Here is a 144,179-nt window from a genome sequence, read left to right as displayed (position 1 = left end):
TTAACTCTGTTGGTGTGAAGGGTTTGTCTAAATTAAACCTTCATCAGGGTAACCACATGCAGTCAGTTGGTAGTTGTAACAGGCTAAAACACCACCTGCTCTACCAATATTGATTGAGTCTCGGATTGTATTCACACATAATGCGAATGCTGAGATCTTTGTATGTGAAAAGGTTTTGTCAACATCATACCTTCACCAGAGTGACCACAGGCAATCATCTGGTACTTTCAACAGTCTAAAATACCACCTGCTATACCAATATTGATTGAGTCTCGGATTGTATTCACACAGAATGCGAAGGCTGAGATCTTTGTATGTGAAAAGGTTTTGTCAACATCATACCTTCACCAGAGTGACCACAGGCAATCATCTGGTACTTTCAACAGTCTAAAATACCACCTGCTATACCAATATTGATTGAGTCTCGGATTGTATTCACACATAATGCGAAGGCTGAGATCTTTGTATGTGAAAAGGTTTTGTCAACATCATACCTTCACCAGAGTGACCACAGGCAATCATTTGGTACTTTCAACAGTCTAAAATACCACCTGCTATACCAATATTGATTGAGTCTCGGATTGTATTCACACACATGCGAAGGCTGAGATCTTTGTATGTGAAAAGGTTTTGTCAACATCATACCTTCACCAGAGTGACCACAGGCAATCATCTGGTACTTTCAACAGTCTAAAATACCACCTGCTATACCAATATTGATTGAATCTCGGATTGTATTCACACACACTGCGAAGGCTGATATCTTTGTATGTGAGAAGGTTTTGTCAACATCATACCTTCACCAGAGTGACCACAGGCAATCATCTGGTACTTTCAACAGTCTAAAATACCACCTGCTATACCAATATTGATTGAATCTCGGATTGTATTCACACACACTGCGAAGGCTGATATCTTTGTATGTGAGAAGGTTTTGTCAACATCATACCTTCACCAGAGTGACCACAGGCAATCAGCAGGCAGTTATAACAAGCTAAAACACCACCTGCTCTACCAATATTGATTGAGTCTCGGATTGTCTTCACACAGAATGCGAAGGCTAAGAAGTTTGTTACAATATTATCTGTAATATTGTCTATAATACAACATTAAAATCAATTAGTTACAGCTGTTATGAAATTTTCTAGGAAGCTATTCACTTATAACAGTACAATATTATATACTGCTATAGCTTTAAACGGTCACCATCTTAAAATTGTCACAGTGATCGAATAATAATAAGACTTAAATGTTGTTTGAAAATACTTAATAATTTTATGAACCTTATAAATTTTAATTTATTTTGTGAAATACTGGAGATACAAATACAAATTAATACCTTGAGGTACTTAATGAAAAAGCCATTACTACATCAATATTGTATAATCTGATGCTGCATAGTTGCAATTTGTGGGCTACTGGATAATTACCGCGGTTGTGGGAGTACAGCTGAGACAATGGACCGGAAATGACGTCATTGGTATTAATGGCGATCATGTTAGCCAAGTCTGGCTGCCAATAACTGCTCATGGTCCATAAACTGATTTCTCACTGAACAGTGCTACCTACTTGACTAACCACGTACATTATCACCTCCTTCCCATGCATATTGTTTAATTTAATTGGTTGAGCGTTAGTAAAGCCAATATTTGATTTGAAAAAGTCATTTCTCTTTATCTATATGACTGTCTGCACGATATCTCGAGAATAAACTGACCTACTTACTGCATGTTCTTAACATTTTTTATAAAATATTTAATTTCCATTAATATTGTTAACTAATGTAACGTTATAAAATCCAACAATTATATTAATAACTCTGACAAAATTTAAAAATAAATATAATATCTTCTTAAACATTAATTTAATCTCAGCAATTTAACAACTTTTACTACATAATAATCGAGATATGAATAAGCAAGTGCAATACAATATTGTTGTAAATACCATAATACTAAAATACGTGTAATCTGATACATTACTTATTGATAAAGCAGGAAAAGTTATGGTAAACACAACGAATAATGAGAAATGATGATTATGAATTAATGAGCAATCACTTTATTATTAATTTAGATTTAATGGCTGATATTAAATTTTTATCACATGAAAATAAATCGTATTGTATTTAGCTTCTTCATACGTACAGGTTTAGTACTCCGGCTTACACGTAAATCTGATAATAATCAGCAAGTTTGTTTATATTTTATTTCAAATAGGTAAAATTTATTTTTAGTTTGTCAAGTTTAATACGTTTCTGTATAAACTCGTATTTTGACGACTATTACGATTAACGCATTTTGAAACGAATGCACCTTTTTCTAAACATATTACATATGGAATAGCGAGATCAATAAAACTTTACAGAGAGTATCTATTATGTAATTTCCTGATCAATGAATTTCTATAAATGGTGTGTAGAATCTCAATTATAGTTGAGTGATTATTAATAAGCAAACAGTGGGAAATGTGATCCAGCAGTTTAGAACTTTATTAGAATTCAAATAGTCTTAAGTTACAATTCATTCTGTTTAGTATGGCCATATTTGTAACTATGCAAAGTTCAGTATTTTTTTAAACGTTGCACTAATACAAAATTCAAAAGTTAATTTATTAAAAAAAGCTGATTTGTGGAAGTTGACTTTTTTACACTTCATTGTAACCAATCATCGACGATATTTAAATCTAGTCTCACATTTACATAAAACAACTTGCCAATAAAAAAGTATTCCTTGTGTTTATTTAACATATGTATTATATTTAAATGTCTTACGATATATATTCGCGTATAGCCTTAGGAAGTTATACTTTTTATTTACAAACTAGCCATATTTCAATATTTAAGAACTTGTCATTTTGTTTTATTATATTTAGTTATTTAACTAATCTCCAAAATTTGTTTTCTTCATCAAAATTACATTTTCAATTAGGTTTCTACATTCAGGGAATTTATTTCAAGGAGATATGAATTCAACATAACAAATATTTTCCAAAACCAAATCGAGAATACAACATTAAAACTTAATATATCAAATTGTTTAAACCCCATAACAGGTTAGTGTAGCAATAGGGACACAGTAATAATCGTTCTGTATAAATACCCTTATGCGGTTTCCTAACTTAAAAATCTGGGCAATTACAATGTAGCAATTCAGGGTAGCGATTTGGACACAAGTACATAATGTTTACAGTATTTATACCTTTATATAGGAGAATTGCACAGTATAATAAAAGATTGGAATTTCCCTTTATATCTGAGCCATTAAGATTTTTACTAAAAATACTTTTCTTTCTATTTTTCTACTCATCTGTCTCTCCGTGCACTGAGGATATGGTCCAAGTCCAAGTCAGTAACACCAAGCTGGTGATTGTAATCTAGACAGGGGTCTCATTTTGGGGATGGTTTGAGATAGACGTCAATTGGAATTGAGGTAAATGAGTCACTTAATTACGCTCGAATTACTCCATTGGATCGCATTGATCTTTACAAAGGAGTCCAAATCACCTTTAGATAACAAAGGATTGGGATTTAGCATTTAAAATTCAATAACTGTAGTCTTCTAGTGTAGACACGACTGACATCCACATGTTTCGTATTCTACATGGAATTTGGAGGACTCTCTTGGACGCATTACTTGTCACAATGATAAATAATAAATTAAGTTTTGCAAGAAAACATTTTACAGAATCAAGGATACATTAATCTATGACACTCTTCCATTCACGTTAAAATCGGCTTCTGAAGTAAATATCAGGGACACATCATGTTCAGTATAATTAAATTGCACACAATGAAACCCAATTATTCCGTGAACTGAACATTTACAACAGTAAACATAACATTATATATAATTACTTTTGAAACCATTAACATAATTACATGTATTTACTTCTCACATCTGTTTCTGTGAAACTATTTACTAATTAGCACCAGAGTACGATTTGATATAGTTTAAATTATTGTATAATCTAGTTTACTTTCTGTTTGAAGTGGTAAACTTTTTAAAATTAATTTTTAGCACTCTAAAACACAGCCCGGAAACGTCTTAGAACACTTAGTACAAATAGATAAAGTATACGTTTTTATAAATAGATGAGATTTTAGGATCTGATACAAGAATTCTTTATATAAACATAGCTATGGTGGGAAGCGTTCATCAATACAAGTTTTGGGTTTATCATCATTTCACCTCCCAATTTTAGAGGAGCGTCTAAAGTTAGATATGTCACTGACTTGACTCCTGGAAATTGAAAACTTCGTCCGTCTGAAGAGGTCCAAAACGTCGGTGGAGAAGACTTTCAGAACTAAACTGCACTAAGCGGAAGATGAAGTGGAGTTAAATTTAACATTTGCACAATAATGTAATTGCAACTTGTAGATGGGTAAACAGTGCATCATATATGTTGTCAAGTGTTGTCAATGGAACACAAATACTTTTAGAGTAAGATCTCATTCGTATATTTTCCTTCCATTTACTTTTTTTATATATAAATATTATATTTCAATTTTATTAAATAGAACAATTCTTTATAAGTTGTAATTAAAGCCGTAGTCAGGTTAAAAATGTTATTAGTAGGCTAGATGTTTTGGGCCAGAATATAATATTTTATAGTTTATTCTTTGATTTTAAGATGATTAAATGCTATAACCACTAGATAACTATTTTAAGATTAGTAACTTAAAAAAAAAAAAATAATTTTAAAGTGAAATATATGCTCTGAGGATGTTTATACAATAAAATAGTTTATAGCAGACAACTAATAACCGATTATTCGCGCGCTTATAATCAGCTGTGATAAATACGAGAGGAGTGTACTGCCGGCCGGACGGATAGTATGACGTAGAGACTTGTGGTTTTGATTATAAGGGGGGGGAGTTGTCCCCGCCGGTAGATAGCCTGGCCTTGATCAAACACTCGCCTTTCCCATGGCAGTGGTAGATGATAACAATGAGGGCACTGTCCACAGTGACTTGAATAGCTTTCAAGTACACGATTGTTAGGAACGTTCATTAGGTGAACAAAAGTTATCATGTTAACAATAAATTGAATTTGATAACATGATTAGGCCTATTATTGTTATGGTAACAACCATTAGATTATTATTATCATATCTTCATGTTACTGTCGTCTTCACGGAACGTTAAAAATATACTGAAACGTGAGGGTCAATAGCTATTCGTATTTTATTCTAATTTAATCCTCTCAAAGTTATTTTGAATGAGTTCTGAAAAACTTATGTAAGAAAATTCAATTGGAAGACAAGAGTTTTGCAGAGGTCGTAACGTGAAAATACAAGTAAAAATCTAACAAAATAAACGAAAACTAAATTATTAGGTAATAATAAGATCTATACGCTTCCCGTGTCAAGCATTTATACTGAAGACTTTCCCATTAACAGAAAATAATAAATAGTATCAATTACTTTTAAAATAAATAATAGTGTCATATGAATAACAATCGAGACATATAAATTAATTTAATCCATTATAAATATTAAAGGTTAATAGTAGACAATAAGTAGTTAATTAATAATTTAAACGGTTTTAGGAACTTCAAGTACCATACAATTGATTACACAAAACAACGCAGAGATAGACTACAATATTAAAATTAGTTATTAAAAATATAATATTTTAATAGTTTGTGATCGTTAAAAACGTATCCTGATTAAAGATGTATCGTCATTAATAATAATTTATAGATTTTATTTAAGGTTTATGTCACAATCTATTTTGCTCATTAGCTACTATATACAAGATTTATAAAAGTCTGCTTGGTTTGTACAAAGCTTAGTTGTTGATTGTATAATGTTCTAAAACTAAAAAGTTACAAATATGTTTTATAGCAATACAAATCTCATTAAAAATATTTGGAGTACTCAAATCGAAAAAAATAAAACTGGAAAGTTAAATATACGTAATTTACTGTATACAATACATAACATGTTTAACTTTTTAAGTTAATTTATCTTACTTACTGTTATTCAAAGTATAATTACGTATTTAATCTTTTTTGAAAACTCAATTTTACTGTAAAAAACTATTGATATTTTATTTCAAAATTTGCTCACAGATGCTAACTTTCAAGCAAATTCCACCACTGCTTGAATGTGGAGTTAATAAAATATTAGCAGACATGTGCTAACAAAATTCTTTCAAATCATTGACACCGTCATTAGTTAGTTCTTTATATAAATGTAAAAACATTCAATGGTTTAGGTGTAAGTCAAACTGGAATAAATAAAGAGCATCAGCAGGTGAAAATATAAAAATCCATAAGAAATAAATATTATACACTATACACCAGTAAGATCGGAGCTCAAAGAATTCATGATTGAGTATTAACTATCATGAGATCTTGCAGTTTAACACCGAATGTAAGTGACTAGAGTCTAGCTAACCTTTGTCTCATTTAACCAGTGCGGCCACAGACAATCCAGGGTTAGTGGAACTCCCAGTCCGCCATCTGCTACCCACTATGATTGCGAACCTCTGGTCTGTCTATCTGTCTATTAGTTACTGTAATTGTGTCAAATGGAGTAGAAGTACTAACTGATCATTTGAAAATTTAATATCATAGAAAGAGTGTTCTTCTCTTTACACAGTTATAAAGGAATGTTACTGTCATCGTATCATTTTTAAATATTAGTTTAGTAAAGTTTTTTTTCATTTGGGTCTTTTAAAAATTTGTTTATTTATAGAAATGATAATTTAATACAAATGCTTATCTGTTATTGCATTTACAAAGAGAAAACTTATTTTTTACTCAATATCATTGGTGTATACGTAAAATATTTACATTTTGACTTAGTAATGTTTGAGGTATTAATAAAGTATGACATTTAATATAAGAAACGATAACTGATATGTAATAAACATAATGATTAAAATATATTTTTCAATATTTTACAACAACGGGTTATTTTTCGCAAATTTACAAAGGGGATATTGCTTTAAAGTACAAAATATTCAATCCCAGTAAATTGTTTATTTATTGGTGTACACGGTAATGCACCATATAAAAACAATACATAGTTTAGCTGTTGTCACAATATCAAACAAACATGAATATTATTAGAAGATAAATCATGGAATATAGCTGATAATGGTGTATATTACACCAGTATGCAAATGTTAAAATATCAATAACTACTCTAATATGAGCACAAACAATCAAAACTACTTACAAAAACAAGAATACATGTAAAAATAGCCCACCTCAGCTTTCTTGCCTTATGTGTCTTTTGAGGACCACTGTCGATGTGGTTATAATGTCGTGTATTTCTATGGTCCTGGTCTAAACTAATCAAGTAAACACACACACACACACACACACACACACACACACACACACACACACACACACACACACACACACACACACACACACACACACACACACACACACACACACATATATATATATATATATATAATTTCAATAAACATTGAATCACAAAAAGTACTTGCTCCGCCGAGAGCTCTCACTTGCCGGGTGAATGTGCTACCATTACACCACAGAGGAGCACTTACTTTTTCCGATTCAATTATTTTGTATTTGGCCGTATCTGTCACATATGTGTTCAATAAGCAAACTAACATATGATCGGACCAAATACCAAATATACCAAATACCTGTCAAACGACTTTTATTTACATTAAATTGTATAAATGGCAATAGCCTTATTTAATTTCAATAAACATTGAATCACAAAAAGTACTTGCTCCGCCATATTCAACACGTCTGAACAGTTGTACGTTGCGCTGTGATTTAGTCATTTCAAAGAACAAACAGGGAATAACTGAACTACTGTTTTTATAAGTTATTTATTAATGAAATCATTATTTCAATGCATAATTAAAAGCATCTATGTTTATTACTAAAAGTAGGCTCACAATTTGACAAGATCCTAATGAACTCAAGAGAGAAGGACAACTTCTGATGAGGTTATTCATCAGTTCTCCACTGGCTCGCTTGGTGCTGCCACCAGTAAACCAATTACGTCATCATCGCTGTCCTGTCCGAGTTCTGTCACAGATACGAGTATATTACGTCATCATCGCTGTCTTGTCCGAGTTCTGTCGCAGATACGAGTATGATTGACGTGTCGCGGCACCTGATAAATCAAGGCAGATTGAATGGTGTCTAATCTGATACTGATTCTCCACTGTCCCGCTTGGTGCCGCCACCAGTAATCCAATTACGTCATCATCGCTGTCCTGTCCGAGTTCTGTCACAGATACGAGTATGAGTGACGTGTCGCGGCACCTGATAAATCAAGGCAGATTGAAAGGTGTCTAATCTGATACTGATTCTCCACTGGCCCGCTTGGTGCCGCCACCAGTAATCCAATTACGTCATCATCGCGGTCCTGTCCGAGTTCTGTCACAGATACGAGTATGATTGATTGACGTGTCGCGGCACCTGATAAATCAAGGCAGATTGAAAGGTGTCTAATCTGATACTGATTCTCCACTGGCCCGCTTGGTGCCGCCACCAGTAATCCAATTACGTCATCATCGCGGTCCTGTCCGAGTTCTGTCACAGATACGAGTATGATTGACGTGTCGCGGCACCTGATAAATCAAGGCAGATTGAAAGGTGTCTAATCTGATACTGATTCTCCACTGGCCCGCTTGGTGCCGCCACCAGTAATCCAATTACGTCATCATCGCTGTCCTGTCCGAGTTCTGTCACAGATACGAGTATATTACGTCATCATCGCTGTCTTGTCCGAGTTCTGTCGCAGATACGAGTATGATTGACGTGTCGCGGCACCTGATATATCAAGGCAGATTGAATGGTGTCTAATCTGATATTGATTCTCCACTGGCCCGCTTGGTGCCGCCACCAGTAATCCAATTACGTCATCATCGCGGTCCTGTCCGAGTTCTGTCGCAGATACGAGTATATTACGTCATTATCGCTGTCTTGTCCGAGTTCTGTCACAGATACGAGTATGATTGACGTGTCGCGGCACCTGATATATCAAGGCAGATTGAATGGTGTCTAATCTGATATTGATTCTCCACTGGCCCGCTTGGTGCCGCCACCAGTAATCCAATTACGTCATCATCGCGGTCCTGTCCGAGTTCTGTCACAGATACGAGTATGATTGACGTGTTGCGGCACCTGATAAATCAAGGCAGATTGAAAGGTGTCTAATCTGATACTGATTCTCCACTGTCCCGCTTGGTGCCGTCACCAGTAATCCAATTACGTCATCATCGCTGTCCTGTCCGAGTTCTGTCACAGATACGAGTATGATTGACGTGTCGCGGCACCTGATATATCAAGGCAGATTGAAAGGTGTCTAATCTGATACTGATTCACTACGCTGATGATTTTCACCGATCATACCCCACAGTACACAAAACCATTCTAAAAATATTTATACAAATATAGTTATGTACTGTTTATATGTATAAACATACATTAAATGCCATGAACTTGTAAACACCATATATGCTTTAATTTTCCCTTAATTCAAACCTATGTACTAAGTACATAAAGTGTACTTACACGTGGTTATAATAAGTCCGTTAATCATTCTTAACGAATAGAATGGTTCAAGATGGTGAAAGGGATGGTTTTGAATAGGAATGTTTATGTCTCAATTATTACCCGAGGAAGTAAAATGGAAAGAGTTTTAAAAATTTCGCGTCATTGACAATCGCAGATAGCGGCTGCGAAAAATTTTAAAGTATACAATAACATTACGGCCTACTGAAATAAGTATGAACAAGATGCTCTCATAAGTGCTTCAAACTAAACTTTGCAAGAAGATAATACTTACATAGACTTCCCTTAAAGTGTTCTGACTGACGATCCATCGACTACATTGAAACCGATATCGAAATAACCACACATGAAGAACTATGAAGGTGCTTTGCTTTATTAAATAATGCTAATTGCTATTGAGTAATATTTTTCATTGATTACTGCTCCTGTTGTTTGCTCGTACATAATGAAACAGGTTTTGTTCATGACATTATATTTCTGTAGTTGCAGTTGATGGGAGTTCACAAAGAAGTTGCTCTATCACCCATATTACTATTTCTACTACATTTCTATGTGTTTTTTTAGAACATGTTGTATATTTTAATAATTTTATCAGTAGTTATGTTTGTAACTGTGTAATTTTCGATATTTTAGTACAAAAATTAAAAGTGAGACACAATTATCACGTTTTTTATTTATGAAATCTTCGACCTCTTACAAGGAGAACTTTTAATTCAAATTAAGCACCACAAAACAGAACAGCTGATAAAACTATTTATACTATTTTGTTACGGGATAAACGCCAGATTTACCTGGAGTACCAGGAGCTTTAATACGTCATTCCACCGGTTAAAAAATTCTATTGAAATAATTCTGTGTAACACGTGACCCCATCTAATACAGCTTGATAACCCGCTACTAAACAGTACATATAATAACATTATACTCAGAAAGAAAACTACTTAAAAAGTAACAGACGACGTATGTTCCGTTGAACGTCCCAAGTTCAAGCTATGAACTGATCGATGGATGCTGAAGAGTAGTTGAGCCTCCTTCAGTGCTGTCAACCTGAGCTTGAATATCGATGTTCCTATCTCTCTCTTTATCTGTGCATTTTATCTCATCATCTCAACTCAGATTAGGTAGTGCTCAAAGCTCGGGTCCGTGTTATTCAATAACTCAGCGGAAGAAATTGAAATGTATCACCTACTTCTTATTACAATCTTTAAAAGTTCACGAATAATTTATTATTACTGGATAGCAGATAACAGTCCATTCTAAAACTATTGTAACCTAACAGCTATTTGTTTAACGCAGTTAATGACGATGAACGATTTGAAAGACAACACTACTTTCTCTGAAACGCCCCCCACAAAACCACTCCATAGGTAAGGTGAGAGAGTAAATTAAGCCATAATACGTCGTAATCAGAACCTGAGTGGGACAATACTTGACTCAACACATAAATGCCTGAGTATAATCTGACGCAAGCATGACCAATGTGATCATTCCATGTCAAGCTTCGATTTAGGTGTATTGCAAGGAATTTAGTGCTGTAGACTTCTTCCATAACTGAATCTACCAACATGACGCAGGACCACATTCTGAGTCTACATGCCGCAGAGTAAAGTTCATGACATTGGATTTAGATGTGTTTGTTTTAAAATTTAGCCTGTTGAAATGTTTAATACAGTTGTTTATTTCAACAAAAGTCCGTTATTCCAAAAGAGATTTGGATTTTCCACTGTAACAAAGTCATGTTATCAGCGTTCTGATCGAATTTTCCTGCAGTAGTAATGACCCTATGTCATTGACATATACGACAATCAGAATTGAACTAAGGATTTATCCCTGGGGGACCCCGTAGCTCAACTGAATTAAATTTAAAAGCTCTTTCGAAATTCGAACAACTTGAATTCTGTCGTCTAGAAATTATATAAGCCGCGGGAAAGGCAAGCCTTGGATACCATGTGATTCCAGTTAATCGAGCTGTGATTTACTGTCAACACAGTCGGATGCCTTTGATAAGTCGAAAAACGCACATACGGTTTCCTAAATCCTCGGCAACCAAGTTAACCAGACTCACAATAGCGTCTATAGTTGATTTACCTTTCCTTAACACAAACGGTTCATCTGAAATTTCGATGTTATTCATATACTTTTTATCATTTAACAAACAAAGGAACTATTGTAATTTATTTGTAAATATGATTCCAGTTATACTGTAGTTTGTAATATTGCCTGTTAAAAAGTTAGCCTATTAAAGCAAATCATTGGTGATAACGCAAATATCATAAACATAACTGAAATATATTTAATTAGCTACACCAAGGTAAAATATTATAGCAATACCCTGAGTAGAAAATGCGTTTTCATAACAAGAAGGAATGGCTGCAACTCGGAAAGCTTATAAAACGGCATATTGCATTCTATAACTCATAAGCGCATTTAAATACTAATATTTTATCATTTTAATGGTTATTGCAACGAATTTAAAGTTTGTATTTCTGAAATATTTTCTAAAATCAAAATTACCCAAATTTGTATTCAGTTAAAGATTTTTATTGACTATATTTAAAAAACAACTTATCATATATGATGCAAGAATTTTCTTCTAGGTATATTAATTCGTGTTGATTTTTTATCTTTTTTTTCTTAATAATAGCCTACTTTTCAATTTACATTTTTAGTACTTTAAATAATTTAAATTAACATATATGGTCATAAATATGGTGTCTTGAGATATAACGCAAATTAAATTTAAATCCCCTTTTTACATATGTCTTTATTAACATTTGTTCCAGAATTATTTTGCTCGAGTTCATTTTCTGAGTAAATGTGACAGTGTGGCAATGAATATGCACCATTAAATGAAACGCTAATTCCATATTCGCTACGAATAACAAGTTCTTTGATTCCTAAAATGTAGTTAAATACAAGTACTAGATATTAAAAATGAACTAAAGGACCCTTACTAAATATTAAGTACTGTTTAAAATGTTTTGAATGAAAAAGTTATTTCAAAAGTCCTTGAAAAGCCATAAGTTCCAATGCACAACAGTGCAGGGACAAGAAACGGTCAATCCAAGTGTAAGTTGAACTCCAGCTCGAGTGTTCTACAAAGACAAATGTTGCAGGACACCTGTAAGCCTCTAGCTGCGTGTGTTTGTGTGAGGAAACTGGGGGAAGACAGTCCTGAGATCCTGACTAATCGCTCCTCTGTTCTTTCTACTTCAGTCTGTATAACTTTCTTCACAGCGTTAAATTTAAATCTTTCATTTATGGTGGCGAAAACCCCTTTGTGTCACACAAATACGGATACAACAAGTCCAAAGTGCTGAAGTCCTTTTGTTTCATAATGATGAAATATATCTTGAGATGTCTAGCCACATGATAAATTCAGTCTATTTTATTAAGTTTGGTTTCATAGCAATGTTTAAATAATAAACGTCTACACACTAAATCACCAAAATATGGTGTATATACTGGGTTAGTTATCATACATGTTTTATACGTCACGTTTTCTTACAAGTTTGTTTATTATGAGATTTTCTCGTTGGTATAATTCTTATCAATAAGTCCAATGCAGAAATATTTGCTAGCGCTAATCTAAATTTCACTAATTGACATGCATTACAATCTATATAAAAATGAATCTTAATTGAACATTTTTAAGTATTCCAGTTCGTTTTCTTGATATCGTCTGAACAGACGGATGGATATAATATTTTTCTGGCCCCTAGAGTGAAGGCATCGTTGACGCTCTGCCAGTCAACTAGTGATTATTTTCTACATGTTATAAAACTACGTAATAGAAAAGTAAGCTACGTTCTTACTCATAAACTGATATATTGGCGTTATTACTTTACAGAAAGTATATAAAAATATTTAAAGTTAGTCGTCGTATATTTGTGTAGCCTATATATATTTAGAAACAGATAAATCGATACCAATCATTATAATGAAATAGTCTTAGGAGAAAATGTCATTGATTTTCGTTTACAATTCTTCAATGAAGTTGGTAAAACTGAAATAAAACCAACGGTATCCAAGCAATAATGGATTTTGTAGACCTACGAGTATATTTGTCACCAACGGCAACAGTGTTGTAATTTTGAGAACAGAGCTTTGCTCATCTAGGAGATATGATTTAATTAGCCGTGGTAAATTCTTGGAAGATATGTCAAAGGAGCTTCTGAGATCTGCTGTTTGAAGTGCTGCTCGGCACACTCTCAGCCAAGAGGCACTTTAAATACAGCTACTGTTGTAAATGACGTGTCTTTTCTACCCTACATTTTCGTGTTTTTTTTTGACAAGTTTACGATAAAACCGTATAAAGTTTTAGGAAATATGAGTAGGAATGATTTAACGGCAGCATTCATTTACTAACAAAATTACCAAATTATTATTTTCTTGATTTGAAAATTATATATTTGCAAATTCCGTCACATGCTATAGAATGCCTAGCCACTAGAAGAATTGTAAATAACACTGAGTTCCAGTAAGAAAATGTATTGGTTCAATATATATATATATATATATATATATATATATATATATATATATATATATATATATATATATATAATGCATTTTTATAAATGTTTTCAAGACTACAGTTAACAAAAACTGCGTAGGTAGGAATTAAGTATATGAAATAACTAAAAACGTTTCTACCACGTTTTTGCATTAATTTACTTAGTGCCCAGGTTAAATCTATATGTAAATAATACATTATTAAGTAACCCTCAGTAAATTATACAAATCTTATGAATCGATTGCTTTATCACCAACTCGAACAGTGGTTTTCTTAACGATGACAAGTGTTTTTGGATTTCAGGCTGGACAGCGAATGCGTATTAACCACTGGATGATTAGAGGTTGAGGCGCAACAAGGTTCAGACACCACCATTTTTAAACTTGTAATTTACAAGGAAAGAGAGCACCAGGTCACGTGTCGCGTAACATGCTTCATTAAATTTGCAGCCATAATCGTTATCTAGACTGGCTCCTGATTGTAGATGGTTTATCTCGTTATCCAAAAAAATGTTCTCTGTTTACTACAGGGGATCTGCTGAACTCCTTCCCGTGAATCCCTGCTGTTTACAAGTCATTGGCCGTATCCTTGACGTAATCATGGCGAAATGAATGACATCTCATGGAGGAACACGTAATGTCATCGAAATTTACATGTAAAAGTTAAGTTTTTAGCAAAATTCCAAGTCTGTAGCCTAATCCATTCTCGAGATATCCACAAGAGAGATAGGCTTTGATAACACTCGACATGATCCCCTCGATGAATATACACTGTAATCGGAAATCAAATTACCTAAATAGAAATTAAGCAAGCCTAAGCTTTATTCATTCCCGAGTATACTCCCTCTAGAGAAAGCTCCCAATTATAATAAGGAACTGTCAATCATTGTTACTAAAAATAATATACACGAAATTTACCTATTTAACTCATTTTAACCATCCCTCATATTATAAAATACACATGCACAGTAATATACAACATCCACAATTACAATACGAAACTTAAAAAATTAGTTAAATATATCTGATAGGTTAGAGAAACAAATTATTTACTCTAAATGTCATTTAGTTTTAAATTGGTAATCGATAGCTAGTTAATTTAAGCTTTTAATATTCCCATAAATAAGTACTCATACACAAGGTTACACCGTTATAAATATTGAAGTACTTTGCCAAATTGTTTTATATTTAATGAGCCAGAGAAATATTTAAAGGAATGTATCTATTCCCTTTCGTCTACCTAACTTCATTTGCTACTGGAAATTAAGTTGGTAGCGCTGTACAACTTTGCTAGACTCGCTAATGGGGGAACAGAAAAGAATGACAATTACGTTCGTGAAAACAAAAAAGGGAATTAACTGTTGTTTTGTAAAGGCCAACTTCCAACAAAAAACGAACGATTTTGCATTGTACCTATTGACGTTACGTACTTTACCTCCCTAACCGAAAACACCATCTCACCTTATTTCTGAATTACAATATTCTGCTACATACACGGCATATGTTTAAAGTCATTACATAGCACCTTTGTTTATCGAGAAACCGATAAGGGCTTGAACTCGTGTCTATGTTCGTCTGTTTGTCCATCAGTCAGTGTGTACGTTATTTTTTGCGGCCTGTTCTTTGCGATCTCTTGGAAAGGGTTCCAGATACTTGAATATTTTGGCGAAGATTTCTATTGGTCCAAAGAAGAGACGTATTGATTTTTAGACAACATTCAAAGAGATGTCCATTCATATCTATGTCTGTCTGTCTATCGTATCTCCGATAACTATCGCTAGAAAAGTCCTAGACAGTTAAAACTTTTGGCGTAGATTCCTATTGATCCAAAGAATAGCCTTGAATTTTGGAGAACATTCAAAGAGATGTCCATTCGTATGTTTCTCGTCTCTCAGACAACTCTAGTTAGAAAGATCCTAGAGACTTTAAACTTTTGCCTAGAATATTTGGTCCAAAGAAGAGCCTTATTGATTTTTTGGACAGCATTCAAACAGAAGTCCAATTCTATGTCAATCGTCTCTCCAATAACTCTAGAAAGAGAAGTCATAGAGACTTAGAACTTTCAATGTAGATTCCTATTGCTCCAAATATGAGCCTTATTAATTTTTTGACATCCTTCAAAGAGTCGTATGTCTGTCATTCTGTCTGTTGTATCTCCAATACCTCTAGATAGAAAAGTCCTTGATACTTGAAACCTGGTACATAGGTTCTACTAGGTCCAAGGAAGAACCCTATTGATTCAGGTCAAGATGAAAATGTAAAATGTCTATTTGTCTGTCCGTCTGTGCGCAACCACTCTCGTTACAATCTACCGAGTCCTTCGATGCTTCGTTGTATCGTTTGTTTTAATTCACCTAGTCTCTGATGCAATCAGTGTAGTCTGTCGACTTTTATCTATAAGAAATGAGGAAACCGATGCGAATCAAATCTATTCTCCCAACATACGGTCCGTTAAACATCTCAAGGAGGCTTCTGGTTACTTTTCACTCATCCTTGTAATGTTTTACCAGCTAGGTTATTGTATGATTATTTAAATCTAAAACTTTCATAAGTAGTTGCATTAAATCAATTTAATTACATAGCCTTTTTTGCATAAACTATAGTCATGCCATTTGTAACTAAGATACAACTGACATTTGATTAAAGGTTTGCAATTTAAATAGCTTGACCCTTTTTGCCACTATTACCATCACTTTGAAATCAATTAACAAACAATTTAATTGTTTCTATATATTGTAAGGTTTTACACCCACTTTTCAGGAAACATAATGAAATGTATACAAAATAAAACAAAACAAAAAGTATAACTATAAAATGTTAGAGAAAAATTTAAAATATTCGGCAATAATACTATTAGTGGTACAGAAAGTGATTTATAAAAATATCCATTCATCTAAAATAAAATCCAATTGGTTATTTAGATTTTATTATTTAGTCGAGCAAGAATTTCTTTACATTATTACATTTTTCGTTAAGAAAGGGAAGTTTGTATTAATTCCTTTTAGATCATAACATTCTTCAATGTTTTGTGCTCAGTAGCATATTTGAACAACACAAAATAAATGGAAACAATTTATTGTTGGTTTAGAAAATTTACGGGTACTTTGACGTTTAACAGTTCCCTAGCAAACGTATGATAAAACACTTACGCATTTTAAAGTAGGACTGTACATGTGATACATTCGTAGATCGTAGTGAGATTGACAATGTAACTTCCATAACTTAATAAATACAAAGTTCGATATTTTCGTAGCTTAACGGTTTTATATTAATTTCTCTCACAATTTTGTGTAGAGATCCATTAATCTGGCGCCTCCAGCATTTTGTTCCAATATATTAATCTGTTAATGATGAAAGAATTGTAATTAATTAATTTGTGATCAAGCTCTCTAACGATGACACATCCCGACCGCGCTTCAGACGCTGATGTGGTTTAACATAATTTTTTCACATAACTGTGACGGCACGATACCTTTATAATAAATTAGGAATTTCCCAGAAGAGCTATAAATATATTCAATTTATCAATTTACGTATAAATTTTATGCTTTCGAACTACATTGAGCTTGAATTCAAAATGTATCATCGTTTTTAAATTGAAATTGAAAAAACCAGCAGCTTTACAGGATTCAGCATGATGGAAGTTTTAAGGATTGTTGTAAACTCAAAACTACAAAAAATTAATTCTCACGAAATCATATACGGCATTAAATTTAAGAAATTGTGAATTGATACACGAACTTTTCGAACGATTCAAAATACGATAATTTTGTCATGATTGCATTTTATATATATCTGAGATATAAAAAACAACAAACCTACAACTTATATGAATGGTTTTATTCTTATGTACGGTATATTATTTATTTCGGTAATACGTTTCTTTTTCGTGTATTTTATAAAGTTGTCACATACAACAAAATATTAAACTTACAGCATATACAACTCGGATTATTTAGAATAATATTGATGTCAAATATAAACATGTTTTTCCTCTCAGAATTTCTTTCATAATTACTGTAGTTACAAAAGAAAAAAATCAACCATCATTGCATTGTATGTAATTTTAATTTAACTTTAGGCTTAAGATATCTACTTAGGCCTTACACAAGTAACACTTTTTACATATTTCGTTGTATGTAATCTATAATTTATTTTATAAAATAATACGACTTTTTCGATTAAATATTACTTTATAATTAATTTGATTTATTTATTGCCATAAACGATTCCCATTTATAGATGTCAATTTACAACCATACGCTCCTTTTATAAATTCAAATTCGAGTAATCCTAAAAATTCCAAACATAAATGAATAATGTTTTTCAATTGCATCTATTCAAATCTAATGTTATATGTAAAATATAAATATATGTGGATCTTGTAAAACAGCATTTTAGTAGTTTTAACCTGTAAATACAATTCAAGAGGTTTCTATTCTGCAGCGCATATAGAACGTATATTAAACATGACCATGCACACGAATCTTAGAAATATTTTAACGATAGAAAGATTATACCGATAATGTGTTTGGAAATCGTGAACATCTAGATTTTTCTTTAAAATTATTTGTGAATCAAATTCATAAAGTGTACAGAAAAACACAAATTGTGTGATATAATAAATTATTATATTAAATTGGATATTTAAGATTAATTTTTAATGGAAAATATCACACACATCTTGTGAAGAAAGGTTTGTAACGTCTTCTGTCACAATATGATTATTAAATAATGTTTAATCTCAATAATAAAATTTTAAGTTGTCATTTTAGTAACAAAGTTTTAGGAATATGAAAATTGTTATTGAAAATGCGTGTTTTCAGGAGTTTTAGTACAATTCAAGGATAAATGATTTCTTTACATCAAAATATATTATGCATAGTTTATGGTTTAATATATTTAAAAGGTATCTCTTTTATGAAAAGGAAGACATTTAATGTTATTAAAATGTATTGCAAAGTACTGTAATATAAATAATAAGGCGGTAACCTCATGCTGCAACCCAACAAGAAATGTAGCGATGCCACTCAAACGTCACGCTATCTCGGAGACAAAATCTCAACTGGCTCAGGGCAATGCTATCTGCGGAACACGTCATTTGTCCGACTATAAAGGCAAAGACCATCCACCGGAAAATTTTATGTGATCTTTCTTACTGTATTTTTCCCAAGAGAAGTTTTCTATATTCCAGACGGATGTTTTTTTATTTCCGCTGCCTGACCTGACGTTTATATTTGCAGCCGGTATATTCCACACTCACATGTAAGCATATAGGTGAATATTTCAACCGATATGAGTTCAATCGATAGATTGATATATTATATACGTTAGAGACAATTATATTTTCATTACCAGCACACATATTTCATATATATGTATCTATTATAGAAGAATATAAATAAATACAATTCCGGCATTGAGCATGAATGGTTCGTGTAGAGTTTTTTCCAAGAGAACGGTCAGCAATTTTCATATAAAGATTCGCTTCCTCTAATACAAATACTCTTATATTTTATGATGGGTTTTTAGACATTTTTTATATTTAGAATATCTTACTAAACTAAAAAGGGCAGACAATTTATTAACAGTAACCTGCCTCTGAGTAACAAGACAGCTTCTATATCCCCAGTGTACTCACTCGATATTCGCGTACTGCGATTTTCAGAATCCTTGGTTTTGTCCAGAAAGGCGAGAAGTCTTTATCCCAAGCAAGTAACTAATGGTGATCTGGCAAAATATATTAAATATAGTATATGATATATATATATATATATATATATATATATATTTTAAAATGTGTATGCAGTTAGTATTTATTATTAACAGCTTAGTATGAATTTTAAATAACGTTAGTGTGTACACTTACTTAAATGTTCCGACAACAGGAACCGGAACAGATTGTTGGCCGGAAATTGAAAACTGCTGACCTGAATGTTAGAATACGTCTTAGCTTGGATACTGTAGATGGCATTATCTGGCCTCACTTGGATTATACAATTATTTCGTTCCTTATTACTTTTCCAGCTAGTCATTTATTTTTAGTTACATTATTTGACTATACAACATTAGAAGCTACTTTAACTATTAACGATCAAAGTTGTAAATCTAAAATCGTTGATAATTTAGGTTGTTAGACTTCTTTAAATTTTAATCAAATAATTCACAATTTATATTAACTGAAGTTTAACCTTACACAATATACTATGTAAAATAATGTTAAAACATTTTTCTTTTTAACATTAAAACTGCAAGAGGCTAATGCATTGCTATGTAACAAAAGTTATACTTACCACGGTAATTTTAAAATAGCATTAACACAAAATTCAAAATCATAGGCGAATATTACACTGCAGTGTCCAGTGCTAAGTCAGTACTGTACTGCACATACTACAGACAAACTTACTACCTAACATTTATTACAAATGTAAAACTGTTATAAAACCCATATTTGTTGTATTTTGACTGAAGTATGCCTCTCAGACCTGTGTATGTATACATATTTTCTTACTCAGGGAAACAAGGAACAATCAAACGTGGAAATGAAATACTAAGATAACGGCCTCAAAATGGACACTTTTTGAGATATTTTTTGATTGTGATAAGAAGGCAAACTCAACATTGACGTCGAAAGTATAGTTCACTCATATCAGAAGTGCTCATCAATGTTTAAAGCCTACGAAATTGAGTGCAAAGCCGCGGTTAAATAAACCCGCTTGTGTAAATAAAGCCCTTGTATAAATGATTCCTCCACTACGTATAAGTATTTATGTTTCCACAAATAACAACATTTAACTAATAAAATGCAACTAATACATTTTGGATGAATCATAAAATGATGTTCAATAACCATCGTATTAAATAAAGAATTTCTTCTTGCAGTCATTCCGAAACATGAAATCCTTCGTGTTATTACCATGTACGATATACAAGTCCTACTGCAGGAAAGTGGTGAGATGTTATAAAACTTGGTGAGATATTTTGAAAATATCTTCACCTTCTTAAAAGGTGAGTATAAATTTCCATAGTAAAATAGAGTCCAAATGACAATTGTTATGTCAGTTTCTGTCATAACTTTACTTATGTTTAAATTCTGTACTGATGAGCTGTACTATTGAAAGCTGCTACTTCAGTTCATCTAAAACGAAAAGATGCCATAAGAAATATGAATATAGTGAATGAATTCCGGATTCCGAAAGACATAAAATTTGAAACTCCACAAATAACCAATTGACTGTTTAAACTCTTGTTGAACAGATGATGAGCTGTAGAGTAGACGCCAAGTGCTTCTTGCCGACTCAAAGTTAGAGGAGCACTTACACAGTGTCGATCAGCAAGTCAGTTAATAACTTTGCTTTTAAACAACTTCCACAAGTTGATAGTTGTAAAAGGGTAGTGTATTGTACATGGAGTATAATAAACATATTATATTATAAAAATATTATTATATAATTGTTTGTACCATGGTTCTCACACCATAAGAAGATTTACTAGTTAGAAACTGTATATGAACATAATAGATTGATTCATTTGCCCTGGTTATTTTTTAACTTACTAAAATAATTGCATAGTCCAACAATTATCTCACGAAATTAAAAAGACGATTGTTTTACTAGCCTTGCATTATAACCTATGCTTCATATTTTGCAGTTTTATCAACTGCTTAGATGATGTGAATGTCTCAATAAAACGGGAAGTGAATTAGCACATCCTATTCACAGAATTTCCTGAAATTATTTTCATATTCATTGATATGACAAAATGATTAAGAATGATAATTTCATTGGAATTTTTGTACATCAGATGAAAATTATTTTGAGAACTTATTTTCGTATAAAATTGTTTGTTCATTTCTGGATGTTTGGTAGGGACATGCTTTAAATGCATATTTAACCATTGAATATTGTACGAATGTAAAGTTCTCCCACACATGAATGCCACACATCTGTAACTGACTAAAATAACACTTAACTGCTTTGAGACAAATATTGTTGAGTGGCACAACTGCAGTGGGCTGTTAAATCAGAACAGCAACGGAATACTAAATACGTTCTGTGTACTTCTGCCTCTATCCTTTCTCAACCAATTACTCCGAAACAGAATGTTGTTACTTAATTTTAACGATTATACATAATACATATACATAAAAACTATTTATACATACTGAGTCAGTGCCTTACTAGTTAAATATACTATCAATATTAAATATATGTTAAATCAAATACTTCATATTATAAATCAATACTAGTGTTTAAAGAATAAGAATAAAATTAATTTATCATTATTAAATTATACCATAATTTAAGTGTAGTGAGTGAAGTTATACATTTCTGTTTGGATAATAAATGAATTAGATTAATGATGTTTTAGAGTTTAAAGTTTTAGTACACTTTTAAATAAGCTAAACAGTTTAATCAAAATCGATTTTATGCCAGAAAATCTGTTATCTATAGACAAGTAATGATCTAACATACCTTTATATGTCATTCTACATTGTTAACGACTACCAATAATCGGTTTTACAGCAGCGTTATCAATGAAACTAACAAACGGCAAATTGCAATAAAGATAAAGAACTTTCAACTGGTCGCCAGATTTAGAATTCCAACTATTTTACAGAATACATATATGCAATGAGTTTATAATATTGACATACCTCTCAGGCATAAGCGATCATAGCGTGTAAATGTTATTTTGTTACGTAATAGGCTCTATCTCAAGGGATGTTCGTTCGGAGATGCCCCGCACTGATGTACCTATGGAGGTATGAGAGTTCTAATCTTAAAAAGATGTGTGTATTTTTTCACAAAATCATATACAGAGTTGTCTCTTTTCGTTTCTATTACTGTTTCAGCAGTTTTATATGATTTTTTTATAAAATATTATTATTTGGAGGACATTTTGCTTAGTTAGTTGGAATAATATTAGTCACAACTGTTTTCTTTCTATGAAATTACTTTTTAACTATTTTCAAAATTTTATTATACATAGCACATTAAATTTTACAATATTAATTGTTAAAAATCAATCAAACATTTCAATATAAAATAATCAAGAATAAGGATGTGTATTAACTAATCAATAAAAATTTATCGTTTATAACTACGATATTGTGCCAAAAATTAAAAGAGTTTAAATTCATGCTATTTTCATGTCAGTGATAAGTTATTCTTTATGTTAGGATCCAACAATCAGTTTTCATATATTATTTTGTAAATATTATTCTTAAATTTTGTTTATTTTGCAGTTGATTTATTTCATATATTTTGTAATAAGATAATTATTTTTATAGTTTACTTTCTAGCAATGGAGGTTTACATGAAAAGTATTATATTTAACGGGTGGATAAAATAAACAGTGTAAGATAATATCTTTTTGTAGGGTGTAATATGATAAAACGTAAGTAGACAAATTTCTTCTTTATTCGTTATTAAAACTTGTGCTTCATTTATTTAAAATGTCATAAAACTTTCACATTTTATTTTGAAACATTGGTTGCAAAATTATAAGCAATTGAAATAAGACAGAAATAAAATTTAAATAATTACAAATTAAACATTTATGTAAAAGTTTTATACATAAAAAAGAAAGATATTCGAAACAGCATTATTAATTGTAATTAAATATAAAAAGAATCAATTAAAATTAATTGATACAATATTTTCTCCCTTATAAGTTTTATTTTTAATTTTTATAAGAAAGACATTCAACTTTGTATGGATTGAAAGCACGCACTGGAGAAAGTAAAATACCAAGAAAAATGCCGTGGTGACACACGAGCACGAAGATGAAGATGGATATTTTCATTATACCGCGGTGATGGAGTGGCTTCTGAGATAATCGCTTTTATCATCTTTCTTTCACTTAAGTTAGATGTATGGTAAATCCCCTTTTTTCGTATATTTTAAAGTTATCTATTAATATACTGATGATATCATGAGTGATATGAAGTCAACGCAAAGTGAATAAATGTACTTACAATTTCCATCATAATGCAGTAGTATAATGAATTGGTCACTTAAGTTGGAAGAAGATAAATAGTTTCATAGCAGTAATAATTGGAAGATGAGCCTTCTACTATTTGAATTAAAGTTTATTTTCTGAGGTGGGGGGGGGGTGAAGAAAACCACTTTTTACCTACAGATATTTTCAATCGTCATGTATTACATATAACAGAAACATAACTTTTATCAACCTTTTAAGATAAAAAAAATAACAGTAAGGTCGCAAAAAAGATAAATAAATTACATCAAAACGCACCGATACACATGGGCCAATGAACAAGATATTTAGCTAAAAGTGAATTCCTTTTTTGCGCTGCCAGCAACACTAAAGGAAACAAGGAGTTGAAAAATGAGAAGTAGAAAATTGCAGAATTGCACTATGGGATGAATATGGTATGCACAATAATTCAATAGTTTTTATTTAATCTAATTATATCACTTGGGAAAATTGGACTATCTTCCAGATACACCCTGTTCAGCATTTGCGGTTATGGTGATCATCTTATCTAACGTACTGAGGTTTATGTAAGTGCCTGTTAAGGTCCATTCGTCTGTAATTTCTCCAAGAATACAAAACATTTTCGATTTAGAAACTATTTTGTACAGTTCATTCCTCTATCAATTGACGAAGACAATACTATGTTATTGGTATTCTTGAAGTAAGTCTGGTAATGGTGGTCATCCATACGAGAAAGCTGTACTATTAACAAGTCAATAAGACGTGCACGAAGATCACAACGATGGTTAAGAACACAATCATTGAATATCCATTTTTTTAAACTTTCGGAAAAATGAAAAAGAACATTTCAAAGTTGGGGGAAGCCTGTCTATCATGCTTTAATTATACCACAAAACTGTTAGTTTGTTTCCCTAGATAATTCTTTGTAAAAAAACAATAATTATTATCAGTTTATAGTTCATGTTATTATTTAATTTTAATAAAAATACCGACAGTGCCGGACATACAGTATCTGTGCATATGCAAATTAAGTAAATGTGGGCATATCACAAGTGTGCTTTTAACAAAATTGTTATTTTGGAGACACTCTTAAGATAAAATAAATTAATAATGAGTTCAGTCAAGATTAATATATTGGATTAAAGTTCTTTTTAGAAGACTGCAAATACAGAGTAGTACATATTATCAATGTTTTACTACAACAAACCAAAGTATAATTGAGGAATTGAAAGTATTGACTACACAAATTGCTATAAAAACTTAGGTTTACTGAGTACTAATACACTAATAGTACTTTAATAGACATGAAAATCAGTCTTAAGAGCAGTCATGTTTGTTAACATCATAAGTCTTTGTTTTTCTACTTTTTATTCTGTTTTAATCTGAAGGGTAGTGTTTTTTGCATGTTTTTCAAGACGCTTGGATTTCTTTGTAACCAAAGGAACAGTATCCTCATCATTGTTATCTTTAAGAATATCTGGGACTCCATGTTTAGAGATGTCAGAACGTTTTGAATTGGATTTTTTCGTTCTTTTACCAAGACGCCTAAACCTTTTTGAGTTAAAGGGAACAAAATTCTCATCATCCTCATCTTCGACAACATACGGGACTACATCCTTGGATTTTTCTGAAGCTGGGATGTCATTGATTAGAGTGGAATGACAATTTGGAATCACCCCTGTATTTAGGAGAGAAATGAAATCATTTTTCTTGGCCTTAGATATGGGGATCATTGACTTGTACTTGGGAGATAATTCAACTGTGTCCCAGGATAGTAAATGGTTGTCATTATCGTGATTACTAATAAAGCTCACATTCAGCTCTTGAAACTCAAGCTCATTTTGAAACTCGTACTTGTACTGTATAGTGCAAGGCTCAGACTTTTGTAATCTTAACCATTTAATCTTTATCCACTTTACTTGGGATTTATTCAGGCTTGAAGTTCTGTTTTCATGACTTCATGTCCAAGCTTGCTCAAGTCTAGGATTTCAGAGGACTGAAAAGTTTTTACTGTATAGGGACTTGGCTTCCTCCTTGCCATGTTAATTAGGATACTCCATTCTCTGCTAGTATATATTTTATTGTGTTTTCTTGCACGCTCAATTGTTGCATGCATGGAATCGGCTAGCAGATAACTGTGCCCAGGTTCCATGAACTTCATATCTATGGTATCGATGTGGGTTTTATTCACTGCATACAACATTGCAGCTGCAATATATTGATTCCTGTTCTGTCCCCCACAAGTATCCGAATATGTAATAAGATGAGTAACAGTCTCAGGTAAGCCATTAATGTATGATAATAGGCCTATTTCACAAGACCCCTTTATTCCATTAAATTCGTCCCATAAATAACAGAAACCATCCCCATTTGAATCATAAATTGTAAAGTTGTAAACAGAAAATGTCCGCTTATAATAAATTTGGCAATCACCTGCATAAGGCACAGAAAAAACTGCTTGTAAATCAAAAGTTGCAGTAATTTGATTATTAACTTTATCTCCCATGTCTTTTTTCTTCATATCCATTGCTTCCTTTTTTTCTCCTACAGTGAACTTGGTAAGCTTCTTCAAATGGGCTCTTATCTTCAACACGGTTATAATGGTTGCATTTGGTGCACTGGTCTTTTTTGGGGACGTAAGTTTCGAGAGGGGGGTCGTAAGATCTAAATATTGTACGATAACTATACTCTGAAACAGGTTCTAAGTTTGTCTCAGTACAATACTTGACATACAGTCTATAAAGTTCTTCTAAGTTTAGTTCTAGAGACAGATACAGTTTTTTAGTGTGTTTCCTGCAGCAATGTGATTCCATCCTTGGGAAACTGTCTATGTGTTCTTTTACAAGATTTACTACTTCTAGTTTTGTTTTGTTTGGTGCACACCTTCCTTTCCTACCATCAGAACCGACATATACTCCACTTGATGATGATTTTTTTAATGCCAAATCAATTATTTGAAAACTTATTTGGAAAACAGAGAAGAATAATTTCAAGCAAACCCTATGTTTATTTTTTTTCTCATCTGGTAAATAATACTCTCTAGACTTGTGTTTTTTCCTACCAGAGTTTTCATTTCTTTTCCTGTGCCTCTGAACAGGCGTTTCCTTCACCAAATTTGAAAGAAATACTTTTTGCCTATCACTGTCAGCAATCTCCCAGTACTCCTCAAATAATGCTTTCTGCCAATTTACTGAAATTCTTGTTGAACATTTGAACCTACAGGTACAATGCTACTATGCTATATTTATTTTTTTGCAAATTTTATTAGATGCAAATTTATAACAAGATTTTACGGTGTGTAGTAACACCATAATTTTAATTAATAGAATATGTTAGGTATCATTAGGCAATAGATTTCCTTAGTATCTTTAAATTGGTTAGGTAAGATTTATAATATATTTCAGAAAACACTCTCTGAGGAAATCTTTCTACAGACACTGTCAATAATCCTACTTCACGGAGAGACTTGGTGACAGGACGCTTCCCACAGATACGAGTATACCTCCACCTCTACCACTAAGCTGCACAAGCCACGAGTACGTGTGTTTTAATGACGTCATCAGGTTTAGTTTCTCTTGTAGCAGTGTCATAACTACGACTAAATCTGATGGTTCTCTTCAGATTAGAAATTCAGAGGGCCCAGGGTCATGTTAATAAAATAATTGTATCGTTGTTTGATAATTAGGAGAATTTCGTTTATTGTTATCAAAATTCAAATCGTCATACATTTTTCTCCAGCACATAGTCTGAAAATATTCATAACCTTATCCTTTCAAAATACTTTTCGTCAATAATGCACTTAAAATTTTCTAAAACTACTAAATTACTTGGATAAAATTCTATATATTATGAAACTAAGAAATAAGTTTAATGTTCAGCAGTAGCGTAGCCAGAAATTTCGTTCGGGGGGGGGTCCGAAACTGGAAGATCCGGGGGACGTTTTGTGTGTTATTTGCCAATGAGTTCACTGGTAAAAGGTAAATACCAAAATATGGAGCTTTAGCTTTAGTAACTACGCCTTATAGAAAGTGGAAAGATATAATAGGCAAATTCAACTCTCACAGCAACTCTAGTACCACAAATTTTCTTGTATAGCTACAGAAACTTTACGAAGTTCGATTCTGGCCGAGTATTAAGGCTCCAAAGTGACGTTGGATTCACTGGATAAGAAAGAAAAAGAACAAAACAGAGCTTCACTCAAGCATATAATTGACACAACTATATTCTGTGGAAAAAATGAAATACCCCTTCGGGGACATTGGGCCACTGACGGCCGAAACCCTTTAGAAAAGGAGGGCAATTTTTCGAGCGTTGCTCGGGTACAGATCAAACTAACGGTCGGAAATTGTACCGGAAAAACTCTACTGATCAGAAGTTCGGCTACTTTGGATTTCACTGATTGAGGTATTTATGAATGAGTTATAATGACGATTTTTTGTATCATTACACTGTAGACGAATATATCATTATCGGAAAAAAATCACTCTCGGTCGGAAATAAAATACACCTGAAAAACTCTAATTATTATAACTTCAACTACTTCGGACTTCGGTTATAGAGGTAAACGTGGTTTTTTGATTGAGTTAGGACGACGATATTTTTTGTTATCATTAAACTGTACTCGACTACCTATATAATTATCAACAAAAAAAATCACTTCCGGTCGGTAAATACCGAAGAAAAGCTCTCTACAGATTCAAGTTTTGACGATTTTGGATTTCACTGGTTGAGTGGTTGAGGTAAAAGTGGGTATTTATAATTTTGTTAGGACATTGATTTTAGGGTATTAATTCAACGCCGACGAATAAATATATAAATTATTGAGAAAAAAAAACAAAAAACGGAATATACTAAGGAAAATGTAGGCAAAGACAAATAACCTCAGTCAGTGAAATCCAAAGTAGTTGGAACTTCTTATCAGTAGAGCTTTTAAAGTGTATTTTCCGACCGAAAGTGATCTTTTATACTTTTTTTTCGATAATTATAGGGTCTATACACGTCTACAGTTTAATGACACTAAAATAAACGTCGTGACTTAATTCTAAGCAGCCATTTTGCCATTTCCCCAAGACGAATTTGAACGAAGTGGTCACTAATTTAAACTGTCCAAGTCCAAGTCGAGTCGCTAGGATGGCCTCTGGGCGCTCCTCCTGGTCTGTGGGCAGTATCTGAGCAGTTGAGCTCAATGACTTGCCTGTCAACTGTACAATTTGTTCCTGCAGCAGTCTAGCAGTTGGTCGGTGTGCCATCAGGGCCACAGCTTCATTGAAGAGCCGGGTGAGGGCGGTCAGCTGCGCAGCTATTTCAAGACGGCTTGTAGGCTGCGCTGGGCGGGGGCGGCTGGTTCTGCTGCTGCATCAGCTGCTGGCGCCTCCGTTTGTTGCGGCAGAGTGGCTGGTGTATGTGGCCAATCTTGTTTCTGCCTGGGAGTCGCCCTGTGCCTCTGTGTGACCGGAAGGTCAGCCACAGATGCCGGCGGGCGAGGAAGTCGGTTGGCTGGGTTCTGGGGTTTCCTCCGGCGCTTCTTCTTCTGCGGCATGTCGGCCTCAGCTTCACTCTCCGACACGGAGTCCGCTGGTGACTCATCTCGCGCTGGTCGCTTGAGCGGCTGGGCCGTTGATCGCCTTGCCGCTGGTTTGGGTAGGCCGGGACTTGCGGCCTAATTGGACAGCTGCCGCTCTGGCCTCCTTGTAGGCTGGACACCCACGATAAGTTGGCGTTGTGATCGCCGCCACAATTGCAGCAGTGACCCTTCTCCGTCGAGACTTTGGGGCAGTCCATCTTCCCCAGCGGACACATTTTCTCGCCTCCCGCAGTTGCCGGAGCCGTGGCCAAAACCTTGGCACCGGTAGCAACTCCTCCAACTTCTTGGCGTGGGTAGGCCAGTCCGGAACACTGTCCAGGAACGGCAAGGGTATCCCTGGGCGTAGAAACCGAAGCCGTAGATGTCACAGTAGCAGTGGTGACGTTGTGGCCTTTAAAAAGGCCCTTTGCTGGAGCAGCGACCTGGAGGCGCCGAGCTGGCAGGTGGAGAGCTAGGCCTCTTAGCTGGCTTCCCGGCGCTTCCAAAGGCACGCTGTGCCATCTTCTTGAAGATGTCACTCATGTTGTTCCAGTAGTAGTTGTTTACACAACGAGCGATGGAGGTCGAATGTTCGCCGTGTTACAATTTAGGTTGCTTTGCGACGTCACGTGACCACGCTCTATAGCAATACCGTGATTAAACTACACTATCCGAAAGGCCGAGCCCAAAAGTATCGTTTGATACTTTATGATTTAAATGAAAGGACAATTATATTTTTAACAACGGGACAATTTAATCAATTAAATCAATCAATTTAATGTTTGTAGACAAGAGTAAATGATAACTCTCCTTTTTTTCTCCTGCTCCATGCTTTATTTTTTAATACGTCTTAAAATTTCGGGGGGGGGGTGTCCGGACCCCCTGGACCCCCCCCTTTGCTACGCCACTGATGTTCAGTATCAAGTACATGCAATTTATGATGAATAGTGCTTTATAGTGAAGTTTGTGTATAAACTTCCCATTTTTACTAAGTGTAATCACTCTGTATTAAGGGTATAAATCACTTAGTACCAGTCAGTTCTAAATATTCTGTATTTACAATGGATTTTTAGGGACTGCAGATAAGGTTGGCAGAGTTCCACATACAGTTGATACAAGAACCAAATAAACGTTCCAGTCCGCCAAGATATGGGAGAATTATAGTAATAAATAGCAACGCTGGGGATAACCTTTCGTGTTTGGTTGTTGATGTTCACATAGAGCTGATACAAGAACCAAATAAACGTTCCAGTCCGCCAAGATATGGGAAAATTATAGTAATAAATAGCAACGCTGGCAGCGAGCCTGTACGATGACGTCACTATTGGGGATAACCTTTCGTGTTTGGTTGTTGATGTTCACATAGAGCTGATACAAGAACCAAATAAACGTTCCAGTCCGCCAAGATATGGGAAAATTATAGTAATAAATAGCAACGCTGGCAGCGAGCCTGTACGATGACGTCACTATTGGGGATAACCTTTCGTGTTTGGTTGTTGATGTTCACATAGAGCTGATACAAGAACCAAATAAACGTTCCAGTCCGCCAAGATATGGGAAAATTATAGTAATAAATAGCAACGCTGGCAGCGAGCCTGTACGATGACGTCACTATTGGGGATAACCTTTCGTGTTTGGTTGTTGATGTTCACATAGAGCTGATACAAGAACCAAATAAACGTTCCAGTCCGCCAAGATATGGGAAAATTATAGTAATAAATAGCAACGCTGGCAGCGAGCCTGTACGATGACGTCACTATTGGGGATAACCTTTCGTGTTTGGTTGTTGATGTTCACATAGAGCTGATACAAGAACCAAATAAACGTTCCAGTCCGCCAAGATATGGGAAAATTATAGTAATAAATAGCAACGCTGGCAGCGAGCCTGTACGATGACGTCACTATTGGGGATAACCTTTCGTGTTTGGTTGTTGATGTTCACATAGAGCTGATACAAGAACCAAATAAACGTTCCAGTCCGCCAAGATATGGGAAAATTATAGTAATAAATAGCAACGCTGGCAGCGAGCCTGTACGATGACGTCACTATTGGGGATAACCTTTCGTGTTTGGTTGTTGATGTTCACATAGAGCTGATACAAGAACCAAATAAACGTTCCAGTCCGCCAAGATATGGGAAAATTATAGTAATAAATAGCAACGCTGGCAGCGAGCCTGTACGATGACGTCACTATTGGGGATAACCTTTCGTGTTTGGTTGTTGATGTTCACATAGAGCTGATACAAGAACCAAATAAACGTTCCAGTCCGCCAAGATATGGGAAAATTATAGTAATAAATAGCAACGCTGGCAGCGAGCCTGTACGATGACGTCACTATTGGGGATAACCTTTCGTGTTTGGTTGTTGATGTTCACATAGAGCTGATACAAGAACCAAATAAACGTTCCAGTCCGCCAAGATATGGGAAAATTATAGTAATAAATAGCAACGCTGGCAGCGAGCCTGTACGATGACGTCACTATTGGGGATAACCTTTCGTGTTTGGTTGTTGATGTTCACATAGAGCTGATACAAGAACCAAATAAACGTTCCAGTCCGCCAAGATATGGGAAAATTATAGTAATAAATAGCAACGCTGGCAGCGAGCCTGTACGATGACGTCACTATTGGGGATAACCTTTCGTGTTTGGTTGTTGATGTTCACATAGAGCTGATACAAGAACCAAATAAACGTTCCAGTCCGCCAAGATATGGGAAAATTATAGTAATAAATAGCAACGCTGGCAGCGAGCCTGTACGATGACGTCACTATTGGGGATAACCTTTCGTGTTTGGTTGTTGATGTTCACATAGAGCTGATACAAGAACCAAATAAACGTTCCAGTCCGCCAAGATATGGGAAAATTATAGTAATAAATAGCAACGCTGGCAGCGAGCCTGTACGATGACGTCACTATTGGGGATAACCTTTCGTGTTTGGTTGTTGATGTTCACATAGAGCTGATACAAGAACCAAATAAACGTTCCAGTCCGCCAAGATATGGGAAAATTATAGTAATAAATAGCAACGCTGGCAGCGAGCCTGTACGATGACGTCACTATTGGGGATAACCTTTCGTGTTTGGTTGTTGATGTTCACATAGAGCTGATACAAGAACCAAATAAACGTTCCAGTCCGCCAAGATATGGTAAAATTATAGTAATAAATAGCAACGCTGGCAGCGAGCCTGTACGATGACGTCACTATTGGGGATAACCTTTCGTGTTTGGTTGTTGATGTTCACATAGAGCTGATACAAGAACCAAATAAACGTTCCAGTCCGCCAAGATATGGGAAAATTATAGTAATAAATAGCAACGCTGGCAGCGAGCCTGTACGATGACGTCACTATTGGGGATAACCTTTCGTGTTTGGTTGTTGATGTTCACATAGAGCTGATACAAGAACCAAATAAACGTTCCAGTCCGCCAAGATATGGGAAAAATTATAGTAATAAATAGCAACGCTGGCAGCGAGCCTGTACGATGACGTCACTATTGGGGATAACCCTTGGTGTTTGTTTGGTGACCATTATTAAACGATGAATTGACCTTGTACGTTGCCTGGGAATAGAACTGAGTCATCACTTTATATTCCTCCTCAGAAGTCAGGCTGAAGTACTACTAATTAACTTCAGTTGTGTAAACTATCTATTGATTTTATACTCATGTACAAGGATTTGTGAGAATTATAAAGTAACTTTAAATTTTATACTTACGTTTGTGAGATAATAATGAACAGTTTGCAGGATGTGTTGTCGAAGTGCGATGGGGTCTAAGTCATGACCATGGTTAACTGTTATTTTAGTATTGTACCCAGTGCTAGAAGCTCCAGTGATAAATTATTATTTTTAAGTGTTGACAAACAAAGATGCTAAATTATAGGAAATGTTCGTTTATTTGACACCGCAGGGAATGATGAAATGTCACTGGCCAATTTTGTTTGAACAAGCTAGGTCGTGGGTGATGAAAGAAGTGTGGGAGATTTAAGTCGTTGTCGACGACCCGTAAATTATTAGTTAAAATAGTAAATTAATGTGTGCTATAAAGTATTTAAAATATCACATGAATGACAGAAGCCATTTCACTGTTAAAATTCAACGGTAAAATAATTAATAATAGCTTTAAATTGGAAATGGATGGCGTACCCCTTATTACATGACATGAAGTTTCTGGGATAATTATTGTAATCCATTCCAATCTTATAGTATTGGTTTCACTTTTAATAATTAAATTTCAATGACTATTTTGTTTGTCGCAACACAACCAGATTTTATCGTTTAATAACATGAATTGTATTCCTATAGGATACATAATCAAAGATAGAAGGCTGAGAGGGATGGATTTGTCATCGATGTTTTAGGGGAAATGTGGGGACTGTCAGAACTTTGATGGTATTTTCTGTTGCTGATAACGGACTTTTTAAGAAGGCAGGGCCCTGGCCGGATTCTTTTCCATTTATCGGTGCTGATTATTATTTTCTATCTCCAAAAGAATCTTCCACATCTCAGATGAATGTCTTAAGTAGCAATAAATTAGGCCATTATGAGTTATACCCACTGCTACACTGATAGTTTAACCATAGAGCTAATGTTTATATTGTTTTATATATATATATATATATATATATATATATATATATATATATATATATTATAGTTTGCTAACAAATCTAAAGCTGATTACTAAATAAGAGTTTTTATTTAATTTTCAAACACATTGAAAAGCTTCTAAGATTTGTATTTAGTTTTATATTCACAGAAAACTTTTAGTTATCAATAGCTCACTCAATTCTAGGCTTTACCTGTATTTACATTGAGGAGCCTAATGGATCTCCGAAATGGATGTCCATTACGCAGGATTCTCCGACAGTGGATTAATAACTGCGGAAATGGACCAAAACCGACGTTAGCGAGTATTTATAGCGGTCTTACGTTCTGGTTTTTATAAAGTGAAAATCCGGTTCTGGTTGTAGGATTCTGAACATTTCCCATCGTTATATTTTACTAAAAGTATAGTACTCGTTTTGTAGAATTTAAATCTACCTTCTTCTTTAGACGTGAAAAGTCTCAATGGATAGAAAGACTAAATTCATCTGAAGCAAAGAGAACAGGAAGTTAATTGTCGAGACGTGGAGAAATCACGAACTACCGCTTCCTGCGTTATGCCAAACAAAAGATAAGGTCAGAGAATGTTGCCCTTTTTTATTTATTAGGGTTCTTTGCACGAAAATAAAAGGGTATATTTTCTGTATTCAAGTGTCAGATTTCAGACGTCGCACTAAGCGGAAGGTGAAATTGAGCTGAACTTAACATTCGTATCGAACCAACCCTTCTCACCATAGATACTTAGTTTACAACTATTTATAACTTATAACGATGGCAAATATCCGAAATCCTACGTAGTTTCAAATCTTCCATCGTCAATAACAAGCTTCAAGCGAATAATTTAGTTTGAAATAAGAATATTGAATTGCTTATGAAGCTAAAAGGTTATAGGGTAAATGTCACTCGCACGCATTGAAGTGTCGTAATGCAAAAAATAATATTTTTTAAAATTCAAAAATAACTATACTAATATTTTAATATTATATAGATTATTATATGCGTTGGAATGAAAAACGCAATATGTACATCATTATATGCGTTGGGACGATAAAAAATTAATGAACAAACCAACAAATCATTATTTGATATTATTCGTTAATATCTCGGTATTAAGTAAATAATTTAAAGATCATAGATGATAGTAATAAAAGATTCAGTTATTCAACCATCGGGCTGGGTGTTCAGAGAAATGCATTTCAATATTGCTTCTTGAATACAAGTAGCTTATTGAGCGTAACATAAAAATACCTCACAAATATTGATAACTAGAATTTTTTGGTTCCTTTAAAGAGTATAGTAAAGAGTATTGGGTAAAGGGTATAGTTTCAAAACATATCAATAAAAAACGTAAAATACTTATTTTTGTCTTGCAAGGCCTACGCGGCAACCCATGTAGCGTAACCCATGCTTCGCCGAGATTGAATGAAAAAGTTTAAAGCTGTAGCTCAATGTATTCTTGATATATACAACGACAGACAGATAGTACTATCTGTTACTATCATTACAGTACTGTAATGATTAAAAACATTGTTACATCCCCAAGTAGATTTCTGTCTGTATATATGTCTGACTGTCTGTGCACATAATATCTAGAAAACGGGCTGACATATAGATTTAAAATTGTAAATTCAATTGAGGTTTCATTTTAATATAAGGAACACTGAGTTTGAAGACGATGCATGCCCCTCCATTGGATCTGGCTGAGCGTTGGCGAAGATTTTTATATTGATATTATGGGAACCCATGATTGCAATACATAAATAAATTTGTAAGCAAACTTAATACACGTATAAAAGATTAAAACATGTGACAAACTCTCCCAAAACAAACAATATCATTTGTTGTAACGTTTTGTGTAGTTTTAAAAACATGTTTAAACAATTAAACGAAAATTAATTTAATGCATACAAAATGTGAACATAATGTAGAAAAAGACTTTACATGTACACTTTATATATCGCATTGAACTGTATTGCTACAAGAATGAATTCTATGATGATTCATTTTTTAGTCAAGTTTTTTTATGATTATTTTTCACTTTGTCCGCAGGCCTACCGCGAATAAAATGAGCTGTAGATTTAATATTTTAAATCCAACCTCAGCTTGACGTGTGTTACGACACATAGTGTGGCGTACTCCTGCCTTGTATCAAGTAAAAGTGTTCTATATCATATAAAAGTTGTATGGTTGTACTTATTCTTATACTGTATATTAAACCGCACTTGCAGTTATAAAAATTACAGAGTAATAGAAATGTTAGTTTTTCAATACATCGGACCTTCATAAATGAGACACATGAGATATCATGCAGTATATTGTGTATTATCTTTTCAACCAAAATGATACCAACTTTTATTAACAGATTGTTCGTTCTTCAAAATCAAACTCAGTCACACAGAAAATAAAAAAAAAATCACTAGGGTGATAATATAAATAATAATAGTTTAACATTGAACTAAAAACAATAAAATGGTTGGAAGAAAATATTTGTGCAAAAAATACGCAACTTAAAGTAAAATACTTTTGACATCTATTGCTTAAAATAGAAATCATTACTTAGACTTCTAACTCAAACTAATTACAAAGATCTCATATAACCTTTTAGGTACTTTGGGATGATACCGACCACACCCAGACATGAATCGTTATTTGACATTTTGCTTCTACTGATTACTAGATTAGCCTAGAACAATATTTCGTCAATATAAAACAGGAATTGTCTTGTCGCAAACCCCTCCCCATCCTCAGACAGAGGTCAAAGTCGAGCGGTCTAGTAGATAACGTGATTGCAGAGTCTCGCCGCCCGTTCAGCTGGTGCATCACTTTGTTGTACTTCCGTGTTTTACCCCTACATTTCTCCAAACACAAAAATTCAACACAAACAAACATTACCAAACAAAAACTAAACTCTTTATTGAAAAAACACACAAAACTTGTTTTTATTCTTGATCGCACTCCGCCACCCAAAATCCGAGTGCCTCCGGCCATCAGCGCGGGCTTCGGCAGCCCGATGCTGCCCCGCGCTGATGTCAACGAAAGAAAAACATCCCTCGAGATAGTACCTATCAGTAAAATATCAAATTATAGAGGGGTTGATCAGAAATATAAATTGAATTGTAATGGAAAGGCAATTATGTACCGTGCAAAAAACTTAAATAATCATGTGATGCCGCGCGGCCTGCCGTAATCGGGATACTCGAGAAAGATAAGATAACAGCGACAACAATACCGATCGCAATACCTGGAAATGCTTGTTGATTGATGGAATGTTAGTTCTTTTATTCAACTACATCGTTTTATAACGTTCTAAGTTCATTGAAAAAAGTTTAAGCGTTGGGGGCATATAACGCAATCTGACCCCATTAACAATTATTGATAATCGTTGTAAGTTTGTAATTTTGTAACTAAAAAGTTGTTTTTTCGTTCTATCATGTTTGTTTCTATAAATTTATATTTTTGTGTTCTTCATACTGGTGTGGTCGGTATAATCCCAAAGTAACAGCTTTTATGTTCTTATTTTGTATATTTAATCTTACAACTAATAATAAGAATTTTTAAAATAAATTTTTTGAACGCTCCTTTTTATAAAGAACAACGAGGCCCCACACTTAAATTCAATTCAAAATTTAATTCTTTTTATTACACTAAGTCCATTTATTTGTAATAATTAAAAAGTCTATTCATTCACCCAAGGCTTTTCAAATTTAAAATATGTTAATACACCTCTATTACTTTCTTGTCCACACATTTAATCCTTGCGAATTAATTTACATATACCCAACGGAGGCCCAGAATGGTTTAAGAGACGAGACATACTCACTATAACATATATTTAGCAACTGAACGGATATCAACATGACATTATTAAGGGTGGATGCAGGAAGAAGGAGGGTGGTAGGTAGGACACAAAGAGAGACAGAAGAAAGGTACAAGAGACAGACAAGAGTGTTTCAACAATTTTCAGACACCCGTATCAGTTGTTCCGTATTAAATATGTCCGGATGTTTGCACTAAATTCACGAGATCTATTCAATTACTTCTAAAGAAAAAGTATCTCATTTTTATTTGAAATAAAACTTAATTGCAATGTTTCCTTTTGACCTCCTACTTTCAGTTTGAAGGAGGGCAATTTCTCCGTAAGTATCGTTACCCATTATAACACTGGTACACCCATCTAAAATTGTTTTTATAAACCATTAGCAATAACATTTAACAATTAAGTCAGTTGTAAAATATAAAAAAGGGATTCATCCTAATATTTATCTATAAATATTCCAAACGATTAGCAGTATGTGTATTAAATTTAATTTAATTTTGAATCAAATTATAATTATATAGCAGTCTAATGTGTTAGAGACCGCTTAGTGTTCTTATAGTAACAGAGAGCATGAACATTTCGTATTCAACAAAGCTCAGCGTTAACAAACCATCGCAGTCTCTGAAACCCCTGTATTCAAAATTAGCCAAACTCTGCTCTGACAGTGCGTCCTATAAATGATAAAGCAGACTCGCTTTGATGAACTTTACGTATTCATGTACTCTGTTTATGTTTGGTCTTCTAATGACATGCAATATTTGACATATCGCAGTCTGCTATTTCAGCGTTTAAAGCTAACGTAATTTTATTTTGTGTTCTTAATAATTAAAAAATAACTTTACATAAAGTTTTATTCCTTATAACCTTGTATGTGCTATTCATATGATATTAAATATTATATTTTATATCGGTGTGATATAGATAAGACAATATATGTATAATAAAACAAAATTTACAGGGCAAAATAATTTAATTTCTGATACTATACTATATTGTACAAGATTTATAAAAAAATAACGAAGTAGTGGCATGTTGAATACCGATTAGTAATCAGAACTAATTTATTTTTCCCTTTAGATTTTTACTAACAACGTTTACCGGCATCACTTCTGTATAAAAACCATAAACTTTACTTGCGAATTTCAGTTTCAATTGACATAAAATCGTAAGATAAATGCCATTTATAATTTACTGGTGAAATCACGTAGGTTGTCATGGGCTATTATAAATCCTGTTATTTTTTGTGTAGAAAGGAAGGGTTGTGGAAAATATTTAGGTCTACAAACGATATCTTTTTCAAAATTACACATGACATATTATGTATTCACTTTGAATATTTTGAAATTTTCTCGTTGCCAATACGGTTTCCAATGAGTAAAAATGCAAAACAGTTCGCTTAGGCTCAGCCAAATCCCATGGACATAGACCTTTACAGAACTATATGTAAAGTTTCAAATTCCAGCTACTTTATGGTTAGGACTTCACTAATGCTCAGCCTACTATATTACTTTTTACAGTGTATAAAATTTAAAAACTTTAACTGACACAAATAACGAATAAGATACAAATACCTTTTGGTAACGGCGTGGAAATTTAGAAAATGATTGATTCACGTCATTATTAGGTTTTCATTATTAAAAACAGTTTCTATTTACGTAAACAACAGAGTTAATTACTGCATAATGTCAATGAAAAATTAGTGTGAGCATACATCGTTTTTTAATAGCTATCCATCGCCTTGCTGAATCAAAATCTCCAGAAGACTTCTTTAACCAAAATTTGTTATACACTAAAGAACATAATTAAGAGCGGGAAATATCCTTATTTTCTCACATATTATTATAGTTGTATCAACAATGTGAAATTCAAATATAAATTGTACTGAGATGATGCATGTGACAATTAGACTTGTGTTGTAATGTTCCCTCAAGTGGTCATAAATTTGAAGTGTTCACGTGTACTCCAGTGATTTATATCACAACCCTAACATAGCTCACCTGTCCGCAGAGGCCAATTTATACCCTAACACATATCTAAGGATGTAATATGCTTTTAAGTATTAGGAGTTTTACCAAAAAAGTTTATTTAATTAACATATTACTATTGGCTTTACATACCATTTACTCGTATTTTAAGTACAAACTGTTATACAACGCACAATTGATAATTATATATTTTGTCATCGCTAATACTTGTACTGTATTATTAGATAATAGTAAATGCAGTTTTATGAAAGAAATGCATTCACGTGATATACAGCGATAAAAATATGTGGGATTATTTTGGTTTCATAGAATAATGTTTTTTCACAATTGTTTCGACCAGGAAAGTTATTCCCATTTCGCTAAAAGCACAAAAGGTTTCAGAATGAACTCTTAAAATAAACATTCAGCAGTAACCGAAACAAAAATATAGAGTTTGCTGTTGATACGCACTCTCTCAGTCATCCGTGCGACGACAAGCAATTCGTTATCAAAGTCATTTGTGAGCACACGCTCCAGAGATCATATTTGTCAGTGAATTGAATATCTTGTCTTGCCTATATCAGAGAATTTCTCAGAGTAGTTCTAAACTTTATTTTACTATTTTTAAATGTCTTGATTAAATACACGGTTTTAATTATTATTAGTGTTGTTTTTATTTATTTGTTTTAGAGAACACAATAATTATTTCAACAATGAGTTCCATTAAATTCATATAAAAGACTGCTGTATGAGTCGCAACATCAGTCGGAGGAGAGATTCATTTCATATTTTGTTTCTTTGTTAATATGGATAGAAAGTAAATATACGTTACATTGATTATTACACAAACTATTTTCTCTTAGATAAAACTCTCAGTGAAATTTGTGTGTATATCATATGCAAATAGAAAAATCTACATAATTATAATCACCAACATGTTTTATGAAGATGAAGAGTGGTCCTAAGATGCTAGTCTGATTAACACCATAGTCAACCTCTCTGGTCCTCACTGTGATGACCTAGAATTTAAATAATGGTTTGTCGATTAGATGGTTATCCTATAACACGTCTTTTGGATTGCACAATAGCTTGGGGATGGCGTGAAGGCTCAAGAAATTGTAACTTGAAATAGCCGACTATTCCACATAATTGCCTTAAACCTCTATAAAATCCAGATTTTAGACTGGTTTTTGTACTGTTTTAAATGATTTTGCCATTATATTATTAATAATGTCTTACTAGACTAACCGTCCTGGATCAAAATGAAATATAGTATAGATATTTATTTTTACAAAACCCAAAATTAGTTTTTAAAAGCAAAATTATCTTCATGAAAATGTAATAACGAAAATGGTTTTGGTGTTTTTTCTAAGAAAGCTTGCATAGACATTTAGGCTCAAACTAACACACGCATTTTATATATGACGTTTACAGTTCCAATCACATATGTAGGGCCTATAGATGCCCTAATTGAATATTTTATTTATTTTGTATATTTATGCTGATAACGGATATGGCCTATTAATGGATAGTTTTTTCACAAGCCAATAGTCATAAAGCCAAATTGTTAGACCATGTCGTTTAAATCGCTTTCTTTTTCAAAGTTAACTAAGCTTAATCTCAAAATCGTATCGATTTGATAAGCACTTCGTTAATAAGGTTTTGTTTTGCACTATTTAGCCAAAAAATGTAAAATATGTTGTCTATTGTTCCATTATTTTAATTTGCAGGGTGTTAAAGAAAAGATTACAGGTTCACTGACGATCAAAAGGAAATGAAAAGCGATTTGTAATTGAAGTAAAGCCCTGTCCGCTTTGTATTTCCTTTACCTTTGCTTGTTTGCTTCAAATACTTCTTCATCATCAGCGCTAAAATACAATTGCTTTAATGGTGTAAATATTTCATACTAAAAATATATTTATTCCAATATATGCATCATAGTCTCAACAATCTAAAGCTGTTTTGGTCAATTGCTAAACGAATGAAAACGATAAAACATGTTATTAACATTTACTAAATTAAGAAGCCAAACAGTAGTATTAATTAGTTCTAACAGTATTTTAACTTCAGATAAAATTATAATTGTAGTATGTTAGTGCAATAAAAAGTATTATGTGTCATATTAGTACCGCCAAAATTAGTTTCAAAATTTGAATGCATTCTTATGTTAGTACTTTAACTTTTGAAATACGTACAAGTGAAATACATTTTGTTATATAGATAAATTATCGAAACAAATGATAAAGATATGACTGTTTTATGTTACTTTAAAATGTTAGTAGATTTTATTCAGGGTAGCCATATTATCAGCTGAAGGCTTACCTTACCATACAATTTTTATAACATTGGGAAGAGCTTTGGTTCATCCCAGAATTATATTATCCCAGAATTCTTTATAATATGAGAAAAGTTTACATTAAAAGCTTATTATATAATATAATGTTTTCACAAACATCAATCTTCATAAAAGCTATAAATATTTCTTAGTGACGTAAAATACCCTGAAATATTTCAACATGCTTCTTCACGTTGTTGTAACACCGTATATCTTGAGGACGTAGTTGAAATCATTTTACTATAACAGGAGATAATAACAAAATCTAAAACAACATTTATATTAGTTTGCGTATGAAGTTATCAACAATTATTTATGATAATTATTGAAAAAAAGTAAATTCGTTATTTTTTTAAATAAATGTGTAATATTACACAAAAAAAAAAGAACTGTTAAAGACGAAAAGAACATTGTTCAGTAAACTATTAAGCTAAAAGTGTTTAACATCAAGTTTTTACTGTAGTAACAATATTAAACACTTACATACAACACTTGCACTCAATAAAGCTATATAATTAAAATAAAAAAAAAACTATAACAGTTTATAAAATATTAATATGCAAAATTAATTGTATTTGCTTAATTTATGAACAAAGACTCCAATAAATGACAAATTTGTATTTTTGTGAGGCCTTTCTTGCTCAATGAACAAATCGTTAGACCCACACAACTGAAATAAAAGTAAATTAGTATAATACAAACACAATTTAGACTTAAATAAAAACACATGTCTTAAAAAATACAAAGAGATAAAATTTTAAAGGCCAGGAAGTATGTTTACTGTGTATGAATACATAGGCAATGATATGTATGCTTTACATTTAGTTAATAGTTATAAGTTTTTCCAATTGCTCCAAGAGTCTTCCATTTATTGGAGTATTTTTTCATAAATTAAGCATTTAGTTTCCAATAAGAAGAAGCTGGTAAAATGTATTAATGGTATTGTTATTAACCTCCCAATCCGGTAACCACAAAGGCTACAGCTCGTGGGAAACAACGACAACAGTTGTTCAGCAGGAGCGGTAACATTTGTGATGTGACACAATCCCCGTTAATATCTCTGACGTCATTATTGTGCGTTGCTAGCACAATCACGGTGAGGTCTCTCTGATGCAGTGTTACCTAGATTACGTCTGTGCTGTTCTGTTATCGTGCGATCAGTCCACAGCCTCACAAATCTTGACCTGACTCACACAAACCACAAACCTGACTCATCCTTCTACTACAGGTCTTATCGATTGATATGATGCAAGTGACTGTTTTAGATATTAGTGTACAGGCCATATCGGTGATAGGTTGTATACATATTATGATTCACCTATATTATCCTGCTGGTAGCTGTATAGGGCACCTTGGTGTGGTATATTAACCACCCTTAGTCATGGTGATAGCAATATTCTACAGGAAAACGTCGTAGGTTAAATTCTACAATTTATTTTTGATCAAATGCATATTATAGAGCAATCGAATAAGCTTTCAGCGCACTTACATGTTAAGAATATAACACCCGAAAGAGAATGCTCTTTTAACTCGAAATTTTTAAATAGCAATTAACGCTTGTGATACACAGTTTAAAAAGGGGTCTGTATGCAAATTTATATCTTAAATATTTTAGAAATATCAAAAATTACTTCAAACAATATGGATGTATAGCCTACACTTTAAATATATTCTTATAGCAATAACGATATGTTTACCTTTATAGATACTTCAGTTTACTATTGACATATAAAGGGACAGAAATCAAGTGGGATGAATGTTTTAGTCTCTAGTTTTCAGAATATTGCGAATATAAATAGCTTCTAGTTCAATATTTAACTTTATTCCGTAACGTCTCCTTTTACTTCATTATATCATCCTTGGATAAAGAACGATTTTATGAAATGATTTTATGAATAACTTCACACTTTATGAATGAAGAGGTATTTTGTTTAAAAAGTTATTATTCATAACTAAAATGAATAACATCAATGCGAGACTATATCTGTCATATATTAAAAGTCTGTAAAATGTATTATAGTTGTTAATTTTACATAATTAATCCCAGTTAAATTAAAAATGAATCCCAAAAAGTACTTACTTCGCCAGGACTCGAACCCGGATCACTCACTTTCCAGGTGAGCGTATTACCACTACAACACAGAGTTCTTACTTTTTACGATTCAATTATTTTGTGTTTGTCCGTTCTGTCGCATATGTGTTTAAATAACCAAACTAACATATGATCAGAAAACCAAATATCTGTCAATAGACTTTTATTTGAATTAATTAAATTTAGTATTTGTTAGTGAGTGTAAAGGACACAGTAGCCTTGGAGTTACGAGTAAGTGTGGAGAGACAGGCAGTTTTAACGAGCTGATCCAATTATGTACTCAGTTTCCAATCCAGTTCGTTCGATCTCGCCACAGTCGATCCAATTAAGCCTGTATTTCCTGGTAATAGTTTTAAAAATTGATGTAATGTTGTCTTAACTCAGTGAATTGAAAGTTCATTCCTATCATGTATATAATTAGTTACGAAATTGAAAAAGAATTTTTGTCCAGATTTATTAGAACTATTTTGGAGGCGTAAGGAGGGTTTAGGTTAGCTGGGAGTGTCACTCGAATTAAGATTTTAAAGCGTTTTCTGAAAGAACTAACGTTGTCAGACAACGCTTAAATAATTTTTTTAAGTCTACCTGTTCCTGAAACTCTTGACAAATTAAAATGTTTTTAAGTTAGCAGTATTTGAAAATACCAAAAAAATAAAAACTATGGAAATATGTTTAGAAGCTGTTCAAATCTTAACATATATCCTGAATTTCATTAAAAATTCCACATGCTTATCATTATGCTTCATAGTTATAAATATTTGAAAATAATAGTAATAATAATAAGAATTATTATTATTATATATAATAACAATTATAATTAATATATTTTAATAATAATGTTTTTTAATAAACAATTTTCAGTTAGACATTGTGGAGTTTGTTATATATATTTAATGGATAAAAAAGCGTATGTCTTTAAATGTAACAAAGATGATATGTCTTTATGTATTTGTATAATCGTACAAAAACAGGTTTTTATCCCAATACGTAGGCTAATTTTCATAAAATCTATAATTTCCTATAACTATAAAATTAGAAATATAAAACTGTTATTATCTACAAGGTTCTTTTTTTATTGTGGATTCGTTCTGTATTCCAAACTATGCCAATCAAAGAATGTCCTTTAAACTAAATGTAATGTAATCATTAGAAAATGACTATATTGAATATTTACACAAGTTTTGATTTTTAACAAACGCACGTTCTCTTGGTAAAAATTAAAAAATAATTGAAAGGTTATGTCTCTTGTCGTATTGGCAGCTTATGCCATATTTGACCAATGATGCATTGGTATGAATTAGATAAGATGACGCATACTGTTCGTGTTGTGGGACACAATTTGTAAATATATTTTCTTACACAAAATCAGTAGGTAATCTCCTGTATATTAATAAATTATCAATTGCTTAGGTTGAATGTTAATATTTATAGATTAATTTACATTAGGTACGTTGATCCGTTTATAATTTTAGAGTTCCTTGAATACTCCACGTATGAGCATGAAACGCTAAACTAATTTATTTAAACATATAATGTCGTTGTAAACATTGCGTTCTACAAATTAGATTATTCAGTGAAGCCACCAAGCAGAAAAGCCGGGAATTAAATAAGTTGACAGTATGCCTTAGGCCGATCTTTATTCTGTACTTTTTGTTGTTAATAAATTAAATGTTTAAAAAATTGATATTTTGTTCTAAGCAAAATTCTAATTGATGCTTTCGTTTGGATTACCTAAAATGTATTGAGAGTTAGTTACCTCCGTGCTTTGTTAATTCAAATAAAAACACAAGAGGGACAATTGGATTGGTTTCTCTCATTACTGCATTACGGCCGAAAACAATCAGAGACTACAATCCCTGACTTGTTACGAAAATGTTGTCATTTTTATCCTCGAATTTTATTTGCTACAGTGTTACAGCTTTCACACAGATTTGTCCTTTGAATAACCATGTCCGTAAATTGAACCAACAAACGATATCCACAAATGTAGTATCTACAAAAGTGTATTCTATCCAGAATAGCTTCACAGGTTGCAGAGCTGACAGTAATGCTAAGATTCGTTTAGTCCAGATTTCACTTGGTCCAGGTCCTTATTTTTCCTTTAGACATTTTTAAGAGCTGTGTTTTCTTTTATGTACTGTGTTTTCTTTCTCGCAGTACTAGACAGGATCAAGTGTTGGAGATGCCTCGCGTTCGCCGTGAATTTGAAAGAAAGCGATTTGCGTACTTTGCTCCCAAATTATATAATGAACTGTCCTCCAGCGTAACAGGCCAGGGTGTATCTGAAACGACATACAAAGAAAATATATACAAGTATTTAATGTACAATACAAGGTGATATAGCCATATATAACTGTATGTCTAATATTATGTTTTATTTATTAATAACTATAAAATAAGCTTTTAATTTTTTAAGAACTATAATAAGACATGAGTCGTTTTGTAAACCAGCAATTATTGTTGAAAACCGCTCCAAAATAAAGTCCTTATTTATTTATTTATTTATGTTAGATCCTCTAAGCGAAAGAAACATAAATACGATATCTTTTTTCCAGATTCACCTAGTCTATATTTTTATTGCTAATAGCTTTCTTGATATTGCGTTTTCTTGATGTCCCCATACACTTTTTTTTTTTTTTTTTTTTTTTTTTTTTTTTTTTTTTTTTTTTTTTTTTTTTTTTAGGGTATTTTACTTAGGAGCTGGAATATAAATTATCGATTCACCTCTAAGTTTACATTCATTGCCAATATAAAATACGACACATCCTATGTATGTCACTGCGTCCTATGCATTAAGGGTTGAAACATTGCAAATGTTTTTAATGAGGAATCGTCCAGTTTAGGAAGTCGATAAGTATAGTTTAATGTGGAAGGTAATTTATGGCGTGGGTTCTACTTCTGATGTCAAAGGATTTTTCAAACAAACGTAAGAACTCGCTTTTCCTGACAGACGCTGAAAGAGTGAAGTAGCAAATTTTAAAAAGTTATCATGACAAAATAGTGCCTCTCGCAGTAGATCTCTCTTCAAATTTAGTTGCAATGACAGGTTCCTCATCGTCTTGTCCTAGCTTCATCACCTAGCATCTTAGATTTCATCACTTCAAAATTGCATTTTAGAAGCTCCTTGAATCAAATGCCTTAAGTTTATCTATATGCCAAAAATTAGAACAAGAATTTGTAAATTTTTTCGACAGAAATTACCCACAATCTATCATTTATCGCAGGCATTGAGTTTAAATTTAATACTGTATCGGCTTACTTTTATGAGGGGTAGCTGCTTGAGATTTTTTATTTTCCTTTTAGTCTAATGGTCCTAGTGAGTACTTGAATGAGTCAAAAATTAAATTTTAGAAAAACAAATCTTCACTGGAGAAGACACTTGGGGTGCTTGGAAACTTCACAAATTATTACTAAACATGAATGAATCTTACAAAACTTCAACTTGTCGTGGAAGACTTGTAGAGAGCAAGGATTTTATACTTGTCCATTGATATTTTTATAAACGAATATTAGGCTTTTATCGCTCCATTTCCACAGCCATTTTTTGAAACAGAATATGGTACATTTCCATTTTGATTTCAATACTCACAAACTATATTTCTATATTTTTACAGAATGTTTCCAACAGTTTTAGACATAAAAAAGTAATATTGTGTAATTTTTCTCGTTTTACTACGCTTTCTTGAATATTGTTTCATATTAACTTGTCATTGCTTTTGATAAACACTCGCGTGTCCCTGACAAGTTTCCAAGAAACACAAAGGACAAGCACAGTTTAAACAATGCTATTCAGCGCTACTGTTTATCAAATTACGCCGTTGCTGTTCAACCTAAATACTCCTGTAGTAGTAAAGTTGGAGGAACTCCCGACTACACAAAATATAAAGCAAAGGCTGGGGTGTATTAAGACTCGATTTCACTAATGTAGATGTTTGTAGATTCTTGTTTGTGACCATTATAACAAAGTGACCAAAATGAACACAAACATGCACAAACTGTAAATGCTGTAAAAAGACCAAATTACTATCTTTATTCTTTTTTATTTATGTCTGTATACAAAATGTCCCTGATTAAAATTAGTTAGAGGAAGAAGATTAGTCGTATAAATTTAAACATGAACATATAATAAGGTTTGTTAATAATGATGAAACCTGTTGCTTTAATTAGAAAACGAAATAAAACATCTAGTTTGTTAAATATTAGTGTACTGTACTTAGGACGTACATTTAATTAACTGGCTGAGTGTAACGAAGCTACGGCGGTAACCTGGAAATATGTTTATGTCACTGTGCGTTTTTTATCTCTATGTTTATTTAAAGGTTCATTAAATTACCAGGCAAAACTAGACTTCGAACACGAGACCCTGGAATGAAGGAAACCATTCAATTACAAAGATATTGAAACTTTTTTAATTTTTGTAAACGTGGTCAAAATTTTATTTCTACCGTATACATTATATCATTACTTTCCAGCTTAGAATTATATAAAAATAGATCCATTCATTCAGAGATTGATGTCTTTCTGAAGGAGAGCAGGTGTTAAAGTGTGTAAAAACTTTGTCTTTAACCAATAATTAAAATATACAAAGTAGATGTTAATACTGTGAAAGATTCTTTGCTTATGATAAATAATATTCTCAGCTAATAAATATTATAACACGAACATTGTACTGAACAGGCTCTACTCAAGGTGATTGATGAATGTACGTTTCCTCAATATTGGTAAGACATCAATAAAAGTTATTACCTGCTATTTGCTCCAATATCGTCACCTCTCTAAGACTTGTCAGGACAATATCTCATCAACGCTCCGTGACGTCACCACACCTATACCTGTCTCAATTTGTGAATAGCAAGAACTGTCTGTAGCTTGCAGCTTTCAGGTCTCTCTAATATTTCGGGAGGCGTTCGTACATTCTTCATCGTCATTGTTTTGTTATGTGGCTATAACGACTTGGATTATAGATATTAATATTCCAGAGTATTAATATTTAAATTATCAATAGGACATCCAAGACGATATAAAATATTTTTTTTGATTAGTAAGCTCCTAGTGAAAATTAAGTACAATTTATTACTAAATTGGTTAACTATTAAATATTATCTGGTTTGTCTGAAATAAAAATCACAGTTCTAAATAAAATAATGGATTTATTTTAAAATGGAAAATTAATAAGTTCAACGTTTCAGAATTTTTATCACTCTATTTTTCACAAAGAATTGACAAACCTCTTAGTAAATTTAAAAATTCGTTTGGCAAGAAATAAAAATATTAATCAAATATATCAAACTAATAATCAGAGCTCTTTTCTAAAATAAAATAATAAGGTTTTAAAATAAAAATCAAATACCACTTGGAAATAACTAAAATAAAACTGTTCACTTCTAAGTTCACTCACAATTCAAAAATAAAAATTTAAACTTCTCTTTCCACTATTTGAACCTTAACTTTCAAGTCTCTGCAATTCAGATTACAACTCTTTCTAACAATTATTAAAGTTCAATTAATTTCCAATTAATAATTCACAGTAAAACAGTTCCAGTTAAATGTTAATAAATTACTACTTTTCCAAATCTCAATTAAAGTTATTAACAAAGTTCAATTTTAATTCGCCTTTCTTGCAAGCATGAACCAAATGTAACTTGTATGATTCTATTATGCTCTATTGTTCCTCGAGAATAAGTTATTCAGATTGCTCTGTAGTTTCTATGAATTTAATTTTTCCTATAAAAAAGACAACAAAACTAATTTAATATCAAATCAGGATGACTATTTCAATAAAACGTACAATAAATTAGGTGCTTACCTCAAAATCCCTCGCGGAAAAAAATTTATGAAACACGGCGCACTCTAATCAACTTAATACACGAAAATAACCAAAAGAAGGGCGAAAATTATGAGCGGGCGCGCTTAAATACTTCCCTTTCCAATCAACTTTGCAGGACATCCGTAGTGTTCTCTCATTGGTCCAGCTGTATCAAACCAGGAGAACAATACTCGCAATAAGACAAGTTATAATCAATTCAAGGCAGTCAACCTGCCTTTCTAACAATTTAAAACTGCCAGTACTAACTTGCCAAAAGATTACATGTTCGTTTTTACCCTGACTTTTCACAATCTAATCTAAAATTAAATCCCAATATTTCGATCCCAAAATTTTTATTTAATTTAAGTTTTAATTTAAAAAGATAAATCAATGTAGCTTTAAAAACGCTACAGTGGCCTTACATGAATAACTAATCCGAAGAAGTTGAATAACATTGAGGCCTTGAACAAAATAGGATTTCGATCATTTGTCATCGTTATATGTTACAAAAACTATAGTAACATATAACGGTACGGTGTTATAACACACCGTTTCGAGAATGAAAATGTAACCTCTTTCTCAGGTGCGACAATGGACTGCCACTTCACACAAAGTGTATCCTGATGTTTAACTGGACCACCAACAATTTGAAGTTCACACTGGAGTAAATGAATCTAAACTATCTTCACACAAGTCAAGAGCATAACAACCCGTCAATCACGCACGAGCGAAAGTGGAACACCTGGAATAAACTTTCAACAAAGTATCGACTATAATATTATGACAGTTTTTCTAGTGGCATATAAATTAACTGGTAATGTCTACACATTTGTGCGTATAATTAGTCGAATTGGTTTCATCACACAGTAATAGCTAAGTAAACAGTTAATTTATTATGTACCTGTTTACTACTTAGTTTTAAAATTGGTGCAATTTATTAATGATTAATTCTTTAACAGCATATATTATAGTTAGATAAATACTGTACAGTAGTTTAAATTAAAATAAAACTAACAGTTTATAAAAATGCTTGTCATTTTTCAATATTATCATGCTCGTACACTTCCTCATACATATCAGGTCTTTTTTACAGTTTTATTGAAGTGATTTAGGTGAGGTTTTCGGTCTTGTAAGTAAGAAGTCGACAGTTACTTATAAAAATGGATGATGAATTGACTGATGAAATGAATTCCTGTGCTGAGAACTGTATCACTAGCTGAGATCAAAAGTCCAGCCCATTAGAAAATTAGAAAACATCCATTGGTACTCCCCATGAGGTTCTGATTTTTCTATAGTCTCTCCTGAATTAAAAACACTAGTAATTTATTCCTGCAATATCAAAATGTTATGTGAATTAAGTCAATATTACAATTATAAGAATCAAATAAGGTCAATAAAGGCCATTTAATGAAATTGATGTTTGGTTAGCCTAACAGAAATTCTAGTACAGAATATATACATCTCTCTAGTTTTAAGTTTTGTTAAGAACATTTTATGAGCTGGGTAGAATTTTTGCGTGCCGAGGCAGCACGTTACAGAGCTATAAAGTTGAATATTGCCTTTTTTAAATAATGCCAGAATGGATCGGGTAGCTCGCTAGATAACCCCCAAAATCCAATGGCATATTTGAACCTACTGTATACATAGGCATAGTATTTTAATTTTAGTTCTTTTACCCACTTTAAGCCACTCTAGAACTCAACAACATTAGATTGAAATTCAATTTTCATTTAACGACCTTTTGTGGCCTATAAAATTTTAATAAATCGTTCAAAAATATAAGAAAATTTTTAGAAGTGTTGCACTCTGTCTCAAAAACATTTAAAAGTGTTAAAAACTTTTTAAAAATTTCTTTAGGTACAACGGGTGATGAATTCATTTATATTTTTTATAAAAGAAAACTTCACTTTTATTCAGTTAATACTAACTAAGTACGTAATAATGATTCCACACCAGGCCAAGTTGCAGCAATGTTGGCATGGTTAGGCGGACTGCCAGCACAGTGTCTCGATTTACGAGTGTGGTTTACACTCTTCCATATCTCACATTGGCGAAATGTTTTATTACTCTTATATTAATCCAATACGTGTAGATGAAATTGCTTATAGCTCAAATCATAAGGACAGACGACTTTTTTGTTTTACGGTCAGTATTTAATCCATATATATATACGTTTTTCACTTCAAAGTTTTTATATTTGGGAAAATACACAATTTTGTTTACGCTTTATCCTTCTTGACCGTAGTGTGAAGGCTGAATGGATTTCTGCGGCCAAGAAAAAAATAATTAAAACTACGGACTTGGCAGCGTCTCTACCGCCTGCGCCGGTATTAGTTCTGGATCATCTCACACCACAGAATAAACATATACTGGGGAGAGCTAAGTCCTCCTTGGTCAAAGATGGTCAGCTGGCGTTCGCTTGGTCGAGGGACGGGAAGGTGTTGGTGAGACAGACGGTGGAGTCACCGGCCAGGAGGGTGAGGAGCATCGACGAAGTAGAAGCCTTCGTACGTCCGGCGGTTAGCGGCAGTCCCACGACAACGAAGTAATTTGCCAGAGTTTTAGCGTAGGTTTATAGATACTCCATAAATCCAGATAAGGACATGGCAAGTAAGACTTTTTTTATTATGTTAATTTTTGTTTGCAGCATTTTATATTACTTTTTTCGTTTGACATTATAGTTTGCGTAATTTAATTGGCATGTGCATGTGTATTTTTAAATAAGACTTAACAAAGTGAAAATTGAAAATAATTTCGCAGCGACGTTCAATATTAATTACTACTAGGACACTCAGCATTCAAAATGAAATGTTGATTGTACTATACCAACCTATAATTAAATTATAAAATACGTGAGTATGGGGTTGAAGTTAGAAGTATGTGTGATGCACGTGAGTATGTATGTGTGTATGCACGTGAGTATGTAATGTGTAATGTGTACACGGGCTAACGAAAAATATCAAAATAATGTTTTATAAAAACAGTTTATCTCATCTTTCTATTACTAATAATTATTATTATAAGAATAGCAAGTTACTGTAGAAAACAATAATTAATTTATAAATAATATTAACTAATAAAATATTTTCATGCCATTGAGATTGCAAGTTTCAGAATGTAAATGTTTTACTTCTTTTCACTTTTTACCATTTTTACACAGCGGTTTTTACTGTCCAAAGGTTAACAGATAATGTTTTTTTTGCGTGGTCAGTGCGATGTTAATTGTATATTAGGTCTAATTTTCCGTCTATGCCTTTTTTATATATGGAATAATCATTTTTATAGTCAGTTTTTTGAATATATGACACACGTAATTATAAGCATGCACATTTCAAAAATTTATACTGAAGTATATTTCTAATTTAATTAGTTATTCATATGTTATTAACAATTTATATTTTTGTTTGTGTTAGTTCCATTTCATTGTGGCATGTAATATAAGATACGTGATTTATTTTTAGCATATCTATATTTGGAAAGAAAGTTTTAATTGCATAAACTAGTAAAAGTCCTTCTAAGGTTTATTTTTAAACATAAGTTGCAGCATAACATAAATGTACCTATACCGATAATGCTTCCATGTATATATTTAATTTAATTTATATGTATTAAATTAAACAAAAAATATTTTATTTTATTATTATATCATATGATATTGGTATTTGGTTTCAACTATATATAAGTTTTTGTTATATTAATATATTGTTTTTGTACAGGTATTACTGCATTGTGTACGGTGTGCAAATTAGCTACATTTGGTTTTAGTTTATTTAAAAAAATGATGTTGTAGTTTTTATCAAGTGTAGTGATATCTGTATAGATATATAGAGAGCGGGTGGGCTAAGCATGGTGTACAATGAGCAGGTTGCGCAATGGGCGAGTTTTATGGATGAAATTGTCAATTCTAGAGCTGTGAATGCATGTGTTTATGATTATGTTGATAGTTTTGATTTTTTCTCAGAAAATGAAGACGTAAATGAAAATCAAAGTGACAATCCTTAGCTTGAATGTTCGTAGCTGTAAAAAGAATTTTGATGAGCTAATTATCATTTTGAACAACTATAAGTTTAAGTTTGACATAATTATTTTAACAGAGACTTGGATGGATGAATGCAGTGTAAATGTGAGTATGGATGGGTATGACAGATTCGTAAATAAGGAAAGTATGAATCAGAATGATGGGCGTGATTGTTTTCGTTAATAAATGTTTTTCAGTATGCCATGCGGAAGTGAATCTGAGCGGGGCCACATGTTTGAAAACTAGTTATAACGTTTGGCAAGGAGCGGATGTCGTTGCTTGCCATTTACCGTAGCCCGTCCGGTGACCTCGACTCCTTTCATTAGTGATCTCGAGGTTTTATCTTGAAACCAGGCCCAGGGATCGGGTTCACTGGCTGATTGGTGATTATTAAATTGTTGTATTTTACCTGAAATCAACGATCCACTGTCACAACGATATCTTGATGTAATGTATGGAGCTGGTTTCATTAGTTGCGTTAATGTGCCAACCAGAGTTACTGGATTTCCAAAAGTTGTAATTGATCATAATATTTACGGATATTAAAACTACGGACGGTGTTAAGTCGGCGGTCATCAAAGCGGAAAAATGACGGATCACTATTTTACTGTCTCGCAAAGTCAACACAGTTTAATTAAACGTAAAAGAAAACAACCATCTTTCGTTAAAAAACATATATTGACTTTGATATTGCTGGCCGTCTTGTCTCTGAAAGAAATTGGACACCGATTTTTAGAGATCGAGGATGTTAATCTGTCTGCATCTAAGTTTGTTGAATATTTTGCAAGATATTTCTATTACAATCCTCAATTAATAAGAACCCAATTTCTTCTAAGCACGTCAAGCTAAAGCCGTGGGTTATCGCTGGACTAATTAAATCAATTCGAGTTAGAGATAGAATGAGTAAGCAGCTCAAAAGCCAGCCTTTTAAATACAATGTTAAGAACCCGTTTCAAGCACTACAGAAATCTCTTAAATAAAACTATTAAATTGGCTAAAGAAATGTATTTTAGAAATAAAATTAATGAATCAAAAAATAATAATAAGCTCTTGTGGAAAAATATTGCTGAAATTATGGACATGAATAAAAAAAAAGAGTCCTTTTCCTATTGAACAGTTTCTGGATGGCAAAATTAATATTGAGACAAATGATATAAATAATGTAGCTAACACATTAAATGAGTACTAATGTGAGTGTGGGTGCCAACTTAGCCAGTGCTGTGCCTCCCGTGACTGAAGTCGTTATGAATGACGAGGATTACGGGGCGAATTCTTACTTCCATCTGGAGCCGATATCCGAGGATGTCCTTGCTCGTGTTGTACAAAACCTTAGAGGCGGGTCTGCTCCGGGAGAAGATGGAATCCCGGTTACTCTTATCAAAATGTTTTTTTAATTTATTAAAGCTTCCACTTCTACATATTATAAAACAATAGTATGTCACAGGGAATTTTCCCAGCATCTTTTAAAATGGGTAAAGTAATCCCAATCTATAAGGGAGGCCCAAAAAATCGATGTGTTAGCTTCAGCCAATAACTTTAACTAGTGTTTTTATCTAAATTATTGGAAAAATGTGTTAGAATTCAACTCGAAAAATATTTAAACATCAATAATATTCTTGTACAAAATCAATTCGGTTTCAGAAAAGATAAGAATTTGAATGACGATTTATATTTGCTAACTAAAAGTGTTCATGACACGATTAGCCGTTAGACGAAAAGTTATTTGTCCGATCGGTATCAAGTTGTTTCTGTTTTAGGCCATACAAGCGTTCCTCAAAAAATTGAGTATGGGGTTCTGCAAGGCAGTACTCTTGGACCCTTGCTTTTCTTTAATTTTTATTAACAATCTAGGAAGATTGACTCTGTGTAAAGGACAGATATTTCTTTATGCGGACGACACCGCTTTGTTATTTTGAGGGTGAAAGCTGGGAGGAAGTGAGGGATGTGGCTGAGCGCGGTCTACTCACTGTCAAGCGCTGGTTTGAATCAATGTCGGCTCACAGTTAATATAGCCAAAACTAAATGTATGCCAATCTCTATACGAGCTGACGGCGATCCTTTTGTTTTTAATCTACGGTTGCATACTTGTGGTGGCCAGGATGGATGCGTTTTGTGTTGTGAATGTATTGATAGGGTGAGTGAGTATAAATACTTGGGTGTAATTTTTGACAATCGTTTGAAGTGGTGTAATCACGTAGCTTACATGCGGAATAAAACTTCGTAAATTAATCTTTATATTTTGTAATCTGCGTAATATACTTACAATAGATCTTTTAAAAAACTGTATACTATGCTTATGTGCAATCAATTTTTCAGTATGGTAATTTAAGCATGGGGTGGCTGTTTTCAAAATAACCTTGCTCCCTTAGAAGTCGTTCAAAAAACTATTATAAAAGTAGCTCTGAAGCGAAATCGTACTTATCCAACCAATTTTATTATTTGAAGAATTTAAAGTTTTTAACGTCTCGCAATTATATATCCGAACATTAATTTTGTACATTTTTCAATATCGAGATTCAATTTTCATTCACAGTAACCACAGCCATTTTACGCGTTCTTCACTTCATAACAGAACTATTGTTCCTAGACTCGTTAAAGCCTTTAATTCAACATCATCTCACTATATTGCTCATATAATTTTCTCGAAATTACCATACTTTATAAAAAACCCAAGACCTTGCACTATTAGTACGTACAAAAAATTAGTCAATAAATGGTTAGTAGATGCTGGGCGAGATGGATTTCGTCAGTATTTTTCCTCAATGTACACCTAGATATGCCTTTTTTACGTATTACAATTTCTGTTATATTTTTGTATTACAATCAATGTTTAGCCTGAGTGTTTGGTGAGTCTGGTACAATCGTTTTGACTGCAGGCCAACGAGGACATGTGGTAGCGAGCAAGTGTGCGGGTGCGTGATGGTGTGTGTGTGTGTGTGTTGTGTGTGTGTTTTAGTGTGTGTGCGTGGGTGTGCAGGTGTGGTCCAAATCTCTCTAACTTATATCGGCTAATTTTTTAATTAAGTCTTTCTGATTGCTCTTTTTTATGTAAGTCACAAGTTTTTATAAATTACATTTTTAAGTCTTCAAATTGTATTTTTCTAATAAGTATATTCCTTTCAAATTTTAGATTATTTATTAACTGGATTTACTCATGTATTCCATGCTCTGGCCCTGTATGGTTTATTTTAGAGGTTAAATCTTCATTTTTCATTTGTTAATGAAAATGTTTTTTTATTAATGACAATTCATTTTCCTTATTTTAATTTAGGTTTTTTGTGTGTGTTATTGGTAGTGCAGACTGAGGAACTCGTTTCCCCACACACAGGCTGATGCCCCATGTGGGGATAATTTCCTATAATATTTTTGTTATGTTTATATTTGACTCTGTACATAAATTTTGGAAATAAATAAATCAATCAATCAATCAATCAAGTGTTTGAACCGGGACCAGCGAAATAATTTATTTCTCATTTTAAACATTCTCTAAGAGACAAATTAAATATTTGTCATAACTTGTTATTTTACTTGTTTTAAAGACTATGAGATAAATGACTTTACCGTCAGATACACTCAGTGTGAAGTGAACGTTCTCTGACAACTTGTGCAAACTTGCAGGTGACGTGACTGAAACAATATATTATACGGCATTTCAAACGTATTTTAAATGTGTCTCGGTGAACAAGAGACATGCAGGACATATAGCCGTACTCACATGGTACGTATGTCACCACATCCTGAAAATAACTGTGTGTAGTTTATCTTGATAGTAAACAATTAAATTACACAAGTTTAATTGGACTCGACTAACAAGTTGTAATTTTGAGATTGCGACTCATGAGTCATCCAGTATTTATTGATATATTACACATTCTTCTATTGTGTGTATTCTTCCATTACTTATGGAATATTTTCAACTAAAATGGATTGTGACAGTAAAGTATATAGTATATTAGGGAAAAGTATAGTATTAACCATTATGACTTTTGTCTGTAGCATTGTATACATTATTTTTAAAACAAAGACAGTTCAAATGTGTTATTATTCTGTACATGATGTTTTAGAAATATACAGTCCATGTATCAACCTGCTTTAACTTTTATAGCTCCACTTCTGACGACATGTATCTCTAATAGCTCCGTGTGTCTGTAGGTAGCTCTAATTTGACTAATCAGACTGGGGGACACTACGCTGTGATCAGAGAGCTCATTGTCACTACGGACACCGTTTACTGATTTACATTGTAATTCCTTACGTAATTAAAATCTATTATGTAAGCTACCGCATTAGAAAAAGGTATAGAAATATTGAATAATGTTTAGAGTCAAAGAATTATATTTACTGATTATGCTTGAAAGACTACTTTTTATATTAAAATATTTAAGTCGGTTTTGTTTTCTATAATTTATTTTAAACAACGCATCGATTTTGTTACTATGGATACCCCTTAATGCATGTGGAATTCGTGTAAAACAATCTAAGGTTATATGACAGAAAAAATTAAATTATTCATAAGAGTTTTATTCAAACTCATTAGACACTATAATGTATTTTTGCTACCGCCGCTACCGCCGCTACCACCGCTACCGCAGTCAGTGGAGAAACCGTATTTCCTCAAACAAAAACCATTACGCTCGTTATTCATCAGACCTCTGTTAAAATAATCATATTGGTCTGTAGTTGTCTATTGTTTACTATTTAACCTCCCCAAAGACTCTTTAATAGGATTTTATGTGAACAAACAAGTGTTTTGTCTAAAAACAATTTTAATTTTATATTAAATTAGTACCTTTAACACCATAAAATACCTTAAAACAGACTCATAAATGGCTTACCATAGAGACACGTATTTTTTTGTACACAAAAATTGCGTCTTTATCTGTGTTGACGTTTTAAAAATCTATGCTAGAAAGTTACTTGAAAATATTTCTCAATTACTTCATTAAATTTTGCTATATTATAAATGACAACACCGTCGTATAAAAATGTAACCAACTACGTAATGCAACATAATTCTTATTAATTAATTATTCATCTCAAATAGTACTGAAGCTTGACTGTGCAACCTTGGAACGTATTAAATCTAAACTTCCTAGTCCAAGTAGAATCTTCTTAATGAAATATAAAAAACATTTTAATTTTATTTAATTGTACTTGTTGATTTTGAGCAATACGCCTTTTTTGATTATATTAACTGCTTAATGAGACATTCAAGGAATAAATAGTTTTTGATCTAGTAATTCTGCCCTGATTATTGGACGCTAAGCTGAAATTATGGACTATAATGAAAGCTTTAGAATGAATACGTATGAATAAATCTCTAAAACCGAGCTTAGTTTAAAATAATCAGCAAATTGAGTTGAAATTATAACAAAAAAGCAGGATTTTCTTTCATTTTGCTGTGAAATGGTTGTTAAATATATCTGAAAAAAAAAAATAATGATTTATAATTGTTATTGTATTTAATGAATAGTTTTTCTGTACGATAAAGATTGAAAGAATGTACGGTTTTAAACTCCTTCTACTGTTGTCAAAACAAAAAAAATCACAAAATCAACAATGGTTTGACTTAATCTTTATGAAAACTCTCGTAAAATTCACACTTGTGTGTATATATATATATATATATATATATAATGTGCGTATGTTATATTTTATTAATATCACTATAGTAAAATAAGTCTGTCACAACTTCTTGAAAATAATGGCTACTGGATAACTGGACCCTAAGTGTCACTATCCTAAGCGACCAACGCGTGAAACCTAAAAATAAAACTTCAGAACTCCATCTATTCATCCCTCTTAAATTTCATATTTAGAATTCAAGCCATACAGTAAATTTAAGCAAGAGATAATAGAGAGAAATTGAGGAGAATTCACATTAATGAGTAAATTTCTTCATTGCAAGGTTCCTGAGTCATTGCATCTAACCTCGCATTATAACCCCGAAAGCTATTTATTTAATTTTATTATACAGTTTATATTAATACATTTTTACGATTAAGTAAAGAGTTTTAAGGTAACAAAACGTTCAGTTAAAACCTTCATATTTTACATATTAACGTTTGCATACTTCCTTGAACGAGGAGACCCTGTGATATATTGTATTAACAATAGTCGGTTGTACTTGAAAAACTGCTAAATTTTAACTCGTCTTTTAAACGTAAATGTATTTATGCCAACTCCGTTTGACTCCTTGCTATAAGATGTCGTGTACAACGGTGTTTACACGACATCTATTGGTGTATAATGAACCCTATCACAAAACCACAACCGAGGAAATGATGGAGCGGAACCGATGTTACAGGGAGTTAATGGGGAGTGGACAGTGTCCTGGCCAGTCATTTCCATTGTTAGATCATGGAACTGATAAGGGTGGAAATACAATGGTTCCGGTACAATTTATGTTCGCTAGCTAAACTTGCATCCATAAATTAGTAATTTAATAACCGTTAAAATATTCCAACTGTAAGCCGCTATCATTATATGCGTGTATTTATTTATTATTATATTTCACTCATTTAAGTCTGTCAAAATACTATTCAGGGCGATAGGCTATCTTAATCAGTTTATTTTACAATGTTAATCCTTTCACGTATACAATTTATAGTACAATAACAATTAAGAATAGCTTAAAAAATTAAACGTTTTTTTCATTTCTTAAGGTGTTAGAAGATAATATTTTTAAACATTACTTCATAATTACTTTTATCGATTACAAATAGCTAGTACTGGAGATGATTCTGAACTCAATAATTAAACGTAAGTAAATTTATAAATAAATGTAAATGTATACATACCCTGTATGAAAATGTATCGTTAAATGGCTTGCCTAATGCCTCTAATGTCAATAATTTCTTGAAAAAATTAATTAAATATTTTTTAAGTATATTCGTTGACTTCCAGTGAAGGTTCCTATGTAAAAACAATTTGAAAAATATCTACGAGTACTTTTACGTTCGGAGTAAAGATAAATAATACAAATCTGTGAAAAATAATACAAATTTAACTGTCACTAAACAGCTATTGTCACTTAGCTAAAGTTCGCTAAAGTGTCTGAAACATATATTGTGTACTTGTAGATAATATTGAGTATACAGTTTTTGATCAGTAGTGTTGCTGATAGAACGATAACGTTAGCTCCTGACTTTTACTAGAGGGCATTCTATTTAAACACTGCTGTAATATTCAAATTATAGAATAAAGCTGTGAGATTTTCAAAACAACAATAGCATTACTTTTTATTGCAGCTTTAATTTTTTTCAAAAAATTATTTAACCATTCTGTTCTTTGTTTTACTTAGCAAGTATACTATTTCCTTCAGTCGAAAGTCTAGGATACCTTTAATGGCATGACAATTCTAATAATTCACAATCAGATAATTCTAACCTGTGATCAGTCCCTAAGTATGTTGGCAGCTTTTCAATTTTAACGGTGGACACGAAAAAGAAGGCAATACCTGTCCTGTAATAAGAGATGTCCTGTGCAGGCGGTCACTGTGAGAATGACAAGACTAGGTCAATATCAAACTAAATGTGATACAAACAAAAGTGTCTGTAAATAGTCTAAGGACACGAAGTAAACGTTATGGCTTTTTTGTAGCTATTGTTTTAAAAATTTCATTCAAGAAAGAATAGAAATAATTTAGCATCAATATGGATTTTCATTCAATAGTTAAGCCGGAACTTCTAATAATACGCATCCGTCTATTCAGGAAGGTTGAATGGGGAGGACTTAATCGTGATTGTTTAAATCTTCACCAATCACCGACCAGACCATCTGTGATTAACATGGATTTTGAATGTCTTTTCATCAATTAACAATTTTGCTTTTTGAATATCCAAAATTTGAATTAATGCTGAATGAACGAAATTTGAATTTTTTTATTGGCAACAATTACTAGATACGTTACATCCTCCTAAAATATTTAGGCATTACATTAAACCCTAATGCTGTAGACTATGTAAAAACATAATGCTTAGTTAGCATAATGCTCAAAAATTAATTACTTATGGGTTTTTATGTAAAACAGACATATATAAGGGAAGACAGATGCTAAAAAAGTGAAATAAGAATTCTGTTGTAGGAATATTACTAGTTAATTAGACGTAGAGAACAACTCATATAGGTTTCACATATTTCGTTAACACCCTGTATAATACATGGTAATGCCCAAAGGATGAGTGCGTGTTGTATTTAGTTCTTACTGAATCTTTAATCTCCAAAGTAACTGAACTTCCTGTACCGTGAAGTGTACAAAATATGTCATGCGGTAAGTCTCTTGTAAATGCAGTGAACGGCTTTGGGAATTCTGTATTCAGTAACAGTTTAGTTCACATTGTCCAGTGAGTGATCTGCATAATTCGTATTCGCGGTGATTACCAATGTTTATTGTTTGGGCGGATGACCGGTGGAATAGCAAATTACTGTGGTTACAATTTAGCATTCAGGTTTGACCTCTGGGGATTCAAATTGTATTCATTACCACATACAGTGATGTCGGGTCCAATATTTTATTGCCGGTGAATGTATTTGTGATCACACAATCGCTCTTCCTAACTAACCTCATGTTAACTCACCTTGAAATATCGTTCCAACATAATTTTACGTTTGTCGCTTTTTGAACGTTCTCTTTCGTTATTACTAGGTTACCTTATTATTATTGCATAAACATTATCTAAAAGACTATGGATTTAGGTACTAAAAGACAGCCCAGTCGGTAATTATGTTGTTTGTTTGTGTTATTATTTAATACGATTCAACATTAAATTTTAATTTAGTATGGTTTCTGTTAGTTTGCACAATAATTTATCAAGCGATTTTCTCGTTGCCATCATAGTTAACCATAAGAAAAATTTTAAACTGTTCGCTAACGTTCAACCAAATCCCATACATTGACATTCACCATAATCGAACTCCATGTCCTCTGCATAGAAATAAATCTGCGTGCACATTTTAAAGTCTATGTGTGAATTAGTTCTCTAGATATCGTGTGTTACACATGATGTGTTTCTTAAAATTGTATGGTATAGTTGTAAAAGCACAAATTGCACTGACACTAGATCAGAGCTATACGAGTAATTTAGTAATTTAGACAATACACCTATAGTCTTACCGTTAGTTTCATAAAAACCTATTGTTTGTGTAAAAAGACCTTTATAACCGCCTAAAAGGTAATAACTATAATATCTTCACGTGACTCTAGGGTTTCATAAAAACTGCTTTAGTATACAAATAATACTGTAAATTAATTATATTAACAAAAAAAATAAACAATTGGGGGTAATCATAAAATTAAAGTTTTACATAACTCGCTCTGCAAATTTCTGGCGTGGTTATCAGAGGGAGTTTGTAAGTGCGTTTGGAAGGTTGAGGGTCTAGTGATTACTCATGAAAGGCATTGCTCGACTACTTAGTCAAAATCGATTTCTCGTGAGTAAGATTAATTAAGTATCTGTGTTTATAAGTAATTCCGTCGAATTTGATAGATAATTTTTTTTCCACATGAAACATTTTAAATTTGGAATAAAGTATATAATTTTACTGTAGAAGAGACTGTTTTTGAAATTTTGCGAATTTAAATTTCGTGACATGTTAAATTTTCATTATAGTTATTATTATATAGAAACAATTTGTATTATAATTTATAAGTAAAATTTGGGGAAAACTTTTTGTTTTATTATAAAACAATATATATTTTAGTATACAGTATGTTGCAATAGGGACTGCTCGCGTTTCAATTACAAGAATTTACAGGCCTTGTATGTATTACTACGAGTTCAGATAAACACGTGTATTTATAATTCGTCTTACAAAAAAGTGTTTATTATTTGTCTGCTTTTATTCCTACAATCAAGAGATTTTAATTATTTTTGAATTTGGAGAATACCTTCGTTAAAATTTAATAAAATTTAAATATTATAGATATTAAATGATTTATTTCGAATATTAAGTGAGAAGATGGTGTGGTTAGTCACCAAACATTAAAATTGATTAAACTCTTTATAATTCAAATTCAGTAAGAAAATAATACCCATCTGTTAAGAGAGATAAAAGTAATATTTTGTAACGATATAAAACACTTGATACCCTTCCATCTAGTTGGCTGTGCTACGACAAGCAATTCGTTGTCAAAGCAATTTGTGATCTCACGCTTCGGAGATCATATTTGTTATTGAGACGAGTATCGTGTTTTATGGAATTTTCGGGAGCGTACTACTCTTTTCTTTATCAAAGTCTTTAAATTTAATCCCCACTACTTTTGATATTTTGGTAGTTATTTATGCTGGGTAAGTAGTGTATATGATTGAAAATGATGTTTGAACCAAACAACCACAATGTAAAAAGGATTTTTCAACAACGATAAATATAAATAGTTCGCATATAGACAGATCAAATCTTACTAAGCTTACTGACTAAACACTTACCATGCTTTCAAGCCTCAATAAGTGTAAATACGTATTAATATCTTCTCAGTGATAATTTATTATTGGGTGAAACAAAAATTGGTACCTATTTTTAATATTATCTGAGTGTGTAAGAAATTTATATCTTCATTTCTTAATAGTAGCCGTTAATTGTATTTTGTGAAACATTCTTTCTTCAAAATTTCCATGACATTTTATTTACACTATCTAGAATTTATAACCTTTAACATTCTTGGAACATTAATATTTAAGCTTGTAATTTATTTTGTATTGGTCAAGATTTTTAGACTTTAATTTTACATGATCACGTGTCAATAAATGTTGTTATAAAACTTAGTTCCAAATGTTTAAAAGTAACTTTTGTTGGTTATGTTTCCTATTTCAATTTGGTAACCAGAAACAAAATCGAATTTTCTTCTGATTAATGCCATAAGAGATATTTTCTATTACGTGCAAAGAAATCTTTAAATATATAATTTTTATACATTATACAGACATAGCAATAATTATTACGAAGGAATACATCCAGAGTCACTAAATCTTGTAATAAAAGATCTGTTTCTCCATTTCCTATTGATAAGATCCTTGCAGTAGCATTGAAGACCGACAGATAAGGTTGACAAAGGAATCGGCTCCTACTTAAAAAAGTTTAATTAAACATTTCTCCAAAGACTGTAGTAATTAAAAGAAAATCACTATAAGTCAATATTTTCTAACAAATAAGGATCTTATGCGATTTATGTTTTAGAATATTCCAACCGTCCTATATCAAGCAACATTGGCAAATATGTGTCCATTAATTCTGTTAAAGACAAATTTTTAAATTAATTCTTAAATTATTTAATGGAAAGGTATAACCTGGAAGTAAGAATAATCTTTATGCTTGGTCAATTTAATATTTATAAGCTCCGACTTTCAGTATGGCATTTATATAAGAGCACATTTTCCTTAAAAACGCTTATAATCATGTGCAAAGAAACTCTCCGCCGAGACATTCGAGACCAAGTTCTTATTTATTCTACTCTAAATACACTAAATTGCTATTTTATAATATTATATTTCTAACTTTTCAAATATCAGCTTAAATTTATAAAATAAAGTGTACATACGTATTTTACACATATGTGCTTTGTTCCAAAAAGTTTAAAATTATTGGAAAAGTGAATTCAAAGCAAACTCTCTTTTAGCAAATTTATTTATAGATGCATACATTAGAATCATACAATTTAGAACTACTTTAAAAAATATAATGACTAATCCTTTTTCAAACTTCAAAAGTCCTGTGAAATGTGAAAACAGACATAAAAATAGAATGGGGGGAATATATAATAGGTATTTCCCAAATATGTTCTATCAATGAACTATAAACTTTGCACATTACTCATTTTGTACTGTACACCTATGAACTAATGAATATTCATCTCAGATTTCCAATTGTGCTTTGAAATGCAATGCAAAATGGTTATTAACCGTGACGATGGCATAATGATAAAACTCAATATTAATCCCGACCGCCTGTAATGGGGAACTGTGTGAAACCGCATGTGGAGAACGTAGCTCTGCTGACAAAGGATTAAACAAAACCCATTTAGTGACTGCAGCAGCTAATATTGGATATCTCGTCAGGGAAATGAAAGGAACAAATGGAGAACGAGGATCGACTCTAACCGGTTCGTCTGACTAATTAATGTTCGGAGATTCCACTTGGTGGCGCAGCTGCATGATCCACCCCGTCAACACAATAATACCCCGCGTCCCGCAGCTCACAATTTGTTTAGCTCAATTTGGTTCTGAAACATCCACGATTTCTGCTCAGGGAATTTTAAAAAGCATGGCTAACAATATAAATTTGAGAACAATAATGGACTCTATCTGTATTGTTCAGAGTGCTAAATCATGTTTTGGGTATACTATATTATTAGGGACATTTCCTATAAGCTCTGATTAATAGGCCTATTATTGAGTAAATGACTTCATCAATGATTACTATGTAAATTAAATCATAATGATTATTGTTATGACTACACTAAAGTTATTTACTGGAGTGTTATGTAGTTCTAGCTTAATATGCAGTTATGACCCAGTAGCGACTGACATGAACATTACACTATTTTAGCATTTGAGTTCATTTAAAATCGTTTATATATATATATATATATATATATATGTGTGTGTGTGTGTGTGTGTGTGTGTGTGTTTTATGTGTGTTTATTTTGTTTCAACGGAACAACATTTTAAATGGTCACGACCTTAGGCTAGCAATGATGATTTGATCTGGAAAAATAAACAGCCATGAATAGATATTAGATATACACAAAATAACAAGAGTATAATAACGCTACAACGCTCTCTAACTAATTAAATTACAAACAACAGTAATAAAAGACATCTATAAACCAACAAACAAATATAATCAACAACAAGCAAGATATAATAGCTATAACAAGTTACTATACACATTTAAACAACACAAGAACACCATAGGAAATAAAAATGTAGAACAGAACGTAAGTTTTAAAAATATATTCTATAAATAACATAGCTATGACGGAGAGGGTGGATTCAGTGATCATGTTCTTCTACTTTGTGCAGTGTCTGAAATCTGACGCTGTCACAGACTTAACTTCTGGAATGTAAAATACGTCTAACTAAAAAGATTCAAAAAGCCGGCGACAAAGACTTTCAAAACTGAAGTGCATTAAGTGGAAGATGAAATGGAGCTAAAATCAACATTTGCACAAGCATGTAGTTGAATGTTGCAGTTCGTCCAAAAAAAGGGACAAGAGATCCAAAAAAGGGACCATTCAGTATTCTAAACATAACGCAGCTATGAAGTGAAGGGTTGATTCATTGTTAATTATTAGTTTAGCTCTAGTTCACCTTCCTCTAATTGCAGCGTGTAAAATCTGACGCTGTCACATACTTCCTAGAGTCTTGAGTTCTTTTCTTCCGAGGAAGAAGCTAACAATGAACTATTTACATTGCTTCAATGTGAGAGACACCTCAACCATAAAATGAAGTGTAATATACTTGAATATATTTATAATACAATAGTAGCATACCTCATCACATATTACTCTCTGATTTGTAGTCTATGTGCCAAATACCATGAATTTTCGTCATTGTATAACAATGTACATCTACAGTGTATAACCTATAACTTTTTAACCTAATACATTTTCTAATGCAAGATACAATTCCTCGTTTAACCCAAATACCATCTACACTATGGTGAAAACTACCTATATACAGTAAGTATAATTTACAGTAACACGTTGTTACAAGTTTCTGAAATTGCCATATTATATTTATACATGTTGTTAAACCTAAACATATTAAATTTCACATAAAATATAGTTTTAAAATATACTTATATCAAGGCAGCAATACGCCACACCACGTGTCAAGTAATAGTCTTCGCTGAGGTTCAATACATTTCAAACTCAATAGCTCATTTCATAAGGCTACGTGTATTACTATGACTCATTCTGAGGCAAATTGATCATTTTAGTACATATTATTTCTTTAACTAGTTCTATGATGAACAATAGCTATTGTAAATTTGGATCTTTAAGACATCCACATTCTAAAGCACACTTCAAAGTTTAAATATCCTACTAAAATGTTCGGTCATAATCGCGTAGACAAGGAGATGGACAAACAATGAGTATTCTAACCACAACGTGAAAGAGGCTTCGCTTAAGCTCAGCCAGTGGAAGTATCCAAAGTCTGAGAATTTTGCCGGTGGGAAGGCTTTGTCTACATTATGTCTTCACCAAGGGTGACCATAGGCAATCATCTGGTAGGTGTAACAGGATAAAGCACCATCTGCTCTACCAATATTGATTGAGCCTTGGATTGTATTCAGACAATAAGCGGAGTCTGAGAAATTTGTTACAATAATATATATAATAACGTCTATAATAAAATATTAATTTCATTTTGTTACAGCTATTCTGAAATTGTCTAGAAACCTATTCATTTATAACGGTAGGCTACTATTGTATACTATCGGTATACTATTGTATATCGGTCACTATCGTGAAATTGTAAAATTGATCGAATAATAAGAAGGAATAAATATTTGTTTGGAAATACTTAATAATTTTATGAACGGTGTACAATTTAATTTATTTGGTGACATATTAGAGATACAAATACAAATACCTTGAGGTACATAATGAAAAAGCCATTACTACATCTATATTGTACACTCTGATAGTTTAGATGGAATTTGTGGGCTACTGGATAATTACCGGGGTTGGGGGAATACAGCTGAGACAATGGACCGGGAATGACGTCATGGGTATTACTGGCGAGCACGTTAGCCAAGTGTAGCTGCCAATAACCGCTCATGGTTCATACACTGATTTGTCACTAAGCAGTGCTACCAGCCTGACTGACCACGAACATTATCACCTGCTTCTCTTGCATATTGTTCAATTTATTTGATTTTGAGCATTAGTAAAACCTATACTAGACGTGAAAATATTAATTTATCTTTATTTGCACGATATCTTGAAAACGAACTAATCTATGTTTTTAAACATTTTCCAAAATATTTAATTTACATTACTTTCAAAACATTAATAATGTTAACTAACGTAACGTTAATAAAATGCAAAGATTATATTAATAACGCAGATAAAAATTAATAAATAAAAATGATAACTAACAATAATAAAATTTTAACAATTGGACAATATTTACTACATAATATTTGAAATATGAATAAACAATTGTCATGGAATATTGTTACAAATACCATGAAATTAAATTATGTAATCAGATATTATACTTATAATAAAGTAGGAAATGTTATGGTGAACATAATGAATAATGAAAAATTATGATTATGAATTAATGAGCAATCACTTAATTACTAATTAAAAGATCCTAAAGACTATTGATTTAAAGGTTATTTTATTTCTTAATTTAGATTTAATAGTTGGTACTAAACTCACATTATTTAAAAATAAATAGTATTAAATTTAGCTTTATCATACATAAACGTTTAGTACTCCCGGGTACTCCCGGTTAAAATGGAAATGTTTCAATGTATTTGAACCATTTTGTACTAGTTTATACCAAAATTTGGTAATAACCAGTAAGCCTTTTTATAGTTTGTTGTTTTCTTTCAAAAAGGTAACATTTTTTTAATTCATAAAGCTGAAAATATTTCTATATGCTCTGATATTTTGACGAGTAGCACGATTAACAAAATTGTTAAAGAAATAATCATTTGGAAACGTATTACACGTAGAAAAATGGAGAGATCAATACAATTACACTTTGCAGAGGGTATGTAACTTCCTGTGTCATGGATTTTTATAAATGGTGTGTAGAATCTCAATTACAATTAAGTGATTATTAATAAGGAAATAGTGCGAAAGGTGATCCAGGGGCTAAGCTTAACTTTATTAGAATTCAAATGGTCATAAGTTACAATTAATTCTGTTTAGTACCATTATATTTGTAACTAAACAAAGTTCAGTGCTTTCTGAAATTTTTGCACTAACATAAAATTCAGGAAAAAGAAGAAAAACTGATATGTGGAAGTTAACTTTTTTACATTTCATTCTACCTATCCTCGGCGATATTTAAGTCCAGTTTTACTTTTTATTCAAAACAACTTACCAACACAAAAGTATTCTGTGTGTTTTTAAAATTTTCGCTATATTTAAATGCCTTACGATATGTATAAGCGTATAGCTTCGAGTAGTTAAATTTTTTTAATATTTAAAACATGTAAATTTGTTTTATTATATTTAATTATATAACTAATCTCCAGAATTTCAGTTTATCTTCATAAAAATTACATTTTAAATTAGATTTTCTATAATCAAGAAATTTATTTCAAGGAGTTATGAATTCAACATAACAAATATTTCCAAAACCCAAAGCGAGTAGCCTACACAACCTTAAATATTTAATATATCAATTGTTTAAAACCCGTAACAGGCTAGTGTAGCCATATGGACAAAGTAAAAATCGTTCTACATAAATACCCTTTGTGGTTTCCTAACTTAAAAATATGGGCTATTAAAAATTAACTAATATCTAAATTTTGTAAAATGTAACAACCCAGGGTAGCGATTTGGACTTAAGTACACAATGTGCACAGTAATTTTACTTTTATTAGGGAGAATTGTAAAGTTCAAATCAAATTTGGGAGTCTCTCTTTATATCTGAGCCATTAAGTGTTACTAAAAAATACTTCACTTTGTCTACTAATGTGTCTCACCGTGCACTGAGATTACGGTTGTAAGTCCAAGTCAATGACACCAAGCTGGTGATTTGTGTTGAGGTCTTGTAATCCAACTAGACGTCACATTTTGGGGTTGATTTGAGATGAATGTCAGTTGGAATTGGGGTTAATGAGTAAATTGGATTACTCCATTGGATTAATTGGATTACGCCCGCATTACTCCATTGGGTCATATGGATCTTTACAAAGGAGTCCAAATCACCTCTGGATAATAAAGGTTTAGAATTTGGCATTTAAAATTTAATACCTGCAGTCTTACAGGGTAGACACGACTGAAATCCACACGTTTCGTATTCTTCATGGAATTGGAGGACTCTCTTGGACGCATTACTTGTCACAATGATAAATAAATAATGAAAGTTTGCAAGAACAACATTTTTCCAAAAACAAGAATACATTAATCCAAGATACCTTTCCATTAACGTTAAAATCAGCTTCTGATGTTAAGAGCATTGCTATATGTATCAGGGACACATTATATTCGGTATAATTAAATGGCACACAATGAAACCCAATTATTCAGTGAACTAGACATTTACAACAGTAAACATAACATTACATATAATTACTTTTTAAACCATTGCCATAATTGCATGTGTCCACTTCTCTCATGTTTCTGAGAAACTATTTACTAATTAGCACCAGAGTATGATTTGTTATAGTTGCAATTATTTCATCATCTAGTTTAGTTTCTGTTTGAGTGTTCTATTTTGAACTTATTTTTAGTAATTAAAAAAAAACACTCGGAAATGTCTTGAAAATACTTAGTACAAATAGATAAAGTATGTTTTTTTATACAGAGATGATTACAGAATACTGTTATAAACATAGCAATGGTGGAAAGGGTTCATTCCAAAAATTTTAGGTTTAGCTTCATTTCACCTCCCACTTAGTGGAGGGCCTGAAATCTAACATGTCACAGACTTGTCTCCTGGAATTTGAAATCTACCTCCGTCTAAAGAGGTCCAAAACGTCGGCAAAGAAGACTTTCAGAACTAATCTGCACTAAGCGGAAGATGACATTGAGCTAAAATTAACATTTGCACAATAATGTAGTTGCATCTTGTGGGTGCAGTATATCTCAAGTGTTGACTGTGGCACACAAAGTAATTTTATACTGTATCTTTTTGTAAAGTTTTTAATAAATTTACTTTATAGTAAGATCTCATAGGTAAATTTTCTTTTTTATTTTTATTACTACAATACAATTACTTTAATAAAAAAAATAGATAACCAAATGCACTTTACGAAATGGAACAATCTGTTATAAGTAGTTACTAAAGCAGTCGGTTTTTGAAATAGTGTTTAGGTTAAGAAAGTTATATAGCAGGTTATAGGTTTTGGGTGATTAAACCAAGGTCAGACTATAATATTTTATAGTTTTATCTTTAATTGTAAAGTACTGTAATTAAATGCTATACCTGCTAAATAAACTTTTTAGATAACTTACTTTATTAAAATATGATTTAAAAAAATAAAATTTGAAAGTGGCATATGTACTTTGTAAATATGTATACCATAACAGAGTTTGCTGCAGAAAACTAATAACAGATAATTCGCGGGCTTATATCCAATCAGCTGTGATAATTACGTGAGGAGTATACAGCCGGCCAGACGTTCTAACTTGTGGTTGTGATGGTGTGTTGGGGGGGGTAGCCCCCCGCCATGTACTATAGCCTGGCGTTGATCAAACACTTGCCTTCCCCATGGCAGTGGTAGATGATAACAACGAGGGCGCTATCCACAGTGACTTGAACAGCTTTCAAGTGTACGATTGTTACATTTCATTAGGCGTACAAAAGTTATCACGTAAAAAATAAATTGAATTTGATAATATAATCAGACGTATTATTGTTAAGGTAACAACCTTAATATTATTTTTGTATCTTCGTGTTATTGTCGTTATGACTGAAGGTTAAAAGTATACCGTAATGAGAGGTTTGACAGCTATTCGAATTTTCTTCTAATTTAGTACATTCTTTTTGAGTTATTTTGAATGAGTTCTAAATGTTATTTTGTGGGAAAATACAACCGAAGGTAAAAGTTTTGGGAGGTCGTAATAAACACAAACTGACTTTTTAGCTAATAATAACAACTATACGCTTCCTGGGTAAGTATGTATACCAAACAATTTCACATTAACAGAAAATAATAAATGTTATTTATTACTGTTACAGTAAAATAAACAGTAGTGTCATATGAATAACAATCCAAATATATCAATTATTTTAAACAATTATAAATGTTAAAGATTTAAATCCTATAGTAGACAATAAATAATTACTGATTAATGATAGAAATTATTGGAGAATTGTGAGTTTTCTTTTATAAAATAATATAAAATTGATATTTCCAATAAGAAGAGCTCCTCCTCCTTCAATAAATAATTAGTTTAATAATATAAACAATGGTATACATTTCAATTGAAACGACATAAAGATAGACTAAAATATTGAATTTCTTTATTAAAAATATAATATTTATTAGAGTTTGTGATTGTTAAAAACATGTTCTGTTTAGTTTTTAGATTTTTGATTTGTTATTTAAGTTTTTTGTCAAAATCTATTTATTTTACTAGTCAGTACTATATGTGTAATATGTTTAATATTATAAAACTTTTTTAGTTGGTACAAAGCTAAAGTTTTGATTGAACTCTTCTCAAAATAATAAGATACAGTTATACACTTTAAATAAGTTTGAGTTAATAAAATTTCAAGAAGTACACATTATTTGAAGTGCAGACAATGTATTTAAAATATAGAAGGTTCGGAGCTAATAGAATTCATGACCAAATATTAACTATTTCGAGATCTCGCAGTTTAACACCGAATGGAAGGGACTAGAGTCTAGCTAGTCTTTGTCTCATTTAATGAATGCGGCCACAGACAATCCAGGGTTAGTGGAACTCCCAGTCCGCCATCTGCTACCCTCTATGATTGCGAGCTTCTGGTCTGTCTGTCTGTCTATCAGTAACTGTAATTGTGGCAAGTGGAATAGAACTACTATTGAAAATTTAAATTCAAATAAAGAAAGCTCTTCTATTCACACAATTATAAAGGGATGTTACTGTAATTGTATACATTTTAATGGAAGTTTAGTGATATTTATTTATTTGGGAGATTCGGTATCGTTTATTTATAGAAATGATTATTTAGTACAGATGTAAACATTTTACATATACACCAATGATATTGAGTTAGAATGAATCTTTTCTTTGGAAATGCAGTGACAGATAAGTATCTGTACTAAATAATCGTTTATTTATAGAAATGATTATTTAGTACAGATACTTATCTGTCACTGCATTTCCAAATAAAAGATTCATTCTAACTCAATATCATTGGTGTATATGTAAAATGTTTACATCCTGACTTAGTAATGTTTGTGGTATGACCTATACGGTAAATGTATTTTTAGAAAAGCAAGACTTATATAATATAAGAAACGAAAACTTATGTGTAATAAACATGTGATTCAAACAAACATATTTTTCCAGATTTTAAAAGTACGAAATATAAAATCCCAGTAAATTGCTTATTTGTTTATTTATGTATGTACAAGACAATTCACTATAAACAAAAACAATAAATAGTTTAGATGTTTGCCACAATATCAAACATACCTGAATATATTTAGAAGATCCATTATGGAATATAGCTGGTAATGGTATATATGCCAGCATGCAAATGTGAAAATATCAGTAACTACTCTAAGCAACAAGATCAAAAACTACTTACAAAAATAAGAATATGTGTAAAAATAGTCATCCTCTGCTTTCTTGCCTTTGCGTCTTTGGATGACCACTGTCAATGTGATTATAATCTCGTGTATTTGTTATCATCATGGTCTAAACTAATCAAGTATCACATATATAATCCAAACTTGTTAACAGTTTTACGTTGCGCGGCGGTTTAGTCATTTTAAGAGACAAAACTAACTGAATAAATAACTGATCAACTGTTTGTAATTGAAATGGTATGTTTGCCAAATGGATATATCGAATTACAGTACAATTTTTATATCCTGTTAATAATTCTGATTTTCTTTATGTACTTTTCCAATGAAATACGATTCACAAACAAGTCATCAACCAACAAATCAGCAGGTATTTGAATTAATTGATGATACGGTTTAATGCTAGTTGCTATTTATGGAAGTAGCATTATTTATAACTCGTAAACTGCTCCAGACTTTTACTTTTTTATACAATCCAGTGGTATAGTTGTACAAAGTAGAACATCACACAGCGTATCGCGTAACATAATCCTGAGTGATATGCTTCAATGATGCTCAGCCATATCCTCCGATTAGACAAAGACTACTACAGAAATTTCATGCAAGACTTTTAGCCTACAGTTTTCATCTTTCTCAATATATCTTGCGGAGAGTTAGGCTTCCTATATTACAACGTCATACGATAAACAGAGTACCATTGTAAATATATTTGATAACGCTCAGCCAAATCACACAGAGTGACATGCACCTTTATCTATAGAAATGCCTATACAGAAATGAAACATCCAGCAAATGGTCTACAGTTCAGTTAATTCTCGCGAAATCGTGCAGACACGAGAAAGGACTATCGTGTAGACCTTAGAGTGATACGCTACGCTAAATTTTAGTCAATAAATTATAGTAAGTGGAAACATAGATAAATAAAAGTATATTATATTTATGAATGAAACCATTATTTCGATGTGTTATTAAAAGTATATATTTTTATCAATAAAAGCAGCCTCCCAGCTTTAAAAGTTGATAATGAATACAGGAGACAATGACAGTTCTGATGAGGTTATTCAGTTCTCCACTGTCCCGCTTGGTGCCGCCACCAGTAATCCAATTACGTCATCATCGCAGTCCTGTCCGAGTTCTGTCACAGATACGAGTATATTACGTAATCATCGCTGTCCGGTCCGAGCTCTGTCACAGATACGAGTATGAGCGACGTTTAGCTACAACTGATGTATCAAGGCAGATTGAAAGACGTCTAATTTGATACCGATTCACTACGCAGTTACCATATGATTTTTCCACAAATGCAGTTTTATCATTACCACCTAGTAGTATAAGGTACATATCATACCAATTGAATTATAAACATGGAGTTTCCAATGTAAATAGTTCCAGAAATTTCCAGAAAACCATCGTAACCTGGGAATGAAATCTACTATTGTGTAGACCAGAGACGAATTTGTGGGACCAAAGATACAGTACACCATGGCACTGACATCTTTCTAGGAAATAGGAGTTGACTTTTTAGTCACTGTTACAACGGCTCATTTCCCCAATATGGAATTTGAGGGAGGAGTGGCTTAAAATGTTTATACATAAAAACCTATTAAGTGACACCTCATCTGAAAGAATACAAGAAGAACAGAGGAAACTATCTACCTCAACCTAGTACAAAATGGCATCTCATTGAATTTAGTTAAAAATGAATTGAGGCAAATCATGAAAATTTACATTCATAAGATAAATATTTTCAATAGACAACCATTTCCCTTACAAATTCAAATCGGTTTGACAGTTATTACCTGCTGCAGAGCAAACCCTTATCAGTTTTGAAGAAGTCCCTATCATGTTCAGTTTCTGGTTGGAATTAGCAAAGTTAAGTTTTTGTGATACTCTACTTTGAAATGGGGGGTTTAAGTGAACAAGAGCGTCTTATAATCCTTTATCCAGCAACAACTAAGTAGAATTTATGTATACTTTTAACTCAAACTATATATTTTGCTTCCAGTTATAAATCTTTTCTGATTCTTCGAGAATATTTCTCTGTATTGATTAATAGAATTAAAATATGATATATTTTTAGGCAGATATCATTGCAAACACATTTATGACGGAGCATATAGAAGATATTTGCTTTATTACCGACCTTAACCCACAATACACAAAACCATCTTAAACAATTATTTATACCCTATATAATAATAATAAACAGAGCCGTGTCAGCAGCACGAAGGTTTAGTGCAGTAGTGATGACCCAATGTCAGTAACATAAAAGAGGAAAAGAATTAGACTAAGAATTGAACACTAGCTCAACTGAACTAGGAACTGAAATTTGGAAGCAGATTTGAAATTTGAACGACTTGAGTTCTTAAACCCTCGACAACCAAGATGACTCACAACAGCGTCTATAGTCGATTTACCTTCCCTGAATTCTTCATCTGAAAGTTTGATTCTGTTCGTATACTTTTTATCATTTACCAAACAAAGGAACTAGTGTAATTTATTCCTAAATATTATTCCAGTAATACAGTAGTTTGTAATATTAACTTTTTAAACATATAATATAGTTAGCTTAATAGTCTAAAGCGGAACATTGGTGATTGCGCAAATATTATAAACATAACTGAAATATATTTAATTAGCTATACCATGGTACAATATTATAGCAATAACCTGAGTAGAAATGCTTTTTTTAAAACAAGAAGGAATGGCTGCTACTCGGAAAGCTTATAAAACGGTATATTGCGTTCTAGAACTTATAAGCGGATTTAAAAATTAATATTTCAGTATTTTAACGATTATTGTAAAGACTTTAGTGCTTTTATATCTTAAATATTTTCTAATTTCAAGATTAATCGAATATTTATTCAGTTAACGCTTGTTTTTATTTAACTACCAACTTTTCATATGTGATGCAAGCATTTTCTGCTAGTTATATTAATTTCGTGTTATTATATTGTATTTCTATTTTCTTAATGATACTTTTCAATTTAAATAATTAAAATTGACATAGACAGTTATATATGTTGTGTCTGGACAAATAACAAAAATAAAACTTCAATTTTTTATACATATTTTGTTTTTAATCGTCCTTTCAGATTTATTTTGAACGAGTTAATTTTCTTCTGAATAAATCTACATAAAATGCATTATATATTTTGTAAGTAGGTAATTTTAAGAACATTTTTCAAGTTCCAGTATCCTAAAGATTGGTAAATATTGCTATTGAACGCATAAGAGCTCGATATTACTCACTAATATTAAATTGGACTTGACTATGCAATGGAACGGAAATAACTGCATCATTTGGGTGAATTTTATTTCTCTTTTACTTTGATTCTCCAATGATAATTTAAGAAACCAATGTTACTGAAATATATTCTTATACATGACAAATACAGAAGGTTATTATTGTGTTTTCCATGGAAAAATATTCAATATATTTTTATTTCAAACGCGTCTATGAAAACTTTCTGAGGATTGTTTATATTATCGTGTCTGAAAATAAACTATAACAATTTTACGAGTTTATTCACCCCGGAGTACCAGATGTGGAAGATGTCATGCACTGTAGCACGAACGATTTTGATATCCGACTTCGAATTTACTTCCGATAGATCACATTATATCATGTGGTACGTTGATTCAAGTACTACGAGTATGTAGAGATGTCGTATTACTGCACAAGTCAGGTAATGCTACTACCTAGTTGCTTCATCATATGAGTGAGTCAGCTCAGTAAATTGGAAACGTCTTCGTGATCTGAGGTTCATTTGACGTTAAATTTTTACTTGTCCTTGAGGGATCAATTTACTGGCTTCCAGCAGGAACACCTTAGATTTGTGGAGTACAACAGAATTTAACCAATGTTCATTATTAACTTATCATCTATCATTTCCAGTTCAAACCGTGTTGAAAAGTTTCGTATACAATAATTCAATTTGGCATATTGTGGTCATTCTATGGACAGCTATCGTTAGTCAACGAATTTTAGACTAAGACTTTTTGGATTTGTTATAACACTTTATGCCTGTGAAGATGGGTCTCCTCAACGTGAAGGAATCATTTCAAGATTTTAATTGCATTCGAAGTTTTTGGCATGGTATGAACCGAAGATCCTGGATGATGACACAGGCCGACTGGGCCTAAGAACTCACATACTAATGCACGCGATTGTAATAAATGTAAAATATTTTTAAATGAAATAACTAATTCAATATTCCCTACGAATAAAAAGTTCTTTGATTCCAAAACCTTTGTTAGATACGAGTACTAGTTATTAAAAATTAGCTAAAGGACCCTTAATAGTAAGTACCGTTTAAAGTGGTGTTAATGAAAAAGTTATTTCAAAGGTCCTCGAGAAGCCTTAAGTTCAAATGCACAACAGTGTAGGGACAAAAAACGGCCAATCCAAGTGTAAGTAGAACTCCAGCTCGAGTGTTCTACAAAGACAAATGTTGCAGGACACCTGTAAGCCTCTAGCTGAGGGTTTGGGTGAGAGGGGAGGGGGTGAAAGACAGTCCTGAGATCCTGACTAATCGTTCCACTGTTCGTTCTACTTCATCCTGTATAGCTTCCTTCACAGCGTTACATTTAAATCTGTCATTAACAGTGAGTGGGAAAAAAACCCCTCTGTGGCACAAAAATATTTCCTCATACAACAAGTTTCAAGGGCTGAAATCCTTTTGATTGATAATGATGAAATATATTTCGAGATGTCTTGCCATGTGATACATTCACATCCTTTTTCATTGTGTATCATATCAGTGTTTAAATAATAAACGTCCACACACTAAATCATAAAAATATGATCTTGTATATCCCGGGGTAGTTATCATATATGTGTTAATATATCACATGTTTCCTTACAAATTTATTTATTACGCTATTTTCTCGTTGGTATAATTCTTATCACTAAGGCCAATGCAAAAGATATTTGCAAACGCTAATCTAAATCTCATTGAGTTCCTTGTAACACAATCAAATTTTGTGTTAGGTATATAGAAATGAATCTCTATTCAAAATTTTAAGTACTCCAGTTCGTTTTCTAGATATCGTGTGAACAGAAGGATAGATATGACATTTTATGGCCCCTTGATTGATAGGCTTCGCTGACGCTCAGCCAGTAACCTAATGATCATTTTCTACAAATTACACAATTAAAAAAAAACTACATCCTCAATCATCATGATGGCTTTATCACTTTACATGAAGTATATACAAATATTTATAATTAGTCATTACATACTTGTGTATATATTTAAAAATCTATACAAATCACTACAATGAAGTAATCTCAGGAGGAAATGTCCCAATTACTTTAGTTTACAATTGTTAAATGAATTTGGCAAAACTGACATAAAATGAACGGAAACCGAGCAATAATGGATATTGTATACTTACGAATACTTTTGTTACAAACAGCAAAAGTGTTTTTAATTTTGAGACCAGAGCTTGCTCAAGTAGCAGATGTGATTTAATTAGCCGTGGTGAATTGTTGGAAGACATGTCAAAGGAGCTTCTGAGATCTGCTGTTTGAAGTGCCGCTTGGAACATTCTCAGCCAAGAGGCACTTTAAATGCAGCTACTGTTGTAAGTGACGTGTCTTTTTCACCCTACATTTTCGTGTAAGTTTACGAAAAAAACGTATGAAGTTTTTGCAAAAAATTAAAGATTATTTAACGGCAGCATTCTTTTATTTACAAAATTATTGTATTATTTTATTTTAATATTGGATATTGCATGTTCCGTCTCGTGCTAAAGAACGCCTAGCCACTAGAAGAATTGTATGCTAAAGAATTGTAAATAGAACACTGATTTCCTGCAACAAAATATTGTATGTATAATTTTATAATGGTCATAATTATAATAGTCATATTCACATTATTCACACGAAGGTACTAAATATTTGTCGTTAACCATAATATTATTCAAATAAATAAAGAAAACAGTATATATACAGATTAAAATAAAAGTATATTTATTAATATGTTTTTATTTTTATACTACTAATTATACTAATTTAATATACTAATTAAACACTAAGCATAAGAAAACAAAAGCATTAGTCTAAGACAGAAAATAACTTCTTTATACCTCACAATGTTAGAAGTAACGGTATTATTGAATTTGTATGATTGTATGTCTGGTAAAAGTACGCCACGCCACGTGTCGCATAACAAACGTTCTGAGGGGTGATATGCATAATTATAAAACTCGATATTGCTGATCAAGAAATGAAGCTTTATACGAAATTTATAGTCTATAGATCAGACTGTTTTCGAGATATCGTGCGGAAAGACAGACAGAAATAAAATGCTTCCTCCAGAGAAAGGCTTCACTAACGCCCAGCCATGTATATATATATATATGTATATATATATATATATATATATATATATATATATATATATATATATATATACACATTATAACGTTTAATCGGGTCAGGGATAGTTTATAAAAATATATAACCCTAAGATGCCGGATAGAACAGTCGAGAGGGGTAAAATCCAGGGTTCGAAAGGGAGGGGTAGTTTCCAAGTTCAGCTCAGAACCGAATTAGTGTAAAACCAAAAGCCGAAGCAAATACAGCACCGATGATCAACGGATCAACATGCTTTCATCATCGCAGACTCGGAAACGAAAGGGAATAGAGGGAAGGCGTCAGCATTTGCTTTAGGATGACTGTTCCACCACCTAAACGTCCCCTAATACGACAGTTGTTAGTTCAACTGAAGCTCGAAAACGAGGAACGCTGGAGCCAACTTACGTCAAGCGACCCAGCGGCCAAAAAAAAGAAATGACAGCTAAATAAATCTAAATGCGAACACTAGTTCGCTCGAAATCACACATAGCTCGACTAGTGCTCGAAAGTAAGGAACGCTGGTGCCAACGTACGTCAAGCGACCCAGCGGCCTCGAAAAGAATCGATGAACTAAATAAAAACTAAATGCAAACACTAATTCACTCAAATTCACACCTAGCTCGACTCGAGCTCGAAACTAAGGAACACTGGTGCCAACGTACGTCAAGCGACCCAGCGGCCTCGAAAAGAAACGATAAACTAAATAAAGGCTAAATGTAAACACTAATTCACTCAAATTCGCGCCTAGCTCGACTCGAGCTCGAAACTAAGGAACACTGGTGCCAACGTACGTCAAGCGACCCAGCGGCCTCGAAAAGAAACGATAAACTAAATAAATGCTAAATGTAAACACTAGCTCGCTCGAAATCGCGCCTAGCTCGCCTAAAGCTCGAAACTAAGGAACACTGGTGCCAACGTACGTCAAGCGACCCAGCGGCCTCGAAAAGAAACGATAAACTAAATAAATGCTAAATGTAAACACTAGCTCACTCGAAATCGCGCCTAGCTCGCCTAGAGCTCGAAACTAAGGAACGCTGGTGCCAACGTACGTCAAGCGACCCAGCGGCCTCGAAAAGAAACGATAAACTAAGTAAAACTAAATTAAATTACGCCTAGCCCGAAGCTCAGGAACGCTGGTGCCAACGTACGTCAAGCGACCCAGCGGCCTCGAAAAGAATCGATGAACTAAATAAAAGCTAAATGTAAACACTAGCTCGCTCGAAATCGCGCCTAGCTCGCCTAGAGCTCGAAACTAAGGAACGCTGGTGCCAACGTACGTCAAGCGACCCAGCGGCCTCGAAAAGAATCGATGAACTAAATAAAAGCTAAATGTAAACACTAGCTCGCTCGAAATCGCGCCTAGCTCACCTAGAGCTCGAAACTAAAGAACGCTGGTGCCAACGTACGTCAAGCGACCCAGCGGCCTCGAAAAGAAACGATAAACTAAGTAAAACTAAATTAAATTACGCCTAGCCCGAAGATCAGGAACGCTGGTGCCAACGTACGTCAAGCGACCCAGTGGCCTCGAAAAGAAACGATAAACTAAATAAAAGCTAAATTAAATTACGCCTAGCCCGAAGTTCAGGAACACTGGTGCCAACGTACGTCAAGCGACCCAGCGGCCTCGAAAAGAAACGATAAATTAAATTAAATTAAATATAAACACTAAACTACGTTCAATCCTAGTCCAAAATTCAGGAACGCTGGTGCCAACGTACGTCAAGCGACCCAGCGGCCTCGAAAAGAAACGACAATTAAGTAAAACTAAATTAAATTACGCTTAGCCTGAAGCTCAGGAGCGCTGGTGCCAACGTACGTCAAGCGACCCAGCGGCCTCGAAAAGAAACGATAAATTAAGTAAAACTCAACTAAATTACGCTTAGCCTGAAGCTCAGGAGTGCTGGTGCCAACGTACGTCAAGCGACCCAGCGACCTCGAAAAGAAACGATAAATTAAGTAAAACTTAACTAAATTACGCTTAGCCTGAAGCTCAGGAGTGCTGGTGCCAACGTACGTCAAGCGACCCAGCGACCTCGAAAAGAAACGATAAATTAAGTAAAACTAAATTCAAAGTCTCCTTTACTATTAATAGAATCTAATCCTATTCGTCCTGATCTATTTTCTTGCTACACTTTATATCTATAATTATATTCCGTTAGCAGCTTAAGTACGTAATGTTGCGTACTTATCCTATCGTTAGTGACTAGGCAAGTTCAGGTAAAAGCGTGTTTTGGCAGGTAAATAAGTACCTACTTACTTGCACCTTATCGTGGCGTGTGTGGGGGCAGCGACTCCGACTCGACGACTTCGACTGCAATCACCGACCGAAAGACAGCGACCGAGAGACAGCGACCGAGAGAGCGAGGAAGCCAGGCACAGCGTACTTACGTACTGTAGTACTGGAGTCGTCCGCTGTAAGGCGCTTCAGCCCTTGAAGCGAACTCCGGCGGATGTATCCTGAAACTCCGCGTCTTACCCGGTCGAGCCGGACCCCGCCGGCTGACGTCTCCCACGATGGCGTTGAGCTACTGGAGTATAATTGTAGGTGGAAGAAATAAAAATCATAACATGTCATTAACTAAAAAATATTCTCCTCTCAAAAACATAAGAAAAATTCCTTATTTAAACCCCCTATAAAAATGACATGTTACATCCCCCACCCACTTCGGGGAAACAAAATGAGAAAAAGTTAAACTAAAGGATTCTTCTGGAAAACGTAAACTTAAACTGCAGATCGCTTCCTGTGTCGGGGCCGTTATGTATTGGAGGCAAATCACTGCTTCCGGAGGCTATTGCCCTTTAATTTGGTTTCATTGTAACGTTTTTCGCGTTTGTTCGGTACCACGTTCCATCAGGGTTCTGGAGCCTTACCCTTACTGGGTGTCTTGGGCGTTTGGTTTTCCATACGCGGGGGTTACTCCCACGGCCGTTCCGAAGAACTGACGAATGGTCATGAAGCCTATGTCGGGCATCCTCACAAGTCATCGTCGCTACTGCTGGGCTCGTTGGCGTCCTGGGTTTAGCGGCGGGTGCTGACACTCGGATCTCCGGCGCGCTGCAATTTTCATCTTCTACCATCTCCCACGTCTCACTCGCTGTTATAGACAGCCAGGAAGACGTCCGCTCGTCCGTGGGAGTATTGGTTCTCGGCGTCATCACCACAGGCTCTTCCATCGTTAGATCCGGTAGAACTATGCCTCTCCCGGGGTCATCCTCCTCTCCTCTGCTTAGCGGGAGTTCCGGGGACGCAGGAACTAAATCTCCAATCGCCTCGCTTAGCTCTCTGATCAAAACGAAGTCTTCCTCGGCTACCGCGACGACCCTCTCGTTTGACATCCTGTCTCCTGCTTCGCCGTAGACCCGGAAGTCCTCCTGGGATATTTTCCCTCTCCTAAGCGCCCGAGCTACGTCTTTTCGGGTTTCCAGGGGGTTGATGGTTTTCCCCGACGGCGTGTCCCCCGCTGACAAGAGTTCTGCGTAGGCGCATACGAACGCTCCACAGTCCGTAGCGTTCTGTTGTTTGGGGCACTCGTCTGGTGTGTTGCATATTATCCAAACGTCCCTGTCAAATAGTACTTTCCTTTCCGCTGCATTATTTTCCATAAACTCGAGGATCACTCGCATCTCTTTAGTCCGGGGATGTCCCAAGGAGTCAAGTGACCTGATGAGGTTGAGTTTTGGTTTCACGGCGATAAGTGCCCAGTGACCTCCCTCGTAGTCCCTTAAGTGTAAGGGGAACAGAATCAGGTCCCTAGAAAAGAGGTTGATCCCCTTAAACGCGCTCTTCACTCGATCGTAGCCCCCTCTTTCCCAGGTCTCAAAAAAATATGTGTCTACAGAATAGGTCACAGGTACGGTGGCGTAGAAAATACTCCTCCTTTCCAACAACCGCATGTACGCGTTAATAACGTCTCCGTTAATCCTTTGACCAGGGAATAGGCAATCTAATTCTCCAGAACTCGGCTGTAGGACTGGCCGGAGATACTCCATGCTAGCTCGCACTGAGTTATTCTACGTAGCTACAGAAGAGTGGGACAGGTGTTCGCAAGCAGGAAGCTGTCTACAAACCTCGTGCAGTATTTTCAATATAGCCTGCAAATAAAGCATCTCGTCAAGCTTACGTTCATGCATCCAAAACAAACTACCACTAAATTTCACTGAGCCAGTAACGATATAATATATATATTATATTACTTATTAATTTCCTCCCTTTAGTCCGACCCCGTGTAATTTTTCAAGTCTTTTACGTGGGCCGTTTGAGTCTTGCTCGTCAAACGGTCTTTCAACTCGACGATATTTGGGCCTTTAAACCTAATTACCTCGAAAGGGCCTACAAAACGGTGCGCCAGCTTCGATGCATACGCGTCAGGAGCTGAAGATAGGGTGTGATGTCTTTTCCAGACCAACTTTCCAACACGGAGATTATGATCTCGTCGCCTGAGGTCATAATATCGTGACTGCCTCTGGAAGGCACGGGCTAAATTGCGATGACAGCTTTGATAAATCCTTTCAAATTCTTCCATTCGTTGTTCGTGTCGTTCTTCTCGTGTAGTCGTTTCCTGGTCGACGGAGTACTCAAATGCAGGTCCACATATTGCTTTAGGCAGTCTCAGCTCGCGTCCAAAGTTAAGCATGGCTGGCGTGAATTTTGTCGATTCATGGTTAGCTGTATTTAAAGCATACCTAAACTCACTTAGTTTAGCATCCCACGATCGGTGGTCTTCACCAACGAATTGCGATATCAAGGTTTTGATGACGCGGTTAGAACGTTCTACTGGATTGCTCTGAGGACTATAAGGGGCCGTCAGTTGACAGTCGACGTTCCAGTCCCTACAAAGATCCCGAAAAATTTTCGAAACAAATTGTGACCCATTATCGGTTATTAAAACGCTGGGTGCACCGTATCTGAACAAAATCATCTCTTTGAAATAATTCTTTACCACATTAGCTGCCGTGGCCGATCTAAGTGGACTAAGTTCTAACCACTTGCTGTAGTAATCTTGACACACTAGTATAAACCGATTTCCACTCTTCGATCGTGGTAAGGGGCCCACTATATCTGCGGTAACCGTGTACCACGGACCTTGTGGCTTACGAAAATACATCTTCCCGGCGGGCTTCGTTTGTTCAACTTTATATCGTTGACATATCAGACATTTTTTTACGTATGCCTTTACATCACGAAACCAACCTGGCCAGTAATAACATTGGGAGAGCTTTAAGGCGGTTTTTCTAACACCCAAATGACCTGCAGTTTCAATGTCGTGATTTTCTTGCAGTACTTTCGGGCGGTCCTCCTCGCGAACACACATTTTCCAGTGAGCTTGCCTGCATCCGTTATTTCCTTTTACGATCACTCGACGATAGAGGTTCCCATCTTTTATAACCAGATTCGAGTCACCCTTTGCGGCCATCTTGTATTGCCTGTTGTACCAACGGTTCCTATCAACCATCCCTACATCATTGGATTCACCTGTAATTTCTTCCTGACGTGGTCTTCTGTTTACCTGCCTTCTTTTCTGAGCTGAACAATTTTCAGCCGTAAAGGATCCTATATGTTCAATTGGTTGCTCATGGACCGGGTTCCGAGACAGAGCGTCAGCCACTTTGTTTAGGGCTCCTTTTCGGTATCGTATCTCCTATCGTGTTGCTGGAGTTCCAACACCCAGCGGGCCAGCCGACCAGAAGGAGTCTCTAACTTTTGTAACCATCTCAAAGCCTGATGGTCCGATTCTGCGATAAAGTGATATCCCTCTAGGTATGGGCGAAATTTTTTTACGGCCCAGACTAGCGCTAAACATTTTTTTTCTGTGACTGAGAATTTGCGTTCATTTCCCGTCAACAATCTGCTACCGTACGCAATCACAACTTCTTTTCCGTTCTGTGTTTGTGTTAACGATGCTCCAAGGCCGTCGCCCGAGGCGTCCACTCTTAAAACAAACGTTTGTCCAAAATCAGGACAGGCTAGGATAGGCGTAGTCGTTAATTTTTCCTTAAGAGTCTTGAATGAACTCTCCTGTTCTTCCGTCCATTGCCATCTAGTATCTTTCTTCAACAGTCTCGTGAGGGGGGTGGTCAGAGATGCGAAGTTGGGGACGAACCTCCGATACCACGAGGCCATACCAAGGAAGCCTCTTAGAGTTTTCAAATTGGACGGCCTAGGAAATTCTACAATGGCTCGAACTTTCTCTGGATCTGTCTTAATGCCCCTGTCGTTCACAACGTGACCCAAATACTTCAGTTCAGTTTTGCAGAAGTGACATTTGGCAGGGTTAAGTTTCAGACCTGCTCTTCTTAGTCGTTGAAAAACCTCTTGAAGAAGCTCTAGATGAGCCTCGAAGTTAGGGCTCACGATAACCAAGTCATCCAGATAGGCGAACACTTTAGGTTCCAATTCTGGTCCTATAACGGTGTCCAAGAGGCGCTGGAAGGTAGCCCCAGCCGAATGCAAACCAAATGGCATGACGCGAAATTGGAACAATCCTTTTCCAGGTACAGTGAATGCTGTCAGCGGCCGACTTTCCTCTGATAAAGGGACCTGCCAATATCCGTCTTCGAGGTCGATGGTCGAAATATAGCGGGCTTCCTTGAGTTTTTCTAGAATGGGGTTGATTTGTGGCAAGGGGTAAGCATCCTTCACCGTGACTGCATTTAGACGCCGAAAATCGATACATACTCTGTATGCACCGGATGGTTTTTTGGTAAGTACAATCGGTGAGCTCCACGGACTCGAAGACGGTTCGATCACTTCAGCTTCGATCATACGCTCTAACTCTTTTTCTAGTACAGCCTGCATTGCCGGATTTCTCGTATAGTACCTTTGTTTAATAGGTGTATTATCGATCAGGCGAATCTTGTGTTCAACTAGTGTTGTTTTACCCGTAACATCATCGAATTTAGGCAACTCCTCTGTTAGAAATTTTTCTAAGACCTCTTGTTCATCTTCTGATAGCTGATTCAATCCGCTAATATCACCTACATCACTCCTCTTTAAGAAGATATTACGTTCATGTCGCGTCTGGGAAGGGAAATCATATGTCAGCAACCCCAACGATTCAATCGAATCGACACCAACTATCAGGTCCGAAGTAAGTGACGGCACGCAAAGTGCTTCGAACGTATGCGTCGTATCTCTATAGGAGATCAAGCCTTCGAACGTATAATATTCTTCTAACGATGTCTGTGAGCCATCAGCCATCCGGATTTTCATCGGGCGTTTAAATGGTACATTTCCGTTTCTTCTCAAATGCTCAGCTAGTCTCTTTCCCACCATCGAAATCGTTGCCCCAGTATCTATTAGAGCAGAAAATATGCTACCGTAGATTTCTATTTCGATGTGTGGTCTGCTGTCCATGTTTCTACTGCTCTGTACTGATCCAGAAAAATTCGCTATTGTGCGAAGCCAACTCTGCCAGTCTTCTGGGGTCGTTCTTAATTTCTTCGGTTGGGACTCAGGTGACCCCTTCTCGGCTGAGTCCACCGACCGTTTCCCGTCTGGCAATTGCAAGCGGTAGTTCCTATACCTTGTCGCTTACAATAAAAACACCTCAAGGTCTTGGGCCTCTGGCATTCTCGAAAAAAATGCCCCCTTTTTTCGCAGTTCCAACATATGGTGTCGTCGCGTATACGCCTCACCGCGTTAACTGGGGTTTGGAACCTCACGTTAAGCTCACGTTTATCTTTTTGAACGTTAGGTTTGACAATTTTGGTTTCTGTCGTCCGTCTTTGCGTGTGGTTCGCCTCGCCATGAATGGTGCAACTCATTTTGTTTTCTATTTGAGCGGGTTTTGTCTTTGTAACGCCGTTCTCGCTAACCGCAGACGCTTCGTGGGATTTATCAAACTTCTTCTTTGTATAGTATGCCGTCTCTGGCACTAGGGCGAGTGATGGCAGTGGAGGAGGCCGGTAAGTGTTTCGGGCCCTCAAATATTCTTCATACTGCTCAGCCTGGTGAATCATATCAGATATGGTCCTACATTCCTGTCGTTTCATCGTAAGTTTATACTCGGGACGCATGTTTGAATATAAAATATTGAGTTTTTCGTCTAGTGTTAACGAACCTCTTCTGCGCATTAATGTCATTAAAGCTACGACAAAGTCTTTAAATTGCTCCTCTTGACCTTGTGTACGCTTCCGGATCTCGTCGTCAAGATTTTGTTTGTATCCAGGAGGAAGAAACTGTGTTTCAAAGTCCCTCCGAAAATCCACATAATTGTTCCATAAGTCCTTATTGTTCCTATACCACAGAAGTGCAGAGTTTTGGAAAATCTCTGGCAAGGCTGTAAGGATATCGTTTCGTTCAATGCCGTACGCGTCGAGTAGCTCATCCAATCTCTCTAAGAACGAGATCGGTCCTTTCACTCCGTCAAAACGAAGATTCCATTTTCTTACTAGGTTGCATAAGTTAGGCGAATCTTTCTGCCGATCGAAACCACCTGACTGTTTTTGTAATCCGACAGCATTCGCTTCTGTATACGTCGGAAGTTAATAGCTTGCTAACATCGATTGATAGCTATGTACTACGTTTGCGTGCGGAGTTCCCATCGTGCCATGAGCTGTAGGCTGGGATTCCCTACTGGTTTTTAATGATAAAATCATTTCCCTTAGGGTTCTGCTGTCAGCGTTAGGAGGGAGTCCAAGAATTTCACGAAGAGCCATGCTTTCGTTTTGCTCGTTGCTGCTCAGTATCCTGCGGGTTTGAGATACGGAATTGCCTCCTAATACGCCCGCATAGTCCATCCTATTATTTTCGTTCTCGACCTCATGCTCTGAAGTCGTTAATTTATCCGACCGTAAATATGCTACGTATCGTTTTCTTAATTCGTCAACTTTTCCCTCACTATTGTATTTTAATAATTCGTTGCGTAGTTGGGTTTTGTCTAAGCGATAGACCCATCCAACATATGGGTCGTTTTCCGTCGGGGATTTATCTTTTATTGTTTCCGGTTGCGTAGTGGAAACATTAAGCGTTGCCGAAGGTCGAGTTTCTGTAGACAATAGTACAGGCGTATCTTTATCACCCTTAGTACCGTTAGCCTTATCTAAATCGGCCCTTTTGTTTGAGGTTGGCAAAATATAAAATACTCCCAACAGCCAGCGTAAAACTGCAAAAAACTTGCAAAATATAACGTTTTCAAACATTTTAAACTAATTTCCTTAAATAATCAGTATTTTAAGAAAATGTAATCGTTTAATTTCGTCCCTGTTCGGGCGCCAAATTTATAACGTTTAATCGGGTCAGGGATAGTTTATAAAAATATATAACCCTAAGATGCCGGATAGAACAGTCGAGAGGGGTAAAATCCAGGGTTCGAAAGGGAGGGGTAGTTTCCAAGTTCAGCTCAGAACCGAATTAGTGTAAAACCAAAAGCCGAAGCAAATACAGCACCGATGATCAACGGATCAACATGCTTTCATCATCGCAGACTCGGAAACGAAAGGGAATAGAGGGAAGGCGTCAGCATTTGCTTTAGGATGACTGTTCCACCACCTAAACGTCCCCTAATACGACAGTTGTTAGTTCAACTGAAGCTCGAAAACGAGGAACGCTGGAGCCAACTTACGTCAAGCGAACCAGCGGCCAAAAAAAGAAATGACAGCTAAATAAATCTAAATGCGAACACAAGTTCGCTCGAAATCACACATAGCTCGACTAGTGCTCGAAAGTAAGGAACGCTGGTGCCAACGTACGTCAAGCGACCCAGCGGCCTCGAAAAGAATCGATGAACTAAATAAAAACTAAATGCGAACACTAATTCACTCAAATTCGCACCTAGCTCGACTCGAGCTCGAAACTAAGGAACACTGGTGCCAACGTACGTCAAGCGACCCAGCGGCCTCGAAAAGAAACGATAAACTAAATAAAGGCTAAATGTAAACACTAATTCACTCAAATTCGCGCCTAGCTCGACTCGAGCTCGAAACTAAGGAACACTGGTGCCAACGTACGTCAAGCGACCCAGCGGCCTCGAAAAGAAACGATAAACTAAATAAATGCTAAATGTAAACACTAGCTCGCTCGAAATCGCGCCTAGCTCGCCTAGAGCTCGAAACTAAGGAACGCTGGTGCCAACGTACGTCAAGCGACCCAGCGGCCTTGAAAAGAAACGATAAACTAAATAAAAATTAAATGCAAACACTAGTTCACTCAAATTCGCGCCTAGCTCGACTCGAGCTCGAAACTAAGGAACGCTGGTGCCAACGTACGTCAAGCGACCCAGCGGCCTCGAAAAGAAACGATAAACTAAGTAAAACTAAATTAAATTACGCCTAGCCCGAAGCTCAGGAACGCTGGTGCCAACGTACGTCAAGCGACCCAGCGGCCTCGAAAAGAATCGATGAACTAAATAAAAGCTAAATGTAAACACTAGCTCGCTCGAAATCGCGCCTAGCTCGCCTAGAGCTCGAAACTAAGGAACGCTGGTGCCAACGTACGTCAAGCGACCCAGCGGCCTCGAAAAGAAACGATAAACTAAGTAAAACTAAATTAAATTACGCCTAGCCCGAAGCTCAGGAACGCTGGTGCCAACGTACGTCAAGCGACCCAGTGGCCTTGAAAAGAAACGATAAACTAAATAAAAGCTAAATTAAATTACGCCTAGCCCGAAGTTCAGGAACACTGGTGCCAACGTACGTCAAGCGACCCAGCGGCCTCGAAAAGAAACGATAAATTAAATTAAATTAAATATAAACACTAAACTACGTTCAATCCTAGTCCAAAATTCAGGAACGCTGGTGCCAACGTACGTCAAGCGACCCAGCGGCCTCGAAAAGAAACGACAAAATTAAGTAAAACTAAATTAAATTACGCTTAGCCTGAAGCTCAGGAGCGCTGGTGCCAACGTACGTCAAGCGACCCAGCGGCCTCGAAAAGAAACGATAAATTAAGTAAAACTCAACTAAATTACGCTTAGCCTGAAGCTCAGGAGTGCTGGTGCCAACGTACGTCAAGCGACCCAGCGACCTCGAAAAGAAACGATAAATTAAGTAAAACTAAATTCAAAGTCTCCTTTACTAGTAATAGAATCTAATCCTATTCGTCCTGATCTATTTTCTTGCTACACTTTATATCTATAATTATATTCCGTTAGCAGCTTAAGTACGTAATGTTGCGTACTTATCCTATCGTTAGTGACTAGTCAAGTTCAGGTAAAAGCGTGTTTTGGCAGGTAAATAAGTACCTACTTACTTGCACCTTATCGTGGCGTGTGTGGGGGCAGCGACTCCGACTCGACGACTTCGACTGCAATCACCGACCGAAAGACAGCGACCGAGAGACAGCGACCGAGAGAGCGAGGAAGCCAGGCACAGCGTACTTACGTACTGTAGTACTGGAGTCGTCCGCTGTAAGGCGCTTCAGCCCTTGAAGCGAACTCCGGCGGATGTATCCTAAAACTCCGCGTCTTACCCGGTCGAGCCGGACCCCGCCGGCTGACGTCTCCCACGATGGCGTTGAGCTACTGGAGTATAATTGTAGGTGGAAGAAATAAAAATCATAACATGTCATTAACTAAAAAATATTCTCCTCTCAAAAACATAAGAAAAATTCCTTATTTAAACCCCCTATAAAAATGACATGTTACAACATGTTTTGCTGTTTTGCTGTTCAATACAAAGTCCCAAGTAATTTTGTAACGTAGTCTTATACTATTTGTACTATTATAATTTGTATAGAAAACTAAAAGAATAAAATTAATTTGTTTTCATCAAATTAGGTTAATTTATGTATTTTGAAACGACGAAAAAGAAGTGCATTGCCTGGTAGGTCAATGACATGACTAATTTATTATTCTGCAATTATTGTGCCTGATTCTTGTAATTTACTTGTAATTCTTGTAGCAGTTGTATCAGAACATCTAGGTCTAAGCTATAAGAGGAAGCGGTCAATACCGTATCAAAGCAAACAAAGGACTTCATAGAAAGCATTGTTGCCAACTTGAAGCTGAGCAGTTGCTTCTCTCCTTTGTGCTGACAATGAGCTGCTGTTGTTGTAATAATCTTTTAAGTAAATAAAGAAAACAGTATTTAAGGTGTTTACCACTACTATTAATGATTCTAGCATGGATTTTCTTTCTAGATTGTAATATTTACTATCTTTTGCAAGCATTGTCTAATAGTATTAATGTTTTATCATATCGATTCTTAAATCAACAATGGACCTTCTAACACAGTGTCTAAAAAATTGAAAGCTATCGTAATGAGACCTAAACCTATCAATTATGTTTATTACAAACATTTATGTATGTATGTATGTGTTAAGAAATTGACTGAGCGTATTCAATAAGTCAATAATCCGTGTAAAAGATAATCTTTGTCTGTAAGGATATCTACTTTGCATTTCCTGAACCGTACAAGATATATTATTAAAAATCGAATGTGCATTTAGAAACATATTTGTATCGTATTTTTAAATATATTTCTACGGTTTCACTAGTAAACAAATGGTTGATAAATAAAAATTTATTTATCGATTTCTTACAACCATTTCACCATTTTTACATGAAAAACACAAAATGAAACAAAATTACTTTAGGGCAAACAATATAATGTGTCCATATTTTTGGTATTTACCTAATACGTAACATAATATGAAAGAAATTAACCATTTATTGTTGGTTTAAAAGTTTAACGGGGACTTTAACGTTTCCCAGTCCCCTAGTAAACGTATGATAAAACACTTACGCAATTTAAGTATGAAAGTACAATCAGTTTACGTGTGTTACTTTGGTAGATCGTAGCGAGATTGGCAATGTGACTTCCATAAATTAATAAATAAAAAAGACAACGCTAGATTTTTTCGTACCTTAACGGTTATATTCACTTCTCTCACAACCATGTAGAGACTGCAACATTTTGGCCCCTGCAGCATTTTGATCCGATATTAAATTGTCAACGATCATCAACGATCAAAGAATTTTAATTAAATAATTTGTGATCAAGCACTCTAACAATGAGGTATTCCGACCGCACTTCAGGCGCTGATGTGGTTAATATCATTTTTCGCAGAACTTTGATTGCACAACACATTTAAAATAAATTAAGAGTTTCCCCAGAAGAGCTATAAATATATTGAATTTCTCAATTAACATGTAAATGTTGTCTTTACGAACTACGTTGGACTTCAGACTTCAAGATTGTTTTGCAAACCCGATCACTGTTTGTAAAATGAAAAAGATGAAAAAGCCAGTAGTTTTACAGGATTGAACATGATGGAAGTTTTAAAGATTGATGTAAACTCGAAACTATAAAAAAAATATTTTTTGTGAAAACAAGTACGGCATTAAGCTTAAGAAATTTTGAATTGACACACCAACTTGTACTCAAATGAAAAAAACCATATGGACTCAAAAAACAATAATTTTGTTATGATTGAACTTTATAAATAAATAAATAAATTTAAAACAACCTAAATCTTTTATAAGCTGCCTTTCTTCATTGTTTATTATTTATCTCAGTAATATGTTTCTTTTTCATGTATTTGATTAAGTTGAATTTATTTGGAAATCGTGAACAACATCTTGATTCTTCTTTAAAAATATTTGTGAATCAGATTCATAAATATTATAAAAAATGGGATATAATAAAGTATTATCCTAAATTTGATAGTCAAGATTAATTTGGAATTGAATATATCACACACATATTGTGAAGAAAGCTTTGTAATGACTTCTGTTACTAAATAATTTTTTATTTCAATAATAATATTTTATGTTATAGAAAAGTTTTGTGATTTGAACATTTTTAGTGATTTCTTTCCATATTAATCATAATATGGTTTTATTATATTTAAAAGTTATTTTTGTCCGAGACAGAAGATTTATTTTTCGTATTAAAATTGGTTGCAAGGCAATAACGTCATGTTTACAACCCAACAAAAAATGTAGCGTTGCCACTCGAACGTCACGCTATCTCGGAGACAAAATCTCAACTGGCTCAGGGCAATGCTATCTGCGGAAAACGTCATTTGTCCGACTATAAACGACAAAGAACTACCATCCGGAAAATTTTATGCGATCTTTATTACTGTATTCTTTTCCAAGAGAAGTTTTCTATATTCCAGGTGAATAGTTTTATTTCCGCTATCTGACCTGGCTTTTATATTTGCAACTGGGTGTATATTCCACACTCCCTTGTAAGCATATAGGTGAATATTTTAACTGAAATAAGTACACCGATAGATTGATATATTTTATTCGTTTGAGACGCTTATATTTCCATTATCATATTAGGTAGATGGATCTATCTATTATAGAAGAATATAAATAAGTGCAATTGCGGCATTGAGAATGCTTGGAGCGGATGGCGTAGCGTTTTTTCCAAGAGATAACCAGAAATCTTCAGATAAAGATTCGTTTCCTCTGATACAGATCCTCTTATATTTACGATTGGTTTGTTAGAACGTTCCTGATATTCAGAATGTCTTACCAAACTAAAGAGGGCAGACAATTTATGAACAGTAACAGTCATGTTCACCTGCCTCTGAGTAACAGCAGAGCTTCTACAAATCCAGTGTGTTCACTCGCTTTTCGCGTTCTGCGACTTTCAGAATTCTTTGTTTTGTTTAGAAACACGAGAGGCTTTGAACCCAAGAAAGTAAAAAACAGTGATCTAGCACTATCAATATTGATTTAATAAATTATCAGTGTTAACATTAAAATAACTCAAAAAGCATACTTAACTTGTGTCTGTTTTTAGATAAATCCATATTAATAGCATAAAAGTTATGTCCATATATTATGTGTAGTTATAAAAGTCACATTATACCTTTTTAACATATTTCTATATTTAAAAGGCTGAAAATAGTAAATTTCTAATGAATATAGGAACCATGTATTTTATATACTTTTCTCTTATTAGATATATTTGTTATAACGAATTTAAAGCCAAATACACCATTATATTTTAAAATGTGTATACAGTTAGTTTTTATTATTAAAAGCTTAATATAAGTTTTAAATAACGATAGCGTTTACATTTACTTAAATGTTTGATCTTCAATTAAGAATCTGGAGCTGGAGAGCCATTTAGCACTTGAGATGGAGAGCTGGAGTCTGGAGTGGCGTGTGCCGACAACAGGAACCGGAACTGAGTGTTGGCCGGAAATTGAAAACTGCCGTACTGGAATGTTAGGATACGTCTTAACTTGGATACTGTAGATGACATCTAACCTCACGTGGATTATACAATTATTTTGTTCCTTATTAATTTTAAATGTCTAGCTAGTCATTTACCGTTATTTCATTTATTTGCCTGTACAACATTAAAAGCTCAAATAAATTTTGTAAGTTTAAAATCGTTGATAATTTAAGTTCCTAGACTTCATCATATTTTAATTACATAATTCGCCATCAATATCTTAATCAGAGTATCAATCAGTGGAAAATGATATTTACATGTTTTAAGGTAAATACCCAAGTTGAACCACCCACACAATATTTCATGTAATATAATGTTACAAAATTTATCTTTTTAACATTAGAACTGCAATAGGCTAATGCATTGCTTTGTAACAGACTTTCGTTATTCTTACCAGTGTAATTTAAAAATGAAATAACACAAAATTCAAAATCAAAAGCGTATACTTGGCTGCAGTATGCAGTCCTTGATCAGTATGTAGTTCAGATATTACAGACAATGTTACTATCTAACGTACTATAAACTATAAATTGACTATAACTATGTTACTATAAATTAAAAACTGTTATAAAACCCATATTGGTTGTTTTGTGACACATGTAAGCCTTTCAGACCTGTAGTGAATACATATTTTCTTTTTCAGGGAAACAAGAGAAAATCAACTATGGCACAAAAAATACTAAGATAATGGCTATAAATTGACACTTTATGTGACGTTTTCTTGATTGTGGCAACGAGGAAAACTCGACATTACCGTCGGAAATATGATTCATTCAAACCAGAAGTGCTCATACAAAGCATATAAAATCGCTAAATTCATCTTTATTAGGTAAAAACATGTACCTAATAAAAGTCGAACCAAGGATATGTAGGAAAAATAAAATTATGTTCAATAACTATCCTATTAAATAAAGAATTTCTTATTGCAGTTTCACTGAAGAATGAAAGCCTTCGTGTTATTACCATGTACGATATACAAGTCCTACTGCAGGAAAGTGGTGGTTACAAAACTAGGTGAGATATTTTAAAAATCACCCTTCTTAAAAAGTGAGTATACATTTCCATAGTAGAATATAGTACAAATGACAACTTTTATGTCAGTTTATGTCAAAACTCGCATTTACTTCTGTTTAAGTTCTGTACTAATGAGTTGAACTAATGAATGCTGCTACTTCAGTTCATATAAAAGGAAAGGATGCCATAAGAAATATTAATTCTTGTTTCCGAAAGACTTAAATCGGGAGCAGATAACCAGTCTACAGTTTAAACTCTTGGTGAGAAGATGATAAACTCTGGAGTAGACGCCAAGTGCCTCTTGCCGACTCCAACGTTAGAGGAGCACTTACACAGTGTTGATCAGCAATTAATTAATAACTTTTTTGTTAAACTTCCAAATGAGATGATATTAATGAGTCAATTTAATATAACAGCGTAGTGTTTTGTGTTTGGAGTATAATAAGCAAATAATATTATAACAATTTTAGTGTAGAGTTGTTTGAATATCTCTCACAAAATACGAGCACAAGAAATGTACAGTTTACGAAAGCAATATGAATATAATCGAATGATTGGCATTAGTTCCGCTTATTGCTTATTTACTAATAATAGTTTTAAAAACCTAACAAGAGGGTACTCTAACTAGCCTCGCGTTATAACAAATTGTTTCATATTTTCTTGTTTCTCAACATTTTAAACATGACGTTTTTTACAAAACTGGAAGTGAATTAGCAAATTTCAACGTAATGCCTTTTGCAAACATCCTATTAACACTATTTCCTGAAATTATTTTTATATTCTATATATATATTTTTTTTAATTTAATAAAAGAATTTAGTGTGATAATCTTAATGGAATGATTTTTATTCATAGATCTCAAAATCATTCATATCCCAGAAATTGTGTATTTTTAAACAATTATTTTATATGACATTGTTTCCTCATTTCCGTCTTTTTGGCTGAAAACTCTGTAAATTCATTTTCAACCATTGAATATTGCACGAATATAAAGTTCTCCCACACATGAATGCCACACATCTGTAACTGAGGAAAGTAACACTCGACTGCCTAGAGACAATTATTGTTAGAGTGGCACAACTGCAGTGGACTGTAAAATCAGAATGTTAACGGAATACTAAATACGTTATGTATGCTTCAGCCTTTAACCTTTCTCGATATAAAACTGATATACTTCTAACACAAATCTTATCACAAACATTTAACTATATTATAAGAATCATTTAAGTATATAGAGACAGTGTAATGCTCTAATAGTTTGCTGTACTATGAATATTAAATATACATATGGTTTTAAAAATCATACTTCTTACTATAAATAAAAATTAGTGTTCAGACACTAGGGATGTAAATAATTTACCCTTATTAAATTATACACAAATATACGTGTAGTGGAATTATTTCTTTATATTTGATTAATTATCTAACCTAGTGATATGTATTTTGTCGAAAACCATTGATCCAAGTTTTATTACATCTATATATATATAAATGAATGTTTGTATGTTTGTCCTTTATGGAATCGTGAACTATTGGACCGATCATGATGAAAATTTGTACGTATATGTATTTTTCCACGGAGAAGGTTTATAAGCTATGCCCATCCCTTTCCCGATTCAGGATTCCGCCCCACTGGTTACAGAAATACCCATAAGAAATGCATTGCAGCAAACATATGTTAACGTCTTTTCAAATTTTTAATCAGCTGTTCTTTGTAAACATATATTACACTTATAGTTTTAAAGCATAGAGTAAGCTTAAGAGAAACGACAAATTTTGTTTAAACTGTTTTTGCAATCACTGTTAAACATAGACTTTACTATCCAGATAATACAATTCAAATTTGACGTAAAAATTCACCATTAACTGCAATATTTATTTAATATAAACCATGCTCATGCTTGATCAGAAGAGTAATGCAGATATCATAATTACTATCTTACGTTGGCTACAAATATAAAGAATGTTATAAAATCAACCTTAGTTGTTTTTTTTTGACAGAAGTATGGTTCTCAAAACTCCGTGTGTACATATTCTCTCGATCGAGACAACAAAGCAAGCTCAATCGTGGCATCGGAGATATAACTAATTTAATCTAAAATTTATTATAGTAAAAAAAAAATTTACTAAGTAATATAAGGACTTCGGTTCTTAAGATTTGCGTGCGAAGCCGTGGGTAACAGCTAGATAGAGGCAGGAATATGGTACATACCTTCATAATACGCCCAAGAGGCTCACGATGGAACGACTATCAATTATCTCAGCAATGTTTAGAATGTGATAGAAAAAGAATAAGTGAATATAGTGTACTGTTTTCAACGGGAAATTGCGTGCGAAGCCGCGGGCAACTTTTGCAAAAAATTATTGAAATGCGCAGCAAAGCGCGCCGGGCCCGCTAGTTTGTAAATAAATAAGATATTTTAATCGAGTTTCTTTATACACCAAATCTCTTCTATCTATAGACAACAAATGATCCAACTTTTACTATCAATGAAACTATCAGCCGTCTAAAAGTAATAAAAATAAAAGATTTAAAATGGTGAACCTGGCTTAAAATTCAATTTTCTTTGCAGAATAAACCTATAAAAATGATTTTATAATATTGATATCTCCCTCAGGCATAAGCGATCAGAGAGTTTAGAATGTTATTGTGTTACGTAATAGGCCCTATCTCAAAGGATGTTTGTTCGGTGGTATACATATGGAGGTTTGAGTGTCTGAAGCTTAAAAATGTGTAGTACCTTTTTAAACAATCATACACAGAGTTTCTTGTTTTCGTTTAGATTAGCTCTGTATTGCCGATTCCGATGTGAGTTAGTGCGTGGCAGGGACGTCCACATGTACGATACTAGAGGTGGGGACAGCTACAGGATGCAACATCATAGAACACTGGCATCTGAACAACTTCCTTCACAAGCTGGTGTCAGATTAATTAATAATCTCCCTGAGAGCATAAAAAACCCAACCCTGTATAAAGCTCGATTAAAGGACCTTTTCGTGTCTGAAGTGTTTTACTCTGTAGATGAGTTCATGTTACGCCGCTGGGACCACTAAATTTTCGTAACAGTACCGATACTGAAGCCATGTATGAATGAGAGGGAGAATGTAATTTATTGTATGTATGCGAGCAGTGAATGAATCTTAGAATAGCAAATTGCAGGATTTTTAGCTTTATTTATTGACGTTTGCGAATACAATGTAACATTGTTTGAAAGCAATAAAAATATGATTGATTGATTGATTGATTACGGTTTCAGTAGTTTAAGCTAATTATTTTTGTTATAAGATATTAATATTTGGAGGGACATATTTCGAACGTTTTGCGATAGTTCTTGAGAATAATATTAGTTAAAGCAGATTTCTCTCTATAGAATGCCTTTTTTTAACTATATTCAAAATAATTACTGCCTTTAGAACCATGTTTGTTATACTCATTCAATTTTAAAACACTCGTAATAACTGAAAAAGTAACCAAACAGTTGTAGGTGAAATTATTAAGAGTAGGATGTGTCTTAGGTGATCAGTTAAAATGTCTCTACCTACGATATTGTGTAAAAAGTATTAAAAATTAGTTATATTCATGCAATTTACAGAAGAGCTCGAACCAATGAATAAGTTAATCTTATGTTAAGATCCAACAGTTATAATAATTTAAATTGTTAGGTTAGAACAGAATTGTTCTTAATTAGAATTAAGGTTTTAATTAATAGTGTTATTTTTTTAATTGTTATATTCTTTTAATAGGATGAAATATGTGTGAAAAATGTGAGATACAAAAATATCAACATCTCAATGCATTATATGATAACGTCATAAAACTTTCACATTTTATTTTGAAACATTGGTTACAAAAAATGAAATTAAAACAATGCACAATTAAAATTAAAATAATTATATATTAAATACTTACGTAAAAATTATAAGGTTTATACTTTAAAAACAAAAATCATATATGTTTAATTTTTGAAACAGCATTATTAAATCTAGTTTATATATATATATATATATATATATATAGAACTAATTTCAAAAATGGCTTACAACTTTACGCGTTTTATTTTTATAAGAAATACATAAAATACCAGGAAAAATGCCGCGGTGACAGACGAGCACGAAGATGAAGACGGATATTTTAATTATACGCGGTGATGGAGTGGCTTCGCAATTATCTAAGCTTTTATCATCTTTCTTTCACTTAGGTTTGATGCATGACGATGTTAACTCAACGTGAATAAATGTGCTAAAGTCTTTCATTCAATGCACTAGTATAATGGATTTTGCACTTGAGTTGGAAGACGATAATCGTACTCAGAATATCAATCAGTGGAAAATTGTTCTTCTACGATTTAATTTGTTTTAAATTTTATTTTCTGAAGGATGATTTTACAAGGCAACTGTTTTTATACATATATTTTCCAAGCAAAGTATTACATACATGACGATTCAAAGTTTGCGATTCGATATCCTTTTGAGGTCATAAATAACAGTAACATTGCAAAAATTAGGAACAAATCATATCGAAACGCAATGATACTCAAGAATAGATCATATAAATTCATTTAATATTCATTACAAGGAACACTAAAGAAAACCAGAACATGCATTGAGTTATGAGGTAAATTTGATACGCAGAAAATTATCTTTGTTTTAACTCATCTAACTATTACACTTTGGAAAAGTGGATTAACTTCCAGATACATCCTGTTCCGTTTTTGCGGTTATGGAAATCATCTTATAAAACCTACTGAGGTCTATGTAACTGCCTCTAAAGCTGTAATTTCTCTAAGAATACATTTTCCATTTATGAACTATTATACAACTGGTTTCTCTAACCATCTACAAAAAGAAAACTGCGTTATTGCTAATCGTCTATTAAGAGAGGACTATGTTACTGGTGATCATCAATGACGAGAAGGTTGATAAGACGTATTACAAGACGAGCACGAAGACCACCAATGATGCACTATGTTGTTGGGTATTGTGCACAGAGAGAAGAGTATGTTACTGTTAATCGGGCACGGCGGAAAGGTTGTGGTATTACTGATCGTGTATGGTAAGAAAAGTGTGTGTTGTAGGTATTGTGCACGATGACAAGACTGAATTATTAGTGGTCGTATACGACGTGAAAAGGATGTTGTTGATGCTTCCACGACGAGATTTATGTTTTATTGGTGATCACGCACTACGAGAAGTATATTCTTTGTCCCAATAATATAATTTGAGATTCAGCCTTGAGAGACGGCAGGAGCTGTCACTTAGGTGTACATGGGAGTCACATATTATTAAGTACTATCGTAATTGTAACACTGTACATGAAGTTGCACGGTAGATTCATTACTTGTGCTTTAACATATACCGTGCAGTTCAATTATGGGAATCACGCAGTATACAATGAGCTTCAAGGATTCAAACCGCAAGTCGTGCTTATGCATTTTTTATCGCTGTTGAATTACTGCTTCTAAATGATAGATATTATTAAAATAAAAATGAGGACGCCCTTTGATGAGAGTTCAATAAACGGTATTGGTCGCATAGTTTTTCAAATGTGTAGATGGCTCACCTCTGGATATTCATATTTTCTCAAGTTTATTGTTGTGTACTGAAAGGACTAAACATATGGGGTTGGAGATCTGTGTGGCTGTAGTAATAAATACTCAAAAGTTTACTTATAAGTTTAGTTATGGAAAAAAGAACGTAAAGCATCAGTTTTATATTTTGAAATACATTTTTCAGACATCACATAGTTACGTCAACGTGGTCTCGTCAGAAGGACATCACTAGAACCTATATTTGTATTAATCTGACAAATAAAATATCATAATAGGAAAGTTACTTTCACAATTATAAATTAACTTTTTTATACATTCAAAATAGTAGTCTCGCATGAAAGTAATAATTCGTATTACGTAAAATATAAAATTATACTTACCGACAAGGCGCGCGAGGTGTCATAAGGTTTCAAGTTGAAGAGAGACACAATTACTAAGCGTGCTAATAAGGTTCAGCCAATAATTTAGTAATACTAACCAGTAACGAGTAACAGGTTTTCGAATGCAACTAGATGAAAACAAATACAACTAAATAACGGTACAGTTATTAGGAAGACAGATATAATTTGAGAATTAAACATAATCTCGACCAATTATCTAAACTACAAATACAGCTTTGACGACCTTTATCAATGTTGATCAACTGTTCCTGTACGACAATACAACCAACGTTGGACAAACCCGTGCTAAGTACAGCATCATGCCCTTTGATGTGACTTCTATGAGCGCTAAACTGTAATGTGCAGTCGGCTAGCCTCAGGACAGTCTATTCAATTCTAGGACAAGAAATTCTATCCTGTACTCTACTCGGTATTTCATTAATTTGTAGTGATAGGCATGCCCAACATCTCAAACTAACTATAAATTTAAAAACATATTCGTTAAATTATTGTAAAATTAAGAAATCATGCACAACAATGATAATTTGGTCTAATCTTATCCGGCAAACATTTCCAATCTTTCTCCTGTGCTCCGGTCATTGTCTTCTTGGGTGAGAGAGTAAACTCTCCAATACTCAGCTCTACAATTAGCGGTAATTATTCCACAATTAAGATACAATCCGCTCATAATATTCAACAATAATATAATTATCGTTAGGAGAAAATTTTCATTATTTCTTGTAGGTGCAGTTACATATATATCTGGGCGTGAATGTAACACCCAGGTGTATACGTGTATTAACTGCACCATGCCTACTCCAGGGCAAGGATGTAAATGTAACCCAACCGAGTGATGGAGAGCAATCTCTTGAAGATTAGCCCTAATCAGATATAGAGATTTTCCCCTGTACCGGATTACGTAACGGCATTAGTCGTTTTCGCGAGTACAGAAGATGATAGGCATGCCCAACATTTCAAACTAACTATGAAATTTAAAAAAATATGCGTTAAATTATTGTAAAATGATTTATTCGTTAACACATCTTCCAGCTACCTCCCATTCGCTTAATACTACAGATAGCTTAGGCTTGAAATACTGTTTATTGATTAAGATTATTTTATAACTTGTAAAATAGTCAATGAACTTTATTATGTATAGGTTGCACTAGCAATGTATTTATGATTATTTATTGGGACACAAATATGAATGAGATTTGATTTTGAAAAAAAACCGTATAAAGAGCTTACGAGTGTATTAGAGTTTATCTTCTATTATTGTGCTATTATACAAAATCATAACAATTTAAATAGGTTTTTGGATTATGGACATTTAGTTATGAATACTTCACAGCAGTAGAGTTCTAAATGTCTAATTGAGTTGACCTTGTATCCACTCATTACCCATGTTGTCCTCGATGAAAAGAAAACTTTAAATTGCATGTTTGTAGTTAAATAGCAGCACCGCTCTGAATTCACGCATTCCGACTGCAATAATAGACTTGAAGAAGTCGGCTTCTCTAAATTCCTCGGAATGCTCGTTGACGACGAGCTGTCGTGGACTGATCATGTTTAAAGTGTTTGGAATATACCTGCTTAGAAGACTTTCTGAACACTCTACAAAAAGTTATAGCTTACGGCCTATTACGGTCTGGTTCCACGTCATCTGTAATATGGCATTGCTTTTGTAGGGCAGCTGCTTACAGTCTAATTGCAACCGTATTTATGTTCTTTAGAAAAAACACCTTAAGAGTTCTAGTATAATTAAATTTAGAGATTCGTGCCGTAACTCCTCTTGGAAACTAGGATTGCTAACCACTGGCTGAGCTGTACATTCTGGAAACTGCACTTTTCTGCAAGTTTAAAAGCCACCCGATACAGGATGGCGATGTACATGGGTACAACACCAGATCCAGAAATTTGTGCAGAACCGTGCAGCATAGGTCGGCAACTATGGCACTTCTACCCTCTCAGATGGATATCTCCATACTAAATAAAGTTCTAGAAGGATTAGTTTTAAAAATTATGAAAAAAAAATCAAAATGAAGACACTTTTTTATGTTGAACGCGTTCTAATTGGTCGACGAATTCATGGACTACACACCAGGGGAAGCATCAGCTTGAGATTCTTGAGCATTTTCTGCTAAACTCAAAACTTAAAACAATTTGGTTGGAAGCTATTTTAATGCTCTACTATTAAAAATATATACTCTGTAAATATTTTGTTGACACAAATTATAATTTTGAATGGAAATTTAGGAAATTAAAGCATGCTATGCAATACCTTTATTGCCCTACAGCAATAAAAAAGAAATGTATTATTATTAGTTCTCTTTATGTTAGTAAATCCTTTAATTTTATGATAAACATAACATATCACGTGTTTCAAGAACCGTGAAACAGTCAAAGTTTTATTTTTTCAGGTAAAATCAACGATAAGAAGCACTACTTAACTTCCAAATTCTTAAGTTTATTTATAAAAAATCCGTTTCATAACGAAATACTATTACGTAGTTCGATATCATCAATGTTCAAAGTATAAATTAATATTTACTACTAGATGAGAAATTAAGAAATTCGATGACAATTAGAACCCCTCAGAGTAAAGTTGTTAATGACAACTAATAAATTATTTTCTTCTTAATCTTTGCTGCGCCTGTTGGATGAGCGAAAAGAGAAACGACCCCAATTAATCAATCAGTCCCAGGAGTGTATCATCTGATCAGTCAAGTTACCAAGACCCCTCATTCTGTGAGTTTTTAAATTTTCATTTTTTATTTAATCTCGGACATTGTTTCAATGTGTACTACATTAGTTCTAGGATAACCCATATATAATTAACTTATTACTGGAAATAACGTTTTATTTATTATAAATTGCACTAGAACTAACACAGTATATTCTGTACTCGCGAAAACGACTGATGCCGTTACGTAATCCGGTACAGGGGAAAATCTCTATATCTGATTAGGGCTAATCTTCAAGAGATTGCTCTCCATCACTCGGTTGGGTTACATTTACATCCTTGCCCTGGAGTAGGCATGGTGCAGTTAATACACGTATACACCTGGGTGTTACATTCACGCCCAGATATATATATATATATATGTAACTGCACCTACAAGAAATAATGAAAATTTTCTCCTAACGATATAAGCATCATTGTTGAATATTATGAGCGGATTGTATCTTAATTGTGGAATAATTACCGCTAATTGTAGAGCTGCGCCTACAGTATTGGAGAGTTTACCCTCTCACCCAAGAAGGCAATGACCTGAGCACAGAAGAAAGATTGGAAATGTTAGGCCTGATAGGATTAGACCAAATCACCATTGTTGTGCCAACATGATTATACCTTCACTACGGGATATCCACCGCTGAATGTGGGGAGTCGCTGTAAAAATTGCATCCTGTAATCCGATTATTTGATTGGTCAGCTTTAGTCATCCCACAAATCACGGTTCCGTTTATCTGTTCGTAATAGCAACATTACCCATTTCTCCATTATTCTCATTTATTTGTATCCTTATATAAATTTTTCTTAGAATTAAGAATAAATATTCTTACTGTTCTTCTGTTTTTGTAGTACCGCAAGCAATTAATTCATTTATTGTCTATTTTCTTCTTTTGTAAAATGGGAAATTAATATTTAATGCTAATATGAAGTGAATGAAATCCATATTCTATAGTAAATCTAGTACATACCTACCAATCTGTAAATCAAGTTTATTTCTTAAAATACACTCAATTTGAAAATGTAGAAATAAGAACTTATAGCGCTTAGTTTTAACCGGAAACACACATTACCTAATTATGGAAAGTTCATTCTGAAAATTCGGTTCAGTGTTTGTCTTGTGTCTACACAATCCATATATAGATTTCACCATTTCAATTAATCTTTGTGATTAGAGATATGACATAATCTCATTCTAAAACAATTTCCAACATTAAACAAGTGAGTTAAAGGAGCTGGAGCTCCACCTTGATTGGCTGGAGCTTCACCATCAATGGCCAGCAAAGTTTCAGATTATTATTTGTTTACTGAAGATTGAAGAAGACTCTCCATATCGAGGCTATAAAATTATTTCGATGATAATGTTTCTACGCAGTTTGATCCGACAAACTTGGGTGTTATTTGTAACAAAGCGTCACACGGCGTCATATCCAAAACTCATTTCATTACACTACATGTAACTCCAAGGTTGCTGATTGAGTAACCTCCACCTCTACTCCTGGTACTGTAAAAGCCGTGAATAGGTGTGTTTTAATAACGTCAAGAGTTTTACTGTCTCTTGTTGCAGTACCACGGATAGATGTGTTTTAATGACGTCGCTAGTTTTAATTTCTCTTGTTGAAGTGTCATAATTACGCTTGGTGGCTACGTTAGTAACACGCTGTTAGTTAACGCAGTATGAGCTCCATCTCTACCACTGCATTTTACAAACCACGGATAGATGTGTTTTAATGACGTCGCTAGTTATAATTTATCTTGTTGAAGTGTCATAATTACGCTTGGTGGCTACGTTAGTAACACGCTGTTAGTTAACACAGTATGAGCTCCATCTCTACCACTGCATTTTACAAACCACGGACATGTGTATTTTAATGACGCCGCTGTTTTAATTTCTCTTGTTGAAGTGTCATAATTACGCTTGGTGGCTACGTTAGTAACACGCTGTTAGTTAACACAGTATGAGCTCCATCTCTACCACTGCATTTTACAAACCACGGATAGATGTGTTTTAATGACGTCGCTAGTTTTAATTTCTCTTGTTGAAGTGTCATAATTACGCTTGGTGGCTACGTTAGTAACACGCTGTTAGTTAACACAGTATGAGCTCCATCTCTACCACTGCATTTTACAAACCACGGACATGTGTATTTTAATGACGTCACTGGTTTTAATTTCTCTTCTTGCAGTGTCATAATCACGATGATGCTACTTCGCTAACTCATCATTAATTAAGATCCTTCTCTGCATGATTTATATTTATTTGTGTTTAATACTATTTGGTGTACATGCAATCAATTATGAAGGTAAATAATTGAGCGAAGCTTATTATTAAAGAGGGAACAAGCTTTTTAATATTTACTTCCGGTCTCTCTGTCTATTTTTATTTATTATATATAAACACAGCCAAAGAGACCGGTTATATATTATAATAACTTTCTGTAAAGTTATTTCCAAAGTAGATCACCGACACCAAATCAATAACAACGCTACCTCAGGAGCGTCGTTTCAGCTATTTTTACTTCCGTAATATGTACTTTATCATCTCCTGCTAGAAATACAAAAATAACTTTTCCAAAAGAGAGATCACACTTAAATAGTTTTTAATCCATCTCAAAATGTTATAACTCAGCACTAAATACTTCATTTTACTACTTCTACATCAAACAATGTGATGGGGGTTAACAGCTGTAAAAAAGAAAAAGTGTAATGTGACCTGTTGTAATTGATAAGGCAATCAGATATAAAGTGTGTTCTTCTTAAATATGAACATATCTCAACACTGTAAGTCTTTGAGCTTCTCCCTTCAGATACAAGGAACGTCCAAGGTAAAGACATCTATAAAATAGATTAACGACACCAAGTAAACAACAGCGCTATCTCTGCATTTATCGCTCCGGCTATTTTTACATTCGCATCACGTACTTTATCATCAGCTGCAAGAAATACTTAAATTAATATTCCAAATAATAATTTGTATGTATTTACGTCATAGAATTCCACGTGCCCCATCCTTTAAATTAACAGTTTGTAAATTTTGAGAACTACTAGATAGTAAAATAATTCTCGATATTTAGTACATTAACTTGTTTTTAAACCACCAGTTTAAGAAGTCTTCAATTTACGTCGATACTTTTATTAATTAACTCTATTTGTAATAAGTTGATTTCAGTAGCTGCTTCGAAATGTCGTTTAAGGGGTTTTATAATGAAATACATCCAAATGAAATTAATTTTTATGAATAAATTTCTATTTAGTTCCCATTGTTTTTTCTAATTCTTCAACATATTACTTCTCAATATGCTGCAGAGTAGGTGTCAGAAGCAATGAAAGTCATCCATTGCAAATATATTCTTAATGGAATTCCTCTTCTTGAACTAAAGCGTAATAATGCTGCAAGAAATAGTTTTCCAATATCGACAACTTCTGTGACAGTGGTTGAGCGTTAGGGAAGACAGTCTGTCTGCATCAAATCTCAAAAGCGAAGTCGTATAGACTTTAAATTGTCCATTGAGCTTAATTTATATTTGAGAAACAATTAAATGATCGAATATGTCACACTGTGGGATTTTTGCTGAGCATTGGCGACTATTTTTTCATTGGTCTTATGGGTGAATATTATGGAAAATAGAAACTCAGAATGAATTATTATTCTTTAATAAACTGAGGACATGATATTATTAAGAGTATGATTTGCTATTGAAAATATCTAATTGTTTAAAACAGTCAATATTACCAGAAAATGATCTAAACTCTTTTCATGATTGCTCAAAGCACTAAATCGTTTAATCTAATTTGGATTACTTGAAGAACACAACACAATCTAGATTATCTTCTTCCTTGAATTTGGTATATAAAACAGTAACCTCTGTAACTGTGAAAGCTGACAAAGTTCTATGATTCGCATGAATTAAATAGCGATCTTTCTCTTTGGAAGTTGAACTGCCCTTATTATCTCCAGAACTGAAAGCAATCAGATTATTGCATGAACAATTTAAAACGTAGAGCTTCAGGAGAACTTTGGTGATTAACATATAGCCACTGTACAATTAAAAACTTATTACATTTGTTATAATAAAATTAATATTTATATTTGTAATTAGCCTCTATATAGGTTATAAATAATGTATATAAATGTAACAAGAAACTCGTATAATATATATACAAAGCAATAAATAAGCTATCAAAGGTAGCGTAACAATAACCATGCAATAACTATAATATTCAACACAAGTATATAGAGTAATTTTATAGAATATTCAGAAAATATAATATATATTTAAACACCTTTTTTTTGAGGTTATGTTTTGTCCGTTGGTTCATTGACACACTAAATAATTGACCAATTGGCTAAATACAAAGTTAGAGGAGTGCTTCACGGTTTGGAGTTCGTTCTTTGTTAGGCGCACATTTTCTGGTATCGTTTACTTCAATAGCATTCAGAATGGCTCATTACTCAGCAAGATATTACAGACATATTTCTTAAAATAAATAGTGCTCCTGCACATCACAAATCTGAGTATATTTGTTAAATATTACATTAAATTAACAATAAAAAAATATCTTATTCATTTAAAATGGCGAAAGCAAGAAATGACATTTTACCAATGGTCATAGTGAACGATTCTCTTATAGAGGAAGTCGATTTTACTAAATTCCTAGGAATACACCTCGTTAGAGAGCTAACTTGGGCTAAATATCACATCGATGTGCTATGTTCCAGTTGTCAATGGTATCTTTGCTCTGCGGAACCTATCACAGTTTTGTACTGAAAATTTACAAAAATGTCCTATTATAGGCTAGTATACCAACACTTTTCTTATGGAGTAAGGTTGTGGGGTGGTTGCGCAAAATATAAATTTGATATAAACTTTCGGCTCCAAAAGAAGGCAGTCAGAGTCATTGCAAATGTATAACTTAGAGAGTCGTGCATAGATGCCTTCAGGAGTTTGGGATTACTGAATTTGTCTTGCCTCTAAATCCTAGAGGTGTCTCTATATTGTCGATACAAATTTAATTTGACACAGAGCAGTGACGTCCATAGATATAATACGTGGGGGAGGCAAAACATGATGATTCAGTCCCACGGAACGATGGCTTATGAATAACTACCATCTCAAGTTGGTGGCAAAGTGATCAACAAACTCCCCGAGTTCATCACAGGATTGGCAACAAAAAACATTAAAACCTCGGTTAAGAGATCCTAGTTCATGGCAAATCGCTGGGAACGATAAAACTATTTTCTTTACCATGTTGCCGAAATTAATGAAATTTTAGTGTGTAAAGAAATGTAACTTGAGTCGAAATGGATGTTTTAAATGTATAATTATATTAATACAAGTTATATGACTGATGCATGTAATAAATTGCAAAACGTGGCCCACAATGAAGAAAATTTGAATTTGAAATTGACCATTGCCAGACTGAGAGGTCTCTGTTGCACTGGTCACCACGATCACCCGACTTTACTTCTTTGCGATTCTTTCTTGTCAGGGTTCGTCAAAGACAAAGTTTAGTATCATTTAGCAGCGTTTATGAGAAACAGTGCTTTATATATAACACAGAAAATGTTGTAGTGTGTATAAGCGGTGTTGCAGTATCGCCTGGCTATTTGTACAATAAGTAACGGCGTAGCTCACATATAGCTATACAAATACGTATTAAGTTTTTGAAATCTCCATTGAAACTTGACACAGTTTTCATAATTATATTCCTCATTTGAATATAATTCTGGGCTTTTAGTATACATTTTAGAAACTCAGATCTTAAGTGTGAGATGGATAAATATTATCCATAATTAATAGGTAATTACCTACAGACGACTTACGGTGCAGAAGCACATTAGGGGTAGTTCGTCTCACTCAGTCTAGATCAGCAGTGAAGTTGTTTATATAAATATGTTTGTACCCTCTGGATAATAATTATGAGGAATGAGTCCCTTTGTTTGAATATTTCTTGTTATATAAACTTTTTCTTATATGGAGAAAACATTTGGGACGGAATAATGTTACTTAGGCTTGCTTGGATTGTACACAAGTTAAACCAATTACTCCATCCAATGTTGATTTTACATTTACCACACCAACATTTCCCAGCGGCTGGCTCAAGCGAGGGAAACTGCCGGGAACACTAATTATTCAACATAATTCTCAAAACTTCTCTAAAATGACATACGCACTGCAACTGTGCGTAACTTCTATAATATAACTTACGCATTATATCTGTGCGTAAATTCTCTAATACTCTTTACATATAATCTTTAATCTTTTGATAATGTAAACAGGCATAAAACATAACTGAAATGTAAATGTGAAATTTTACAAGATGTTCATGAGTTATAATTATAGGAAATGAACGAAGCTTTGAAGGTACTATCAACAAAAAGAGTAAGGATAAATCTTGAAGATTAGAACTGTTGATGATCAATTGGGTAATATAATGTAATAAAACTATTTTACACATATTTTTGACTATATTTGTACAAGCTCTTTGAGCTAATAACACTTGTTTGCTGTAATTTAACTTTAGAGACCAAGAAATTCGAAAGTTTGGACAATAGTGGAGAGTATTCCGGAGGGATCTTGGAAATAAGAATAGGCCTGTATGTTAACCAAAGACCTTCAGAATGTCCATGTAAAATTCAATACAATCGGTTGAATGGTTTACGTGTGAAAGCGTAACAAACGGACTCATATCAGCATTTATAATATTAATGAGCATGTAGGTTTCAGAAATCTTCTTCAGTGAAAAAAGATCTGAATCCGGCTCTTGTACTTTATATTATGTCTGAGTCCTGAATTATGTCCAGTTCCATAATCTAGTTTAACGTTGTGTCTAAAAAAATAAAACATATGTAAAAACGTAAGGTCTCAGAAACATTCTTTGGCCAAAAATATTTTACTTTACCCCATTAAAATTCATTAAATGCTAGTATCTATCTTAGTATTTAAAAAGTTCCTCTGCTACAGAAACTTTAACAAAATTCCAAAAAATAATCCATTCCTATTTTGTGTTACAAAAAAAGAAATAAAACTACAATCCTCCACTTACGTTGTCAGGATGCACTTATACGTTTCCACAGTAATGTTCAATACTTCATAGTAATTATATGATGTGCCAAGATGAATTTTCATGTTAATTGCATGTACAACTAAGAAAAAAGATTAAACTATTTTACCAGTATGTTATTTTTTGAGGAGTAAAAGGGTATATCGCTCTTATGACCACCAACCGTTCTAATCTTGATGATTTATTGTCACTCCTTTTGTTGAGAACATCTTCAAAGCATCGTTATTTAGAAGCTCAGATTTTATCAATTGTGTGTACGTGAGGAAACATTCTGCTATTGATCGAGTACAACACAGAGGACTCATACTATGTAATTAAGGGTGTTTTAAAAATAAATACAATATATTCATTGTCATTAAGTCAATATTTTGATTTTTATACCTCATTAAAAATGTAACTAGTAAATAAGCTTTTCCTTCAGTTTAATTTAAGGGGGGAAAATAATCTCATATCTCAGGTATTGATAGAATGAAACCTTTATTGTTTTTATTCACTTGGGACAATAAGTTAAGAAACTACTCATTGATTTTTGTCCTAAAATGACCTTTACGCTGCTTCTAAAGTTACGGAATATTTAGGGTGGGTGTTGTTGGGGTTTGGGATAAATGTTTATTTTTAAAAAAATACTTCACTTTTTGTACAAATGCAATCAGCTCCCAAGTGAAAAATCTGGTTTCATACAGGAAAAACCGACGACAGACGCAGTCCTGACTCTTGTCGATATGATTTTAGAGGGGATTGAATATCGTAACCAATGGTTATGATCTTAGACTTGTATAAAGCATCCGACCGTGTTGATCACCTAGCATTGCTTGACAAACAGGAGTTCACGACATTCGAGGCGTGTCTCTTAAATCGCTTAGCTTTTTTCTAAATCACAGATTCCAAGTTGTCCAGATATCTAGTAAGTCGTCCAAACAAATAGAAACTTAGCTGTAGAATTCCTCAGGGATCTATCGTCAGTCCTGCGCTTTTCCTGCTTTACGTCAACGACATAAAATCATTGCATCTGCATGGAAAATGAGTGCAGTTTGCCGAAGATACGACATTTATTAAGCACGTGGGAGAGCTAAGTGCCGAACTGGGAGATACAGGACGGTGGTTTATGAACGCCTGTCTTCGCAAGCGGGTGTTCATTTCCTCAACAGACTGCCAAATTCAATTAAAGATGCTCGTGCGCCTAAGGCGTTATAAAGACTCGCCTTAAGCACTTCTTGGCGTCTCAAGCATTTTATAATGTAAGTCAATTTTAGGAATTCGATTGGCAGACCGTCCAATTAGAAGACTGACTCCGCTGTAATATGTGAGTTGCATTGGCGATAAATGAAAGAGGCGTACTTATAAAATTGTATGTATGAGTGTGTATTATTGTATGCGTAATTATAAAAACTCCTAGCGTATGAAATATAATGTAAATATTGTCGCTGCAAGAAAAAAGAGTTTTATTTCCGTAAGTCAGTTTTGAGAATTATGTTGAATAATTAGTGTTCCCCGCAGTTTCCATCGCTTGAGCCAGCCGCTGGGAAATGTTGGTATGGTAAATGTAAAATCAACATTGGAAGGAGTAATTGGTTTAACTTTGTGTACAATCCAAGCAAGCCTAAGTAACATTATTCCGTCCCAAATGTTTTCTCCCTATAAGAAAAAAATATTTTTACACGAGAGAATGTTTAAGCGAAAAAAAGAGCGATATCTAATAAACCCACTCCTCATAAGTATCTAGAGGGTGCAAAAATATTGAACTTAATTTCTGAGGCGATATGAATTCTCAACACCTTCACTGCTGATCGATACTGAGTGAGACGAACTACCCTCAATGTGCTTCTGCACCGTAAGTTGTCCTTAAGCTCTGTAGTTAATAACTCATTAGTTATGGCTAGTATATTCGCCTCACACTTGAGAGTTGTGTCTCTAAAATGTATATTAAAAATCCAGATATTAATGTAACCGAGGAACATAATCTCACAAAATTATAAAAATTGAGTCAAGTCTTCATGCAGATTACAAAAACGTAATAAGCATCTGCATTACTCTATATGGGCGAATCGATGTTACTTATTGTACAAATATCCAGGCGATACTACTTATACACACTGCAACATTTCTTGAGTTATATATAACGATAAAACTGCTTCTCATATTCGCTGCCTTAAGCCTAGAAGATTTTGAGATATTATAGGATATACTTTGCCTATGACGAATCCCCACTAGAAGAAATCGCAGAGGAGTAGAGTCGGGTGATCGTGGAGGCCAGTGCTACAGAGACCTCTCGGTCTGGCAATGTAACATTTAAAAATTATACTCAGATTTGTGATGTACAGGAGCACTATCTAGTTAAACAAATACGTCTGGAATATCTTCTATATGCTGAGTAATAAGCCATTCTTAATGCCATCAAATTCAACGATATCAGAAACGATGCGCTTAATTAATATTGAACTCCATAACACGTTTAAATGATTTCTATATATTTCTTTATTTTCTATATATTGGTGTTGATATTATAGTTGTTGCATGGCCATTATCAAGCTAATTTTGATAGCTTCTCTATCGTTTGTTATTTATGAATTCCTTACGCTTTTTACATGTATTAACATTCTTATTTATTGCATAAAATTTAATATTGTTTCCTATCGATTGCTTAATTTTATTAATTTATTTAATAAGTAAACAGGATTTTAAAAGTATTATTCCTATTTTGCAAATAAAAACTAAATTTTTAGTAGATTTTTAATGTAATTTAAGTATTTCAACATGGTTGAACTGATTTTTAAATCTTCATACGGAAAAAATAAACAAGACAGCAAATCATAAAACGTCGTTATTCAGGCTCATTTCTCTCCTTATTAAAACAGAATTAGAATTGTAGTAGACTTTTATAATACATTTTATTAAGTAATCACTTCTTCCCCAACACGACTAAAATGATATTTGTATTTTGTAAAATAACAGATTTAACTGCTACTTCAGCAGGTCACATGTTGTACAGCAGTGCTCAGTCAAGTTCGTTATCGGAAACAGCGTCAGCACTCAAATAACTTTACTCCTTTCTAAGTCTATATTGGAACCTGATATAACGTTGTATTATACGGAAACAAGATTTTCGGGACATTTTCCATAGTTAAGTTATTAAAAAAGTTAGTAACACTACATTTTGAGATCTGCAGTATATTATTATTTTCTTCAGATGAATAACTAACCTAACATATACCTACAATTTAAATATAAAAAAATCCTACCAGAGCAATGCGACACGCAAATGTTAAGAATGAAATCAACCATATTTTCTGAAAACTTCATACACACTAACTCTAAAACTGCACTTAATAAAAACAAAACAAACTAATTAAACTATTAAAACTGAACTACAGCATACATAATAGGCATATATTCGCTGACCAACCACATAGAACTGACGATAGGCCAATAGTAAATGGCGATCATCAAGGCAGAAACAAGATGGCAGCTAAATAGGAGGAACACAGCAGTATATTTATTGCTTGTAATTATATTAAAATTTGATTTAATTCTTAGTATTTTATATTTATATTTATATATTTATTGTCTTAAGTTTAAGTACTGCAGAAACATATTTTAGCTGTCATACCTGACAAGAAATGTATTAAACATAAAATTTTTTACATCTGTTGAACGGGTCAAGAGTAGGAACGATCTGTAGTTTTAATATCAACCACAAAGCTACAACTGAAGCAACAGACGCACTTAAAACATAAAAAGCTGACCAGCATATAACAAAGGTCCGTAGAAAAACCACAACGGCGTTTGCATAACCGTGTATTAAATGGATATTTCGAAAACCAGAAACTTTCCTTACAAAACAATAACAATTTTTTCTATGTACACAAAAAAACATGTAGTGGTAAATTTCTCAATTGGAGATATCCAAGGAATAACTTGCAGTAAATAGATAACTACGTTAAATTAAATTTTTGAGAAGGCCGATTTCATCCTGTATAAATTTTTTTATCTAATGCAAATTTGTATTGCCTAAGCATTAGCAAAGTCTATCACTTGAGAAGATGAAAAGATTTAATGTCTTTCTTGACTGTATATCTATCCGCAGAACATTTCGAAAATGAAATGATTTGGAGATTTGCATACGATCTCAACATACTGTGCTAAAACCTAAGAAGATTGCATAAGTATATTGAGGTAATAAGAAGTAAAAAAATATTAAATACTAGGAGTTGAAGAATAGATTGAAAATTAATTGAGATAGAGGTGGTGATATCACATGGTCGCGCAAAATCATATATCTCTGGGGTATCTCAGTGTTATATATTATTTCTCTGATATTTATTACCCAATTTGTTACTGGCTAGTACTACATTGTTTTCGTCTCCACGTTCTTTATCCATTTTAAGGTCAAGAAAAATAGGAATGTATTTGCTCTGATGGTAAACACATGTTTTCTAAAGTTAACAAAAGGTTTATTAAAATTAGGAAGTATTAAGGTTTAATTAAAGAAACCAAGTTAAATCCAATAAATGTTTTAAATAAGTAAATAACTTTAACTGTATTACCATATTTTAAACTACTGTATCTTTATATCAAAATCAAATAAAATTAGTCACATAAAATTTTAGAATAATACTTTGTGGAATGAAACACATTTATTGTTAAATTTTGTATTCTTAATGTTAAATGTTGCTTTGGTATCAAAATTCAATGTTCTATTTCTGTACACATTCTTAAATAAAATATCTCTTTTTGTATAGTACGAAGAATAATACATTTGATTTACCTATGTCTGTTAAAACCACAATTACCTTGAAGACACGCGTAAAGTAGTTATTAAGATAAATATGTTTAAACTTTGTCACGGCGCGGTGGTTTATTGTAAAAATAAAAATACTATTTCATTACTTTTTCAAACCATTGGGACCATAAAAAAGGAAAGAAAACAATTTATATGAATTCTCTTTCTCTGCGATCAAACACAAAAATTAAATGTTTTAAAATATAAAACCACGCGATTGTTCAAATTGAATCTAATATTTTTAAATGTTATTATGTAATTGAGGCTTCCTTCATTTTTCAAAAAACAATAATGAAACTTTGCTTACGAAACAAACATTTTTCCAACACCGGTGGCTTGTATGGAGATTGGTCCTTCCGTCAGAATACTGAATGCGTTCTGAGATTTTACACGCAGTAGTTAGTTAAGTTAACTCTGTATATTTAAGTGGGCAGCCTGGCAGAATAGGTGACACAAACGATGTTAGAACACCGCTGGCTTGTATGGAGAGTAGTACTTCTGTCAGAATACTGAATGAGTTCTGAGCTTTTACACGCAGTAGTTAGGTATGTTAACTCTGTATATTTAAGTGGGCAGCCTGGCAGAATAGGTGACACAAACGATGTTAGAACACCGCTGGCTTGTATGGAGAGTAGTACTTCTGTCAGAATACTGAATGAGTTCTGAGCTTTTACACGCAGTAGTTAGGTATGTTAACTCTGTATATTTAAGTGGGCAGCCTGGCAGAATAGGTGACACAAACGATGTTAGAACACCGCTGGCTTGTATGGAGAGTAGTACTTCTGTCAGAATACTGAATGAGTTCTGAGCTTTTACACGCAGTAGTTAGGTATGTTAACTCTGTATATTTAAGTAGGCAGCCTGGCAGAATAGGTGACACAAACGATGTTAGAACACCGCTGGCTTGTATGGAGAGTAGTACTTCTGTCAGAATACTGAATGAGTTCTGAGCTTTTACACGCAGTAGTTAGGTATGTTAACTCTGTATATTTAAGTGGGCAGCCTGGCAGAATAGGTGACACAAACGATGTTAGAACACCGCTGGCTTGTATGGAGAGTAGTACTTCTGTCAGAATACTGAATGAGTTCTGAGCTTTTACACGCAGTAGTTAGGTATGTTAACTCTGTATATTTAAGTGGGCAGCCTGGCAGAATAGGTGACACAAACGATGTTAGAACACCGCTGGCTTGTATGGAGAGTAGTACTTCTGTCAGAATACTGAATGCACACATAGAATAGATGTTAACTTGTATATACAGCCTGGCAGAATAGGTGACACAAACGATGTTAGAACACCGCTGGCTTGTATGGAGAGTAGTACTTCTGTCAGAATACTGAATGAGTTCTGAGCTTTTACACGCAGTAGTTAGGTATGTTAACTCTGTATATTTAAGTGGGCAGCCTGGCAGAATAGGTGACACAAACGATGTTAGAACACCGCTGGCTTGTATGGAGAGTAGTACTTCTGTCAGAATACTGAATGAGTTCTGAGCTTTTACACGCAGTAGTTAGGTATGTTAACTCTGTATATTTAAGTGGGCAGCCTGGCAGAATAGGTGACACAAACGATGTTAGAACACCGCTGGCTTGTATGGAGAGTAGTACTTCTGTCAGAATACTGAATGAGTTCTGAGCTTTTACACGCAGTAGTTAGGTATGTTAACTCTGTATATTTAAGTGGGCAGCCTGGCAGAATAGGTGACACAAACGATGTTAGAACACCGCTGGCTTGTATGGAGAGTAGTACTTCTGTCAGAATACTGAATGAGTTCTGAGCTTTTACACGCAGTAGTTAGGTATGTTAACTCTGTATATTTAAGTGGGCAGCCTGGCAGAATAGGTGACACAAACGATGTTAGAACACCGCTGGCTTGTATGGAGAGTAGTACTTCTGTCAGAATACTGAATGAGTTCTGAGCTTTTACACGCAGTAGTTAGGTATGTTAACTCTGTATATTTAAGTGGGCAGCCTGGCAGAATAGGTGACACAAACGATGTTAGAACACCGCTGGCTTGTATGGAGAGTAGTACTTCTGTCAGAATACTGAATGAGTTCTGAGCTTTTACACGCAGTAGTTAGGTATGTTAACTCTGTATATTTAAGTGGGCAGCCTGGCAGAATAGGTGACACAAACGATGTTAGAACACCGCTGGCTTGTATGGAGAGTAGTACTTCTGTCAGAATACTGAATGAGTTCTGAGCTTTTACACGCAGTAGTTAGGTATGTTAACTCTGTATATTTAAGTGGGCAGCCTGGCAGAATAGGTGACACAAACGATGTTAGAACACCGCTGGCTTGTATGGAGAGTAGTACTTCTGTCAGAATACTGAATGAGTTCTGAGCTTTTACACGCAGTAGTTAGGTATGTTAACTCTGTATATTTAAGTGGGCAGCCTGGCAGAATAGGTGACACAAACGATGTTAGAACACCGCTGGCTTGTATGGAGAGTAGTACTTCTGTCAGAATACTGAATGAGTTCTGAGCTTTTACACGCAGTAGTTAGGTATGTTAACTCTGTATATTTAAGTGGGCCTGGCAGACTGGCACCGCTGGCTTGTATGAGATAGGTTCAGAATACTGAATGAGTTCTGAGCTTTTACACGCAGTAGTTAGGTATGTTAACTCTGTATATTTAAGTGGGCAGCCTGGCAGAATAGGTGACACAAACGATGTAGAACACCGCTGGCTTGTATGGAGAGTAGTACTTCTGTCAGAATACTGAATGAGTTCTGAGCTTTTACACGCAGTAGTTAGGTATGTTAACTCTGTATATTTAAGTGGGCAGCCTGGCAGAATAGGTGACACAAACGATGTTAGAACACCGCTGGCTTGTATGGAGAGTAGTACTTCTGTCAGAATACTGAATGAGTTCTAAGCTTTTACACGCAGTAGTTAGGTATGTTAACTCTGTATATTTAAGTGGGCAGCCTGGCAGAATAGGTGACACAAACGATGTTAGAACACCGCTGGCTTGTATGGAGAGTAGTACTTCTGTCAGAATACTGAATGAGTTCTAAGCTTTTACACGCAGTAGTTAGGTATGTTAACTCTGTATATTTAAGTGGGCAGCCTGGCAGAATAGGTGACACAAACGATGTTAGAACACCGCTGGCTTGTATGGAGAGTAGTACTTCTGTCAGAATACTGAATGAGTTCTGAGCTTTTACACGCAGTAGTTAGGTATGTTAACTCTGTATATTTAAGTGGGCAGCCTGGCAGAATAGGTGACACAAACGATGTTAGAACACCGCTGGCTTGTATGGAGAGTAGTACTTCTGTCAGAATACTGAATGAATTCTGAGCTTTTACACGCAGTAGTTAGGTATGTTAACTCTGTATATTTAAGTGGGCAGCCTGGCAGAATAGGTGACACAAACGATGTTAGAACACCGCTGGCTTGTATGGAGAGTAGTACTTCTGTCAGAATACTGAATGAATTCTGAGCTTTTACACGCAGTAGTTAGTTATGTTAACTCTGTATATTTAAGTGGGCAGCCTGGCAGAATAGGTGACACAAACGATGTTAGAACACCGCTGGCTTGTATGGAGAGTAGTACTTCTGTCAGAATACTGAATGAGTTCTGAGCTTTTACACGCAGTAGTTAGGTATGTTAACTCTGTATATTTAAGTGGGCAGCCTGGCAGAATAGGTGACACAAACGATGTTAGAACACCGCTGGCTTGTATGGAGAGTAGTACTTCTGTCAGAATACTGAATGAGTTCTGAGCTTTTACACGCAGTAGTTAGGTATGTTAACTCTGTATATTTGAGTAGGCAGCCTGGCAGAATAGGTGACACAAACGATGTTAGAACACCGCTGGCATGTATGGAGATTGGTACTTCCGTCAGAATACCGTGTGCCAATTTGCTCTGCATATCAATTCATTCTTGTGTTTGTGCCTTATAGGAATATTTTCCATCAGGTAGTGCAATTGATTTTGGTTCTGGAAAGTTTTTGGTATGTTAATAAATTTTCTGACAATTCACTGAATACTGAAATAATTAACAACGTTTGTATCACTCCACGATTTTTGAATTAATTTATACGTTTATCTTCATTTCTTTTTATTTGATTCCTAATTTCTAAACTATAAAACTACTAATTTCTAATTATAACTGTTTATGACTGTACGTCGATTGGTCTAAAATGTCTACTTATCTATTATTAAAATATATTATTGTATAGGGTCTGAAATTACTATAAAACTTATTTTGAAAACCCATCGATTTTACTACTTATTTATTATATCATTTTTATGATTTTATTTAATAGCGCTATAAACGAGAAGTGGAACTGAAAATACGATTTTCAGCGAAACAGTCGGTTTGGAAATTGTTAGATGACAGAAACTTATAATTTATTTATGTATTAAATCTAGTTAAAAACATCAATAATAAATATACGTAATATTTTAGGAGCCAAAAGCTGATCCACACTGTACAAGCACACAACTAGATTTCCCATAGGGTAGTTTTTCTTACGACAACATCTAACGTCAGCCATGCCAGTTTTAGTAGAGGTTAAAATAGGAGGGCATCAGTTGTTTGAAATATGAAAAGTTATTTTTTTCTCAGACTATGTTATTTATAGACTTATAGTTTAATAACATTAATAGCACCATCACGTAACTATTTGAAGAGATTATAAGTAACAACTCTGAGGTAACGAATATGGTTAGCTGACGTTTATTAAACGTTTATTTATGTTTTTACCGTTAGTATTAAATGTGTCAAGCTAAGAAAAATGTTATCTGGGAAAAACATTGTTCTTAACTCTTTTCATTTTATAAAAAAAAACAATTTTATTGCGTTAAAATACCAGAAAACTTGTTTTAAAAACAAAACTTATGATTATAGTATATACAAAGAGGTGCGTGAAAAGTATAGAACTAATTTTAGTATACTTGTCGTAGATACTCGATAAAAAAATAATTTGAATGGTCCTTTTACATTATGTATACTCAAGATTAGAAAGAACTTCATTGCAATATTTAGGATATTAAAAAAATATCAAATTTTATATATTAACTGGGAAAGAATAGGTAGTTTAATAAAAGAGCGTTTTAATTATTTCTCTCTGATTATAAATCACCACAATCTAACCGGTGTTACCAACTGTACAACTGGTAATGAATCTGTCAAACTTGATCCGGATTAACCATCTTGCCTTACAAGTTAAATCCTTATTCTAACCTGTGTCTTCTATCAAGGTCAGGTGGTACTATGGTGTTATCTGAACAGTGTAGCCAAATTTACAAATAGTAATAAATCTGTCAAACCTGATCCGGATTAACCGTCTTAAGACGTATTTATCTTAAGTCTTATAAGTTGAATCCTTACTGTAACCTGTGTCTTCTATCAAGGTCAGGTGGTACTATGGTGTTATCTGAACAGTGTAGCCAAATTTACAAATAGTAATAAATCTGTCAAACCTGATCCGGATTAACCGTCTTAAGACGTATTTATCTTAAGTCTTATAAGTTGAATCCTTACTGTAACCTGTGTCTTCTATCAAGGTCAGGTGGTACTATGGTGTTATCTGAACAGTGTAGCCAAATTTACAAATAGTAATAAATCTGTCAAACCTGATCCGGATTAACCGTCTTAAGACGTATTTATCTTAAGTCTTATAAGTTGAATCCTTACTGTAACCCGTGTCTTCCATCAAGATCGGGCGATAATATTGAGTTATCTGAACAGTGCAGTCAACTTTACAAATGGTAATAAATCTGTCAAGCCTGATTCGGATTACGAATCTTACGATGTCTTAACCTTAAGTTTTATAAGTTGAAACCATACTGACACCCTTGTCTTCCATAAAGGTCAGGTCATAGTATCGTGTTATCTGACCAGTGTTGCCAAAATTGTAACTAGTAATAAAGTTGTTAGGAACATCATATCTGAACATAGATAATGAGTTGTGCTAAGGTGATAATAATATTAATAAATGTAAAGAATACATAACATTTCAAATTTATTTATTTTTCCTACGAGGCCTTTCGAAACCGAAGGTTTCCTCATCAGGCGACTCCACAAAGAACTTCAGTGATAATAATGTTTATAATATGCTAATAACCATTATTTTTTGTAATCGGTTTACTTAAACTGTCATATAATTTACTAATCTATGTGATCTCACCCGAAATGTGTATAAAAATGGTACGAGATTTTATATTGTGTAAAAAAAGTAACCGGAATTTAAGTTTCAAGAATTGTGGTGGTCTCTCAAATTAATTTGGCACGAAAAACACGGAAAAATTTGGCAAAATTCCAATATGTAAAATTAGTACACTATCGAAACCAACCGTGGGTTTATGCAGCGCTTACCATGCGGTTAGTATGGGTTTATTGTACGAAGAGGAATTTACAATATGAATTTTTTTTAAATCCATTGAAAATCTCTCATGTTCATGTTTTCATGTTCACCTAATTAAAAATTCCCGATAAATTCTTTGACTAAATAATTTCTAATCTGTTTACATGTACAAGCAAACAATGTTTTGTAATCGAGATTGTTTTTCAGATTCTCGAAAGTGGTGTTAAAATGCAAGCTATAGTTGGTAATGGTTGAATCACGAATAGTATCTTACATGACATGGTCTTTGAATGAACAATTATTCTACTAAACATTCAAAATAAATATAAGTTTAGTCAAATAAATACTGAACAGAATTATAATAACAAAGTAACAAGCTCTTGGTATCACCAAAACAAATTCACTTAGCGAGAAATGTCATTAGTATAAGTGCCTTTATTTGTGCCTCAAAGAGATATTACTTACGTTTTATACCTTGCTTTAGAATGTCTTACTTAAAAAAAATCACTCTGCTTCCCTAAATTGTTGCATTCATTTTTCCAAGTCCTTCCAGACTATTATCCATAATAGCTGTGTAGTTGTGTTGGAAATTATTTCTTTAGTGACCATAAACTATTAAAGAATGTTTCATTAAAAAAGTTTTGAATTTGGAATGAAGCATTAAGAACAGTGGATAATACGTTAGAAATGTTTCGTGAGTGGTTTTCAGTAAATTGTGTTGTTACTCAATTTCGGTTATGTCTGTTTTTTTAGATTTAAACTAGAAGAAAATATATTATTCAATTATTTACGCTTTTTAGTTTTAGGAATCATCTCAGGGACTAACCGTTACATAGATACCTGTACTTACTTATTCATTTAATGGATAAAATAAATGAATTTAATAAAATATTTTTAAACTTTATTTTTAGATTACATTTTAAATTATTTAAAAGACATATATTATTTGACGTGTGTATAAATTAAATATACTTTAAAAACTATATACGTTTCATAAACACTTCTGATGACTTAAATTCAAGTTAATCAAGCGTACAAAATACACTACAGTACTATAGTTTTTCTCAGACACGCGGCTAGCGTTCTGTGTTACTTATGCAAACATAAATTAATAAATAAGAAACATTTGTGTTTAACCATATTAAAGAAAATCATTGACAGATATTGGAGTTGTGCAGCAGGTTATATTAAATGTGTTTTCAAATCATATATGTTTTCACTTGTTTCCAAATTTAGTGGGAATTTAACAAACTACCAGAACTCCATAGATTCTTAAGTCTCAAATATTTATTAAAAGTAAACTTTGTAAAACACGAAAAGTATAGGCCTGTAGGTGTGAAGGTGAAAAGAGAAAAGTGGGCAGTTGGAATAAAAATTCTTGAAAGCCGAGCCTGTGGCACGATAAAGTGTCTCTTTGTTTTGCTAGATAGTTTATTTTTTGTGGAACAAGCCAAAATTAATGTATCGATTATACTATTGCTAATGTTTGAAGACTTTACTTTATTGTTAACTAGTAGTTATCTGCGGCTTTGATCGCAATTTCGACGCAAAGAGCGCTGCTGGTTCGCGTGAATTACATATCCGACACCAATTTTGAGCGTGTCTTGTTGCCATGATCAAGAAAATACATCAACGAGTTATAATTCTGGCTATTTTAATTTATTTCTTCTTTGTATGTTTTGTTCCGTAGATGATTTTGTTTTGTTTCCCTATCATGAAAATGTGTAACACTGATCAAGCCTAATTTGTTCAAAACAGAACAAATAAGGGTTTTATTTATCAGTCTTTAAATTGATAGTAAATATTTTAAAATATTTTGGAACATTTACAGCTGGAATTGGTACATTAGTTCAAAAGAAAAGTCAATCGAAATTTCATTTAGTATAGTTCTTGTCGACTGCTTCAAAGAAGTATTCGAAGTCAAATTCTGACCTTACGTCGTAGAATATTTTTAAGTGTAGATTAGTACTTACTTAATCGCTGAAATCTAAAACGGAGTTTAAAATTAGGCTTATAACTAATTATTACACACATGCGCGCGTGCGCGCGCCCACACACACACACACACACACACACACACACACACACACACACACACACACACACACACACACGTTGAATGGTACTACTAGTTCTACTTATTCCTTTTCCACCTTGTAGTTTAGGTTATGTGCGCAAGTTGGATAATAAACCGGTATACTGATCAATGACTAGTTCAGCTGGTATCTAATCAATCGCATAGGACCTTTCTTAAGACTCTTACTCTTGCTATTCGTTAAAAATAAATCGTTAAGTATTGGTATCTAACGTTTTATTCCCAGGTGCAGTATTGGATGTCATTACATGATTGATTGGACAAAAAATGTGGAGTTAAAGCAAATAATAATATTAATTTAATATTTTGTAAAACTATTTAAACTGTAAATTTGACAACTCCTTGTGGTTATATTTGAGGCGAATAAGAATATTAGCAGCATAAAAGTATAAATGTCTGTAAATCGGATCATTCGGGGACTTCTCCAGAGACTCGGCCGTTTATACTCATGGCCATGAAATGGGCTGTTATAGAAAATAAAGTCCCATCTTTGCCAAGGTAAGGAGCTTAAGTGTAAATATAATGTTTATAACCAGACATGCTTTTCGAACTTATTAACAAATAAAAAGCATATTTTAGTTTAAAAAATACTAAATGCAAATTTAATATAGATGACATTTTTCCTGAAGCATGATATGTACAGTATTAAAATTACCCACTACATTAACTCGTTGATAGCTTATTAATGCGTTTTTACTCTTTTGATTCTACCTCGTATTGTTTTTGCTATGTGTTAATCGAAAGTTTAAGTTTTCAAGATATTTACTGGAATTAACAATCTTCTCGATGTCTCATACTCGGCAGTATGTGCTGGAATTGTTTACAACATGCCTTGAGAAGGTCAGTAGGGGGTTTTCAAACTTTGGACCAAATAATAAAACCCTGTGCCACCTCATATGTTAGTATTTTTGACGTGACAACGTCTTAAATTAGGTTGCGGCTCGGAGTCACTCATGAAAAAGTGTAACGCCCGGTAACGTTACGATGCCCGTCCAGTGGGTCCGCCGCACGGGATCCGCACGGGATAAAGCAGATAACTGTGGGTCCGCCGCACGGGATAAAGCAGATAACTATGTTTATTCGTGAAAATGTGGAGTGCTTAGATTCGTCATTTACAACAACTACAACAATAAAGGTAAATAATTGTACACTGATATTTCATTATCGTAAACTATGATTGATTGATTAATTGTTAGATTGACACAAAAGTTGAGAAACTGAGTTTATAGGTTATGTCATACTATTGACAAATGTTGATAGTGTTAAGTAAATTATTAGTTTAAATCACTCTGCAATCAATCGTAATTCAGTCGATTGAGAAGAAACAGCGCGTATTGCTAGTCAAACATTTAAAATAACAAATTATAACCTCTAACCTGTCATAACAGTGCGACCAAACAAACGAACTAAACCGACCAATCACCACGCGCGGAGTTAGAATTTTACTGTGTTTAGCAAGAATTTCAAATTCAAATTTTAGTAAATGTTTTATTCAACTTTACCATTTAAAATAACAAATTTTAGTTAATTTCAAATTATGTACAATGTTTTAGTAAACAAAATATATTTCTATAGTTAAAATTTGTGCAATTCTTATTTTTATTCAATTCCTTGTTCCTATTGTGCAATTTAATAATATTCATATCAATAAATATTCTACCGAGAAAAAGCGTTGTCATGTAAAATCTTCGCCCGTAAAACCGACTTTACAGGCAACCATAATTATTTTGTCAAAGACAATATAAGGCGAAGGATTTTGCTCTGGACACTGCCTGTGTTCAGTGAACACGCTACAGGTGGAAGGAATCAGTAACACTACGTTTCGAGATCTGCATCCTGATTTCTTTCTCAGGTGGATAACTACCATAGCACAATACTGCAATCTAACATCAAATAAACATGCCACAGCATTGTAAAATGCATAATTCAGGAATCTAAACAAACAAGTTGTGTTGCAATTCTACGCACTCTATTTCAAAAAATATGTACAATAATTTATTTACTCGTATGGAAGTCAGTGTCCGGAAGAGTCTAGTATCCTACAAAATTCTTATATTATCAAAAACAAACTAAAAGCATTGAAGATACGAGATATTATTTTGTACGTTTGTGCTAAGCATAAACGTCTGTTACCTAGATACTATTATTATTACCCAATATAACCTACTAACCTAATAATTTGTTACACATTAATTTATGTACTGAAAGTTACTGAAGAACAAATAAGAATTTTTTGATTTACACGTTTGTGTAATTGTTTTAATATAAGGAGAATGACTAAGTTTCAATTAAACTATTGCAATAATTGAGCTATAAATCATTAATCTTTATGGTTTAATTACTTGAAGGTTTTTAGCTAATTACAGCCCCCACGTATAACAGCACGATTAAACGTAGCTAAGTACAGGCAAGTATCGAGGTGCGCCGTACTGTCGTAACGTTTCATGAGCGCTTGCATCCAGCTGATGTTATCAGAGTTCTAATCAAACCCAGGTGTTCCACATTTACTGCTAGAGTTAACTAGTTTAATGTCAAGATTTTACTACTGTTTTAAACAATACTAAAGTTAGTATGGTTCTATTTTTCGACAATTCATTTTATGATGTAATATTTTACACTACCTATTTGATACAAATATAGTAATGTAAAACCTAACACATATTTTTGCGTAGATAATTATTACAAAGATACACTAAACACTACCAAACCCATTCAATGGGGATTTACTTTTTTGAAGTAATACATGGTAAATCAATAGATGTAACCTAAAAGTATATCGAGAAATGGTAAGAGCTATAATACAGAAACGAAACGCAATCACATATTAAAATAAATTGATTTCAAATCGATTTTGGGCACAAATATAAAAAAATGTGGAGGCTCAAGCCGAAAATTACGAAGTATTCAAATGTATACCTGTAAAATATAGTTTAAAATGATTACTCAAAAAAATTGGTAAAAATTGTAATATTTGATAATTTTAAGAGTTTCAAAATAACAGACCATAACGACCAAAACAGAGTTTCTTTTAGAAAAACAATATTTTTACATCAGTAAAAGTAACATTGTTAAGAACAGAAAATTACTAATTTGGTATGAATTACTTTTTAAATGAACACGCTATTTAGTTCTTAACTTTGCTTAAACTACAATGATGTTTTATAAAGAGATACATTTTATTTTTAACTTCAGATAATGTCAAAAGGGTGTTGCATCAGCAATTAATTAAATTATTTTAACATATAAATTAGTTTTATTAAAATTCTATTGTAGTAACCCCGCATGCTGTCCTGACACTATGTCTCTGTGTTATAAAGGTCACTAAGGGAACTCTATTTTATATGGGAAAATAATACTAATTTATTACTCTCTGGTTGACTGATGACAATTTTATTTTAAATATTTACCTCTTGGTTTCAGGCAACCTGAGATGCAGGTATTTCAAACGAAAATAATACGCTAAATAATACGAAACCATTAACATATTTACGGTGGAAGTGTAAATTAAAAATTTTTCAAATTGGAGTCGCGTTAATTCAGTACGGTCCGGTTGTTTGTAACACATGACTTATGTGTTGAGCCGGTATGTTTATATAAATAAAGTCATTAAAGCGATATCCATATATAATTGATAAATCACATTAACAAAATTAGTCACTTAAAAAAATTACAATGTGTATTACAACCACAATTAAACTAATGAAACATTTAATTGACTCTAAAAACATGTTATTGCAATGACATATTGTCATTCTTGTGCAACACGTGACGTATAATGCTATTGCAAAATGTAGGTTATATTTATTTTTACACGTTATAAAGAATAAACTAGACTAAAACAATGTAAAAAGTTAGTTTAAAATGTATTAAAAAATATAACTTTAAAACCGAAGTTCAAACTGTCAACTGAGATATCTGACAAAGTGAGATACTATCTGTCAACTAAATAACTACTTGTACATTTAAAGTTGTTATAATTTTTTCCCAGTATTTTCATAGTCACGAACAGAAGAATTTTCATCATTTACTTTATTTACAAAAATTTCTCACTTTAAATGTAAAAACAAAAATATTAAGTATTGTGTCTTGGCAACATTAACTTTATGAATGTTTTCAATTATGTTGCTTCTATTTTTCACAATTATTTATAATAATATTGCAATATGATATAAATCTTAAAAGTCATGGTTCAAGCACCATTCTTAATAAAACTAGTCTAACCCTAGCTTGAAGTGAAAACATAAAGCTTTTATTACGTGTTTGCACGAGTTTAGGCTCACTCATAACAGTTTAGTCTAAATAATTCACTTGGAAATAGTTTCAAAATATTAATCACAGTGACACTAACTAAAAAACCCCCAAAATCGGCCTGTACCTTTCTAGAGGGAGGGAAAAAAAGAAAATAAAGAGACTGAAACATTTTGATTTTAAGTAAATCATACCAGTATTAACCAGTATTACTGCCTGAATACTAATAAAAAAGAGAAGAACTGTGCTATAAAAATGTATAGCGTTGATATAGCTAATCTCGGCACTCAAAGGAATCTAAATGTACACCATACATGTAAAGTAAAGTAAAGATATCTTATTTTACCAGGCGAAGTTAGGGCTAAGAAGTCCTCTCTAACACTTAACCTGGGGACCAACGGCTTAAAGATGACTTCCGAACCACCACATATGTGTGCAATCTCCAACTAAAATGGAGCTTGAGCTAAAACATCTTCATGAATTGAAGTTTTCTGTGTATATAAGGAGTTTTTTGTGTTTTGGTATATATGTCTGGTACCAATTTTTATAGTTTATTACAATATTGTCCCTTATACTCTTGTAGTTCAAAACGAGCGTTTGTATCGCTATCCGGCATTTCTTGTTGACAAGCACACGCTATTTGCTGTTCTGTAGCTAACGTATACATTTCATTATGTGTATTATTAAAATGCTCGAGTTTATTAAATTGACGGCTACGTCTGAGATACAGTCAGCGATTCATCTTTTGAATGCAAGAAACACATCGGCTATAGATACTGCTCGTCATTTTTGTAGGCGTTGTTGATGATGCAGTGAGAATAATGTGCGAGTCTAGGTCAGAGAGTTGAAGAGTGAACGTAAAAACGTTAATGACAAATAAAATTCAGATCGAACTTTTTTGATCACTAAATATTTAGTGAGTGCGACCGATACTAACATTTACGAGAACAGAAAATTCACGACCATTAATCTCTCTAATAGTATTCTTTAATAAGTGTTTGTAATAAAAAGGTCAGAATCTCAAAAGTTTGAAAACCTTACCCACCCAAATGACTCACAGACAACCAGAAACGAGAGAGACAGGGCATTTTCCCAACGTATTAGACTCGTTATGATGAACAACGAGATGTGTGTGGTAAAATTATCGCAGGAGATAAAATATGGGTGTCTTTCATTTCATCCTCGAATCCAAGAATTAGTCTATTATTCGAAGATCATATTATATACGTGAAAAGTTACACATTGTGTGGTCTCAGAGTGTGTTTGATTGTCCTTTCGGCACAGAGACATCAGATTTGTACTTTTATCTCAAATTTTCTCGCGGGTTGTCACCATCGCAACTGTCATGTCTCTTTAGAGATCCACTTCACTTATAACCTTAGTATCGACGAAATGTCCTAAGTTCTTTGTAGATTATATCAGGTCTAGTGCAAGAAATTTCGACCAACGTGTCAACCAATCCTGTGGTTCAACAGAACATCAACACACGTACAAAATCTGTAGACGAAGACATGAAGAAAACGATTCCATATGCAAGTAATTCAACAATTCAAGCATAAAGCCTAGTTGCTGAACGTCAACAAACTTATCGCGGTATCTCCAGAACGAACTCGCCTATTTTGCATAAAGCTTCATTCCTTTATTGGTACCATCGAGTTCCATTATGGTGCATATCACTCCATAGAGTTAAACTAAGCGCTGAGAACATTTCACCCATTCAACGACTCTTTAAATTTAGCTTCCTTAAGAGCTCTTGACGTTATCACCAGGATGAACCACTTCGGTAATGATAACCTTGACGGTTTAAAAATTGTTTCCAGAGTACCTGACCGTTTACAATTATGTTTCAGAGAATTGTGTTGTTTATTTGCAGGCAAGTAATTGATTGACAGTTCTATATTCAAGATAAAGCTTGAGTCAAAACGTATCTTTGAGGGATTGGGGCTCGCCGTGGCCGATGATGGAAGTCAAAACTAGAGAGCCCTGCAAACTTAGTAGATCACCAGAACCTTAATAGTTACTTATATACTTGCATATCTATCTATTAGTCCAATTAGTAAATGAAAGAAAACAGTTGGTTTCTGATGAGTTAAAAGTTATCAGTACATTTCATAAATCGTCGTTGATTTTCCATAATATCTGTTATAAATATTTCGTTTCGTTTTAGTCTATCCTTCAGTTTTTTGCAAATATTGTAAAAAAATAAATATATATTGATCCCATGAACGGAAAATTCGTAAGACATGTAATTTCAAATTTCATTCAGGCATATATTAAACGAATGAAAATAAAATATTAAAGTCTTGTGTTCTATTACTATGCTCACTATTCTTATATTAGATTAAAATATTTACAAACATCTACGTATACAAATAACAAAATATGAAACAAAATTTAACTTATTATTTATTTATTTTTTTTTAAATATTTTGTTTAGTATCCCATTCTAGCCTGTGCTAGTGTGAGGAGTGATTTTGATCCTCTTACTAGAAATTTGTGCTCGGGACTTGTATCCTGTGTAGTGACAACGCCTAAACTGGACTCCAAGGATCTTTTGGAGATGTTTGGGCCCTTTTCTTTATCTTCTTTGCTTTTTTATATTTTTTATAGTTTTGTATGTATTAATACCACTCCCACGTACGAAGAGGATGATGAGATTTCAATCCTCTAAACGTTGTATTATATCTTTTATAAACTATAACGATGGCAAATGTCCGAAATCCAGTTTTCCATTTAGCCTCTGTTATAACTTATATATTGGGAAAACAAATTTGCAAAACAATTATATATATATATATATATATATATATATATATTTATATCATGATTTATTGTCAACTTCAAACGGAAAATTTATATAAACTGTTACCATAGTGTATATAAACCATCAATTTTCACACAATCAAATTTCCAATATTGTTTTGTAAAAATTTAAAAATAGCCATGAAAATAATTCGCACTGAGATTAATTCCTGAATTTCCACACATCACGTCTACGTACGTATTATTAATGAAATTTAGCTGCAATTTTGTTGTCAAAAGCAATAACAAACACAAAGTGATTTTCAATCGAGTTTACAAGTTTGAATCATTCAATTATTGTTTAAATGTCCGAAGTAATTAATGGTCAACACGGTTTTGCATTTTAGCGTTTATTTGAGGTGTGTTTCCGAACAAAACTGTATTATTATGAGTACTACAAATTATGTTTCTCCTTCCACCGATGTAGCTAAAAAAGTAACTGACGTTCTTAATAGTACATTTACTTTTAGTAAATTAAGCCAAGATATCAAGATCAAAGAACAATTTAAAATAAATCCAAGGGAACCCTGCCACCGTAAGCTTTGTCTCAGTACATGCAAAAAACCAGGATTAATCTTGTTTTAGAACGGTCTAGACGTCGTGAAATATTTATCGAATAAGATACTGTAACACTCGTGGATCCTTGTGTTTTATTGCACATTGCAAATAAAAGTAATCCTCAGATAAACACCAGTCAACATTTATTCTTGTATTATATATTGCTTTATGTTAAAAGAAAAGTTTATTACTATTTAGATACATTATAGTGTGTAAAAATTAATAATAAAAAGTGGCTTGTAAAAGAAATTGCTTATTTTATCCATTTAAATGAAACAGAACACTACAATCACAACAATATAGCGGGAATATTTAAAAAACATTATTAATAAATCCACTGTAGCAGTGGAAGTTTACTTACAGTATGTGTCTGCTTATTTACCAATGCATTTTAATGGAGATATCTCGAAGTTTGTAGACCAGTAGGGTGGCGCCCGGTAAATTTTATTCTACAGCGTCCTTGGAACTCAACCAACAAAATACATCTTGTAAAGCAATCTCGTTTTCTTCAAATCTTGAGAAATGTCCTAGATAAAAACTTTCTACTATTACTAAGAAAAATTGGTGTTACATAATTTTTACGTTTATAATTCCTCCTTATTCCACTTTATAAATCACTCACTCTGTTAAATAACGTCTCCATAACAAACTAGAGGGGTATTGAGTGCTTTTATTTTACGATACATGACGCTAGGATTACCTAATTGATATAGTACTAATTGGATATAGTAGTGATCCATCTGATCGACAACTTAGTGTCACCTGATTATACATCGACTCGTATTGTTTCCGCATGTAAATGATCAATAATTTAGTAGTAATGATGTAGTGAAGTAAAATTACTAAGTGAAATAAAAAATTATGGTTGCCTGTAAAGTCGGTTTTACGGGCTAAGATTTTACGTGACAACGTCTTTTTCTCGGTAGAATATTTATTGATATGAATATTATTAAATTGCACAATAGGAACAAGGAATTGAATGAAAATAAGAATTGCACAAATTTTAACTATAGAAATATATTTTGTTTACTAAAACATTGTACATAATTTGAAATTAATTAAAATTTTTTATTGTAAATGGTAAAGTTGAATAAAACATTTACTAAAATTGGAATTTGAATTCTTGCTAAAAACAGTTAAATTCTAACTCCGCGCGTGGTGATTGGTCGGTTTAGTTCGTTTGTTTGGTCGCACTGTTATGACAGGTTAGAGGTTATAATTTGTTATTTTAAATGTTTGACTAGCAATACGCGCTGTTTCTTCTCAATCGACTGAATTACGATTGATTGCAGAGTGATTTAAACTAATAATTTACTTAACACTATCAACATTTGTCAATAGTATGACATAACCTATAAACTCAGTTTCTCAACTTTTGTGTCAATCTAACAATTAATCAATCAATCATAGTTTACGATAATGAAATATCAGTGTACAATTATTTACCTTTATTGTTGTAGTTGTTGTAAATGACGAATCTAAGCACTCCACATTTTCACGAATAAACATAGTTATCTGCTTTATCCCGTGCGGCGGACCCACAGTTATCTGCTTTATCCCGTGCGGATCCCGTGCGGCGGACCCACTGGACGGGCATCGTAACGTTACACTTTTTCATGAGTGACTCCGAGCCGCAACCTAATTTAAGACGTTGTCACGTCAAAAGCTGAACTTACTTTACAGAATTTATAGATAGAGTAAATAATTAGTTAAGAAATGGATTTTTAACACGAGATGATTATTAATATCTAAGGTCTGATGAGACAAATCTAAGGTAACGATTTCATTTTCCATAAATAAATTCATTGTGTGTTGACCATATATATCAAGTGAACACAAGTAACAACATTAGCCTCGATAACAAAACGCCTACATTTATAGTTGAAATATAAGGAAGTAGTTTTAATCTCTTAATATTAGAGGGAATCCCTTATGTACCACACGAGAGGGGAATCTCCACTCCACATCAGAAAATATCTGCCATGTGAATTGCATTCTCCTATTTATAAGTTTGATAAAAATGAACAAATCCTTTTACAATTGTTTAAATTTAAGTCCCATAAATCTCAGGATGTTTCAAACTGCTTCAACAGGAGCAATTTATGAAACCCTGATGCAGAGACTTCTCACAGTAACTCAGAGATAACTAATTTGTAAAATTTAAATCTTTCCACTTAGTTTTGTGCTATGTCTCCACGTTGAATTTTTTATTGCATATAACATGGAAATTACTGGGGCCATTATCAAGAACATATATGAGTTCTCTACCATCTGTGAGTTACGTTATGGTTATTGTAAGAACACGAGATCTGTATTTTATTCCGTCTTGTTGCTTTATGTCATTTTTCAAAGGTCTCCAACACGAGCGAACCTAAAACGTTGATGTGGAGTAGGAAATTTACCACAGAAACTTCAAAATTCCAACTTCTACACTCAATTCTGTTCCTCTAGGCCAGATTTATTTTTTCTCCAAAAAGAACGTCATTCCGAAGGCAAACTCAAATAGTGAAGATTCCTGCCATTTCTGAGATCAGTTTTAAGATTATGTATGAAAACAGCATTATCGAAATTTGCTTTATTTGGCTTCTCCATTTGCTTTTATATGGAAAACTTCTAAAGTAATTCCATGGTTATAAATTTGCTTAATCCTTAAAATATGAATGTGGGGAAACTACGGACCAGCCCTATTTCGTCTGAAAAAAAAACATGTATTAAAATCGGTTTATTTTTTCAGAAAAAATCAAAACTTATAAACCTTCTCCTTTTTGAAGTCGGTTAATTAGACGGAAATATCGAATAAAATACCATTAGGGCTTCAAAAATACGTACAGAAAGCATTATTAGCCGGTAAAAAACTAAACTAAAAACTAAAATCTCTAGGGATAACTCAAAAAGTGTTGCCTAAATAGTTTGTTAGGTAACTATGTGCTTCTTGCCTGAGGTAAAACATTTTTTAGTAATAGTATACATTTATTGTAAGTAGAAATTGGATACATTTTAAATAATAAATATTTAAATTTTAAATGCGAATAGTTTGTTAAAACTTATTCTAATTGATAAGATACAAATATATAATATGAAACAAAATTATCTATTTCGCCTTATACCCTCTGTATTGTAAAATAAATAAAAGTGTTTCATTATGAATGTACTTGATCACCATTGATCTCAGTTTTACACTTGAACTTACATCATTACTAAAACAGAAAAACCCGGTTTAATCCAAACAAGATCGAAATGACAAAACTCATTTGTGTATAAAAACAAAGTGAACAGTGGTAAAAGAAAACATAGAGAAACAAATGGGGACTACTTATGACAGTGAATAAATAGAATTACTATTACATTCTTAATTATAATTTTTTAAATGAAAGCAATAAACACAATCTGCATTGCTTTAAAATAAACTACACTGTACTCAATAATTACAAACAACAATAAGCTTAAAGCTCAGATGTATACTATCAGTATAAGAATTAATTAGTTAGCATCTTGTAATTGCTGTAAAAATTATATTAAAAAATGAATTTTAATTGAATTGTAAAAATATTACAGAACATTAGGTAACGCAATATACGAATAAAGTGGCAATAATATCAATCTCGTTGATTGAATTTTACGCGTATAATAAGCATTATTCTCAAGAACCTCAATTTAAAAACGCCAGTTTAAAGGGAAGAGAAAAGTCAATTGAAATCATTGTTGCCTATAGCAATGAGATATTTGCTTTGATATTCCAATCAAAATGATTTTATTTTTTAATTTTGCTTTAACAGGTTGGATAATGAGTTTATAAAAATGTCTATCTTTGTAGCTAAATGCATGTTTATTTCCATTACTACCAAACTCGTTGATATTAAGATACCATTTATATTTGAATAGTAACAAACATTAATTTTAACTATTTGTTATACAATTATCGAAACTCACTGCACTATAGATATCTCAAATATGTAAATGCTCCTACCAATATTATTACAATTTATTTGGGCCAATACCAATTTTAATTTTACAAATCTCCTTTATAACACGTGTTCTTTATAAAGTACTCGTAAAACCAACGAGTGACCAACCAGCAATAATCACTATAAAGCCGCTACTTGTTCCTAAGTAATTTCCTTCATAGTACGCCAGTGCTCATTTGAGAGCCTAGTTTTGCAAATTAAAGTTTTTTTGAATACAATAACGTCCAAAACGGGTCCAGCGAATTGCACCTATAGCTACAAACCGTTTTGGCTTGTGTGCCCGCATCTCTCACAAGATGTAAAAATGTCCCTGGTAATTTTGTTCATTGTCATTCTCTTCTAAACATTCTGCTTCATAGTTTCTGGACAAACCTCCTTGGAAGTAGAGCTCAATTAGTAAGTGCAATACTTGAAATCTGGAGATCCAGGTGTATTCAATATTATACCAATTCTTTCGCCATACTGCCCCTTTCATACTGCCCCATATGCAGTTTTGATTTCTTGCTGTTACTTCCAGTGAGAGAAAAGGAACATACGTTAAATACAATGTTTATATTAACTCGGAGACCTAGTCAACTAACACTACTAACATAAAATCTACATTGAAATTTGGCGCAAACAGCTATTTGTGTGAGCAAAGAATTCGAAATTTAAATTGATGAGGTCTATGAAACCAGTGTTGTCATATTCAGACAAGTATCTACACACCTACTTTTAGAGAAACTTTTTTGGTTAAATTGCAAAAGTGTGAACCAACACTAATAATTTCATCAGACTAAGGCCTAATTCAAATAACTAAATTTTATTTCCTAACAACCAAAAAACACTGTTTTTAAAAGGTTTCACTGATTTAATCATATTTAAAAAGTAATTTACCAGCTCAAGTTGCTAAAGAACACTCCGAGTCTTCACTACACAGAATCTACACAATAATATAATCAAGCAACTAAAGAGCAGAAACATAGCAAAACCATCTGCTGTGTCTGCTATACGTCTTTAAAGTTGTATCAACACTATAGCAACAAAATAATCTCAAAATAAAGCACTCTAAGATGTAAAATTTTAAAGATCATTTGTCAGATCTTTGTTGAGTGATGTGGAGACGCTGGTCATAATGTTTATGGCTGTTACTACTACAATGTCTATAAATAGTTTAATACTGATCAGATAATCGTAATTTGTACATGAAATAAACAGAAAAATTCACAAAACGAAAATTTGAAAGAAAAAGTAAACAATTTTAACTATAAAGTCATCCCAGTCTCCTTAAATAAAAAATAACTAAAATGTACTTTTACACAGTTAAAGGATGTTATGAGACTGTATTTTAGTAGTTGTTCATCTTTATTAATATTTCTTCAAGCAATACTCTTTTGTACAGTAAATTCTTAATTATAGACTACTAGAGAAAAGTCTCTTAAAACAACACCAAAAATTAACATACCGGATTAAGAAGGTTTAAGTTATTAAATGTGTTTGTAATAAAAATACATGAGCTTGACAAACCGCAAATCAGAAACCTCATTTCTGGGAGAATAATTAAATAGAGGCCTTCTAAATTCAATTAGCGAACCAACCGATCAGTCAACCATTAATTGAAATTGGGCTGCTTTGGTTGCCGTTTTCTGTTTCCCTTTATCTTGTTTTTTGACGTGAAAATCTCTATTTACTATTGGCCTATGCTCAGTTTTGTTGGCCGGTGAGTGCAGACCTATTGTGACGTGTATTCTGTAGTTCAGTTTTAATAATTACAGTTTCACTTTTAATAAGTGCATGTTTTTGGAGAGAGTGCATGAGTTCACACACAACATGCTTGTTGTGTATACTGGTATATTAGTGTTACAACGCTCTGGTAGGATTTATTTATTCTAACCTAGATTGTAGTTATGTGTTAGGTTAATTGTACACCAGAGGAAGGGATCAGATTGCGGAGCTCGAAACGTCGTGTGATTTGTCGTATCACTCAACAATGGCAAATGTACGAAAAATCCTGTTTGCTTCACAGCCCTTCCATCGACAAAAAAAAACTTTAAATAAAAAAACTCCTATAAAGAACCATCTCTTCTAAATCTTGATTTAAAATAAGTAATCCCCAGATTTTGAATGATGCGAACAACTGTAACACGGTGTATGAAGGTATTTCGTTCACAAAGCTCCGACCCAGTTGGTTAATACTCGGAAACTAACTCTAACTTGAACAAAAGGTAAAACTTCTCTTCACATAGTCCAAGTAATCTGTTTGAAATCCACATCTATGTTTAATTTTTGTGTGCGGTTTCGCATCATATACTTGGAAATGTGGAAGTTAACTGTACTTGTTTTGATTAAATTACTTACCAGATTCTTAACACGTAGAATTACCTGAACTTTTAAAGTACTTACGTCTTCTATAAACTTCTGAATTTCTATTCCTGGATATCCTTACCACAAACCTGGTTTTAGTATCGTCTCAGGAAGCTATCGAAATCTACAGATTTTGGCTTATTAGAAGTTTTGTCTTATGACAGATATCGATCGGTCACTGAGAGCACAAGTGAAAAGGTGCCTGATTTGAGCCGAACTTCTCAATTCTTCCAGATTGTGTCACCCGTTATATTTTATTCTCCAAAAACTTATTTGTCCTAGAACTACCTCTCCTAGGCTTCTGATCACGGGGAGATTAGTTGAATAGAAGTTTTTCTTGCAGTCTTTGTAGAATGACTATATCAGTTTTATTACACAATCTGTTTATAATTTACTAGTAATTGTTAATTACAATGGTATATAAAGGCCTCAAAGTTTACTCAGAGAAATAATTAACAATTATTTCATTAATATATTTAGTGAACTGTGTTACACGTATGTACACATTTTAAACAAAGTACCAATATTTTGAAAAAGTTCTTATAGTATTTTTACGGATTTAATTTTTCACGATTCTTAAAATGCTCATGATATTTTAAAATTAAATTTCTTCAAATTAAATAATTAATCATTTCAATTTTAACACTTTTTAGTTAGTGAAAGTTTTAATATTTAACGTACAACACTTTTGTATGCTTTAACGCAAAAAGCAGACAACACACAATGCGTTAAAATCCACGCAAGACTATTACCAAAAAAACTTCTATTCCTGGATATCCTTACCACAAACCTGGTTTTAGTATCGTCTCAGGAAGCTATCGAAATCTACAGATTTTGGTTTATTGGAACACCAAAATCTCCCATCGCGTGTTTCTTTTATAGGCAGTTTTTTAGTTTTGTATGGTTGTTAGCATAGAACTAGAAATATTTCTAATATATTATTAATTTTAGAAATTAGTATCAATTTAACCTACTTATTGTATAGTATAAAAAAAATAAATCCATACAATAATGTAGTGTTTTAAAACTACACAATGTCACTTAGAGTTTTAATTTATTCCGGTTAATTTATTTAAAATATAACTTTCTAAAAGCTGTCAAAAAAGGGAATACGCCTGAGGTAGATATACATCGGTAATATATCCTTTCTTTGTCTTTGTACGTCAGGCGCGGCGGATGAACAGAAAAAGAAGCCACTAAAATTAATCAAGGCAGCAGATGGTCATCAGGAAATGGGTAGCGTGATCTGGAATGTTGTGACTGAATGACTGTGATTTTATTACTTCTTTCAAAATTTGAGAATTTCATCAGTTGTTTTACGTGTTTGCAACATTCTCAATATTTCTACTAAAAAATAAGTAATAAAAAGTGTATAACTTGGTTAATTTTATATGTTTTTTAATTTAAAAAAAATGCAAACACTTATTTGCTATTTTAAACCCTGAGCACAAGGTATTTTATATAGAGCAGAAATGAAAAACGTTAAGAAATCAAAATTTAGTTGGCTCTTTTATTTGATGGGTCGGAAGGGAAAGGGCTAGAAAGTTGTAACCAGAGTACAATAAGGTAATTTTTTTATTAAAATAAAATAGATAACCTGGTAAGAGTTACTGTTTTATCTCGCAAAGGTTTGTATGGTTAATGTAATAAAACAATTATCAGAGATTTACGTTCTCCAACATCCATAACTAATATTTAATCCCAAAAAAGACAGTTATTACGACGATGGAGATATACTACAGGCTACTGTACATTTCTCGCTCCTCCACCTCTGACTCACTTGAGAACTGTAGTGAGATGGAATTCCCGCACAAAACTTTACAGACTCGGGAAGTGTTAAACTCATTTACAAACTTAATGAGTTCTCCAAACATGGGGAATGTGTTTTGTTATTGCCTTAATGGTTTATACGTTTTGTGCGCCTGTAAGAATTATTCTTAAGTTTTGTTTTTAGCTATACAGGTCGATCTTCCATTACTCTATCTTTGAGTCAGAATACTTAATAAAACCCATGATTATTTTTATTTGGACGAATTTAAAATTTTTATCTGTGTATTGAAAATTTATACATTTTTTACTCTACCGTATGTTTTGTACACTTCAAGTACCTTTGTGTTTTCGAAATGAGTTTCAGGGTTATAACGCTTAGAGGTGTTTATTATATGAAACTTAAAATTATAATTAAATACATCAAAAGAAAGATCAACTCAATAATCATACCAAAAAGCTTGCAAAGCTCCATTACAAAATAGCACCCGTCAAGTAAAAAGTTCAGTACTTTCCCAACCGGTGTTCGTTATGTGTGGGAATTTGTCATAACCTTCATCAATCCTGTTCCTTAAGATTCAGCGAGTGAGTCCTTTCTAAAATTAAGGTGTAGTCGATTCTCTTTTAAGCTTTATTCAGCCTGTCCTCACGGGCCTCTGGTCTTACAAGCAGAATAGGAGGAGAGTCGATACGGTAAAAGTTCGACGGTACGGATAAAAGGTATCTTGATCACAGACAGGATTGAACATGCACTATCTCTAACTCTGATCAAAGTCCGACATTTTAGACCGCTTGACATCGACTCTCCTTTCAAGACCAACCTCAAACACATTTTTTTCATTATATTATTTTGTTCATAGAGTTATGGTTCATGTCCCATTTTGAAGGTTAATGTGCTTTTGTGTGTGTGTGTGTGTGTGTGTGTGTGTGTGTGTGTGTGTGTGTGTGTGTGTGTGTGTGTGTGTGTGTGTGTGTGTGTGTGTGTGTGTGTTATAAGTAAAAATAATTTTGAACTAGTTGAGAAATGAGAAACTTTATTTCACACAGTAAGCAATGTATACGTACATATTTGTAAGTGAAATATGTTCCCAGCAAAGGCATATGCCTGTGTTCTGGGAAAGAGCTCTAAAAGTCTACTAAACAAATATAGCAACCATAAAGTATAAATATAAATAAGATAGTAGAATTAATTCAAAGAAACAAAAAATAACTCTTGTGATCAATTTATGAATAGGTTTAACATAACTTAAATTAGCTAATTAGAAATAGATCAGAAAAATGAATAATGTCTGGGTGTGGTCGGTATAATCCAAAAGTATAATTATTTGTATTACGGCAATAGTTATATAATACGATATTATTCAGAGCTTTTTACGTTGTGTTAATACATGTCATCGATTGATGTTGTTACGTTGTATTTAATTTTAGCTTTTAATTATATTGTTATTGCTGTTTACGTCTTACATGTATATTGTTATCTCCTCATGTGTATCCATACATTGCCAAATTAATTACTTATAATTATAAATCTTTTTTTTAATATGGTGAAATTTTTTTAAATATTTGTATTTAGTTACGTTTTTGTCTGATAACCGCAGTGTCTTGCCATATACACTGTTCAAGTATTGCTTATTTTGGCAATACTGTGTTAGATATTGGTAAAGATTGTATTCTTAATTCAGTTCCAAAAATCAGCCATTTTGATTTTTATTGATTTAAACTTTCTGTAAATTGGCGTTGCCATTAAGAGTTAAAAAAGCTAATAAATAAATAGTAACTTTTACTAAAATTGAAGTGAGGGAGACAATATTAAGGAGCATTTTGACATCCGAGGGTTTTTTCATTTGCTACTGCCATCTGCTTTTCTATTGTTTGGTATCTTGAATTCCTAGTATGTTAGTAAATATATAAATGCATGTTATTTTGGATGAATCAGATCGGGTTCTACATCGTCTTACGTTTTATCCTATCACTTCTACGTGTTAGTAGATTAATAAATATTTTTATTACTATTATGTTAATAAAAAAAAAAAAATACAGAACTAATTTAAATTTTGGATTTTACCTCCTCGTTGTTGAATACGGCGGTTGTTTCCACAGATATTGATCGGTGATTGTAAGTGCAGTGGTTTGGTGTGGTGAGGGGGCTACTGAATTTGCATATTGATGCCTCGTCATTAACCCACTTGCGGCTCGCAACGATCTCACATTCCTTTAGACTCTTATCCTTGTGAATCCATTGGTAACTGATAGAACAAAGTTTGTTTGTTTTCAGTTTTACAACAATCTTTTACTTTAACCCTAACTAAGGTATGGATCCAACTTATAATTCTCATCTGTATATTATATTATTACGAAGAATTTTAGTAACGCAGACCTCTTGTTTTAGTAGCAGTGTCACTATTCCTTAGGTTAAAAAACGACAA

The 144,179-nt window shown here is 33.4% G+C and overlaps 1 protein-coding gene across 1 annotated transcript; it reads right to left on the bottom strand.

Annotated features, from left to right (window-relative positions):
- Positions 1–83,799: 83,799 nt before the first annotated feature.
- On the bottom strand, positions 83,800–84,990 carry LOC124360955. Its single transcript, XM_046814990.1, has one exon. The coding sequence runs from the start codon at positions 84,988–84,990 to the stop codon at positions 83,800–83,802; it is 1,191 nt and encodes a 396-aa protein (XP_046670946.1).
- Positions 84,991–144,179: the final 59,189 nt, after the last annotated feature.

This window comes from Homalodisca vitripennis, chromosome 4, assembly GCF_021130785.1.
Source record: "Homalodisca vitripennis isolate AUS2020 chromosome 4, UT_GWSS_2.1, whole genome shotgun sequence".
Taxonomy (NCBI): Eukaryota; Metazoa; Arthropoda; class Insecta; order Hemiptera; family Cicadellidae; genus Homalodisca; species Homalodisca vitripennis.
This window is presented reverse-complemented; position numbering and strand designations above follow the sequence as displayed.

What these genes read in the sequence shown, in the direction of transcription:
- LOC124360955 (XM_046814990.1), bottom strand. Translation starts at nt 84,990, where the DNA reads ATGGAGTATCTCCGGCCAGTCCTACAGCCGAGTTCTGGAGAATTAGAT.